The following is a 143,556-nucleotide window of genomic DNA, read 5'->3' as shown; positions in this document are numbered from 1 at the left end:
CTCCCACTCTTTGGCTAATACTCTTGCAAACAAACGTCTGCTCCAGGGCCCCGTTGGTTCCCTCTGGGTAGCCTCACACTGCCTCGGAAACAAATGAAGACGATTCCACATCGCAGTTCTCGCTGTTTCAATTTACTCTTCCAGGTGAGATGCATCAAAGGGGAAAGGCATTATGATCAAACGCGAATCTGAGCAGCGTGCTTTCTGATGCCGGATGCCTCACTTGGGTTTTGTTCTGCTGGTTTTGCCTCTCCTGGCCCTACTACAGTGGACCCGTTCTGGCCTGCCGAACACCCCTGCTTTTTCCCAAAGCAGCCGTGTTGCATCAGACATACTACACCCCCACGACGGCCTCCAAACCCCCTTTCTGTTGACAGTTCTCCTCTGGCAGAGAAAACTCTTTTGAGGAGGGAGAGAGATGAGTGTCCACGCGGAGGCAGCCACGCTGATAAACATTTGTATTTTTAATGATCACTATAACCCCACGAGGTAGACAATAGCGTTCCACTTTTACAGACATGGAAAGTGAGGCTCAGAGAAGTGAATCCTTTAAGTGGGATATAGACTCACGTTTGCATTCTAACACCAGGTTGCACTCTCTTTCTCATACCCCAGGCTACCTCTTATGGTACCATGATCTGAGCACTTTGCCCTCCAAAAGCCTTCCAGAGATGCACAGAACACAGATAAGAATCTTCTGTTAGGAATTTAACACTGACTAGAGATATACCCCTGCTAGTGGCTGGATAAATGAGTACAACGCCAGAAAAAAATGACAATATCAGCATTTTAGTATTTATACTGTTATCTTATCAAAAAGTGTACAGAATTAATAAGATTGTTTAAAATCTCTGACGACTAACCATTCAATATATCTTGGAAACATAAATGGATAAACATCACAAAATATTAAGCACTATAATGAATACATAAAATATGTGGCATATATTGTATGTTTAATATAAATTAGTAGCAGATAAATTAATAAAGCATTACAAAAATAACAAATTCAACATGGAATAAAAATCAAGGGAATTTTAAATAATTAGGAAATTTTAAAAATAAAATATTATTTTATTCTTTAAGTGCAATCATTATAAATAAAAGTTTGTACCAATGTCATGGATGAGTTCCAAGCATTTTGTTGTGCAAATTTTTCCAGCTGTTAAAAAATTTTGTGCCCCCCTTTTAGAGTAATGGAGAGGGGAGAGTTACTAGCTAACCTAAATATTTTCCTCTGCCACTCTCATATTCAAATAACTCTGAGACCTTTTGGAACAACTTATTTCTTCACAGAGACTGTAATATTGTTATCGATAGGAACCTGGAGTTTTTGTTTTAAGGAAATTGTTACCAGTTCAGTTTCGAGGCCTTGCATTTCACCATATATAATTATAGAATCACTTGTCAGGTGTTGCAGAGTAAACCGCATCAGTTTCAAAACTGTCATGTTCATGATCCCGCTTATAGAGAATTTTTATTAGGATTATCTTTGTAACACAAGCTTTGCTTTATCAAATCCATTTTTTTCTTCTTTTTAGGATAATGAAAATGAGAAAGATATTTTCTAAGTTAAGTGGTCTTTTGTTCAATTAGAATTTTTAAGGCAGCTTAAAACTCTCTTGGAATGTCTCAAGCTGTAAATGATTCAGCTTTCAGACTTCTTAAAATACCAAAATAACAGTATTACATTTTTTAAAAATACAGTATGTCGGTACTTAAAAATAGCATAGTATACTGGAATACCAAAAAAAAAAAAAAAAAAATTACTGCAATCATTAGCCCAGTTGCTAGGAAACCTGTGAACAATCCTAAATCTAGGATATAGGTAGTTAAAAGGGTAGAATATACTTGGTTAAAAGGATGTAGGTAGTTAAAAGTCTTCAAGCAAAATATGGAAAACCAGAATTAATTTTAGCAATTATCAGTAATAAAGAATGTGTGGCAGCAAGATGATACTTCATTGTATTTAGGAGTTTGTATTTCCTTGGAACATGCTTTTAATTGCATCCTCCACTAAGTGTGCAAATACTAATCATTAGAAATAATTAGACATGGTGCTTGTTAGTCTTCTAAATACGATATTTTCAGACAGCACATTGATATTTTCGTTCTCCACCATTAAATAAAGACTATATTTTTGGGTCTCATCCCCACAGTTAAGGCACCATGGATTAGCAAACAGCAACCTGAAGTGCGAGTGTCCTGACGTTCCAGCCTTGCACATCCTGGCTGATAAAATACGACAAGGAAAAGAGGAGCTGGTTCTTGACAGAAAGAGGGAAATCCAAACACGGTTTTAAAAGATGAATAGTTCTGCTTATTGCTGAGTAAGCTCCAACGGGACTGACTCTCCCACAAGTGACAACTGTACACAGGGGAGGCTGGGGGCACAGCGACGTGCAGGCACCGGAAAGTCAGCAAAAGCAGGCAAATTGCAACAAGGAATGCACACTTGGAGAACAGGAATGGCAGGATGTGAGTTTCCTGATTTTTTTATGGCTTTTAGCCTGAGGTCAGGCCATAATCAGTGCTGCAGGAGCAGCTAAAATTCTGATAGAGATCCACAGTCCTTCTGGCCTGAGAAACCAGTGGACACAGAGCACCCACAGCCACCAGAAAGTGCGGAGAATCCTAGAAAGGGGAATCCAGGGGTGGGGGCAGATTCTGTGTATAAACTTTGCCCAAATCTCTGTCTAACCCCTGAACTGCGTGGGGCAGATTCCAAGCAGCCTAGATAAGGGTAGAAAACAAAAACATAAACTGAAATGACATATAAGCTGCCACCCAAGAGACAGCCTTTGCAGCTTTAGCTCAACCAAGTTAACTGCCTACTTAAAAAAAAAAAAAATCGAGGGAGTGGAGGTGGAAAAAATAAGAATTAATAAATTAAAAATCAACACTCTTTGGAGTATTATAAAAATATAAATTTTCTACAACATGGTATTCACAATGTCCAGGATATAAACCAAAATTACTTATCATACAGAGAAATAAAATGTAGTCCATTCTCAAGAGCTATTATAACTGCTCAAAGATACAAAGAAAAATATGCTCATAATAAATAAAAAGATAGGAAACTTCAGGAGGAAAAGAAAAGTACGAATACAAACCAAATGGAAATTCTAGAAGTGAAAAATACACTGCATGAAATTTTTTAAAATGCAGTGGACAACTTTAACAGTAGGATGTAAATGACATAGGAAAAACTTGCTTACCTTGAAGATGGGTCAACAGAAATTATCCAATCTGAGTAACAGAGGGAGGAAAGATTTCTTTAAAAAAGAACCTCAGAAGTTTGTGGGACAATATTAACAAGTCTAAGAAGATCACCCAGGCAGCAGAGAGGGTCAAAAACCTGGAACCAGGAGAACGGACCTCACAACCGCATAGTCACAAGGACTAGGTGTTAGCCAGGGGTCTGTGGGAAGAAACCTTGGATTCAAGAAATGTTAGGAAGAAGGAAGCATCAGATCTTGGTAATTAGTTGATTATAAGCATGCACAAGAAAAAGAAATCTCAGAGTTGACTCCAGAGCTATGAACTACAATATCATGAACTAAAATGGGGAATAATGACAACATTAACAAAAATAAGCATATTCCAAAGACAAGTGAGAAACCAGGAGAATATATTTACAACTAATTTTCTAGCCAATAATATATTACAGGTAGATAGAGAGAAAAGGGAGGAGAGATATATCCATATCTATACCTATATGTAGAGATAGGCTAATCTCCCTACTATAAAAAGAATCCTTAAAAATAAAGGGAAGAAAAAGACCAAAGATTGATAAAGGACACAAATCGTACTTAAATGTAGGAAATCTGCTCAACTGTATTCATAAAAAGAGAAATGCAAATTAAAAAAACCACACTGAAATATCATTTCTCCCCTATCAGATCAGCAAATTCAAAAGCTTAACTCCTAACTCTGTAAGGCGGTGAGGAACAGACACTTCATACATTGCTGGTAGGAGGACATAATGGCAGAACCCCTAAGGAGGGAAATTTGGCAATATCTAACAAAATCACTCTCCGACCCATCAATCCCACTTGTAGCAATCTATCCTGCAGATGCAGCTCCATAAATATGAAAAAGAATATGCACGATATCATTCATTGCAGCCTTGCTATCATTGGTAATTGCAAAAGACAGGAAACAATCTAAATGCCCATCTATGAGAGAGTGATTAAATAAAATACGGTACTGCCACACCAGAGAGTACTAAGAAAGAGTAAGGGAGATCTACATGAGCTGAAATGGAGTGATTTCCAGGATATATTGTCACAGGGAAAAAAGCAAGGTGCAACACAGTAGTGTGTGTGTGGGGGGGGGGGTGTATCTCTGTTTGATGGGGTTATTTTTTGCAAAATGAAGCACAGGAAGAATAAGCCAGAAACTAATGAAAGTTATCTGCAATAGTGTGTGGATGAGAACAGGGATAGAGACCGGTGGGAGACGGGTGGGAGACTTCTTTGCGTTCCGCTTTGTATATAGTCTTGCTTTCGAATCACGTAAATTAAATCAAAAGGGTGGAAAGAAGCTACCCCTAAAATTGAATATAAGCGAAAACAAAGAATGCTAATCACACATCAAATATAAATAATGTACTCCACAGAGAAAATAGTTGATGAAAATCACCTTTAGCTATTTGACTACTGGATTACTTTAGATCTTTTGGGTGGAGAACTAGGATATGTATATGTGTTGTATATACAGCTACTAAACTTGATTTAGTAGATTTGTTGTTGACGGTGGTAACAGTACAGTAATTCTGGAAGCATTTTGGATGTGTTGTATGATAGAGCAAATAAGCAAACGCACTAATTTTGTTGCAAAGGAGGATTCCACCGTGGGAGAATGGAGACGTAAATATGGAATGGGGGGTTGGGGAGGGATGGGCAAGAATCAGCCAACCTGAAACACAGAGGGAAAAAGATTTCTAAACAAATGAACAGAAACTCGGAAACCAAGTGGTCCTCAGAAATAAACAGTGCTATCCCTGTGAACTCGTGATTTAAACACACACATATCCCAGCTCTCCACCCAAAAGATCTAGAAGTCATGACACTGATATTAAGAAAGCGCACCCAGCACTCAGATCTTGGTTTCTAAATACTATGCCTCCACTAAAAAGGAGACATAAGTGATTCCATCTCTGGGGCAAAATCTTGTGCCAGAAGGTAAGGAAGAGCTCAGAAACTGACGGAGACATGTCACAAGTGGAAGAAGCCAGCTTGAAGGGGCTCTCACTGGCCAAATCTTAAGATGGGGAGAGTCCCTGAGACCACAGTGATACCGAAAATAAGAAATTTCAAAGTGAAGGAAGGGGAGGGGCAGGAGCTATGAGAGCTTCTTTACACAAGAATACTGGCTAATGAGTCTAGAATGAATGACGGAACTAGAAAATGGTTACTACCAATATAACAATTGATTTGGGCAAGGATCATCAGTGGATGCTAAAACCCATCAGGGAAAGGCTGTTGGGAACAGAATAGTGACATTGCCTCACTTATTGATTCCAAAAGGAGAAAAGTGCCTTTACACTGGAGAAATCTAGCAGATGCCACCTTAAACATGTGTCGAATGTAACATCACCAATAACGGACATGCTGACGTGATGTGGTGGGAGGTAAACGATGTTCCTACGTATGACACGTGCTAAACATGTTCATCCTAAACCGAATCATAAGGAAGCAATCAGGCAAATAGAAATTATTGGACATTCCAGAAGACAACCGGCCAGTTCTTCAAAAATGCCAGTGTCATGAAGGATGCAAAGAAGAAAAGCAAGGGGAGGGAGGTGTCGGGAACATTCTAGACTAAAGGACCCTAAAAGGCAGGACAACTAAATGCAGCGTTGATCCTTGATTGGATACTGGATCAAGGGGGGAAATGCAGCTTCAAAGAACAATAATGAGATAAGTGGGGAAATCTGAATAGGGTCTTTATATCAAATAAAACTATTGCATCAGTATTAAATTGTCAAGTGTGATAATGGTATTGTGATTAGGTAGGAGAACGTCCTTGCTCTCAGGATATGTGGGCTGATGTATCTAGAGGTGAAGCGTCATAATGTCCGAAATCTTCTTTCAGGTAGTTTGGAAAAAAATTTTAAATGTGGCAAAAATGTCAAATGCCAACAATTGATGAGTCTAAATGAAGGATATAAGGATGGTTATTGTACTATCATTTTACCTGTTCTGTAGATTTGAAATGTTTCAAAATAAAAGTCGGGGAAGATGATGAATTGGGCATGAAAACCCTATTATGTACGCGGATAAAGGGAGCCCTCTTTCATCAACAGGTGTAAACGTTGTCAGAATAACAACAGGTAAGTTGTTAACAGCTCTGTTGTGAAAAACTGGCTACTCAGAAACATCCCTGTTCATTCATATTGGAAATTGGAGGAGCAGGAAAGAAAACAATTTATAACCAAGCAGTGCAGATGAATGAAACTCCAGCTGTCCCTACGCAGACAGTGAAAAATTAGATCTTACTGATGTTTGATTTCTGTGAAGCCACTTGGCAGAACGCTGCAAAGCCTGCGTCTGCGATTGTCTGTACTCACCCAGTTCCTGAAACATGCATCGCCCACCCGAAGCTTGCCAAAGCTGGCACAAGAATGCCATCTGTGTCTTTGAGACATGCTAAGAGACCAAGGCACAGAAGAGTTTGCTTCCATTTGTGTATACAGGGATGCTTGTGTGTGCACAAAATATTTCTAGAAGGAACTAAAAGAAACTAGTAACTGCTTTTTTCCCCTAGGGATGAAAATCTAGTTGCCAAGGTCTTGGACTTACCTTTTATCCTTTTGTTCTATTTAAAATTTTCCACGTGAATGTATTAATTATGTTAAAATGTTTTTAATTAATGGTGAGAAATAGATGGGTGAATGGATGGATGAATAAATGGGTGGGTGGGTAGGTGAATGGATGGATGGATGATGGTTAGGCAGGTGGGTGGATGAGTGGAGGGTAGATGGATGAGTGGAATGAAAAAGGAGTTTACACAAAACTCCCATTCCAGACATTTGCTGCGCGACGCTCTGCCTTCTCCATGCCCCAGTTACGAGGACCAGCTGCTCCCCAGCTATTCTCCCCAATTTAAGGACTGCTGCTGCTCTATACCCCGTCTGTATCTTTCTCAGCTCTGCACCTTGTCTGATTCCAGGGCTCTCCTCCTCCTGCCTCAGCCCCGAGACACTGTCTTCTAGCCCATTGCCATTGCATTCTTAGCCAAAGGGACTTCATCTGTCAAACTCTAACACTCATCCACCTTATCTGCAAGGACAGAACTGAATTGCCACAAATCTCTTGAATTGAAATTGCTCCACCTCTAGCAGAGAGCACATTCTGTTCACACCCCTGGGAGGTCTTCTGATGGGTTGCCAAGGCCCCACACTTCCCTGGGGACAGCCTGGTGACATCCTTTTCTCTGTCTCTGTGGTAATGTGCTTTTCACAGCGATTTCTCTCGTCTCACAAGACCCCTGGCATCTCATCTCTCTGGCTCTGCGTGGGCCCTGTTTCTGGCTGCTTTCATTTCCGGCAAAGGACAGGAAGGGCTGTGCAAAGGACTGACACACCTTCTCATTTCCGCTGCCTGACACTGTCTGGGCTGTGGAAATGAAGAAAAATCAACCCCAGGTCAGTGATACCACTTGAGGGATGAGTTGATCTGTATGCCAGTCCCTGCCCCCATCACAGGCCAGGATCCTGCAAAAGTTTGCATAGCAACAGCAAGGACCCCCATGCCTCCATCTCTGAGGGAGTCTTCTTTTAGGAAAAGCTGTAGGGGGCCCTTGCAGGGTGCCCCATCTGGGTCCCCGTTACCAGGCGTGCATCCATGCGTGCCTACTGCGGATGTGTGGTGTTGGCGTCCAGTGGCTTCCCACTGTCCCCTTCTCCAACGAATTGCCTTCTTCCCAAAGGGATCCCTTACTTCCACCGCAGGAAGCAGCCGTGAGCAAGGACCGGGGGACACAGGCCTCACACCAACCACCTCTGTGCAATCCCAAGTGCAATTCACACTGCAGGGCTGCACCCACCACCCACCCACTCCCCGAGATTAGGCCGAAGCTCCACTCCTGCTGAGGCCATGGCCTTATTCAGCTCGTTCCCCTGTCCCAGCCTGTCCCAGCCCCCTCAATTGAGAGCACGCCCTTAACATCAGCTGCACCCTCAACATCACCTGCGCCTTCAACGTCACCTGCACCCTCAAAGTCACCTGCACCCTGAGGACATCACACGCGCTGGAGTCCCTGTCTCAGCTCTGACCTCAGGGAGACAGAACTATCCTCTCACCACCAACCTCATTGCTAGTTACTGAGCTGCCACTCTGTGCTTGACACCCGGCTACAGTTTTTGAGCATTATCAAATTTAACCCTCACAACAATCCTATGAGATGGGGACGATCGTTAACCCCATTTTATAGATGATGAAATAAAGGCAGAGAGAGGCAAATCCATTTGCCCACAGTCATAGAGCCCACGGGGTGGGACCAACACAACTTTCCAGCTGGAAAAGGGGCGTCACCCCCTGAGAGAATAGGACGAAATGTCTGGCGGCCTCGGACAGTGTCCACACCCCCCAACAGTACTCTCCATCACGTCCGCCTGTGAGCCTCCCGTCAGAATTCTCCCATAAAATCTCATATTCGTACACACACACACACACACACACACACACACAAATCAAGTCGGATCTTTCATTTCAAACAACCCAGGACAGATACAAACCAGTCTGTAGTTTCCCTAATCCCCAAGCATGGATTGCACGGGCCTGGATCCTGGGCCACATCTGAAGTAATAAGATCATCAACTACTATTGTCCCTCATAGAGAACAAGCAAGACGACAACATTCTGACTTGGGGAGGCCCAAGAGCTGGTGTCCCTTCCGAGGAGGAAGTCCAGCTTTTGGGGTGGCTTCCTGAGGCCGATGTTGTTAGAAAATGCGCCGCGGTCAGCTGCAGCAGGGCACCTGGGATATGCAGCTCCATCGCTGATGTCTCTGTGGACTACGGGGCCTGCCCCATCCCGTCCTCTCCAAGTCCCCTCCCCCACAAGCTCCACTCGCATCAGCATTTGCCTAAGATTTCGGGGGCGCTCAGTGTGTGCCAGGCTCTGTGCCAAGTGCCTTGCCGGCAGCTTTCCCTTTTAATCCTCAGAACCCCCTAAGTGGTGGGGACCACCACTTGACAGGTCAGGAAACCGAGGCTCAGAAAAGTCTAGTAACTTGCCTGGGTTCACACAGCTAGAAAATGCCAGAACCAGGGCTGGTGTCCAGAGCAGTCTGAGTCCAAACTCCCGACCCTGGCATCCCAGTGGCCCTGCCTGGGCCTTGCCCAGGTCTGCAGAGCCCCTTAGCAACCGGCCTCGGGGCATTTTCTAGCAAAATGGCCTCAGGAAGCCAAAGCAATGGCGAGAACACACGGGACACAGACTCGGGTCCAGGCAGAAACAGGGAACTGAACAAAGTCCCGGGCTGAGCCGTGTGTCCTTGCACCCGCCCTGCGGAAATAGCGGGGAAATCGACAGGGCAGGGGCTGCTCGCACACCTGTCAGCCATTTCCATACAAATAGAAAGAGACCGAGGGAGCAGGCCTATTTTTATAATTTTTCCCCTTTTTCTGGAAGGCCATTGGTGGATGTTTCTGCCCTTGCTGGTGATAAAATGTTCCTTTAATTACCAGTGTCGGGCTGAGTCCAGAAAGCTATTTCCCTCTGCTATTGTCAAAAGGAAATGAAAGGCGTGAGCCTCCCAAGCGGCTCTCATTTGGGGACCACGGGTGGCCGCAGACACGCTGCCTGTGGGGGGAGAGTGGGCTGTGTGTCGTGACCCGACTGCTGCAGGAGCTGTCCCAGCTCAGACATTCCCCCCGGGGCTCTGTTACTGTCACCTTGAGCCTGCCCGATGCCTCTCCTTGCCGGGCCTCTGAAGACACAGGCCTCTTCGGAACAGCAAGATGGAACGGAGACCAAGGGGGACTTTCTTTCTGCCTCTGACCTTCAGTTCAACTACTCGGAACATTCCAAGGTCTTGGCAGCGTGACACACAGGTCCCTGGCCTCCAGGCTGGCATCCCAGGCTGGAACCCGGACACTCGGCGCTGGAAGACGTGGGCTTTTCTCTTGTTCCACATCACCGCCATAAGCCTCCAGTGGCTTCCCCCCTGCCTTCTTGAAAGGGGTCACACACCTGCCCCGAGCCCTTGAGGCCACTGTGATGGAGATTCTAGAGGACACAGCGTAGTGCTAAGGGGATTTGCACTAAGGATCAGGTACCTGCCGTGGAATCTTAGCTGTGTGACCTCAGACAAGACTCTTCATTCCTCTGAGCCTCTCTGTTTCTGTATTAGTAATCTACTACTACATTTAAAAAGTTACAGGCTTAAAACCACACACAATTATTATCTCACAGTCTCCGTGGGTCAGGAATTCAGGTGTTGGCTTCCCTGGGTCCTCGGTTCAGGGTCTCTCGCAAGACTCCGACCAAGGTGTCGGCCTGGGAGGCAGTTTTCATCTGAAGGCTCAAGTGGGGATGGGATCCACTGTGAAGCTCACTGCTGTGGTTGGCAGGATTCAGTTCCGTGGGGTGTGTCGGACGAACGGCCTCACTTCCTTGCTGGCAGTTGGCAGGAGATGCCCTCGGTTCCTTGCCACATAGATCTCTCCTGCTTGCTTCATCCAAGCAACCACAGGAGAAACGCCAGAGAGAACATGCCAGAAGAGAATGTCACTTTCATGATTAGGTTTCAAAAGAAATCAACCTTTACAACCTAATCACAGAAGCAACATCTCAGAATTTCTGCCATATTCCCTTTGTTACCAGGCCCAGCCTACACTCAAGCGGAGGGGCTTACATAAAGCACAAATGCCAGGAGGTGGTGGCTCTGGGGGCCAGAAGCTGCCACCCCAGCTTCCTTCTCTAGCAAATGCAGGTGATGCAAGAGTTGTTACAGAAATGAATGACAAAGAGTACATACGACACTTAAACAGTGTTTGATACATTATCAATACTCAATAAATGGTTCTCTGACTTCTCTAGACTGGTGTTTCTTGGCCTTTTTTTTTTTTTTTTTTCCATTATCACCCCTACCCTAAGAAACCTTTTAAATAGTTTTTTCTAATCAACCCTCTCCCCATCATGATATTTTAATACCACAGATATGCTGTAGAGGGCAAGTTCCGGAGGAGGACCAATGTAATATCTAAGATCTTTTTCACATCCCCCCGAGAAACAATTTTTCTACCCCATGGGGAAAATGTCACCCCTATGGCAAATGCATGTTCTAGATTCGTCTCTCTTCTCCCCTGCCCTGCCACACCCATGCATGTGTATACGTATGTACACATGAGCATGCACACATGCACACACACAACCTACACAGTCACCACACGGACACTGTGTCTTTCCCGACACAGCGTGCTCTCGTCCACATCTGTGGCTCTGCCGGCGTGCTCCTCCCTGCCCAGAGCACCTCGTTACCCTTATTCACCTGATTCGTTCCCAGTCACTTGTAAAATTTCAGTTGAAATGTCAGCATGGTAGGCAGCTTCTAGGATGTTCCTCAATGGTCCCACCTCCTGGTGTGATCCCGTCCACTTGAGTGTGAGCTGGACCCACCGATACACTTCTAGCAAGCAGAACACAGCAAAAGTGACGGGAGGTCCACTGGAAATCAGGTTCCCAGAAGACTCTGGCTTCCATCTTGCTCACCTGTCTGGCTCTGTCTGGCTCGTCCGCTCCACTGGAAACCAGCTCCACTGTGAGCTGTCCCACGGAGAGGCCCCTGTGATAAGGAACTGAGGGTGGGCTCAGCTGGCAGCCCCACAGGGAGCGGAATTCTGCCAACAGCTTCGGGAGAGAGTCTGGCCGTGGATCCTCCTCCACTGGCTGAGCCTTCGGGTGAGAACACAGCCTTGATCGCAGCCTCGTGAGGGAGGAGGCAGGGCCACCCAGCAAAGCCTGGATTCCTGACCCGCAGAAACCATGAGATTACCAATCTTTGCTGTTTTAAGCTGCAAAGTTTTGAGTAACTTGTTACATAGAAACAGATAACATAGTCAGCTCCTTTAGAAAGGTTTCCCAGATACTACTGTTTAGGCACAGGCACACAGAGGCAAGCACACACTCATTTAAACACACACACTCACATACACGCATGCACATTCACACGCACTCACATACACACGCACACACACGCACGAGCATCAGCCATCTCTCTCTGTGAGGACTTGACCTTAGAACGTATCGCACTTTCTCATCACTGCATTTTACCTCGTTCTGCTTCTTGGGTTGGCTGTGTCTCCTGTCCTCTTTTTCACAAACAGAAAGATTGTCTTTACAAGATTTCTTTTCCATCAGCCACTTCCACTAATGACAGGAAATTATTTACCCTCCTTTTCTGGGAAAGAGTCCACAGCATTACTCACAGACAGTAATGAGACAAAGAAGACAAGAGCATTTGCCACGTGCCTGCTGTGTGCCTAGAACACCAGGAAAGGAAAAGGCAGAGCAGTTCTGGAGAAGGCACCCGCCTTGCTGGGCGTTAGAGACGCTACCGGGCGGTTTATGACCAAGTGACAAGGTGAAGAGTTCAGACACTGGGGCTGACTGCTTGAGCTTGGAGCCAGCTCGGCCACTTGACTGCACAGTAACTTGGGGAAAGTTACTTAGTGTCTCTGTGTCTGTTTCTTCCCCCAACAGTATATGCTTCTCAGGGCTTTTGTGAGGATTCAAAAAGGTAACACCTGTATAGTACCTGAAATAGAGCTCAGTAAACAGTAACGATTATTATTATCATCATTATTAAGCAGAAAAGGGAGAGAAAAGAGTGGTTGGGAGTAAGTAAGGAAGACTTCCTGGAAGAGGTGGGGTGGAGCTAGGAATAACTGAATGGATGGGATCAATTAAGCAGACACTACCAAGGGCGATGCCGCTGGTCGAAGAAACCACAGAAACAGTTTGGGTGGAGTAATGAGCATTGGGTTGCTGGTACTAATGGACTAAAGGAGGGAACGAGGGAGTGTGACTGTTACTTTTGCAACATGGCCTGGGACAGACAAAGAAAGCTGAAGCCCAGCTCAGCTGCAAGGTCTGTGTTCCTGCCTCTCGATGGGAGGGACTGGGAATGGGGGGGGAGGTGGTTCTGCCGCGTTCTGGGGGCAGCCCCTGGGGCGCAGCAAAAGCAATGGAAGACTGAGGTGGTGGAGAGTGTGGACTTGGCACAGGAGACTAAACCCCTTGTCAGGTGAAATTAAACATGGTAATCAAGACTATCCTCAGCCCAACAGCATTGGTTCGGTCAGTGTTTCCCTCAGATAAATGCTCGCCTGTATGTATATGAAGACATGCAAAGACACTCACTGCAGCATTGATTGCAGGTGAAGCCATGGACTGGAACACGATCCAGTGTTATACAGCAGCATAAACTGAATGAAATGGAGAAAACAGTATGGCAGCTCCCCGACAGATTAAACCGCGTGTTCCAGCAACTCCACTTCTGGGTATACTCCCAAAATAGTTGAAAGCAGAGTTTCAAACAGGTATTTGTATACCCATGTTCATAGCAGCATTATTTGTTCACAACACCAAAGGGTGGAAGCAACCCCAGGGTCTATCAGTGGATGAATGGATAGACAAAACGTGGAATACACATACAATGGAATACTATTCAGCCTTCAAAAGGAAGGGAATTCTGACACATGCTGTGACATGGATGAAACTTGAAGACATTATGCTAAGTGACACAAGCCAGTCACAGAATGACAAATACTGTGTGATTCCACTTAGATGAGGTACCTAGAGTAGTCAAACTCATAGAGACAGAAAATAGAACTGTGGTTGTCAGGGGCTGGGGGCAGGGACGACAGAGAGCTGTGGATTAATGGGTACAGAGTTTCAGTTTGGGGAGATGAAAAAGATCCCGAGGTGGATGGTGGTGATGGCCGCCCCACCATGGAAGGTACTTAATTAATGCCACTGTGTGGTCAAATGGTAAATTGTATGTTATGTATATTTTACCACCACAACAAAAATGAGATGGGTCTGCATGTGTTAACATGTCAATTTTTTAAGAAGAGGAAGTTAGGGAAGAATAGGTACAGTACGATACCACCTGGGGGTTATATAGTATAACACACACACACACACACACACACACACACACACACACGCATACACAGTCTCTTACAAATACAGCTGAAGGGCCTAGGAACAAACAGCCTTATCTGACCATAGTCATTACCTGGAGGGAAGGGACACAACTGCTGGGTGGGGGTAGGGCAAGGGGCCTGGTGAGCCAGGAGGGTAGCTCAGGATTGCTGGGAGCTGAGAGCTCAAGCAGCTGTCTGGGGCTTGTGGCCCTGTCTCCAAACTAATTAATCAAGCTCATGCCACTGTCACTTCATTCACCCTTCAAGACCCTCTAATGGGGCTTAATCGTGTTTACCTTGCCTTTGCCCAGCCTCTTATCTGCAAGGCCCCTTGCTTCCCTGAATGTGTCAACAAACCTGATGACTCCAGATTGACTAAGTCATTTTCCAACTCAGAAAAAGTGTCCGAAGCAGGCCTAAATCAACACAATTACCAAGACTGGGGTGGACCGATGTGGCTTCACATCCGGTCTCGGCTCTTAACCAGCACTGACAGTTGTTCATGCAGCAATGTATTTGGGGGGTAGGTATTAGGCCAGACCTAATGTCAAACCAGAGACCAGGAGCCCATTCAATGAGGTTTCACATAAAACTTTCTATTTCAGGCTACTCTTGGTGAAACAGTCTCCGGTGGTACTTGGCTGTCAGTCTTCTCTCCTGGCAACAATTGGCTGAGCTGAGAAGCCACTCCCTCCCCACCCCCTCTCCCAGTAGGAGCATGCTCTCTCTCTCTAGCTATCCATAGCTCCCTATTGTATCTTGGCTGCTCCTTTCCCTACCGCCATTCCAGCTGGCACCCCTGTAATCCCAACAAGACATGTAGAAGTGAACCACAAGTGCTACCTCTGTGCCCAGGAAGCTTGGAAACTAGCTGGAGAAACTCTCCGGTCTACACAAATGATAACAGCGCAGTGCAGCAGGTGACCAGATTCATCCAAAGCAGCACAGAGTAGCGGAGTACAGGAATCTTCCTGCAGGACGTGACTATTCAGCTCAACCTTGAAGAAGGATACGATTAGCAGAGGAGTATCCAGGAGAAAGAAATGACAAGGACAAAGGCAAAAAAATATAAGACAGTGGGGCTGTGTCTAGAGACAAAGTTCATGTTCGATCAGCAGCCGGATGCGAAAGCTAGGAGTGAGAGAGATCAGAATCGTATTGCAGAGAACCTTGAATACGAAACTGAGTTCAGACTTTTTCAAAAGGAAAGGGCACGCCTCAAATCATGGTTTGGATGTGGCAAAGTCATAACATGTAACCAAAATGTTTGTACCCCCATAATATCCTGAAATTTAAAAAAAAGGAAATACGCACTTGCAGTTTAAGGAGAAGGATCGGACAGCATCGTGCACATGCGTTCAGTTCAGGGCGGGAGCCACTGTCCGGGATGCAATTGCGATAACCCAGGCAAACACATTCAGGGGAAGCTACGGTAACACGGAGATATAACCCCCAAATCCCAGGGAAATCTTCTAAATCCAGACAGTGAGTATGGAGGTCTTCCTCACTCTCTGAAGGAGACATTGCCTCCCAGCGCTGAGTCCATAGGGGAATTAACTTTCTAGCTTCAAAGCAACCTGAAATCCAATTTTCTAGCAACTCCAGACATTAAAGAACCGCTGGTTCACTGCTGGGTGAACACACTTGCACTAGTCAGATAGACAGCGCGGGCGCCCCTGGCTGCAACGCGAGTGAGCTCTTCCATCAAACCTTCCCAGAGCCGGTTAGGCAACGCAAGACTCTTTCCTTTAGGGTCACCGACATGTTTCTAGTCTGTAACCACAAAGCAAAGTCGCATTTTCTTCAATATTCAAAGTGCAGTGACCCTAAGCCATCAGCTGCTCGTATTAGCAGGGAGTTCAGTCGTTTCCCAAGGGACCCCTCCACATTCTTTTTTTTTTTCATTGTGATAAGTACTTAGAACATAAAATTTATCAGCTTATCCATTTTTAAGTGTACAAGTCAGCAATGTTAAGGTTATTCACATTGTTGTCACCACATCTATCTCAAGAACTGCTTTCATCTTGCAATACTGGAACTCTACACCCACTAAACAACCCTCCCCACTCCTCCATCCCCGACCCCAGACCCCCGACCCCTGGCAACCAACATCTTACTTTCTGTTTCTATGAATTTGGCAACTGCAGGTGCTCATATCAGTGGAATCACACAGTATTTGTCTTTTTGTGACTTGCTTATTTCACTTAGCATAATGTCCTCAAGGTCCATCCACAGTGTAGCATGTGTCAGAATTTCCTTCCTTTTAAGGCTGAATAATATTCCATTTTATGTATATACTACATTTTGTTTATCCATTCATCTGCTGATGGACACTTGGGTTGCTGCCACCTTTTGACTATAATGAATAATGCTGCTATGGATACTGGTGTGCAAATATCTGTCCAACTTCCTGATTTCATTTTTTCTGGGTATAAACCCAGAAATGGGTTTGTTGAATCATATGATAATTGTTTGCTTAATTTTTTGAGGCACCACCATAGCAGCTGCGCCATTTACATTTCCACCAACATCGCACAAGAGTTCCAATTCTTCCACATCCCCACCAATACTCGTTATTTTTTTTGATAGTAGCCATCCCATTGGGTAGTGGTGGTATCTCACTGTGGGTTCGATTTTCATTGCTCTGAAGATTATTGACGTTGAGCTTCTTTTCATGTGCTTATTGACCATTTGTATATCTCCTTTGGAGAAATGTCTATTTAAGTCCTTTGTCCATTTTTAATCGGGTTGATTGGTTTTTTGCCGTTGAGTTGTAGTTCTGTATATACTTTGGCTATTAACCCCTTATCAGATATGTAATTTGCAAATACTTTCTTCCATTTTGTAGGTTGCCTGACCTCTCTATATTCTCAAGGACTACCATCCCAAAATTGTTTATATCGACCCTTAAATCTTACCTATCTCCAAAGCTGCCCTTTTCTAAACAGCTCCATACTAGAGTCAGCTCCCTAAATCATTTCACTGCTCTTCCCAAGACATCTGACAATGACAGCGTCTATTTCTATCAGATCTTACTCCTACCCACGACGGCCTCAACTGACAATCACAAAATAATTCCAAGTTGAGATGCTTCCCAAAGCCTGAGTAATTCAGACTCAGGTTTATTCAAGGGCAACTTATTATACATATATTCTTGATATTGTGTGTTGGGCATGGGACAGGGAGGGTGACCTTGTTGTTAATGATTTGAAAAGTGTTGAAATCTTGTGCTAAATTTTGCAGGAAACTGCAGCCTTAAGAATTTTCTAGAACAAGAAAAAGAAAAAGAAAACAGCTTATTACTTTGGACATAAACAGGTTGGTTCAGGAACACTTATTTTTCAGGAAGTTCACAACCTACAAAAGTTAAGTAAATATGAATGCTGATTACAGAGTAAATTATCGTTGAAAGGCATTATCAGTTATCTACTCTCACAGTGAAATATCTTGGAGATTATGATAGAGAAATGTTTCATAAACTGAATAAGAGGGCAAAATATTGGTAACCAGAAACCCACACTATATTTCTTAGTCATTTTCCTCTAAATATGATGAACTGTTGAGTAATAATGCAGCATTTATGAATCTTAGGAGGTTTTTAAAATGAAAAAATTTTTCACTAAGTGTTATTATTCTCTTCAGAGTTTCTCTAAGTGCAGTATAAGTACAATCTACAGTGTACAAGATGATTTCAGATGGTACACAATGAATATTTTGTTTTAATTTAATGACATTAGAGCCTTTGGTTGCATTCATGTTTTGGCTACTTTTCATTTATGCGGACTGATACTGGCTTTTCATTTACCATAATGATATAAAGTTTCTTTTTAAAGTAAATCTAACCAAAAAGAATAAGTTGGTTTAAATGAAAATTTTAAGTCAATAATATACAGGTATCTTACAATGGCATGGACGTGGTAAGTGGATATAAAGACATATAGTCATATATGTCATATAAAGACAGAGAAAACTAAGGTTTGCAAAGTAGTTCTCTTAAATAAAAGGAAACCTTGATGGGACCTACTGGACAGTTTCCTGGGTATTGTTTACCTCTAATTGTATTCTTTTTAAATAATTCCCTATCATTTCCAGTATCTTAGTGTGGCGGGCTCTAATATAGATTTGTTGAATAATCAACAACTTGTCCCCAGGGACATTTCACACCCTTCTATTGAGTGAATAATTAACAAATAGAAAAATCTTACAGTAAGACCCACAACATCATCCCTGATTAATTCAGTTCATAGGGATAGTAACAAAAACATCTACAATGTATCGTTGAATATTTATTATGTGCCAGGCACTTAGTCAAATGTTTTACATATATCATCACATTATATTTCCACAGCTTTACACAGTAAGTATTTATTCTCTCCTCCTTAAACAAGAGTAAGACAGAGAGAGGTTAGCTCACCTGCCCAAATGTATCAAGTACAAATTAAACTCTAAAGATATTTGTGGCTTATTTAGCAAGAGGCTGAAGGTGTACGGTTCCAGGGTTCATTCAGTGGCTCGACAAGGTCACGCACCTCTATGATTCTCCTGAGTGACCTCTTGGTCACAAGATGGATGCCACAGTCCCACACACCACGTCCTCACATGGGCGCCTCAGGCAGGGAAGCTCTAGGGGTTGACACCAGCCAGCTCTCCTCTCCAGAACACCTCACCCAGGGAGCTAGCTCATTCTCAGAAGGCCCCGACACACTTCCCCCTACATCTCAGGGGCCATATGGCAAGCCCTAGCTGCAAGGGAAGCCGGGGAGACAGTATCTGGCACAAGGCTGTGGGCATGATTGGCCTAGATGGGTCACAGTTCCTCTCTGTGGCTGGTGAAAGACCAAGCTCTTTGAAGGGTGAGGTACCTTCGAAGACAACAGGAATGGAGAGAGGAAGTTACATTCAGGACAACGTGAAGAGAAAGGAGAAGAGGTCCCCAGACTATAAAGTGGTCAGAGCTCAGAAGGCCAGGAAAACAGAAGCTTGGGAATCTTCCAGGGCTTCTCAACCTCAGCACCCTTGATATTTGGAGCAGGATAATTCTTTGGTTTGTCGGGGTCTGTCCTGTGCACTGCAGGATGTGTAGCAGCACCCCTGGCCTCTACCCGCTAGGTGCCAGGAGCACCTCCATCCCATTGTGACAACACAAAATGTCTCCAGACAAATGTCCCAGGGGACAAAACCACCCCCAGTTGAGGAGGACTGTTGCAGGGTCATGCAATGGGATGCCAGGACCTTGGCACACCCCTGGCAGTTGTGGGGGAAGATAGAGGGCCCCGGTAACGCCTGGGACTGAATTCACCACGATATTCAAGTGAAAGACAGTGAAGCAATGTGCCACGTCTTTTTCCTGGCATGCCCAGCTTTTACGGACTGAGATTTGTACCTGCTACAAAGAGACCCCTGAGAAGTCGATGTGAGATGAATGTTCCCTGGGCCAGTTGAGGGCACCACAATATACCACTTGATGGCCTGATGTCCCCAGCCAGGCTGTTTACAGCCCTTTGACAACGACAGATCTCCTGTTGGTAAGGCTGGTCACATCAGTGCAGGGTTACTCCGCCCGACTGTCAGGTTGACCAAAGCAGCTGCTCACTCAGATGACAAAGACCAGCGTCTGGGACCCAAATTATGAATCTGGGTTCCAACAGTGTGGCTGAACACAGGCCAGTGTGACGACGCGTCTAGGCTGGGAACATTACATTGCAGCATTACATTTATAATAATGTAATTAACATCGTGTGTGTGTGTGTGTGTGTGTGTGTGTGTGTTGGACAGGAGTAGAGGGGGTGTGCTTCCTTTTTGTTAATGATTTGGAAAGTATTGGAATCTTGTGCTGAATTTTGCAGGAAACTGCAGCATTAAGAGTTTTCCAGAACAAGAAAAACAATTTGTAAGTTTGGATATAAACAGGTTGGTTCAGTAACATTTATTTTTCACAAAGTCAACAACCTGCAAAAGTTAAGTACAGTCATGCATCACTTAACAACGAGGATACACTGTGAGAAATGCATGTTGGGCAATGTCACTGTGGTGTGACCATCAGAGTGCACTGACGGTACAGCCTGCTACACACCCAGGCTGTGTGGTCTAGCCTATTGCTCCTAGGCTACAAACCTGTATGGCGGTCTCTCGCCATGTAACTGTTGTAGGTGCCTCATTAAACTACTGCTGGAAGAACTCCAACTGGTCGTGTCGTACTTGCTGGCAACTGCGGCGCGACAAGTGGTGCCGAAACCCGGGAACTCTCGCACCAGGCGGAGACGACCTCATTAGAGGTGAGTTCAGAACCGCAGTAGTAGAGGTAGAGTTGGACCCCCACCTTTGATCGTGCTTCACTATGGGAAATTCCCCGAGCGCCCAGCTGCTCCGTGCTCTACAGGAGCTTTTGGCTGCACGAGAGTTGAAAATCCCCGAGCGTGTCTTACGGCATTTTATGCAGGAAGTAGATCGTGTGGCACCATGGTTTCTCCACTCGGGCTCTTTCACCGTTCCGAGCTGGGATAAATTAGAGAAGGACCTTCGCTGTGCCCATGCCACTGGGCTCCTTCGAGAGTGCGTCCTTCCTATTTGGGCATTGGTGCACACCTGCCTAGAGGACTCTCCTTGTAGTATTCAAGTGCAGCAGGGGCAGCAGGCTCTGAGTGACTATCAAGATAGTATGTCAGAAAGGGATAAGGGTGGTCCGGACCGGCCGGGGCGTTCGAGAACCCGGTCGGAAGAAAAGCGGGGAGCCGCCCGCAAGGGAGGGCGCTCAGGAAGGCGACGGGGACGCCCGTTGCCCGGCCCGTTATCTAGGGAGGACGTGGCTTGTAAAATGGCCGCCCTCCGTCTGTCTTCGTCTTCTTCTTCTTCTTCCTCTTCTTTGTCCCGCTCTTCTTCCTCGTCTCGCGAGAGGGAGGCGGAGCTTTCTCCGGCCGATAAGGCGGACTTGGAGGAGGCGGCGGCGGCGTATGAGGCGGAGCGTTATCGCCCGCCTCCGTATGCCTCCGCCCCTCCCCCACCAGTTGAAGCATGGGCTGCCTGGGGCAAGCCTGAGGTCCTTAAGACTATACTTCCCGGGCCTTTCAACAATTTTGCCGCCGTCTCGGCGTTACCCATCGCACTGGCTTGCCCTATAACCCCCAGGCCCAGGGCATTGTAGAACGCGCCCATGGCACAATCAAAGTCTACTTACAAAAACAAAAGGGGGAGGCTGGGGCTTTGGGCGGTGGCAGGTCTCCCAAATCTGCCCTATCTCTTACTCTATATACTTTAAATTTTTTGCTGCTGGATGACCGTGGTCGCTCGGCGGCAGATCGCCATGTGGATCCTGGCCCCCCCCTTTCCGAGCGGGTGATGTGGAAAGACGTACTTTGTAATCAATGGAAAGGACCGGATCTGATTCTCAGCAGATCCAGGGGAGCTGTTTGTGTTTTTCCACAGGACGCCTCGGACCCTATCTGGGTTCCGACACGCCTCACGCGACGCCTCAGTCATCCTGCTGCTTCCTCGCCGGCTCCTGACGACGATGCTGTTGTGGCGGATTCTGCTTTCCCTGACCATGACCCTCCTCGCCCTGGGAGTGCTGTCCAGGGCGAAACGTCGTTGGGCCATCCTGCCTGTATTCCCGAGACCCCTGCCGGTGTCTCATGATTCGCAGATATTCCCCCGGTTCTTTATTACCAATGCTTCCCTAGGACTTCCCTACCTCCCGTGGTCCAACGAGTCTGGAGCGGTTCCCGGCAATGAATCCTATATCCTTGCTGGGTCCTTGTGCTTTACTACCATTATCCCGACTAACGGCAACCTGTCCTGTATACTTCTTGCCAACCAGACGGGTGCTTGGGTGGACCGGCCGCGTCCCCGCAACGGGACCTTTGCTAATGGGACTTTTGTGACAGGGATGTGGCCTGCGTTACACAAAACTGTGAACATTTGAGACCGCTGCGTCAGGCGCTCAGTTTTCCAACGTGACCTTCGGTCCCACGCCTGTTTGTCTCTGGCCTCCATTCATCTGGATTGTGGCCCGCCTGGAAAACCATACGGCCACCCTTAACTGCTCAACCGTAAACTGCACGTATACACGTTGCTGGAATGCCTCAGAACACAGGATGGCCGTGGTTGCACGCATGCCCCGGTACGTCCCCTGGCCGGTTGACGCACCGGATTCGTTGGTTCTCTTTCGACATCGTAGGGACTTTGGCGTGACAGCTCTTGTCTTTGCTATTGTAGCGGCCTCCGCTGCGGCCCTTACCGCCGCTTCGATCGCGGCGGCGGGCGCCGTACAAACGGCACAGGTCCTAAATAACCTGTCAGCAACGGTAGCAACTGCCTTGGACACACAAAGCTCTATCAACTCACACCTGGCGGGAGGGATTATGCTCCTAAATCAACGTGTGGACTTGGTTCAAGAACAGGTGGACAGTTTGGTACAGCTCGCCCAGCTTGGTTGCGAGCGACGACTGCCGGGATTGTGTATTACTTCGATCCCATATTCTAACCTTTCCCAGGCGGCCAATCTCTCTAAAGAGCTTTCTCGGCTGTTACAGGGCTCTTGGTCTGCCAATTTCTCCAAGCTAGCCACTCAGTTACAACTAGAAATCACCCATATTAATTCTACCCGGTTAGATCCTATGCTTACTGATGGCCTCCTCCCCACCTTTTTGTCGCTTCTACACGGGGTTCGGGAATGGGCAGGTCTTGGATCCCTGGGCCTGCTGGGATGTCTTGCTTTTTGGCCTCGTGTTCTGGATGCTCATGCGTGTCCGTTGGCAGCAACAAAGGGATCGAGTGGTCATGGCTCAAGCCTTTACTGCCCTTCATGAGGGCTCTCCTCCTGGAGTGTGGATAAGCATGTTACATACGGACGGCAACTACCGCTTTTCCCCTTGACAGCATAGCGTGGCCCTTGCACCCCGAGGGCTTGTCCCCATTGCACCGGGAAGGGCGCGCGACCCTTGTTTTGTGGTCAGCCCTTGCACCTTCATGAGCTCTCGCTCATTGCACTGAAGAGTGGTGACCATACGCCCCTTGGTGAACTGTGACCCTAGATCCGGACTGGGGCTTCCGTTCACCATGAGGCAAAAACAAAAGGGGGAGCTGTGGGGAGCGGTCTAGGCCTCCTAGTGTATCCGCCCAGGACATGCATAGTCAGGCCCTCCACCTATCCCTGTGGGACACGCTTGTGGGACACACCTATCCGGGGCTATAAAAGCAGCTTGCATTTCCTGTTCGAGGTCTCTCGCCATGTAACTGTTGTAGGTGCCTCATTAAACTACTGCTGGAAGAACAAAAAAAAAAAAAAAAAAAAAACCTGTATGGCATGTGACTATACTGAATACTGTAGGCAACTGTAACACAATGCTAAGTATTTGTGTATCCAAACATAGCAAAGGAAGAGTAAAAATATGGTATAAAAGATTTAAAAAATGGTACACCTGTGTAGGACACTTACCATGGATGGAGCTTGCAGGACTGGAAGTTGCTCTGGGTGAGTCAGTGAGTGAGCGGTGAGTGAGTGTTAAGGCCTAGGGCATCACTGTACACTACTGTAGACTTTATAAACACTGGACATTTAGGCTACACTAAATTTATAAGTAAATAAAGGTTTTGCACTATGACGTTAGAACAGCTACAATGTCACTAGACGATTGGAATTTTTCGGCTCCATTATAATCTTACGGTAGCACTGTCATGTGCAGTTCATCAATGACAGAAGCATCATTATGCAGCACATGACTTAAATATAAATGCTGAAAGCAGAGTAAATTACTGTTGAAAGGCATTATTATTGCTAATGATTAATGTGATTATTGTCACAATTTATTACGCTATAATGCTGGAGAAGGGACGTGAGGCTCCTACCCAGGGAGCGCTTCTGGATCTCCCTGGGCTCGTTGGGGTTCTTGGCCACCATGACCCATATGTAACCATTCCAGGTAGATGCCATGCTCTTTGTGGAGCAAGTACAGCCAGGAAGATTTTCAGGGTTCATCTTGGGGGTCTCTGAGCAGATCTCAGGGTCTCTCCTGGGTCTTCAGAAGAGTTAGGGGCTAGCAAGGCGTTCAGAGGAAGCAGGGTGCACCCAGCCAGGCCCCAGTCTGCTGGGAGGCGGAGCCCAGTGCAGACCACGAGGGCAGCTTCACGGGCTCCCAACCTGGGCAGTCGCACACGGCCCTGCATTCAGAAGGGCCCTGTGCAGGGTTCAATGCTCTGCTGTCACCATCTTGAAATTTTTAGAGAAATAACAAGCCCAGCCATCCATCGAGAGTAAGCAGGGAGAGAGAAGGCTGAGGACTGAGGAAGGAGGAGAAAAGGCACAGTAGTGATCTCTGGGTAGAAGGAAAATGAATGGATGGAGGAAGTGGAGCGGGACTGTCCACAGTGCTGGAAGTACACGGGCATCAATTTAAAAAGAGATGCGTCGGCTCAGCTGTGTGCTCTCCAGACACCGTCCAGCCCAGCTGTGCACAGCTGGATTTAATCAGGGTCTGGGTCTTGCTGGGAGAACTCAGCAGAAGGAGAGTTGGTGTATGCAAGGGAGCCCCTTTAACCCTGGAACTGGAATGTAGGACGGGCCTGCCCAACACGGGCATCCCTTCCCCGGGGCTGTTACATCAGAAACTCATTTCAAAAGCAGCAGGACTTCATCTCCCCTGGCCATGACTGATTGATCAGACTTGGCCTTTGTGCTGAGTTGAATTGTGTTCTTTAAAAAGATATGTTCCTGTACTTGTGAAGGTGACTTTGTTTGGAAATAGGGTCTTGTGGGGTAATTGGAGACCCTGGCCCAACCCTGCTGAATTAAAACAAAGAAAGCCGCAGGGGACTGGCCACCCCCTCACGGCACGACTGAGAACATGCTGGCTCTTACGGAGACTGCCCTGGCATACCTGGGGGCACGCCACGTCCCCAAGTTATCGTCTCTCTGTGCTTGCCTATATATTCACTTGCTGTTTCTGGGAGTGGCGTGGAGAACTGCCTATCCTGCTGCCACCAGTGCCTTGCACGTAGGTCCCCCAAATTAACTCATGTTTCTTTTCTCTGGTCCTCCGGTGGCATTCTTTGGTATCGGCTCACATTATGCGGAGGCTTTAAAGGCCCTTAATCCACATAACAGGTCTTTACACAGTTAACCAAGCTGAGATGCGGTCACACTGGATTAGGGTGGGCTCTAACCCTAGTGTCATTGTATGAGAAAGGAGAGGGACACCTGGACCCAGAGACACAGACACAGAGGGAAAGGCCACGTGAAGATGGAGGCAGAGACTAGAGTGACGCTGCCACGAGCCAAGGAACGCCAGGAACCACCAGCAGCTGAAAACGGCAAAGATTCTCTCTTGGAGATCTTTCTCCACTGACACCTTGATTTTGAACTTCTGGCCTCCAAAACTGCAAGAGAATACACGTCTGCTGTTTAACGCCACCCAGTTTGTGGTACTTTTTCACTGCAGTCATAGAAACTAACACAGCCTTTTCGTACGACTATCTATTACTCAATAAATTTAACAAAGCTTAGGAATGCAGAGGATTTTTCCTGCGTGGCTTCTATTCTGAAGCCAAAAAAATCTTTCTGGTCTTATCTCTGGATATGTTACTTAACATGTAATATGCTCTGAACACATTAGTTAATACTTAGTGCGTTAACATTAAAAATTGTTAAATAAGAAAATTATTATTTTTTTTTTTTGAGACAGAGTCTCACTCTGTTGCCCAGGCTAGAGTGAGTGCCGTGGCGTCAGCCTAGCTCACAGCAACCTCAAACTCCTGAGCTCAAGCGATCCTCCTGTCTCAGCCTCCCGAGTAGCTGGGACTACAGGCATGCGCCACCATGCCCGGCTAATTTTTTCTATGTATATTTTTAGCTGTCCATATAATTTCTTTCTATTTTTAGTAGAGGTGGGGTCTCGCTCTTGCTCAGGCTGGTCTCGAACTCCTGAGCTCAAACGATCCGCCCACCTCGGCCTCCCAGAGTGCTAGGATTACAGGCGTGAGCCACCGCGCCCGGCCAAATAAGAAAATTATTTAAAAAAAAACTAACCACTGTGAAGTACTCCATCCTACCACCCTTTTAAAGGTGACATTGGAAATCACCTTATTTTTTCATTACGTGAATATTGTCCCCTCTGCCCAAGCCACCTCTAGAATGTGAGCTTCCTGTGGGCAGGGACATGTCTGTCCTACTCAGTTTTACATTCCCAGGGTCAATACGCACGTTGAATAACTAATAACCACGGCAATAATGGCAATAATTTACCCCCCAAGAGTACCATCCAGAGGATTACTTCCCACAGCTGAAAAATCTTCAGCCTATGCCCTAGCACAGCGGTTCTCAATCAGGGACAATTTTGCTCCCCAGGGGGTTTCATTGTTTTTTTTTTATTGGAGTCACTTTTGTTTGTCACTACTTGTGAGGTGGGTGCTACTGGCATCTAGTAGGTAGAGGCCAGGGATGCTGCTAAACATCCCATAATGCACAGGACAGCCCCACTACAGAGAAATGTCCTGCCCCAAATGCCAATAGTACCGAGGTTGAGAAACCCTGTTCTAGAAACACAAGGTGTTCGAATTGGAAGAAACATCACACGTCACAGTGCGAGTCCCTCATTCTCCTAATGGCTAAGTTAAGGCACAGAAAAGGAAGTGACTTGTCCACAGGTAGGGAATAAGGGAGTGTCAGAGATGAGATGAGGCTCGGGTCTCCTTTGCCCAGGCTGGAGTTTCGGCTGCTGAGCCGCCAGACCCCACTGCTGGAAAGGAGGATGGATTCAAAGCTGCCCAGTGGAGAAAAAGAGGGCTCTCTCCTCACCCCCAGTAACAAGCAGGGTTCTTGACTTGTCATCAGAGCAGAGAGACTGACAGAAGGCAAAGGCTGAGAACCGTCGCTAACCCCTGCACTTGCTACAGTGTGCTGTACTCAGCATATGAATGCCAAATCACAGCAATTAGCCTCCTGGTGCCCACCAGTGACTTCACACTGGGCTGGTGGCCCAGATTGCTAAAGAGATGTGCCCTCTGCAGTTAAATGCCTTGGCAACCACATTGTTCTCTCCTACCCTTGGAGCCAGGACCACAGGGCTACAACTGGGGGTATCTGGTACCTGCTATAGAATGGCACAGGAGCCCCCAAAGATAGAAAGAGGGGGGCCTGCAGTTTTCCCCATACTCTTCCCACAGCTTCTCAGGAAGCACTGTGCCCTGCCCACCGCTTGCTCTCCGACCTCCCTCACCCCAGGAGAGGTGCTCCCTTTGGCTAGAGTCAGGGAGGAAGAAGGCCGGAGAAACACTCACCATTTGTGGCTGAATGCTGGAAGTCTTGCATACTGATTGGCAACAGAATAGCTACCCACACCTGGGACCTTAAGAATTTCATGGATTTTTCCATCAGGGGCCAATTAAAGTGGGTGGGTTGGGCTGAAAACAGCTGTCCTTCCCAGGTCCTTGTGGTGACCAGTAACCCATTTTGCATCTAGATTTGGAATTTCTGAATCAACCATGGAAACATGAGCTGGCACCTGATTAAAATAACCAGTTTTGTCCAAGACTCTGCCGTTTACAAAGCACTTCTACATCCTGAACCTCATCGAATCTCCACGACCATCTGGAGAGGAAGGCAGAGCAGGGAATTTTAGCTCCATGGAACAGATGAGTATCTGGGCTCGGAGGGCACAGTGACTCGTCCAAAGTCATACAGCTGGTAAGCGGCAGAGCTGAAATTCAAATTCAGGCCTTGCAACTTGCTGCTCCTCATACATACTCACAGAAATGCTGGAGGGGGCAGTGACCAAAGGCCAGCCCGCTGGGTCACCCTGGCCCCAAGACTGTGATGGCCCTGAACTCTTTAATAAAACCCTAGGACTCCAAAGAACACTGTTCAGAGGCCCCTCCTCCCCTCCAGGTCACGTTCTCCATCCTTCTCTGTGTCCTGTGACTTGCCCCTGCCCCATCTCTTCATTGGGCTTGATCAATGGGGAGCCTTAGCAAGATCGGAGGGAGGGAGGGGAGTGGGGTCATGTCAGGCTGCCTGGGGCCCTCAGTTGAAGGTCATTGTTCATTTCCAGACAGCTCTGTCTCCACAGCGCTCTCCTCTGCATTCCAGTGATTGTTCCTGCCCCTTGTCCCTTCTGACCTAAGAATAGTAACCACTAATCAAAATATACAGCATGTCAGGTGACGATAAAAAGCCCAAGAGACAAAGAAAGCAGGGATGAAGGATGAGAGGTCTAGGAGCAGGGGTGAGGTTGTCGCAATTTTAAACAAGTAACCAGGAAAGACTTTGCCATGAAGGTAACATTTGAGCAAAAACCTACAAACAAGTGAATGACCAAGCCCTGCAGATATCTTGGGAAAGAACCTTCCAGATAGAGAAAACAGCAAGGGCAAAGCCCTGCTATGAGAGGGCACCAAGCGTGCCGGAGCAACAGCCAGGGGCAGTCGGGGGCACGGCAGGAGGGATGGACCCAGGGATGGACGAGATTAGGGGAGCTGAGCCAGGGCAGGTGCCACAAAGAACAGGGTGAGCGTGTGGAGAGCTCCGTGCAGCAAATCCCTTACGAGTAGAAAAAGAACACAAGGGACACGCAGCATGGAGAAGCATCCACGACTCAAAGCCAAGAAGTGACTATTGAGTGAGTTGAGTACACTCAGCCGGGGTCATCATCTTCCCACAGAAGCACCGAATAGCTGCCCGGACCGCTCTCAAAGCCCTTCCCCCCTTTGGTTTATCATCACCTGTCATTACGGACATATTTCTTCACTCGTGTGTTGCTCTCTCATACACCAAGGCTCAAGGTGTGTGAAAGCAAAGGCTTTGTCTGTCATGGTCAAAGTCACATCCCCAAGATCCAGCAGAAGGCTTGGCACACAGTTGGTGCTCCATCAATGTCTGTTTAAAGATGAATAAATGAGTGGATGAATGAAGGTACAAACTACTACTATTGCTGGTAGCTAATTTTTTCTTTTCCCCAAAAGATTATGTATTCCAGTCCACAGGAAAGGAAATGCAAGTGCTGCCAGCTTTACCACCCAGGAGAAAGCATGTCTTTTAAGCAGTCAGGGTCTATGAGTCAAGAAAGCATTTGGCACACAGTAGGTACTTAATAAATATTCAGTGAATTGAGCGGGGATGTAACTTGATGCGCTGAGAAAAGCATTAGCCTGGGAGCCTAAATCCTGCCTCTTGTCTCTCCCTCGATTTCTAAAAGCCACAACATACTGCCTTGAAACACGCCAGTGTTTGTCTCATCTCTCCCAGTCCTTCCCGCGTAAGACTCTTCCCTGACAAGTCAGAGGGATAAACACTGTGTGCAAGAGAATTAAACTTGTTTCTGCAGAAATGAAAGGAGAAATTGATTAGGTTCCTTTTTTATCTTTTTCTTACTTCAAAAGGAAGCTCTTGAAAATAAAGAGGGAGGCCCCGAGGAGAGCAAGGCGTCAAGTTTATGCCATAATAATGGTATGAAAAGAGGACACGGACATTGCCAGAGACCCCCATCCTGGGGGCACTGGGGGAGACTCAGCTCCTCGGGGAGACTGAGGGGACCAGACCTGAAGAGATGAAGTGATAGGATCTGAGTCAGCATCCAGAGAGCCCCAGGAGCCAAGCCCACCCCTGCAGACCACCCCCCACCAATTAAGGAGCCCCCTGAGCTCTTCAGAGCCAGATAAGGAAGAGCCTTCCATTGGTAGCTGCTCAGAGGTCCCCAAGGACTGGCAGGATGATGCCCACCTAAAACCAGGGCTGGGTTGAACACTAACTGAACAATTGTGGCCCAACTCTCGTCAACAGCCCGAGCTACCTCTACACTCCACCCTCCTGCTGGTAGCCTATGGCACAGAAGACCCAGCACCTGGGCCTGTCTGGGACTGGACTGTGTGTGGCCAAACCCAGGCCTGTTGCATGAAGCCTTTACCTCTGTGAGCCTCTGTTTCCTCTTCTGTAAAATGGACAGGGTGACACTTGACCACCACAAGCAAACAGTTGACAGATCAAAAGAAATGGGACTTTCCTCCCCCCTGACGTGCTCTCAGCAGCATTTGTGTAGGAGAAGCATGGGGGAGGGGGTGGTAAGGAGCCAGCCTGCCACAAAACAGAGATGGCTCTCCAGGACTTGCCTCCAAATAGCTGTGACAGTTAGCCAGACCATCTGTCCCAGCAGTTCTCTTCTTGAGGAAGAAATGGTGGAATCAAGGCATCGATCCATCCGGTCATTCATTCTACAAATGTGTATGGAGCATTTTCTATGTGCCAAGGACTGGGCTAGGCCCTGGGAGTAAAACTGAGACTAAGAGAGCTTAGAGTCTAGTGAAGCAGACAAGGACTTCAAGATACTTAAAAGTAAGTATTTCACCACAGTTGTCAAAAGTGCTGCAATGAAAATACACAGAGATCGCTACCGCCAAGAACCATGAAGGATCTGAGACTTACCCTACTTGCAAGTGAGCCAGTTTCAGGGATGCTGGCAGAAGACCCGAGACTCCTGGGTCAAAGACAAAGGACAGTTTCCTACTCACAGCCACAATAGCAGCCAGAGGATCAACATTTCCTTGCACTAGTTCCTTCAGCCCCAATTCCTACAGGGCAGTGCAAAGACATGCAGTGAGCTGCATTATAGGAGACGAAATTGGGCTTAGAAAACACAAGTCTGTGTGGGGGTGTGTGTCAAAAAGTGCGTAACATGAAATTTACCATCTTAACCATTTCTAAGTGTACAGTTCAGTAGCCTTAAGTACATCCACATTGTTGTGCAATGGGATTTCCAAAACTTTTCCATCTTGCATAACAGAAACTCTGCACTCACTGAACAACGACTCCCTATCTCTCCCTCCCCCGGCCGCTGGCAAACACGATCATACTTTCTGTGTCTGTGAATCTGAATACTCTAGGTACTCATGGAAGTGGAATCATACAGTATTTGTCTTTTTGTGTCTGGCTTATTTCACTTAGCATAATGATCTCAAGTTTTATCTATGATGTAACATGTGCCAGAATTTTCTTCCTTTTTAAGGCTGAATAATATTCAGAAACTCTAATCTTACATAATGGACAGTCAACATGCCTGCTCTTTGCTTTGGAGGGAGACACTATCTCTGTCTTCCAAGGCCGTTCACTGTATGAACATCCTCTAAAACAGAGTCTGAAACAAAGGCAGCCAGTACCTTTGCTCACAAGACATGTAGACACACAAGACACCCATGGAGAATTGTCTCCCAACAACTATCAATCCAAAAGAGATTCATTCCTCCACCCACCCGTTCACTCAATACAGATTCACCCGTGCGGAGTACAGACCAGCTATGAAACACAGTGCTACAAATATAGACAGAAGATTCTATACAAGGAGGTAGTAAAACATTGTGATTGAAAATGCGTGATTTTTTTCATCCAGCAAGTTCTCTTCTAAGAAATTACTCGAGAAAAATGAGTGTCCTTGGCCACATGTTCTCTGAGAAGGGAACATTTGAGCTGTGCAACCCCCACGAGTCCCTCACCCTCTCTGGGCTCCCTTTCATCATCTGAATGCTGAGAGAAGGTCTGACAACACAATCTCTAGGAGCTGTTTCAACAATGATGATCCAGGAGCATTTGACAGGACAAGCACAAAGCACAGGCCACGCTCTCTCACGGTTTTGAGGCCAAAAGGACAAATGACCCAGGGGCAGAGTTCACCAAGGTAGTGTTTCTCCAAGGCAAAACAAAATGCATCTCAGGCCAAAGGGGCTGAGAGCTGAAGCTCTAAGGCTCTGACAGCTTTGCTGCTGCAAAATGAAGACATTCTCCTGTCTCACTTCCTGTCTGCAGGAACAAAACAAAGTGGCAAAAACCCAGAGTACTCCACTTAGCTGTCGGCAGCCCTCCGACTGGCTGCAGCCTCGGAAATAAATGGTCCCGTCAGCTGCTGGGGAGGGTGAGCTCAGGATTTCAGATGAAAATGAAATAAGAGGGAACGCGGCCCAGAAGCAATGCAAAGTAACGGCAACGGGACGAAAAATCTTCCACTGCAGCAAGTGCTGCAATGGGGCGCTGACCTCACATACGGGGACACGGGGAATGAGCTCATGCCCTGCAGGGGGGTGGCTGGTGGGCCCTGCACTTCTGGGATCCAGGGACTGTCTGAGGGGACATGGTCCTGGCTGGCAGGACCACTGCTTTCTTGTCCTCCCCACCCCCACCCTGCCCCTTTCTTGCTAAAGCTTTGCACTCCTGCGTAGCTCCAGATCCGCCAGAGTAACAGTGGGGCTAACCTCAGCCCTGTGCTAAGGAAAGAAAGCCTCAAACCTGACCGCCTCCTAGCAGGAGGGAGGCAGATCACAATCCCAGGAAATGAGACAAGGCAGAGAAGCAAGACCTCCTTAATCTGGCGGATGGAGGAGGACAGCAACAACAAAACCAGCATCTGCAGGCACCTCCGGTCCCGCTGTAAGATCCAGGTTCAGGGGATTCTGTGCGTGTTGCAGTCACGGCTTCTTGTTTTCTAGCTGCGTAATCCTGAGCAAGTTTTCTACCTGTGTCTCCCTTCCCTCATCGCGAAAACAGGGGAAATGATAGTACCCACGTGGGGAAATTGTGAGAATGAAATATAAAAACCGTAGAACAGTATCTGGCACAGAGTAAGTGCTCTCAATAAGTTAGATTACTTTTATGTCTATAAATGTATTATTTTATATTCACATTAAATAGATCTCTACATGGATGGCTAAGACCACATGACACTGCCCAAGTTCAAACAACCATCTGAGCTCATTGCTACCAAGCACCTGTGACTGGATTCACAGCAAGCCCCTTCTGCCTGACTCGCCCCTCCCCCATCTACCCCACAAGCGTGGGCGCTCACACCTGTCCCCACTCCCACCCTCCCTCCAGCCACGCTACGCATCTGCCCGTGCTCAGCACTTGATGAGCTGTCTTCCCCTTAAGAAACAGAAAAGTTGAAAGCAGGGGTTAAAATCTCAAATGCCTACAGAGCCAGGAAAGTATTAATAAAATAGATAAGAAAAGGGAGCCCAGTGTCATATATTAAGGACTGGTGAGCACTGTGACAGAGTGGAGAAGTCATGCCCCGTCTAAAGGAAAAAGTTGCCACCAGCTCTAGCCAATTTTTGCCAGGCAGAAAGAATGCAGGTTCAGAGTTGGCCCATCTTCTAAGTCTTCAAGGGAAGCCAGAAATCCAGATCTATATATGAAAATCTCCTGATTTTCAAATATTGGCACATAATTCATTATTTTTAAAACATGGAAGTCCCAGCAAGATACATCTGTTTGCATCCTCTGGGTTGAGGGGACAGAGCCCTCCCAGCTAGTACTGGCTACCAGGCAAGTGCCTCTCCCCGAAAACACCAGAACATCCCGGCTGGGCTGAAGCACGAAGGAACGCTAGCTAGACAGATCTTAATTAAGCGCCACCAGAGCACCTTTAGTTGACAAAGTCTTAGGAGAGAGGTGCGGGAGACAGCCCCCCCAAGGGTTGGAGCAGTTGAGGAAAGCTGAACAGGACCGAGGAGGGGGGCTTTGAAACGGGCCTTGAGGGTTGTCAAGACTCAGAAAAACTGGGGAGCAAACCACAGTGCCGAGGAGGGTGGAGGAAGATAGGGTGTCAGAAAGAACTGAAAGCTGTAACTCAGAGCTTCGCCCCGTCAAGTGTGGATGCAAAATGTAACGCTGCAGCACTCTCTTGAGGAAGATTCTATCAGGAAGGTGCTCTTCCATGGCTTGGGGCTGATGGCATGTGGAGACAGCACTGAGGATGCAGGACTCCTCCCAGGAGAAAAGACAGCGCACCGTCTGTCCCTGTGGCCTAGCTTATCTGGAAGTCCTGTACCCCGTGCAGACTTCCCTCGGCACCTGGAGCTGCGCATGTGCGATCTCCTGCGATAGAATGTGAGCCTCTCCAGGGCTGGACACGTGTCTTTCGTATCCCCAGTGCTCCCTCGGTGCTTGGTATATAGAAGGTCCATAAAGAATGGTCGTTGAACGATCCAGTGGATGAAACGAAAGAACAGGACACAAGACATCAAAGAATATGAGTGCCTGACCACATTTCCAAAACCGAATTTTCCCGTAGGACAGAGAAAATGGGTGACGGCATCAGGGCTCATTGAACACTGCAGCTATGAAGATTTGTGTCTGCACAGAGGAACACCTCTTGGGGGGAGCCAGGAAAGGGACAGCGAGTGACATCGGATAATGGTCAGAGTCAGCAAGGCCTAAAGTCGCCTCAAAGCCCCCAGGAGATGGCAAAATGCGCTACCTGTCAGAGTTCTAGCAGGCATGTTGGATCATTCTAGAATCAGAGTCAGGTACAATGACCCCTTCCCTGGAGAGATAGGACAGCTGAGAGGCTCAGGGTGCCAAAGGGAAGTGTGTCCAGTCACACAGCTAGTCTAGTGGCACAAGGTGGACCAGAACCCAGGTCCTCTGACTCCCAGTCCAGGACTCTTTCCAAAGAACCCTGGACTAGGAGCAGGGCTGGAGCTGGGGTGAGGCAGGTGGGGGCAAAATTTAAGGGAGTGCCCCAAAGCTCTGTAATCAAGATAAATAACATTTTGATAAAATATTTTTCAAAATCAAAATTAGTACCAAAAAATTCATGATGAGCAAAATATCAAATTTTAAAAAGTAAGACTTCAATAAAGCCATGCCCTTGCATGCCTCCGCCTCACCCACTGCATCCTGACACCAGCTGGGGCCAGGAGTCTGGAGGGGACAGTGGGCTGAGACCTGAAGGAACTGGCTATGTGGAAATCTACAGGAAGATGACTCCAGGCAGAGGTCAGGGCTCAGGGTGTCATAGGAACAGAAAAGGAGACAGAGGGCCTGGAGCAGAGTGACGTCCCCATCCCATCCCCACCCTAACTCAACTGAAAGACCAGCATTTTTCCTACAATAAGCCACACCCCACTGACAGCCAGTGGGACCCCTGCCAGAAAAGCTAACTCTGAACAAAGAAACTCCCCCCCCCACTTGTCGACCCAGTCCCCCAACTCTAACCAGATCTAAGCCTTTGCATCTCCGGGAGGGGAGGGATAGAAGAAACTGGACGGCTCTGGGTAACCTTCTCTGCCATGAAAAACAGCCTGGACTTTATGCTTCCTGACAGCAGGTTATAAATGGGAAGGAAAGCATATTCTTAAAACCGCTGACAGTGTCTCCCTTTTAAGGTATTTCCTCGGGGCCAGCCACTCCACATTCTCCTCCTGCCCCCGAAATTAACAGCAGTTTGTTTTTCAGTGACAGCTTGGGCCTTGACGTCAGACAGGCCTGGGTTCAGATCCGGCTTTGCCATCTACTGCTCGACCCTAGACAATCCGCCGAGACGAAAGGTCGCTGACTCTCACTTCCAGGGGCCTGGTGGTGACTTAGATGGCATGACGTGGGCTGAGGGGCAAACCACAGGGATAGACAAGAGGGGACCACGACTCGGCACCAGCTCACGGCACTGCTAAAGGATGTTGCCAGATCTCCCAGTGCTTCAAAAGAAAAAATTTCATGTGAAATCTCTCAATTTTTAAAGGTCAGCAGCTAATTAAAAAAATTTTTTTAATTTAACTCAGTAGAAACAAATAAAACAGGTCTACACGCCAGAGCCCACCACCTGGCCTCATGTGTGCCTCTGATGTCTTCAAGCCACCCGGTGAGCACTTGGCACCTAGTAGGTGCTCAGCGAACGTTGATGGCGCCCGTCTTCCCAGAAAGCTTCCACGGGCATCACTGCCATCCCCTTCCACACGACAGATTGGGAAGGGATGCTTCTCGGGAGGGAAATGAAGATACGAAGAGAAGAGCTGAAAATCTGGAAGGCTCTAAGGGAGGGAGGAACTGCAAAGAGGGAATGCCTTAAAAGGATTTAAAAGAATTTTATTGGACACAGTCGGGGATAAGATCAGGCAGTAATTTAACTGCTGGGTGCCACACGTGAGTCTGTATGTGGGGGCCAGGCAGGGGCCGGAGGGAGTCACCATTCTTCCTGACCGTCTCCACTCAGTGTGCGGGGTCTTCTGTCCAAGGGCACCTCAACGTCTGACTCAGGTGCACAGTGTTCTGACAGGCCCAGCCCCTCTCTAGAGGTGGCCTTAAGGTCCCACTGACCCTAACAGTGGAAGTCTGCTTGACCCTCGGGGAGCTATCAGTTCGTGAGGGCCCTAAAGCCAGACCCAGCTGGTTGGGGTTCAAGTCCTCAGTACCGGCGGTTCTCACAGGGTGATCCCAGACCACACAGCCCTCCCCTGACGGAGCCGGATGTCTGTGGGGACACGGATAATGTGCAACTGAAAAGCACAGAAACACGAATTTTCAGATGTGAGAGCAAGAGTGGTGTTTCCCGACACGTAATCCAGGAACCATCTGACCACCAAAGCCCTCTCAGGGCCCCCTCCCCAACACTGCTGGCTGGTCCCCTTGCTGTCCCCCAAACATGCCTGTCTCTCCTCTGCTTCAAGGCCATTGGCTTTGCTGCTCTGTCTGCCCAGCTCACTTCCCAGATCCTCCAAAGATGGCCTTGCTCAGGGCTCGGTGTAACCGTCCCCTCTTCCGAGAGCCCTCCCTCATTATTCCCTCTCCTCACTCTGCACCCCTCCTCTGCTCTGGCCTCTTCCTTGCCCTTCGTCCCCGATCATGCCAACCACGCACTCCCGCAGGTTCCTGGTTCTCCCTGCCCCCAGCAGAAGGTGAGCTCTTGGGGGCAGGTCCTTGCCCGTTGTGGCCTTCACCTCACCAGCAAGCCAGCCTTTGCTGAAGGAACGAACAACCCTGTGCTTATTTCTCAGGGTTAACCTTAAACCTCTTTCTCTTTATGAAGCCCCAGAACGAGCGGGCACCCACAACTCCCAAACCTGCCCCCATTCTCAAGGAGAAGGCCTCAGGCGGGTCCACAGCCGAGTTTCTTCCCGTCCTTTCTCGGTTCTCTGATTGCAGGCAAAGGCAGTAGAGACAGAAAGGAAAAAAAGGAAAGGAGAGCTCAAGGCGAGCGACCCCAAGAACTCCGTTCTGCGGGAGGCAGCTCCGCTCCGGAGAGCCCGCCAACCCACCTCCGGCGTCTGTGTAGGCTCCTACCAGCTCCAGCTCCGAGGCGGCGCTCCAGGCCTGCTGGCTGCGTGCCACCTGCAGGGACCCAGGACCTGGCTCAAGTCTACGCTGGTCTATGCGACTCTGGGTCCTGGCGCGCACGTGGACCTGGCGGGAAAGGCACCTGGCACTGCACATGCTGTCCCTAAGAAGTTGGTGCAGCAAAGCGCCTGCAGCCCCTGGGCCGCTGTGGCAGGAGAGGCCCAGGGCAACGGTGCTGTTGGTGCTCGAGAAAGGCTAGCTGTGTGGCCCCCAGGAGGTAGAAGCTAGTGTGGAGCGCGCGGCTCCAGGGCAGAGGTGCGTGGAGGGCATGAAGGAGCCGGCACTTGCAGGTCCCCGGGCAACGGAGCGAGGTGCCCACAGGCAGCGGTGCATTTGGGCCTCCAGGGAAAGGCACGAGACATGGCGCACGTGGTCCCCAGGATGTGGAAGCGCGTGGAGCGTGTTGGCCTCGCGGCAACGGAAGGTAGAGACTTTAAGTACTTGGCACATGTAGACCCTGGGCAGCGGTGCGAGGGGCCCAGGACCACCGGTGCACTTGGACCGCCCGGGAAAGCACGTGACACGGCGCGCGACCCTTGGAGGTTGCGGCGCCGCCCCGCGCGGGGCCTTAAAGGCTGGCGCGGCGCGCAGGGTGGGAGGGGAGAGCAGAAAGGGAAGGAGACGGCGATGGCAGGGGAGGGCTTAGCGCGTGCCGCCCGGATCCGGGCGCCGGAATGTGCTGCGCGGGGCGCTACCCGGGCAAGCGTGCCAGGACTCCCGGATTCGAGGTACGGGACCCCGACTGGGCGCCCAGACGCCCGGCGTCGGTGTCGCCGTTGCCACTGTCCGGGCGCGGCGCTCCCGGCTGCCCGCCCGTAGTCCCCGCCCCGCGCTTAGTCCCCTCCCTCCGTCCCGCCTCCTGCCCTGGCTCCCTCCCTCGGCGGCTGGCGCGCCGCGCTCCCGGCGTACTCGGAGCCCGGCAGGGACCCGGAGGCAGACGGGGCGGCCCTGGGTCCGAGCGCGGGAGCTGAGTCAGGCCCGGGGGGCGAAGTTTATCGGCGGCTCCAGGAGGCAGAGCGGGCGCCCCGGGGGGCTTCTCGCCCCCTTTCGGGTCTCGCCCGGGACCCGCTGGCAGCCAGAGAGGGACTGAAGCCGCGGCCGAGCCAACTCCGAGGCGGGGACGCCGCGACGGGAACTTGAGGTGGGAACTTTGCGCACTGCAGCCTCGCGGGCCACTGCCGAGCTGTGGACCGGCCCACCGCGGCTGCAAACTCGGGCTCGGGGACAGCCGCACGTGGCTATGGCCCCGAACTCCTCTGCGAGGGCCTCGAAACCCACCGCAGAGAGGCTAGGGCGACCGAGGACCCGGGAGCAGCTGCGGGTGGCAGCGTGGAGCCCGCTTGCCGCGGCCACGGAGCGGGTCCTGCTTCGGTTCTTCCCAAGGGGTCCCTGGGATGCGACGGGCTGGACGACCCTGGCGAGGGGCACATCCTGACTGGGCGGCGCGTCCCAGGAGGAAGCAGAGTTGGGGGGGGAGGGAGGCGTCTGTCACTCGTTCATTCACTCTATCCTTGGGCACGGAATGGAGCATCTCCACCTTATTGAGTCATTCAGTATCTATGAACATAGCAAACGTTTATTGAGCGCCTACTGTGTGCTAGGCGCTGGGGGTACTGAGATAGTTCACTGGATGCTCCAGTATGTGGTAGGACGGTGGGGGTCTCCTCAGCCTCAGGGCTCCACGCTGGAGAGGGGCTCAGCCTGGATGTATTGGAGTCTTTGGGTGGGGAAGGAAAGGAGAGAAGTTCTTGTATTCATTCACGGATTGGACAAAGACTGGTTGAGCACCTACTGTGGGCAGTTCACCATACCAAGTGTTCAACATTCACTCATTCATTCAACAAACAGTTATTGAGCACTGTGCTGGGGAGAAAGCAGTGAACAAGAGGGACGGGATGGGGGCAGCCTTCATGCAGTTTAGAGAGGAGTAGGAATTAAGACCCAGGCCCTCCCTTGGGAGGTCACAGCGTGCTGGGGTGGCCAGCTGTAGTAGCCCATGTGTACAGGCAGAACTCCTATGTTCATCTGATACATTCATTCTCAAGGAGGGGGGGCTGGAATTGGCTCTTGGATAGGAAGAAAAGGCCTTTCAAAAGCTTTTAGGGGAGGGTGGCAGGGTGGGGGAGGAGGTTGAGAAACACTGATCTAAAATTACTGGTGAATGCAGGCTCCCACCAATGGGGTTTGTTAGTTAAGTTGTCCATTCTGCAGGCATCTTATTAACCACTTGCTATTCTTAAGCACTTAAAGGGTGCCAGGCACCAGAGTTACCCAGGTGGATGAGAGGAGGGAGACAGACGCATTGACACCCCCCTTCACTGACACCTGGAGACAAGTGCAGGGGGAGGTGCAGGGGGAGGTGCGAGGAGGGAGCAGGAACTGGTCTGATTCATTGTGGGGTGGGGGAGCTCCTGCCTCTGTGCGTCTGAGCAGAGGTTTATTCACTAGGGTGTAGCTGATACCCCCACACACGTGACTGCAGAGTCACTATGGGGAGGTGACTGGCAGCACGTCTCCAGGGAAAGTTTGGCGCTGCTGGAGATGGGGACCCAGGGCTGGGCACATGGCCAGGGCATCCCGTCTTTCTTGGGTGGGTTTCTCAGGCTCTGCCGGACCAGAGCTCTACCTGCAAATCCTCTGGTTTTTAGAGCTCTGCAGAGGCACCTGCTGGGTTGGGAGGAGGAAAGGTGTGTTTGAAAGACAGGTGAGCGATGACCCCTGGGGATTGCCCTCCTCAGTCATTTTCTAAGCCTGCACGTTCCAGTGGAAAGATGCTGTTGTGGGACACACGCCGGGCTCCCAGGGAACTGTGAGTGCGCTCGAAACAAGACAACCTGGGCTCTCCTCCCGAGGCTTAAGAACCCAGCCTGCAGGCGCCCGGAGCCTGACTGGGAGCTACTTTGAATCCTCTGTGCCACACACACAGCTGGGCTCTGGCAAGAGGTGAGGGAGATGCCCCAGGGGACAGAAGAGCAAAGAGATGTGTCCTGGGTACAGGAACAAAGGAATTCACCCCCAGTAAGGTGTCTAGACTGTGCTGTCCTTCCTCCACATCTGCTTTCCAAATACATGATGAAGAGTTAACATTGACGTTGCCAGAGGTCTAGGGGTCTAGGAATCCACTCTCGCTCGACTCATGCAGCCCAGAAATGAGTCCTTGGGTGAAAATGGTGTCCAGTGAAGCCTCTCCAAATAGAATTAATAAAAAACGAGAGGCAAGAGAGAGTCTAGCTGTAAGCATTCAATCACCGTTGGCCATTTTTATTGTCTAGCAGACTGTATTTGATTAACAAAATCAGAACATAAAGTGAATTTGCTACAAATAGGATCTGAATTGTGCCTAAGATTGTCCCCTGCTCTGTGGTGAGTCTGCCTCACACCCACACCTCCCCAGGCAGGTGGCAGATAGACCGTGCTCCCTCTCCTGAGGACTCGTGTAAGCCTGTGTCCCCCTTCCTACTGTCTTGAGGTCCCCCACTGCTCCCCTAAACCTGATCTGCTGCTTAAGCCTGTGTTCCCAAATTTCAGACTACAAGGAGGCAAATAGAAAAGGATCTTCTGTCTCCAGCCCCCAAACACCTCCCGGCAGAAGGCAAATGTGCATTTGGTGTTGTTCTGCCAGCGGCAGAGCAGGGAGGCTCCAGAGACAGCCTGTCTTTTTTTATGGGGGTTGGGGACACTGGCACCTTTTCTCACTTGGGGCAGGTGAGGGATGGAGGGAAGAGCCCAGCTCCCAGCACATAACCTTCCCAGGGACTTGGGCCCCAGCTCACAGGAAGCAGGGCTGAAATCCGGGATGGTTGGATTGTGGTGAGGACGATGGCAGGTGGCTAAGAAAGACAGATTCCACACGTGGGCACAGCATCTCTCAGAGACCCGGCATGCCAGGACCGCGGCCAGGCTAATGGCTGGATCCATTTTGATTAACGTTTTAATTGGGGATTAATGCAGCACAAACCGCCTCTGAGTCAACCCAGCCAGGAGCCCTAATCCTGACAGATGAAGCCACACTGGCAGAGAAACACAGTGGGGCCTGGGACAGAGCTGCCTGGAGAGAGAGGGATGGGGTCCCCGAGACACATGCTCACAGTTAGGGAATGACACGGGGGGGAGAAGTCTGGTATGAGGGAAAGAAACCAAAGCCTGAGGAGCTCTGGAAAGAAATGCTTTTCTTTTGGAAAGTTGCCTTGGAGGTTGTGTTTCACATATTAGCACAAATATAATGGCTTAAAGCAACACAAATGTATTCTCTTATAGTTTTGGGAGCTCAGAAGTCCAAAATAGGTCTCACTGGGCTAAAATCAAGGTGGCAGCAGGGCCTCTGGGGAGAATGCATTTCCTGCCTTCTCCAGCTTCTAGAGGCTGCCTGCATTCATTGGCTCCTGGCCCTGCTGCTTTCCAATGTCTGTTCCTTCCCAGAGGCCAAAATGGCAAGCCAGGGTGTGACAAAACGAGGGGTCTGTTGATTTCTTACTCTGTTCTTGTGCAAATACAAAATAGGAATAAAGATGTTTCCCCAACCATGGGCAATTGCCTACTTCTTTCCATTCCCGAAGACTTTCCAAAAGCTTGTCCATAGAAAATAGAGACTAGAGACCCAGTCCCTGGCTCTCTGCAGGTGGCGGAGACACCACCCCCACCCTCCACGAGGGGCCAGAGATCCCAGGAAGCAGTCAAAGAGGTTTGGCTTGGGGTCCCACAGACCGAGTTTAATTCTGGCCTCATCGCTCATGGTGAGTTTTCACTTCTCGAAGCCTCTATTTTCTCATCTATAAAGTGGAGGTATTGATAATATGCCTGCCTTTTTAAGGCAGGACGTAGGCTCATGCAGTTAAGGCTCCTAGCACAGCGCCTGGCACTCGGTGAGTGTGCAGTGCAGTCGAGGGAGGCTGGAACTCTTGCTATTTATAGCACTTTGTGCATTTAGCGCTCTCTCTGCATTTCCCCCTCCCACTCAGAAGAGGGACTTCAAGTGAGCTTAAGACAGAAAGAACAGAGTCAAGAAAGGTCTGGAACCCTGGGGAGAGACCCAAGAGAGAGTGTAGCAGTTGGGATCAGCACACGACAGTTTATGGAACCCTTTCATGTCCTTAATGGAATGTGGCCATGGGGACAGGAGATCAGTGACACGGCTGGTCCCTGCAGCAAACCTCCATTCACCAGACCCTCTTATCCTCATCTTATAGGGGAGGAAGCAGGCCCAGAGAGGCCAGTAGCTCAGTGGGTGTGATGGCTGGTCAGGCCACTGGATTGTCAGCAACAGCAGCAGGGACAGCCGGCCAACCTTATTTGAACCTCTGTCCCCTCCCACTGCCCTCTCCAGAACCTTACTCCCCCCAGACCCCGCACTCACATCCTCAGTCATTGCTGACCTCACAGTAGTCACATGGGAACTGCCGCTCAGAATGGTTGAAATGATCACTTGTCTTTGGAAAGGTGCGTGCAGCCCTCAGTCTTAGCTTGTGTGCATTGTCTTTCTCCCCAAAGGAGGGACAAGAAACTGAATGGGGAGCGTCAGTGGATCTCTGGGCTCGTGAAGGAGAATTTGATCAGGCAGCCCCAAGGCAGAATATTTTTCTCGCAAACCAGGGGGGTTTCCACTTCTCCAACGAAGTGGGATGGACAGAGCCTTCCCAAACCCCAAGGGGATTGAGAAGTTGGGCAGTTGGGGACTCCCTGCCAACTGCCCAACTTGTGGGACCAAGAGGTCCCCTACAATCCATCCCTGGGCGATGGACAAGTGGGACAAGTGCAGATTTCAGAATCCTGCAGATTGCTCAGGAATCAGAAGCAATGAACTGGAAGTAGGTTTAGCAACACATGTAGGTCTTAAAAACATGGTGCCGCGTAGAAGCAGAAGCAGAAGTTTATAGCACTATGCTATTTATGTAAATGAACACACACACATTACATATTTTACAAAGATTCAAACACATTTCAGGATCTATATCAACCACATGGAGGGTGCCTGGGAGGGCAAGAAGCACGGGGCTTGGAACGCAGGAGAAAAATGAGTATGGAAAGACAGCCCAGCACAGGCCTGCAGGGCGGGTGCTATGAGACAGAGTTCCGTTCACCCAACTATGGGTTTTAACCCAGGTTAACGAAGAAAAATGAGGCGCCACACCACTCTGACACTGTGTCTCCTTCCTCCCTCTTGCGCATATGAGGGCCTTTGTGGTTCCATTGGGCTCCCTCAGATAATCCAGATCATCTCCCCAACCTTAATTCCTTCTGTAACCGTAGTGCCTCCTTGCCTTATAGACTAGCATGTTCATAGGTCCCAGGGATTAGGATGAGGACATGGACATCTGGGGGAACGTGGGGACATCATTCTGTCTACCACATCCCCCCTGTGGCGTCTACCTGCACTGGCCACTTGGGCCTGGTGTGGATGCAGCTTCAGAAGGGAAGTGGGGGTGCGGGAGCCCAGGCACAGGTAGGGCCCTGCCTCTGGGCCTTGCCAGAACCCTGCTAGCCTGGCCCTCCTGCCTTCGCTGGCCCAGCCAGGTCCAAGCAGCCAGGTGACATCCCCCCTCCACCCTCACACACTCATCAGGTCAGTTTGGGTGCCCTGACACCATCCCTGGGAGATGCCCATCCCTCCCACTGCCCCTGATTTTGCAGGTGTCCTCTCCTGTCCATCATCCCACAGCCAGGAACTCTTCCACTGACTCAGAGCTCACCATAGCGCCGTCTCTCTGTAACCTCAGCAAATAGCACCCCGGGAATACTGATTCTCCTCTTTCCTTGTCCCCTCCCCCCACGCCCCATCCCTGGGCAAGTCCTGTGGGCTCCTCCTCCAAAGCCCTCCCGTTCTCCAGTGCCTCCGCTGGTGCAGGCCCTGGTCACCTCTCCAGAACTGCTGCAGTAGCTTCCAGTGGGGCTTTCCTTATCGTGACCCACCAGGCCCTGCTCCCTTGGCCCCTGCCGCCCTCCTACTCGTGCTCTTCTCCCACCTTCCCCTGCTCACACACTCTGCCCAGCCACTCTGCCTTCTCTTGGGTCTTTGACCATCCAAGCCCACCCCACGTCAGGGAGCAGACTCTTCCCATTCCCTCTGCCTGAGACACCCTGCCCCAGGTCCTCACGGGGCTGGCTCCTGCCCATCCATGCGGCTCAGCCCCATGTCCCCTCCTCTGAGAAGCCCTCCCTGACCCCTCCAGCTAACATTGCGCCCTGCCCCACAATAATCATTCCCCATCTGTCACCTTGCTCTCTACATCACTGCAGCCTGAAGTGACTTATGTGCTCATTTGGAGACTGAGTGTTCAGTAACTAATGAACAAACGAATGAATGAATGCAGCCTCAGGACATCTCGTCCCCACCATCGCAGCCCTATCCTCACGTGGCTTCCTCTTCCCAAGCATCTGTAGACTCAGAGGCAAAATCACTAAAGCTCACCATGCTCTAGAACTGACAGAACTAACACTGCAGAGAAACAAAAAAATTCCAGATTTCTTGTGAAGGTATCGGGCTGGGTGAGAAGCAGCATTGTTTTGCAGAAGCACAGACTTTGGGGCCTGTGGGTCTGTGAGCTCTAGGGTCTAGAGATGCGGAGCCATCAGAGTGGACATCGGCAAGACCAGAGGCCGTGGAGGGATGTGACCATTGCTGGTTCAGCAAGTGCCAGCATTGCGCTCTCCCCAGGGCACTCTGGCTTCGCGAGGAGGGTGCTTGTGGGGTTCATTGCTTTCCATGTACGAGCAGCCTGTCCGTACTCTATATTCTGCTGAGACAGGATAACTTGCCACTCAGGGAACTCACCTTGGGGACAGGGAGTGGGGGGAAGAAAGGAGGAATCACAAATTAGGAGTTGAAAGAAGAAATTCCTAAAGAGAAGAGGGGATTATAGCCATGGGGCTCGCAAGAGCCCTCCGGGGCTTGCATGAGCAGAGGAACCTTCCTTTGTCTCCCTCGCCATTCTTGCCAAACAGAATGTCATTTTTCTCTTGTCTTCAGTGGCAGAGATTAAGCCGAGCTGTAAAGCAATATTGCTCAGCAAAGTGCCTGAAAGGGATTATTCCCACGCCTCGAAGGGATCCTGGCAGGCTTTGCCCGAGGAGATGGGTTCCAATTTTAGGTGAAGTTAAAAACACTCTAACAGCCTAAAATCAAATCATTTTTATTTCAAACATAGGTGTACCCTCGTTTCCCTAAACCTGATCTGTAAAACCTTAGCTTTGCCCAAAGATAAGTGAGGAGTGATAATAGGCTTTTGTACAGCAATTCCGTTATGAAAAAGCCCCTTTCAGCCCACCCCCAGCTCCTGTTAAAACCCGTTCTCATCCACCCTGGGGTGTGTGTGAGCGTGTGTGTTCTCCTGGAACTTGCCCATAGCAGCGGTTGACACTCAGGTGTTGGAAGTAGTTTCCATTTGGAATTGATAAACCCTGCAGGTACCATGCACTTCCATCTGGGATTGGGCTGGGAGCAGGGATGGTGATTTTAAAAAACAAAGTATTATCCTCTTACTTCTTTTCTATGGATCAGCTTAATTCTGGAGAGCTGCTTTGCCATAATCCAGGGTTCTTTAACTCAAATGCCTGGGGGCCAGGAAGGAAACACACCTGCGTGAAGGGGGTGGGTGTCCGGAAGACAGCAGGGAGGGGCGAGGGCTGTGGCGCAGTGGAGCGTGCTTGCGCTGCCTAAAAAGGACAGCCATTTCTCAGCTGGAATTTGGGCCAAGTGTTGCCAGATATTCTGGTTGTTTAAGAGAAGCCAAGAATATGGATTTTTACATGAAATTTCTCAATTTTCAAAAATTTGTCCAAGCGAGTAAAATATTTGTGAACCAAATTCAGCCCATGAGCTGGTAATGAATAAGCAATTTTATTCTAGCAGTGCAAACCCTTAGCTTTGAGGGCTGAGAGGGAAGGAGTCCACGCAAGCTGATGTTTTGACCTCAGTTCCCCAGAAGTGCCCTCATCACGTGGGTGTCATCAACAGGAAATGTACTCATTCCGCAAGCACTTGTTGAGCTCTTCCACTGCTGGGCACAGGGGTTCGAAGGTGAACAAAGTACAGTTCTTCCCCCAAGGAGCAAGCAGTCGAATGAATGAACCAGATTTCTCACAGAGGATTCTAAAACTGAGCGGCAAGTGTCATGAAGACAGATGCGGCAGTTGTAAGATGAGAGGGGTCTTGATTTAGCTGGACGAGCAAAGGAAGGTTTCCTGGAGGAGCCCTGTCATACCTGGGGGAAACCCAGCCGTCCCATTCACCTCTGTATCCTCAAGGTGTGCAGTCCCCAAACCCCGGGCAGCAGACCAGTTCCAGTCCGTGGCCTGTTAGGAGCCGGGCTGCATGGCAGGAGGTGAGTGGCAGGGGAATTAGTGAAGCTTCGAAGCTTCGTCTGTATTTACAGCCATTCCCCATTGCATGCCACCCCCGTCCCCACCCCACCCCCCCCAATTCGTGGAGAAATCGTCTTCCATGAAACCAGTCCCTGGTGCCAAAAACGTTGGGGACTGCTGCTCAACGTGATGTTTGCTGGCACATCACCTGGAAATTGCGCATTTCTTTGTCCATTGCCTCTTATTTACGGCAAGTGATACCTGTTTTCCATTTATGGAAACAATGCAAAGTAGCCCTTTAAGATAAATACTAATAGTAGTAATAGACAAGAATCATTAAGTACTCCTGGAGAACATTTAGAAGATTAAAACTAAATAAATATATAAATATTTTTTAAAAAGAATTATTGAGTACCTACCAGGTGCCAGGCACTGCATTAAGTGCTCTTATGTGCTTACTTCGTTTTGCCTTCTCAGTAATCCCGTGAAGTAGGTCACGTGGTTGTGCGCATTTTACAGATGAGGAAATTGAAACACATCAAGGTTGAGTAACTTGCCCAGGATGTGTGGCTCAAAGTCTGTGTTTATAACCAGTACAGCAGCATTATGGACGTTTGGGGCCAGATGATGCTCTGTTGCGGGGGGCTGTCCTGTGCATGGTAGGACGTATAGCAGAATCCCTGGCCTCTACCGACAGTATGCCAGTAGCATCCCCCAGTCATAACCATCAAAAATGCCTCCAGGCACTGCCACATGTCCACTGGGGGACAAAATCAGCCCTGGTCGAGAACCATAGGTCTACATTAAACTGCCTGTCGAAGCTAAATACCAAAAAAATGGGTTCATTTAAAATAAAGTGTTAAATAAGATGATGATACAGGCGTTACGTGACAGTCCACTAGAATGTCAGCTGTCTGGGGTCAGGGGGGCCCTTCCCATTCTGTGTGCCACTGTGTCCTAGTGCTCCAGGCAGTGCCTTCACACAGCAGTGCCCAGGACATTGCTATAGCATAGTCTAGCAACAGGTAGAAGATGCTGAACAGCACTGCGGCTGTTGCGCTGTTAACTGAACGTGCTAGTTCAGGCCGCTGTGACAAAATGCCAGGGACTGGGCGGCTCCAACAGCAGACGCTTGTTTCTCAGTTTGGGAGGCTGGAGAGCAGGGTGTCGGCAGGGTCTGGTGAGGTCTCGCGGTGTCTCTGCGTTGGGGAGAGGGTGCCCTGGTGTCTCTTCCTCTCCTTATAAGAACACCAATCCCGTCACTGGGGCTCCAAGCTCAGAACCCCATCACCTCCCAAAGCCCCCACCTCCTAACGCCATCGCTTTGGGGGTTGGGGCGTCAGCCTCCGCGGTGGGAAGAACATGACAGTGAAGATGTGCGGAACCGCGTTGTCAGTTGGAGCTCAGGGGTCGCTGAGGGTCTTTCCTCCCTTCTCCCCCCGCAGGCTGGAGAGATATGTGAAGGCCCAAAATGACCCTCCTACCGGGAGACAATTCCGACTACGACTACAGCGCCCTGAGCTGCGCCTCGGACGCCTCCTTCCACCCGGCCTTCTTCCCGCAGCGCCAGCCCCTCAAGGGCGTCTTCTACCGCCGGGCGCAGCGGCTGCGGCCGCAGGACGACCCCCGCCCGGGCAGCCAGCCCGAGGACCGCCGGCGACAGATCATCATCAACGTGGGCGGCAGCAAGTACTCGCTGCCCTGGACTACGCTGGACGAGTTCCCGCTGACGCGGCTGGGCCAGCTCAAGGCCTGCACCAACTTCGACGACATCCTCAACGTGTGCGATGACTACGACGTGACCTGCAACGAGTTCTTCTTCGACCGCAACCCGGGCGCCTTCGGCACCATCCTGACCTTCCTGCGCGCCGGCAAGCTGCGGCTGCTGCGCGAGATGTGCGCCCTGTCCTTCCAGGAGGAGCTGCTGTACTGGGGCATCGCCGAGGACCACCTGGACGGCTGCTGCAAGCGCCGCTACCTGCAGAAGATCGAGGAGTTCGCGGAGATGGTGGAGCGGGAGGACGAGGAGGACCCGCTGGACAGCGACGGCCGCGACAGCGACGGCCCGGCCGAGGGCGAGGGCCGCCTGGGCCGCTGCATGCGGAGACTGCGAGACATGGTGGAGAGGCCGCACTCCGGGCTGCCCGGCAAGGTGTTCGCCTGCCTGTCCGTGCTCTTCGTCACCGTCACCGCCGTGAACCTCTCTGTCAGCACCTTGCCCAGCCTGAGGGAGGAGGAGGAGCAGGTAAGAGCCCACAGCCCGTGGGGAGACTCCTACAGTGAGGGAAGGGGCCCTGAGGAGGAGACAAAGCAGTCTACTGGACCCCTGTCCACATCCTGCAGCCCTCCCATTGTCACCTCCCCCAAGAAGCCTTCCCTGACTGCACACTGGCTGAATAGCATCCCCAGTCCCTCCTGACATCGTGCCGTGTGACAGTGTGTTTGCATATGTGTCTGATTCCCTGTTAATATGTGAGCACCGTAGGGTTGGTGACCATGCCTGTCCCTGTCCCCACTGTGTCCCCTCCCCCACCCCCCTAAGTCTAGAACAACCTCCAGCACAGACAGGGCACTGAACCGCTATGTGTTGAATGAACAAATGAGTGAATAATGCGTGCTGTGATTTATGATGTGTCTGGCCCTGGGCTAAGCATATTACATACATCGTCAAAATGTATCTCAAACACTTGATCCTTTCGCAGACTTCTTAATCCCTTGTATAATAATAGCCCAGACACATTTTCTGAGTTCTGAAAATGATTTTTATTGATTTGCATGTACATGTCTTCAAATGGTGAGCATTTCTTTGTGTTAAATAACAGAAAACGTAAAGCATTTACTCCACGGCCTGACACAGGGTGTGTGCTTCATTCCAAGGGCTCCCACTTCTGGAGCAGTTCACAGGAGCCGAGAGCCGGGCTCCACCTGTCTTATCTTCTCTGCAAATCCTCCAGCAGCCCTGTGGGGGACGTGTTCTCACGCACACCTGGTGGTTGAGGACATTGAGGCAGAGCGGCTCTGCCCAAACTCAGGTCCAACTGAGTCCAAAGTCTGTGCTCTTAAACATGGAACTGTGGGTCCCAGGTGGCAGCCTGGGGACCCAATGTAGCCCCACAGAGGTATGTGGTTGGCTCACACAGCATTTCCCCAAAATTTGACTTATTAACATTTAAAAGTAAGGCATTTTTCATATAAAAATTCAAACTCCTAGCTCCTCTTGAGAAAAACTATGAGGTTGGCCAGGAGAGGTGGCTCACGCCTGTAATCCTAGCACTCTGGGAGGTGGAGGCAGGAGGATCGCTTGAGCCCTGGAGTTCAAAACCAGCCTGAGCAAGAGTGAGACCACGTCTCTACTAAAAATAGAAAAATTAGCCACATGTCGTGGCTCACACCTTTAGTCCCAGCTACTTGAGAGGCTGAGGCAGGAGGATCACTGAGCCCAGGAGTTTGAGGTTGCAGTGAGCTACGATGATGCCACTGCACTCTACCCGGTGTGACAAAACAAAAGTCTGTCCAAAAAAAAAAAAAAAAAAACCTATAAGGTTGCCAACTGTCCCACCCACAGCCTGCCTTCCCACAGGGCAGCCCTTGGTGGGAGCTGAGTCCGTGGGGGTGTCTTCCTCCCCCGTTCAGCCTCCTTATGAATCAGACCCATGGCTCTTAGAGTCAGTGAACCCTTTCCTACACATGGGGATTCTGGAAGCCAGTTTCAGAAAGACCAAAGTGTCTCAGACAGGTACAAATTGCATAGGCATTGGAAAAATAGATATAGCGGTATGAACTGAACATAAATGTCATGCCAGCCAGCATTTATTGAGCACTGACTGTGTGCCCTGCATGTTGTAAATGCTTTACATGCACGCTCTCATTTAACATTGGACATACTGGCCATGTGAGAATTCCTCCACATTCGTGTATCATGGAGGAAGTAGCAATAGCTGTTACATCTATAATCCATAGAGGGTTGCTGGCACTTGTGTTAAATGTTGAATTTTAAAAACAGGTGTTAAGGAAACAGCACTCAACTAGTAAAATTAACTAACTTTTGATAAGCATAAGGGTAGTGATGAAGAGGTCAGGGCTAAAGCCAGACAGCCGGAATGTGGATTCCACTGGGTGAGCTCTAGCTGTGTACCTGTGGACAAGTTACTTAACCTCTCTGTGCCTCAGTTTCCTCACCTGTCCAAGGTGGCTATAAATAGGCCCACCTCACCGTGTCGTGAACATTCAGTGAGCCCTCAGGAAGTGATTGGAAGAGATGCAGAATGAGTATGCAGGAAGTGCTAACGCTAAGGATTTATATGCACCTGTCAAAAAGAAAAAGAAAGAAGAGAGAACATGCTCACCATTTGAGACCTGTCTGGAAGTCCCTGTACTTAGTGTAGATTTCTTCTCAGCTCCAACATCTTGGTCCCTGATTTTATCAGGAAAATACTAATAAATTCACTGTTTTATTCAAATTCTGATACTTGCTTTAAAAAAAAAAATACCTGGTCTTTTTTAAGATTCAGTGAAAATGCTGTTCTTAAACTTCCATTTTGGGGATTCACTGTGGGATTCAGTGTTTCACTTGCTCCTTGTGCATACATTTGAGCACCAGCTGTATGCAGGCACTACAGGGGAGGCAGAGTGACCAGGACAGGTCTTCCAACCTCAGGGAGCTTCAAGTCTATTGGGGTGGGAGTAACAGCCCCCCAGTGACCAAAAGTATGAGGCACAAGCCCAGGGGGCTTTGTGAGAGGCCCACCCCTATGCTGGGGCTACTTAGAGGGGGCACACCTAGGAAGGCTTCCCAGAGGAGGGGGCTTCCTGTCCCAGATGTTTGAGACCTTAGAGCCCCACCAAGAATGAGCTCATATCTCCAGCCCCAAACATAGTCCTAGAGAGAGAACTATTAGAGTGGGACTTGTAGAACCCAGCTGTGCCCAAGAACGTACAAGATGCCCCAGGATAGAACCATTTTTGCCTTTTCTCTCTGCCAAAGGCCCCTTCGAGGGTGAGGCCAGTTATACTCCAGACTGGAGAGAGGAGCTGGCAGCCTGCATGCCAAATTCAGAATGAAGATGTGTTTTAGTGGCCCATAGAGTGTTTTCTCTGCATTGAATTATCACCGGCACTTAAATCAACATTTTATCTGTTTAACCAACAATTATCGCCAACATTTATCACCAGGAGATTTCACATAAAACTGCACATTTCCAGCTTCTCTTTAAAGCTTTAGTGAGACAGCCTGAGCCTAAATTCTCCTGGGGCAGTGACAGGGGCTTTGAGCAAGACTGCAGAGCTCGCCTAGGGCCCAGCCCTACCTAGCCCATTGCCCGTCACCTCTGCCTGCCCGGCCCCTGCTGACTTCCGAGTTTGCACACCGCTAACCCCAGCCCGGTGCTCTTCCATTCACTCCCCTAACAACTGTGCATTGAGCACCTGCCATGTGCTGGGCCTTTCTGGGCACTGGGGTCCCGGCAGTGAACGACACACACCAACTGCCCTGCCCTGTGGGGCTCCAATCTGCTGGGCCAGCCAGGGTGGGATGTGGATACAGACAATAAACATGACAGATAAGTCACTTACAACGCATATCAAAAGATGATGATCGCTGTGAACAGATAAAGCTGGGAAGGGAAATTTGGGTGCAGGAAAAAGGGGGATTTTAAATAGAGGGGTCACAAAAGGTCTTTCTGAGAAGCGGTGATTGAAGCAGAGCTGGAGGCAGGGAAGGCAGGAGCAACGTGTGCGTTGGGGAAGAGGGACCCAGCAGCGGAAGCCGGGCTGGGGATGAGCCGGGGTGTTAGAGTGAGAAGGGGGTCTGTGAGGCTGGAGTGGAGGAGGAGGTCAGAGAGGCAATGGATGGACAGATGGACAGCTCATGCGCACCCCGGGGAGGACTCTGGCTGTTCCTTGGAGTCTGGCAGGAGCCGTGGAGGGTGCTGAGCAGAGGGACAGGATCTGGTTTATGCTCTCAGGATCCTTCTGGCCATGTACGGGGATGAGGGAACCCAGGGACGAGGTGACTGCAACTGTCCAGGTGAGAGAGGATGGTGGCCAGGCCAGGTGGGGACAGTGGACAGAGAAGAGGTTTGATTCTTGCCTTGTTTTAAATGAAGAGTGAAGGAGAGTTCCCAGGGGTGACACGGAAGGTGTGCAGGAGAGGTGGAAAGGATGGGGACAGGTCTCTAGTCCTGAGCAACTGGAGGGTCGGGATTGCCCATAGCGAGGGAGGGAGGACCACCCAGGAGCAGGAGAAACCAGGAGCCCGGTGTGGGCCTGTCTGACACCAGGCAGTATCATCAGGGAGGCAGCCGGCTGGGGTCTGGCATTCAGGGCCAAAGTCTGGGCTGGAGAGAGAGAGAAGGAGTGGCCAACGTAGAGGTGGTGCTTAACGCGCCAGGCCCGGGAGTGCGCACAACTAGAGAAAGGCCCCAGGGTGACCGGCATGGAGAGGCAGGTGAGCCAGGCCCGGGGCACCGTCTGCCCAGGTGGCCCAGCGCCCGCCCACGGCAGAGCTTCCATGCTCCTTCCCTGGTGGGACTGCTGACCTGTCCCGCGTCCTCTCCCCTCTCTCCCAGGGCCAGTGCTCCCAGATGTGCCACAACGTCTTCATCGTGGAGTCGGTGTGTGTGGGCTGGTTCTCCCTGGAGTTCCTCCTGCGGCTCATCCAGGCGCCCAGCAAGTTCGCCTTCCTGCGGAGCCCGCTCACGCTCATCGACCTGGTGGCCATCCTGCCCTACTACATCACCCTGCTGGTGGACGGCGCCGCCGCGGGCCGCCGCAAGCCCGGCGCGGGCAACAGCTACCTGGACAAGGTGGGGCTGGTGCTGCGCGTGCTGCGGGCGCTGCGCATCCTGTACGTGATGCGCCTGGCCCGCCACTCCCTGGGGCTGCAGACGCTGGGGCTCACGGCGCGCCGCTGCACCCGCGAGTTCGGGCTCCTGCTGCTCTTCCTCTGCGTGGCCATCGCCCTCTTTGCTCCCCTCCTCTATGTCATCGAGAACGAGATGGCCGACAGCCCCGAGTTCACCAGCATCCCCGCCTGCTACTGGTGGGCCGTCATCACCATGACAACTGTGGGCTACGGGGACATGGTCCCCAGGAGCACCCCGGGCCAGGTGGTGGCCCTGAGCAGCATCCTGAGTGGCATCCTCCTCATGGCCTTCCCCGTGACCTCCATCTTCCACACCTTCTCCCGCTCCTACCTGGAGCTCAAGCAGGAGCAGGAGAGGGTGATGTTCCGGAGGGCCCAGTTCCTCATCAAAACCAAGTCGCAGCTGAGCGGCATGTCCCAGGACAGTGACATCTTGTTCGGAAGTGCCTCCTCGGACACCAGAGACAACAACTGAAGCCAGAGGACACCCCTGCCCTGTCTGCCGTCTGCGGCTTGAAGCTGCTGCCATCTACTGCAGAAGCCCCCACAGGGACACGCCACCGTGAGTCCGGCCCTGGCGTAGGACTGACTCAAACCACGCCCCAGGAAGGACATCCAAAACATCAGTGCGGGTCTCGCCCCACCATGACCAGAAGAGAAACATCTGGGTCACGAGCCCAGCCCTGCTCTGGCCGATGTCTGTTTCCTGCAACGGGGAGGTGGCTTGTTCTTCCACTGTGTAAATAGTGAGCCCAGCAAAAACTTGCGTTATGGGTCTGCCTGGAGAAAAAAGTACAAACAGCAGCAGCCACGTCTGTCTCTAATGTGGATCATGGCTAAGGAAAGGAAACTGACGACAAAGAGAGAGAATGCCTTCCCGGGGCTCTCGCACAGGAGAGAGCTGTGTTTCCCAGCACAGCCGGCCAGCGTGGGTGCTGGAAGTAAAAGGGCCGGCGCCCTGGGGTGCTCTGGCCTGGTGGGGCCCACGTGGGGTCGGAGGGAAAGGGAGAGCAGAGACCCTTCCAGCAAAATGCCCAGTAAACACCACGTTCCCTCTCTCTCGTTTCTCTTTCATTTCCGCACCTCCAGCCCTTTCTTTCTCCCCTTTCCCTTTTATCCTTGCTCCCGCTCTCCCATCCTCTGTTCTTCCCTTTTACACCGTAAGGCCCATTTCTCAAACTTTTCCCCCAAGGCACCCCCAGCAGTTGAAAGGATGCCAAGGAGCCTGCAGCATTGCTGATTACAGAGGCAAAATGGCTTCATTCTACTTTTAAAAAATAGTATGTATGGGTGTTTATTCTATGACGTGTTTATTTTAATATTTGGGGGAAAAGTGCTTTACATCATTTATCTGAATCTAAATGTAAACCTAGAATGGGCTTGATGCCTCGGGAAAGTGGTCCGTGGTTCCCTGGACAGTCTGAGAAGCACAGTTTGAAGCCCCCAAAGGCCTCCCTGTGCCCACCAAGACCTACAGAGCACCCACCCCGCCCGGAACAGCCCCCCGAATTCATAGCGTGTACGGGACCCGCGGTAGAGAGATTCTGCCTCAGCTGGCAGAGATTGGAGCCTCTTGGTGACAGCATGGGGCAGGGCGTCACAGCCAGGTCACAGTCACAGCTTGTCCTCACCCCCACAGCCACAGCAGCATGGCTCTCTTCTTCACCCCAGAGCCCCGGCTGCCTTGGCCATGGCGCCTGCCCTTGGCCCGGCAGCAGAACAAATCCCATCGCACCACCGCCCTGCCTGAAGCCTCAGAGGCTGTCCATTAGTTGGGAATGAACTCAAGAGCCACATGCGATCCGAGCCCTTCCCTCTCCGGCTTCTCCTCCCACCGCCCTCTATTTCACTGTCCCCACCCAGCCCCGTGGGCCTCCCGTCTGCTCTTCCAACAAGCCCGGCCCATTCCCGCCTCAGTGCCTTCACACCTGCAGACCCTTCTGCTGGGAATGCCCTCCCTGCAGAACACTGCATGGCTAGCTTTGTCCCATTGCCTTCCCAGAGAGGCCTTCGCTGACCTCCTCTCTGAAGAGCCCACAGCAGCACCCCACCATTCTCCCTCCTTACTCTGCTTGGTCTGCATCGACTCGTCAAACCCTGAAGTTGCCTCATTTATTTCTCTGCTCCTTAGTTGTCTGTCTCCTGCACGAGGAGGACAGTCTACACTGTCAGGAGCTCAGCAGCATGGCTCACCACTAGCTCCCAGCCCCAGTGTAAGGCCTGCACCTAGTAGGTGCTCAATAAACACACACTGAAAGAATGAAGGGAAGCAGGAAAGAGGGCCGAAGCACAAAAGGCATTCATGTTTAACATTGGATGCTGGGTCCTGCAGGCTCCCCGTTTTCTCTCCCTTGGGTGGCGAGGCCACAGCTATGTCGGCATGGCATACCCACGGTGATGCAGAGTGGAAATATCATCCGAGTCACGAGGGCCTCATTAAAGGCTCCCCTGACACCTGCTTCCAGTGACTCACGCCTGAAAAGTAAGTGTTCTGACTAATTAGAGCTACCTTCCCCAGCCCGGTGGGTGTCCTAGCAAGTGGACGTTGCCGTCATCGTAATAATACCTGAGATTTATGGAATGACCTGCCCCCCCGCCCACTCAGAAGTGCCTACGAAAGACAGGATGCGAACAGGAGGCGATTGGAAACGCTAAACAGACAGAAACATGGCACCGAAAGAATTCTAGAACTTCCTGTAAAACTCAGGGGAGCAGGAAAGCAAACAGCACTTGGGGTGGCGGAGGGAGCCCTGAACAGGGCAGGTCTGTGAGGGAGAGGACGGAGGCTGGGCCCACTGAGTGGCTGGGATTTCCGGTGTTGTTTTGCAGATTCTGATCCATCCTGGTGGCCGAGGCAGAGGCATGGGCTTAGGTACTGCTTGAGACCTCACTTGAGGGACAGAGGGACCCTAGATCCTCACCCCTACACCTAGAATGGGGTTTAAGGGCCCTTGACCCTAATTAAGGAGCTAGGAGGCTTCTAGACGCCTAACAAGCTGCTTCGAGGACTCTGACCAACTTTTATTTGTTTAGAAGTGGGGGCTTGCTATATTGCCCAGGCTGGCTTGAAGCAGTCCTCCCGCTTGAGCCTCCTGAGTAGCTGGGACCACAGGCGAGCACCACAGTGTGGTCACGTGGTTACCCCCCTCTCTGACTTAGCTCAGAACTTCTCCAGGGCTCACAAAAGGGGTGGGGAGGGGAGGTTTGGGGAAGGCTGACTCAACAATACAGATTCTCAGGCCCCACCTCTGAACAGGGCCTGGGCTAGGGTGAGGCGAGCGAGGCACTTGCCTCTGGCACAAATCTAAAAGGGAGCCAAAAAACTCAGTAATCAAGATAAATCATATTTTAAAGCAATTTTTTAAATCAAAATCAATACTAAAAAAATCCACGATGGATAAAATATCAGAATTTTAAATAAAGACAGGATCTGTCTTTGCACTTGTACAACTCGGCCTTCCTTGCCTTACCGCTGTTCTGGTCCCATCCCGACACCCCTGGTCTGTCCCAGCCAGACAGCCCTGAGCGGCCAAGGGCAAGTCTCCGAAGAAGTGCAGGTGGGATCTCTGGCACCTACGCCCGCGGCTGCTGGGACACTGGCGCCCCATCCCCCTGCAGGGGGCAAGAGTGGGCACCAGCAACCCTCCCACTGCGGGAGCATCGGAGACCCGGCCCCGGCCCTCGGGGTCCACACTGCGATGACCAGAGAGAGATGGTGAACACGTGAATTGGAGGAAAGAATTTCTGCTGTTGGTGAGCAGAGGGGTGACCTGGGGACCAGGGCCAGCAGGAGGTGGAGAATAGCCACGTCAGACAGTGTGGTCAGGGAAGGACTCACTGAGCAGGTGGCATTTAAATGGAGACCTAGAGGAGGGGGAGAGGCGGCAATCCCAGCGGAGGGGCAGCCAGTGCAGAGGCCCGGAGGTGGAGGCGACCCCAGGCCGAGAAGCAGCCCCTGCTAGGATGTGTCCAGGGAGGAATCCCAGAGGTGCATTTCCGGAGCCCCCACTCTGCGCCAGGTGCCATCAACAAACAGAGCTGCACTCAGGCCTTGCCCTAGAGCTGCTGGTAATTTGGTGGAGGGGAAAAAAATGAGTGAATGAAATATTTCTGCACATGCGGAGGACAGAGGGGTGAGGGGCCGGCCCCCAAGTCCCTTTTTACTTAAATCAGTAGGGGTTGAGTTTCTGTCATTTTTGCTGACTAATGCATACCTGAGCCTGAATGAGAAGTCCAGGGAAGGTCCTGTGAAATTTAGCATCTAGGCTTTTGGCCTATCAAGACACCCTTAACAATAAGAATGTCCTAAAGCTGCCCTTAGCACCCTGTCCAACCAGGCACATTGGTCTTTAAAAGAGTCAGTCCATGAAATTTTCCTAATTTGAGCCACACTGAACAGTCACATACTTTCTAGTGAGTAGGGCAACTCAGAGTAGCAGAAAGTATAAGTTCCAGGACAAACAGAACGAACTTGGGCTTTGAGGCCAGAGAATCTCAAGGTTGATTCCTGGACAAGCCATTGCCTTGCTGTGTGACCCTAGGCAAGTTACTGAACCTCTCTGAACTTCTAGTTCATTCTTTGTAAAAAAGGAACAATAATATCCACCCTCCTAGGGGGACATGAGAGTAAATGAAATAAAGTAGTACATAGAGCACCAAGAACAGACTCTGGTCTATAGTAAGTGCTCAATAGATAGTAGCTGTTGTTACTATTGTTAATAATTTCACAAGAACTCAGCAGCAACCATTAAAAATGTCTGATCAATTAATAGCACTCACACTATAACAGGGGTATGCTTTAGCTTTATTTGTTATAACATTTCAAGGGACTTTCACACATTCCTCATTTGCCTGTATGGCTGATAATTACAAGCGCGTTTTCGCACTTCGTTACAGCAGACTTGGCAGAATCACAATTTGGAGATCTTTTCATTAGCAGTTAGATAATGAATGTGGGGGAACTGCAGTGTTGTACAAATACTCAGCATACAGATTGCACCTGCCTTCCCCCAGGGTGGCAGCCAGAATCCCCCAGGCCAGGGCGTTTTCCCTTCGCTGAGTCGCACTGCCCCGGCACCTTGACTACTGGCTTCCAGAGAGATGGAGCCCGTGCCTGCATCCTGCTGCTACCGCACCCAAGCTGGGTGGCCTTGAGCTGGTTACTTAACTTCTCTGAGCATGGTTTTTCTCATCTGGAAAATGGAGGAAATGACAGCACTTTCCTCCAAGGACTGTGTGGAGTGGGGAGAGGAGTAAATGACATAATGTAGCAAAGTGCCTAGCAAGGACTATTCAGCGATGTTTTGTGTTGTTTTGTTTTTTTCCTAAAGCCACTATATTAGGTAGAACTATGGTGTTTGCAAAGAGCAGAAAACCCAACTCAAACCGGCTTACAGACAAAAAAATATTATGGTGAAGTGGGTGGTTGGAGGGAGGATATTTACATGTTCATATAACTGAAAAGTCCAAAGGCCGTGCCAGCTTCAGGTGCAGCTACACTGTGTCATAAGAAGTCAGTTTCTCTCCATCGCACAACCTCCACCGTGTTGGACAGGGGGCTGTGTTGTGTTTCCCCAAGGAAATACTGTTCTGCTCCCTGTGACGATTCCTGGCGGCTCAAGACTCTCCCCTCATGGTGACAATATGGCTGCAGCAACCAGCCTCTCATCTTCCCAAGTCCAACAGGAGAGAGCAAGGTTTATCTTTGGGGTAGCTCCTCCCTAAGTCCTGAGCCTCACTCTGATTGGAGCAGCTTAGACCTGAGCCAATCAGTGAGGCCATAAGGAGTCGGTGATCTGATTGGCAGGGCCTGGGGATATGGTCTGAAAGGGAGTGAGGGATGAAAAACAAACAGGAGAGCCAGTGGTGTCCTTCTAGCGCCCTCTACGGAGAAAACTCAACATTGCACTCACCGTAAAGGAAAGATGCTTATGGGAACTCTGTCTATGATAGCAGAGCAGGTGTTGAAGGATGACTTTGGAGCTGAGAAGCAATACATTGCTACCTGGCACATACCCTCAGTCCTGGCACTGTAGTGGCATCTGCTTGGCAGGAGCTGTGGTCAGAGAGAAAGTCACAGCTGCAGCCCGGAGCAGGGAGGGGACAGGTACCTCCAACCCAGTGAGAAGCCACAGGTCAGGGCACTGGAGTGTTGCAACCCCTAATGGTCAACCTCTCTGGGCAGAGAATGGGCCTGGGAACAAACAGGGAACGCCCAGCTCTACAGGTACAGTCACTATCCCTATTTTACAGAAGAGGCCCAGATAGGGTTAGAAACTCGCCAGGCCACACACAACCCAGTTCCACCGCGCTGAACTGCCCAGTGCTGGAGCCAACCTACTTACGCAGCAGCAAGAGGGAGTAGGGGATGGAGGAGCCTCCTGCTCTCCAAAAAAGCATTCCTGGAAGCCCAAATGCCAATATTGTCCCCTTTAGCAATTTCAACAAACCTGCCTCTACTTGCTCAGGAGAGGGAGAGAGTGGGGGGGGGGGTGTAGATTTTTTTATTTCAATCTCCTTCCAGCTGGCCGCGCAGCAGGAATTCTCATCTTCCCCAGGAACATCTTTCATTTGCACGTTGACCCAGGCTGCTGTGAGGTGAAAAGTAAGGGAGATAAAAGGAGGAGGGAAGAATGCAAAATGCACCCACACTGCACCGAGCAGGAGGGACGGAACAGTGGAGAGGCAAACCAAATAACCAGCGCCTACCACGGGTGCTGTCTGCAAGGGATGCGCATGGATTTGAAGCAAAAACACATTCATCACTGATTGTCACTACAAGCTTGGGGCCTGAACAGTCCGGTGGACAGGGGGCTGGGTTGTGTTTGCCTTAGGAAATACAGATGTGCTTTTCCGGTGGCCACAGCTTCTCTCTCCTGGTTATGGTCAAAAGTAGCTGGTTTTCAGTAAGCCTGAGGGTGATTTCGACCTTCGCTACTCAAAGTGTGGTCTGTGGACCAGCAGCGCAAGAGTCCAGGTGATCGGTGTGCACGGCCACATGTGAGAAGCTGGTCTAAGCCCACACTGGAGGGACCAGGAGCAGGGACCTAGTTTCTGCCAGGGTAACCAACCATTCTGGTTTGCCAGGACTTTCCTAGTTTTAGCACTCAACACCCTGTACAAACCAGGACGGTGGATCAACCCAGCTACCACCCCAACCACTTCTGCCAGATTCTGGGGCCCAGATGCTTAAAAATATCTGCAAGAAAAGACCCTGGCTCCCCAGTGTCTAAAATCTAAGAGATGTGGGGAGACCACGAAACCTCCATGGCTTGGCCCTTGCCCCCCTCTGCAGCCTCCTCCTTCTCCACCTCCTCCTTCTCTCTTGGAAGCTCCAGGCTTGTAGGGGGTACGACCATCAGCGCCACTGCCTAGTTTCAGAACATTTTCATCACCCCAAACAGAAACCCTGAGCCCATTAGCAGTCACTTTCCATTTCCCCCATCCCCCTACCACCCCCTGGTCCCCAGCAACTACTAATTTGCTTTCTGTCTCTATGGATTTCCTATTCTGGACGTTACATATGAGTACAATTATACAACATGTTGCCTTCTGTATCTGGCTTCTCTCAATTAACATAAAGTTTTCAAGGTTCACCAGGTTGTATCACCTATCAGTATCTGTTCCTCTTTATGGCCAGTAGTCCACTGATAGACCACGTTTCCTTTATCCATTCATCAGCTGATGGACATTTGGGTTGTTTTTTTTTTTTCCACCTTTGGGCTATCATGAATAGCGTTGCAATTTCCAGGTTGCCTGGCCACTGACTTCTGAAGGAGGCCGTGCGGTCTGGCCTTGACTCCTGCTTTGCCTCTTAATAGCTGAGTGGCCCCAGGGAAGTGGCTTGAACCTGCGAGCTTCGGCTTCCCCAGAATGGCAGGTTCATAGGGTGGATGAGTGGGTGACAGGTGAATGAGGCAAAGCCGTAAAATCTCCTCCCAGGTGCCTAGCCACGCACATTGAGGGGTTGGGGCTTTCTTCTTCCCCCAGCCAAGAGGCCAACAGAACTCTGTCCAGAGTTGGAAAACTGGTAGCGTGGAGAGGGCATCCAACCCATGGAAGTGGTTTATTTGGAACACACATTGTATTAGGAGACACTAACATTTTAAAACCTGGAGCTTTTACATAAAAATCTAGATTTCTGGGTTCTCTGCAAAATTTGAACCTCTGGCAGCACCGGGCCTTTATTTCTGCTGGCACAGCTAGCAGTCAACTCCTTTAGATGGGCGTGGGCGGTCCCTTGGTTCACTGTCCCCACCAGCCGCAGGCAGTCCCTGTCACTGCAGGCCCTCCAGCCAGAGCGTCTGCTGCAGCTGCTTAGGGCTGTGATCTTTCCTGTAGGATAAAAATATCCCTCTGTACTTATGATTCTTACCCAAAGTGAGGAAATGAAAGTCACTTCAAGAGAGCATGTGTTTCTTATGCTCCACACCTTTTTAACTCATTTACATTCCCTGTATAACGTCTGGTTTGTACAGTAGTGGGAAGGAGGAAGAGGTTTGCAAGCAAATAAGCCCTGGGGTTCCTTGGCCCCGTGACAGATGTTACATATGTGTTCATTCATGTCCCTCCTTTGGAGTTCAAATGTACCCAGACATGTTAATGTGCCAGAAACTGGCATTCATGGACTCCAGAGCCAGGCTCAGGGAATGACTGGCTCAATCTGAATTGCAGTGTTCTAGATGGTTCAGGAGAGGTAGTGTCTGTTCCTTGTCTTTTACCTCCACCTGCTGGTCCTTTAAAAAATCACAACCTGGGCTTAGGAGCCTCTTACACCGAACACGGTGGCTCATGCCTGTAATCCCAGCACTTTGGGAGGTCAAGGCAGGAGGATCACTTGAGCCCAGGCATTTGAGACCAGCCTGAGCAACATAGCAAGACCCCATCTCTACAAAAAATTTAAAACTTAGCCGGGCATGGTGGCACACTCCTGTAATCCCAGCTACTTGGGAGGCTGAGGCAGGAGGATGACTTGAGCCCAAGAGTTTGAGGTTGCTGTGCTCCTGCCGCTGCACTCCAGCCTGGAAGAAGTTCTCCCCAAGGCTTCCCTTTATTCCACACATCCTTTTGGACCCTTTCATATTAGGAGCAGGAAATCATTCGGGCCACCCCTAATAGCTGTTCTGTGTCACGTGTAGGCACTTGGTGGGATCTCTTCACAGTAGTTTTATGAGTCCAACCTCAAATCAGAAGTTAATCCCCAAAGTTGGATCATATAAGCATGAGAAGAATACAAGTTTTTCCCAGATCTTCACATGCCTGGCTATTTCTCATTCTTCAGTCCTGAACTCAGGTATCACCTCCGTAGGTTTATTCCAGCCGCCATTTTCAAGAAGCAGCCACCCACCCACCCAGCCACCCAAACCCTCCTTATCATGTCACCAGGGTTGAATCGTTCATAGCTAAAATTATTCTGTATGTATTTTCTACCTGTCATCACCCATTGTCCCCAAAAGAAAGTAAGCATCCTCCTATTTTAGTCTAATTTTATCCTCACTACCACTCCTCAGGGCTAGTATGATCTTTACAAATACCCCTCCTTTTTTTTAATTTAAAGGCAATGTTTTCTTATGGTAGAAAATTGAGAGCATACATGAAAACAGCTATTAAAAGAAAGTCAAAATCACTTGTAATCCCACTACCAAGAAATAATCAGATCCACTGATCAGATCCAAACAGGTCATGTGGTCAAAATGCCCATACCAAGAGCCCTTCTCCTCTTGGCTCTCCTTGGATAAAAATAGTGGGAGCCAGTGTTTATTGAGCACACACTAGGAGCAGGCACTGTGTTAAGACCTTTATCCATATTATCTCACATATTTATTGGTGGGGATGCTTTTTATACTGATAAAACATCACTCATAAAACAAGAACGCAATTAAAACCTACAGTGAAAGACCATTTTTCACCTATCATATTGGCAGAGTTCAAAAAGCTTTATACTTCAATCACAAGGGAGAAGAGAAACAGGTCCTCTTGTGCACAATTGGCACAAATTCCTTGGGGAACAATTCAGCAAAACTGATTCAAATATAAAATGCATACGACCTTCACCCTAGTAATTCCACTTCAAGAAAGTTATCCCATATAAACAAGTACATACATAAACAAAAATGTTCCTTGCAACAGTTTGTAGTAGAAAAAAAAATGGAAACCAGTTGGGGGTCCTTATTTAGGGCACAGACTTCCAGAGCATCCATGGATAGAATTGTATTTCCATAAGTAATTGGTCTCCCTTGCATTGCTATGTATTTCACTTTATGCATTTAAAAACAGTTTTCTGAGAAAAAGTCAATAGGTTTCACCAGATTGCCAGAGGGAACGATGGCACAAAAAAAGATGAAGAACCTCTGCACAAAAAGGGACTGATTAATTTGATCACAATCCAGGTATATGGTGAAATATTAATTGAGCCATTAAAAAGAATTAGGGGTCCTTTTGTTACGACAGAGGGGTTTGCTGTTCTGTGGCCACCGTATCTCACTCTTACTCTGTAAACCTATATCTTGCTCTTGCTCCGTAAATCTATCTTGTCCTTCCTCAGTAAACTTCATTTCACACTTGCCTTAAAAAAAAAAAAAGAATTAGGTTTATCTATTTGCATTGATCTGGAACCATCTCAAAAGTACATTGTTAAGTGAAAAAAGCAAAGCGTGGAACTGTGTGTAGAGTAGGCTCACATTTGCATTTAAGAGAAGGATATTTTTACATCTCTGCCTGTGGGCGCACACACCATCTCCGAAAGCGTCTGGTCACTGTGGCTGCTCTGGAGACAGGAGCTGGGGGGGGTCTGAGAGTTGGGGTGGGGAGGATACTTACTTTTTACTTCCTATCTTTTTGTATTGTTTGGGGTTTTTTTTAAACATGCAAATATTTTTCTTAAAGTTCAACTTGGAAAGTTTAAATAAATCTGAAGCTTAGTCCTTGAAGCCACAAGATTTAGTAGACTCTCACTACTTTTGCTGGAGAAAAGATAAAGAAATAAATAAATGATCATTAAAGTGAGTACATAATTACTTTTTAAAAAAAAAAAAAAAGTTATACTAGGTCAAGCTCACAGTCCACCCTGCTCAGAATTCCCTCCCAGGGGAACAAGGCTGTCCCAAGGTAGACTGAGCAGTCCTGGGTTTCTGTAATCTCCCATAGGCGCCACACATGTCACCTTCCCATCATCCTTGAACTTTAATGTTACGTTGCAGAATATCTAAATAGCTGGACTTTGAATAACAGTAAAATTGATCCTGTCTACTTTTTAAAAAAAATATTTAACTGGTTTTAAAAAAGATAACAAATTTTACCATCTTAACCATTTTTAAGTGTGCAGTTCAGTAGTATTAATATACTCACATTATTGTGCAACCAATCTCCAAAACTCTTTAACCTGCATAACTGAAATGCTGTATCCATTAAACCCTAATGCCTCATTCCCTCATTCTCTGGCAACCACCATTCTACTTTCTGTCTCCCTGAATTTGACTACCCTAAGCGACTCTCATATAGTGGAATCATACAGTGTACATATCTGTCCATTTTTGACAGATTAGGACATCAGAAATCTCAAAGCCTGAGGCAGCCAATAAAGCCGAATTTGGAGAAAGTGTCAATGATTCAGATTCCCCTCTCAGAAGAAGAAAAGTAAACCCCTGTGAGGATGATTCAAAAAATAATACCAAAGCTGGGAGAAGACTTAGAGGCCTTCAGGTTCAAGCCCTTCATTTTACAGGTGGGGGAACTGAGGCCAGAGAGGAAGGGTGTTTAGCTCTGAGCACAGTTTGAGCTGGGAACAGAGTGACAGCTTTCATTGCATCTCACCACACCATGGCTCCAGCCCAAGATTAATTTGCCTCAATACTTGACAAGATGGTTGTTCTTTCTGCCCGAAGGCGGAGCGCCCATGTGACTAAGGTCAGTATTTGCAGTTGTCAGGGCAGCAGCAATGGTGTGGCTGACTCCTCCAGGGCCCGGTGGGGCTCCATGGTAACCGTCAGGGTGGGGCTCCTGCTCTCCCTGGTCCCCGGTTAGGACAACACTGGGGGAAAGAATCTCTCTGCCTGAAACCTGGTGGTATAGTCAGATCCCTGAACAAGGGTTTGTTCCTGATCCTACCTCCCCGCCATCTGTGCACTGTTGGGGAGAGTCCACCTCCCTCCCCAGACCTGATGACCCTCTGCAGGGGGAGGGCCAAAGACTCCCCGGCTCCTCACCCCAAACCCGGCCCTGGCTCGAAGCTCTGCATGTGACAACACCTGAGAGATTTCGGGTGACTACAACTAAATGTTTCAAAGGCTGGCTGCACACTCCTGGGAGTCTCAAGCCCACTGTTTCTCAATCCTTATAGAAGCAGCAGAACACAACCCTGATTCTAGAACCTGGGTTTGAATCCCACCTCTAATACCTGCCATGGTGGGCCCAGGCCTCACCTGGTAACCTCCATCTCAGCTTCTTGCCATAAAGCAGCGCTAACAATAGTACTCGCCTCCTGAGGTTGTGTGATTCAATGACTTGAGATTTATAAAGCTGTTAGAACAGTGTCCGGCTCACAGAAAGATGCTGTATAAAGTATTGCTATGGTTGCAGTGGTTGTGATGTGTTTATCTTAATGTATATTGAGAGAAAAACAAGTACAGAAAATCTAAGATTTCATAGATATTATTGCTAAAAAATAAGACTAAAGTATGTTTTGACCAAAAAAAAGTTAATTTAAGGAATGTGATACCTATAAAAAATTTAATGCACTGGTTCTGTGCCTATAAAAAAATAATTAAGAATGTGACATTTTTAAAGTACGTGTACATGACAAATGTTTTAAAAGTGATCTAGCGCCCCCTCCTGGCACCGCACGGCAGCCGTCCTGCCGATGCTCCAAGGCTGAAGCCACGAGCAGGAAAATCAGAAGCTCCCGTAGGCGGAGAGCTGTTCCCATGGGTGATGCTCCAAATGGCCAGTCCTGGGAAACGTGGCCTGCAGTGTCGATGGGGCTCGCTGGTGAGCCCACCTGTCTCGTCGCTGTTATTCAACAGTGAGGGCTCCAGGGTGAAAGGCGACCAGGCTCAGCCAGCCCCCCTGTGTCCCCTCCGGGATTCCCCTCTGTTTTCCCGGCATGCACTGCCCTGGGGCAGCCTGGACTCCTCCTGGGGACGTCTGCAGCCTGAGGAAGCCGCAGGGGCACCACGGCGGAGGTCTCCCGCGGAGGCCTGCCAGCCAAGTCACACCAGAGAAGGAAGGATTCGCCTTTGCTGCACCTCTGGTCTTCAGCCACCATGTCGCTTAGTCCTCGGGAGGCCCACAGAGCACAACCCAGATTCCTCCCCGTGGCCTACCAGGCCCTGCGTCCTCTAACGCTGCCCCTGCCCTGCCCCTCCTCATCCCTCCCTGCTCCAGCCACACTGGCCTCCTCCTTTCCTCAAACACCGAGCACTTTCCCACCTCCGAGCCCTGCCCTTGCCTGTCCCGCCTCCTGGGCTCTGTCTCCCCCCAGTTCTTCACAGGGCGCTCGGCCAGGTCTGCACCTGATGCCATCTCCTCCCGAGGGTCCTGCTCAGGCCAGCACCCCAACTCTCTGTGCCACCATCCTGTTTTATCTCCTTCATGACACGCTCAACAGTGCAATCGTTGTCTTTCTTTCACCAGCTGTGAGCTCTGAGGAAACAGGCGCTTGCCCGTCTGACCTACACCTCCAGCCGCTGCTCGGTGCTTCACATGTATTTGTTGAATGAACAAACATTATCCTCACTTTGGGCACAAGCAAACCAGGGAAGTGGAGTTAGAAGTGTCCCCAAAGGTCATGCCTTTGACCTATGTCCCGAGGCCCAGGTGCAGCATGGCTGCACCTGAGTTGAGTCAGGCATCTCCCAATGAAGCCACTTTTCCCTTTTGCAGGGGGTCACCTCTAGTCCACGAATTCTTCCACATCACTGACTCTGGTGACATCACAAGGGGGAGATTTAGTCATTGGGCCAGCTCACGTGGGCCAGTTCCATGGTGCAATCTCTCAGCCTGTGACTCACTCCCACTGACATTTGCAAAGAATGCATAGACACAGTATCAATGGAACTTTTCACTCACAGGCAAGAGTAATGGGTTACTCATTCCTTCAGCCACCAAATTGGCAAGTGACTTTTTACTGCCTCTGAAAGCTGTGGACAAAGGGGAGGCCTATTCGAGATGTGCTCATAGGCGTACCCGAAAACTCAGATGCATCACACAGGCTTTTTAAAAAGGGTCATCAAATATTCCAAACCCTTATTCAGACATACGATGGTTACCAGAGTGACTTGATCAATCACTCCACAAATAAACAAGGAAAGCACATAGTATGTCAGATGGTGATGAAGCCATGGAGAAAAACAAAGCAAAGAAGCCCAAAAGAAGGTGCAATTTTAAATGGCAAGCTTTAATCTTAAGTTATTTAAGTTAAATAATGAGGAAAGACCTCCCTGAGAAAGTGACATTTGGGCAAAGCAGAGGGAGTAGCCTGTGCAAAGGCCCTGAGGACCACGTCTGATGTACAATGAGGTGAGTGGTGGGGCAGAGGGCTGGAGAAGGAAAGAGGACAGATTTGGCTTTTGCTCTGAGTGAGATGGGAACCAGGGGAGGGTTTTGAGCACAGGTGAGACAAGACACCCCTGAGCCGTTAACAGATTCCCTCTGGGAGCAGGAGACCAGAGAGAAGGTAACAGTGCATGGACTGGGGGTGGTGAGAAGCAGGCAGACTCTGAGTGTACTTTGAAGGGAAAGCCCACAGGGTCTGATGACAGATGGGATGTGGGAATAACAAAAAGGGAGGGATCAAGAATGATTCCAAGATGTGTGGCCTCACCACCCAGAAGAATGGCACTGCCACTTTCGGAGCAGGGGACATCTGTAGGGAGAACAAGTTTGGGAGGATGGAAAGATCAGTGTACCAAACAAAACTTCTTTGGATTCATAAAGATCAACATGATCCCAAAATGAACACTCACAAAAACCCAAACATCAGTCAAGCACCAGGAGAAACTGCTCAAGTCTAGCAATCTGCAAGCAGCAGGGGAAATATTAAATGAGTTTGCCGGGATAAGATGAGAGATCAAAACAAGCTGTAGCAAACGGATGAGCCCTGAGGACAAAAGCATTGCTCAAGGAAGGTCGTGCCAGGAGCCCTCCCTCCCCACATGGGATCCAGGACCCAGGAGCAAAACCTCCTTGATTAACCAGCTCCCACTTCCGACAGCATTAAATTAAACCACAAAACCACAAAGGAGGCACCTCCTGATCTGCAACCTCGGATGAATGCCCAGCTCCTTTGGGAAGGATCCCAATAAACAAGGAGGTGGGAACAAAAAGGGCAACGTCCCTTAAGCAGCCCACAGTGGCTCAAAGCCTGACAGTCTTCTCTTGGCAGAAATTGTCCGAACAGCAGCTGCCTTGAATATGCGTCTCTCACATTGTCCAAGGCTTGCACCTCTAAGGGGACTAACGGGCCTGTTAATGCCTGAAGACAAACATTTTACAGGGTTCCGATTAGCCCCTGCTCCTGGTGACAGCAGGCACAGTTTCTGGACAATTTTAAATAAAACAAGAGGGCCTGGTGCCAGGGAAAGTGAGAATGGCAGTCGCTGTCAACTGTCAGTCTTTCCGGATAGTCATGTGGAATGAATGTTGGCGGCAGATGCAGCCCCTCAGGCCCAGTGACCTGGGGCAGAGCAGCCTGGAGGGGACCTGGACATTTTGTCAGGGGTCCCTGGGTGGGATTAACCAGGAGGCATGTGGGTGCCACAAATCCCAGGGACAAAGATGGTCCTCCCAGGAGTGTGGGGATAAAAACCGGCAGATAGGCAGAGTCTTCCTGGAGTTAGAAGCTACTGGAATTGGATTTCCAAAGTGGACATCTTTTGTTTGTGCCTGCCCAGAATCTGCTTCTGCTTCCTCTGGACGTAGAATCTGGATTTTAATTTGGAGAACTGTGTTAATCATGTCTTTTTATTACGCATTTTAGTGCTTTGACACCCTGTGTGTTTCTGATCCTGGAGGGACTGCCCTGCCCAGGGTTGCCAGTTCCTAGAGATGGTAAACGACTCGGCCACGGGCAAGCTCTTCAAATACCGACCGGCCGACCCAGAGCCCACACCCAAACCACCTCCTTTACCCACTGGGCGTTCACACTCCGGGCCACTATCACCCAGGGCCACCTGATGGCTAGGGCAGCCCCTGCACCCCAGAACCCACTGAAATTATTCCAACTCATCAATCCTAGGCCTGCTGTCCCTGCCTCGCCTGGTCCTTCCCACAGGAACCACAACAAAGGCTCTTGCCCTATTTCTGCTCGCGCCCTCTGCCTCCTGCCAACCCTGCTGCTTCCCGGTGTGGCCCCTGCATGGCGTGCCATGCCCCCTCCTCCTGGGCCCTGTGCATATAACATACTCAGGTGAGGTGTCTCCTGATCTGTTGGCACCCCATCCCAATAATAAAACCTACATTTTAAAACAAGAACCACCTCTCCCTCCCCCACTTGCAAGCCATGGGATTGGATGGGGCTGAGCTCACTCACTCCAAACCCAGCCCAGGCCCAGGGGTGGGCATGTGACCCGGGCCTGGCCAGTCAGAGCACCCCAACCCTGCTCGCCACAGTTAACCGTCCAATGAGAGCGGTCCTGAGACTGCAGTTGGAACCACTGGGAAAAAGTGGTTGGAGCTGGGGGCCTCTCACCTCTGCCCCGCTCTCTGGGCTCAGTTCTCACGCAGGCTCTCCTCAGCGGGCAGCCCAGGGACCCGCTTGACTGAGGAGCAGCCCGGGTCAGCTTGGTGGTGTTTCTCCTGCTGTGCTGAGCTGCGCAGGTGCAGGAGTAAACTGGAGAGTTGGATTTCATGAGGTCTAGGGCTTGGCCCAGCGAGTCTGTAACACAGCAAAAGGAGCAGGAGAACGGAGTGGGGGAGGAAGGGATTAGGTTTAGGTTGTTATTAGGTTATAGGTGACAGTCCTTTGGTCCCACTTGAGCTTTGTCTCAAGGAGGCAGAGTTTCCATAACAACGGTTGCGGTTTTACTGACTTCCAGTCAAGCCTGCAGGCTGGGATTTTCAAGTGCATTCCAGAGCACCTGGCTTCAACAACTGCTGCAGGGCCCAAACCTAACTGGCTGCCCCAAATTGTATTACTATTTTTGAGGGGGTTGTTTTTAATGTCTTTGGGGACTGAAGGAAGAAAGTTCTGGAACTCGTGTGTTGGTTCACAAGCTCATAAGGGCACCACCCTTCAAGTGTCTCCTGGATTTACTGATTGCATAAGCTGTGACCATGACACTAGACATTGTGGCTTCGCTCACTGACGCATGGCAGATTTTACTAATAAACAAAAGGGGAGAATCTGATTGCTACTAGGACCCAGAGAAATCTACCCAAGGAGAAAAGGCCGGAGCTTGACGGCCTAGAGCAGGCCCTGGAGATGAAGCCAAGACACGGAAAACCCCTAAAGCTGCAGAGAGCGAGCCCAGATGAAGAGGGATAAGGGAACCATCCCTGGAAGGTTTGCGGAGTTAGACCAAGTGGTTCAGATCGGAGAGGAGAATATCACAGTAAAATAATCACATTTATTATTGGGTGACTCCAGGTGATGGTTTCTCCAGTGAGGACACAGGACTTGCCAGTGTCCAAAGAGGATAGGCTTGACAACTTTATGCAATCTCAGCTCTAAAGATAGGCTCCGCAAAGATAAGACAAATTGAAGAGGCACCATAGACTGAGTCCAAGCCTGGTTCAGGAGTTGGTCTAAGGGGTGAATGTTTCCAGGGGAAGAAAGTCCAATTCCAGTTGGAAAGTGGGACGGGACTCATTTTATAATAACAGTGAATGCTCATGGCAGACCCTGAATGCATTGATTTCATGTATCTCACTGTGAGACTCACAAAGACAGAATCTAAAAGATTATAGAAGGAAAAGAGATGGCAGGGTCAGAAAGCAGAGAGAGCGGCCCTGCAGGACCAGCAGACAGTGCTTTGCCTTCCATGTGGCCGAAAGGGACACGGACCAGGCTTAAGACACAAGTTACACCAGGGACCAGCAAACTACAGCCCATGAGCCAAGTCCGGTCCACAGCCACTTTTTGGACGACCCATAAACTAAGAATGGTTTTCATATTTTTAAATGGTTTAAAAAATCCAAAGGAGACTATTTCATGTCATGTAAAAATTACATGAAGTTCAAATTCATTAATAAAGTTTTATTGGAACCCAACCACACACATTCATTTATGTATTGTTTATGGCTGTTTTCACATAACAGCTCCGGAGTTGAGTGGTTGTGACAAAGATGGTACGGCCTGTAAGGCCTAAAATATTTACAACTCCAACTGAGCCTTCCCTAGGGGGAGCCCAGCAAAGAGAAATGCAAAATGAGTTCAGGGGCTCTTAACCTAGTTCCAGAGACTTCTGGAGGTATCTATGGATAGAATTCAAGGGTGTCTATGAACTTGGATCAGGAAGAAAAAAAAAAATCTTTATTTTTACTAACTTTTAACTTACATGTTGTATTTCAGCATTAGTGGATGAGCAGTCCCTATGACTTGGTCACCAACAAAAATCAGATATTTTTATAGTTTATCTCAAAATACTGTTTATGCTCAAAGTTATGGTGGTCAACTTGCTATCTGATTGTGTTATTCAAGGCATGGATAACACAGTAACACAAGGAACACAAATATTACTACATCACAAGTTTGTTTTTATAAGATGTTAATGATGTTTCACTGTGATTGGCTTCCTTTGTTAGCTTCTGTATGCCAATGGAAGCCAATTATTAATAGATATCGTGAGAAGGGGTTCATGGACCCCTCTAGACTGTCAAAAGGGCCGTGACCCAGAAAAATGTAAGAACTCCACACAGCAGAGCGTAGCCCAGTCCTGCAGAAAAAAAGGAAGGCTAGAATGTCCCCATGTAAAAGAGCCTGGCCGGAGGGTCCCCCGCCAGAAGTGTGAGGCCTCGCTGGACTTGGGAGGCAGAATCTCAGAAGCATCAGCAGTAACTTCAGTTCTGGAATCTGCGGCAGAAACAGAAGCTGCAGGAGGAAATGGAAATGTCCCCAGCAAGCAGGCCAAGAAATTCCCCAGTGACAGGCAGGGGCCCAGGATGAACACACCTGCTTACAGGACATGGGGCTCAATCAAAGGGAAACAGACGTCCAGAGGCTTGCACCAACCTGGACTACCTAGATTCAGATCCTTCCTCTACTACTTTCTAGCTGTGTAGACTTGGACAAGTTATTTACTTTCTCTGTGCCTTGGTTTCCTTACCTAAAACAGGAATAATAATAATATCTACCTAATGAGTTCTCATGGAAATCAAGTCAGTGAGTAAGTACAAAGTCTTCAGCACACAATAAATTGAACTGGATCATTATTTGCTATAAACTATTCTGAGTAGAAAGGAAAGGACCTTAAATAAGACCTTCACATTTTAAAGTTTTTCAAGAAGATAGAAACATCTCAAATGCTACTCTCTAAGGAAGGAGACATATACATAAATGGATTTTCACTTGAGATATGGTAAACGGCTACTGTCAAAAGTGGCCTTTTGTGGGAGATTTATCCTAATTCAGGGATCAGGCAGTTATGACCACCACCCATTTTTAAAAATAAAGTTTGATTGGACACAGCCGTGCCCATTTGTCAGTATTGTCCACAGCTGTTTTCATGCAGCAACAGCTGAGTTGAGTTGCAGTGGAGACTATATGGCTGGAAAAGTTGAGAATATTTATTTTCTGGCCCTTTACAACTATGGTCCTGCAACCCCCAGGCCACTGACCTGTCTGTGGCCTGTTAGGGACCGAGCTGCAGAGCTCCGCTTTTCATGGAAAAATTGTCTTTCATGAAACTTAGGGAAGGTGGGGGGTGGGGGGTGAGCAGGAGGTGAGCAGTGAGCAGCAGGTGAGCAGCAAAGCCTCATCTGCATTTGCAGCCACTCCCCATCGCTTGCATCACCGCCTGAGCTCTGCCTCCACCCCCAACCCCCGTCTTCCATGAAACCGGTCCCTGCTGCCAAAAAGGTTGGGGACTGCTGCTCTACAGAACAAGTTTTTTGCTGGCCCCTGTTCCAGCTGGATTTCTGTTCATGGGTTGTGGGTATGTGAACTCTCGACGGATGTTGCTTTGCGTCCTGGTGAAGCAGGTACCGATGTTATTTTCTGCTATTGTTCTTTAGCCATAGCATGGGCCGGGATTATACCAGGAAGTGGGTTGTGGGAGCATCCTTGTGCTTGGGGGCGCTGCTCAGGGCTCAGAAAACGTCATGGGCTCAGTGCCAATGCTGCTATTTCCTTCTTGCATCATCTCTCTTTCAACCCTTTACGGATGAGGGTCCCCAGAGACTCATTCAACCTCTGAGGTCCTAAAGGAACTACAACTGTCCTGGGAAACTGCCCAGGTTGCAGCTGTGGAAGGATCTCCTTCTCTGGCATCATAATGAGATGCCGCATGGCTGAGACTAAACAGACTAAGAAATTAGGGAAAAAGAATTGGACTCTAATTGCGCTCATCTTACAACTCATAGGGGCAAGGGGATTTGAGTTCAGCCTTTAATTCCTTTGGACTTCAATTGATTTGTACTTTCAGTTATAAGGAATCTGTGGACGTTAATTTGTCCTGGGGAATATATTAAAGACTTTATATTCAAATGTGAATATACTGTTGGCTTTTATGATGGGAGCATATTTAATCTCATTACCAACCCTCCAATGGGCCACATCGGACAACAGAGCTGCACATAATTTGAGATGGGATAAGAAGTAGGGAATTAATTTGTAGTGAAGAGTACTGGCTGAGTAGCCTGTATGTTGGTTTAATGAACATGCTTTTCCCAGCCCACGACTGAGCCAGTTGGTCCAGGAGGACCCACAGGGAGCACTGGCTGGTGCTGGGGTTGGAGAAGAAAGGTAGGGCCAGGCCTGGCCTGGGAGCACACCATACCCTCATGGGGACAGCCCCGCTGGGTGTCCATGGGCTTAACAGTTACGCCTAAGGGGTCAAGAGAACCAAGAGGGGAGGGGAGAGTGCGGGAGGACGACCCCTATTCCCACTCTTCCTGTTTCTCTGGAAAGGCACTTCCATTAAAACAGTGGTTGTAGACAATGGGTATATATGGTCACAGAGTGCTGTAATGGACTTTGGAAACTAAGAAGGGGGAGGCCGAGAGGGGGTGAGGGATAAAAAGTTACCTTTCGGGTACATCGTGCACTATTCTGGTGATGGATGGACACAGAGATCTGCCTTCAGCATTAGCCAATTCACCCATGTAACAAAAACACTTGAACCCCCTAAATCTATTGAAGTAAAGAACAAGAAAATTGAATTGTTTTCCACCCAAATATGTCAAGTCATGCCTCATAAATCTTAACATGTTCCTGTCATTTCTTTTTTTTTTTTTTTTTTGAGACAGAGTCTCACTCTGTTGCCGAGGCTAGAGTGAGTGCCGTGGCGTCAGCCTAGCTCACAGCAACCTCAAACTCCTAGGCTCAAGCGATCCTCCTGTCTCAGCCTCCCGAGTAGCTGGGACTACAGGCATGCACCACCATGCCCGGCTAATTTTTTCTATATATATATTTTTTTTAGCTGTCCATATAATTTCTTTCTATTTTTAGTAGAGATGGGGTCTCGCTCTTGCTCAGGCTGGTCTCGAACTCCTGAGCTCAAACGATCCGCCCACCTCGGCCTCCCAGAGTGCTAGGATTACAGGCGTGAGCCACCGCGCCCGGCCTCTGTCATTTCTTAAAAAGTATATTTCAGTCAGCACTTACAAAAAACAACAGTGGTTCTCAATGTTGGCAGCACATTGGGCTCACCTGGAATTGTGGGGTCACCAGGTTTAGCAAATGCCAGTCCAAGAAGCCCAGTTACATGTGCCTTTCAGAGAAACAACACATAGATCTTTAATGTAAGTATCTCCCATGCAATCTTTGGGACATACTTGTACTAAAAATATATGTTTGGGAGAGCCTGCAGGCTGGGACAGTAAGTGCATGGGGAAGCAGGGGGCAGCATGTTAGCAAGATTGGCCACACCTAAGCACAGTCCTCAAATCGCTTTCTTAGTTATAAAGGTGGGATTTTCCTCTTTGTCTACCTAACTCGAGTGTCTCTTTCTCCCTTCGTTTTGAACCTCAGTAAGGAGGAAAAGGATGTTAGAGCTGACCCCCTCTCCTCCTCCTTGGCTGATTCATACACATGCTTCATGTCTCAGCTCAAAGGTCCTTTTCTCCAAGAAGCCATCCCCAGACGTGGGAAGTCCCCTGGTGTATGCTGTCATAAAACCCTCAGAATTTTTTTTCTTTCTGGCCTATATTAAAACTGTCATGAACAAAAGCAGAATTTCTCAACTTCAAGACAGCTGCCATTGGAAGGCTGGATAATTCCTTGTTGTGGAGCTGTCCCGTGCACTGTAGGATGTTTCGCAGCATCCCTGGCTCTGCCCATAGATACCAGTAGAACCTCCCCTGCCCCCAGTTGTGACAATCAAAAGGTCTCCAGACATTGCCAAACACTCCGTAACTGTGTTCAGAGCCGGCTTCGTGAGTACACGACCCGTGCAGTGCTCTGTGCTGGGAGCCTTGCACTTGATTTCATGCTCTGCTATCCTTGTCACGATATTCTTTTTTTTTTTGGTGTAAATTTAATTTTATTAAAACTCACAGTGAAAGTTGTGGCATATCATTTTCCATTGTGTGACAGTTTATTGGCTGGTAATGAAATTCTTCATAGTTTTTGAACAGGGGCCCTGCCAGTTATGTTGCCAGACCTAGTTGTGGACCTTGTCATCTAAAGCTTCTCTCCGGCAACACCGGGGGCTTTGGGGGAGCAAAGGGCACATCTGCCTTTTTCTCTGCTGCATCCCTGGTGCTGGCAAAGGGAAGGTGCTCGAAAGAATCCCTGAAGGCAAGGAGTGACAGAAAGGCTCCATCTAGGCCCTGCGGCTACCCGGGCTGAGGAACAGAAGGCAAGAATAACCTCCGGCCACCGCCACCGTGTCAGCCGCTCTATTCAGCAGCTAAGCCCTCCTTCCCCAGGCTGCAGGAACATTCTTCCGAACCCCTCATGCGTGTCGAGTGGCAAGTGGTCTGTGGGTCTCTCACGCGGCTCTCCATATGCCATGTCAGCTGGGCTGGGCAGCAATCCCCAGACGTAACAAGAGAAGGCTGGGTGAGAGCTTGACGCTGAATTTCTGAGCTCTGCTCATTCAAGCCAGGCCTTCAGGTTGCATTAATTCCGGCCAATTGAGCTCATCCTCCCATCTGCAAATCAGTCTACCAGGTTGCCATTCTCAAAGCCAGATGAGCTAGGGTCAGCCAGGTGAGCCTCTTTAGCACCAGAAAAAGGCCATTTTTAGTAAATCCGTTTAAAGCGGGAACCCAAGTTTCAAAGTAAATAGTGAAAGGGAAAAATATTTGATTGGGGCTTCATTTTGAAAAATGAAAGTAAAATTTATAAGAATAAGCTTATTTCTGTCCATAGTGGCTTTCTCCCACGTGTTCATGGCTTGTGGCGCCTTTGGGGGAGAGGGGTGGGGGGTGGGATGGCTCCTGGTTCCCCTAACATCCTATTTCTTGGTCTGGGAGGGAGTTGGTGACAAGTGTGTCCAATTTGTGAAAATTCGTCAAGTGGTACACATAGGATTTGTGTACTTTTCTATACATAATTCTTCAATTAAAGATTTCTTTGTAATGATCCCAAACTTTAGGAACCACTAATTGCTCCCTTAATAGGTACTACCCAGCAGGCCTGAGTATAACTTTGGGCTTAAATGCATAGAGTTGCTGTCCCTTGTCTGTAGGAATAGAAGACAAATACTTCTTGGGTTGGCTTGGTTTGCCCCTGGTAAGAAGGTTTCTCATGGCACCAGGAAGGTTTCATGATGCTCTGTAAAAAGCAGACTTGGCTTGGCTTGGTTCATGCTTCCCACATTGTGTGTCTTGGGATTTTACGGACGATATAAGAGAATTAAGTGTATTGAAGGGGAAAAGTATGTTTCTCACTTGCTCACTTCAGTCCTCCTCACAAAGCCCTCATCGGTATCCACATCCCCGTAAACAACACAAACATCCATCCAGTTGCTGAATCCAAAGGCTGAGTCATCCCTGACTCTTCCCTCTCCCTCCTCTGGTCCTTCAAAGAAGTCTACCTCCAAGACACGCCTCCAATCCCTTCACTGCTCTCCTCTCCAACGCCCGCCCTAGCGCTAGTGTGGTCAGCCAAATGACAGTCAAGATGTCCAGTCAGAATCCTTGGAGCCTGTATGTCACTTTACATGGTAAAAGAGACTTTGCAACTGTGATTAAGTTAAGAATCTTACATGGGGAGGGTATCTTGGATTAGCCAGGTGGGCCCAATGCAATCACAAGGGTCCTTAGAACGGGGAGACAGGAGGGTCAGAGTCAGAGTTTGAGAGGGGAGATTTGGAGTGAGGGCGTCACGAGGGAGTTAGGAGTTGAAATGGCTACACTGCTGGCCTTGATGATGGGGAGGAAGGGGACCATGAGCCAACGGATGTGGGTATCCTCAAGAAGCTGGAAAAATCAAGGAACAAATTCTCCCCTGGAACCTCCAAAAGGAATGCAGCTGGGCTGACACCTTGATTTTAGGACTTCTGACTTCCAGAACTGCAAGATACTAAGTCTGTGTTGTTTTAAGCCACTAAGTTCATGGTAATTTGTTATAGCAGCAATAGGAAACCTATATACCTAGTTGGCATCACCTCTCACCTGTGTACCTACAATAGCCTAAATGATCCCCTGATTTCATTCTTGTCCCATAATATCCCTTTTTCTCAAAGCAGCCAGAGATGTCTTTGAAATATATGAACAAGTCACAGCATCCTCCTTCTTAAAACCCTGCCATAGTTTCCATTACCCTTAGAACAAAATCCAGACTCCTCACCATGCCCCATGATGCTTTGCATGGTCTGGCCCAGCCTTCCCCAGTTCCTCTGTGTCTTTCAACTCAGTATGCTCTTTCCAGCCTCAGGGCCTTTGCATTTGCTGTTACTACTGCCTGGAATGTTCTTTCCCCAACTTGTCTCATGGCTACTGTGATCTCCTTCAGACTTCACAGTAGCCCCACAGAAGGGGCTTACATGGCCCCTTCTCTTGTCTGGCTACCACCGCCCCAGCCATTCTTCTTTTTCATAGAATCACGTTTGTGATTGTGTCATTATCTGTCCTCTCTCTTCTCCGCTAGAACGTAAGCTTGTGCCAATAGGAGCCAAGTCTGTCTTCTTCATGGCTGTCCCCCGTCATGTCAGGCACCAGTACCTGCCCATTCCTAATGTCCACTAAATATTTCCTGAATGAATCAGTTATGTTGCCTTGGCATGTCCTAAATGGCTTCCCCATTGCATGTTCTCTGTTTATAATTACTCACGTTCTAGTTCTAATAGAGTAGAAGCAAACAAACTGGAAACGTGGGCCTTTGTGGGAGGTCAGGGTTACCTGGCCTGCAGACATGAGCAGCTGTTTCTCTACAGAGCAATGGGCATAAGGATAAAATATGTAGAAGCTGCTGATTAATTAAGTGGTCCTAAGATTCTTTCTATAGAACTCTTTTAATTAAAGGCTCCAAAAATAAGCACACCCCAGGGGCCATTCAAACTGTATCTCCAGGCTGGCTAAAGGGAAGCCATCGTGCATCCAGTGTGCTTTCGGATTGTTCTGTCTTAAAAGTTTAAAATTAACCCTTTGCTCACTTACACAGCTGCCAGGCACAAGATTAGAAAGTGACCTTGAGGAAAAATAGATCGAGAGTCTAGAACAGGCCAACCGCAGAGAGCTGATGACAAGATCCACCAGACCACCTAGTGTTTGCTGATAACCATCAAACAAATCATGACTTGCACAAAGCTTGTTTTCTGCCACCAGCCCCCTTTACCCCTTTCTTTGTAAGTTTCTCTGGAAGCCGAGAAAGATGAGAAGGTCTTTAAGACTATAGTCCACCATCTCTTTGGGCTGCCAGCACTTGAATAAACCACCCTTTCTTCACCAACACTCACCTCTCGTGTTTGGTTCTTGGGTGGCGGGCAGGACAGCATACATTCCTAATGCAAAGAGTCTTTAGAGAGAGCTGCTCAGGAGAGCGAAAATAAAGGCACACGTGGGGGTGGGTAGGTCGCTTGCCTCCCCTTTCCCTGAAAAGAACGAAGGGAAATGTGAATGCATGTGTGTGTGTGTGGAGTGAATGAGACTAGGGTATCATCTGTTAAGAAATTCTTGTCCTTTAGCAAACTAGTATCAAATTTGCAATCTTAGCCCAATAGATTAATTTTTGAAGGTGATCAAATTCAGACATTTTTTTCTTTTTTCTCCTTTTCTTTGGATTTCAGATACACATATTGGACTAATAATAATTAGTTTATGAGATTTTATCATTATTGCTCACACCTGACCAATTTCTATGTATTATTTTTAATAGTATTTAATATTAGCCACAAACCCACCACCAAACATCTGGACTTTGATAATGATGTGCATCTGACCAACATGGTTCCCTTCCCTCCTCTGATTTAAGTTATCCATATCCATAGTCCTGTGTTCAATCTTCCCTTCCTTTCGTTTTTATTAATATTTAGGTTTTTTTTGTTTTTTTTTTTACATGTGGGAGTTTCTAAAACCAAAACTTCAAAATTTCCTTGGACCTGGAAAGGTGTTAGGTGCTGAGGCTATTACCCCTGTGTATCTGGCTTTCAGAAAGTCAACCAAGGAAAGCCAGTGCCCGTGATATGCTTGGTTGTAAATCAGGAAATTCAAGTGTATCTCGAGGATATACGTAATATAGTATTGTGTTGGTATATATCATAAGTATTGAGAACCTTAAGTAAAACATTCATTGGAAATAAACAATGTGTATCGGAAACATCTGCAGTTAGGCAATGGCCCAGGTGTCCCAAGAGCCTGACTCCATCCATATACTCTTTTAAAAAGACCAAAGACCTCACTGAACTAATTCCTACCTCACTGGGAGACCATCAACAATGGACTACCAGGGAACAAATATTATGGTGATAATTCATTGTACTCACAATGTCCCACCATGGCTCCAAAGAAAAAGGGTTTTTGATGATGATCAGGACACATAAAATACTTGGGGAAAGTGGAAAAATCCACCCAGAAGACAATAGAAGTTTTTCTGAAATGCTGTACAGGGACAAGAGAGCCTGATGTCATTAGTGTCAGGATTCCACTTTGAGAACAAGACTCTCTGCCAGCTAGGTTATTTCAGGGAAATCTATCATTGGTAAGGACATATAAGAGGAGCCTATGAACAGGAGATAGTTTCCTGTATCTCACAGAATCGTTGAAGAATTAAATGAAACAATGTAGGTAGGAAAGGACTCTAAATTATATGTATAAAGCTGTAAAATGAACTGTGAACACCTGGAAGGTCGGCCCCATGTGCTATTGTATCCCCAGAACTCTACCAGTGCCGGGTACGTATGATAGACTTTCAATAAATGTTGGGAGAATAATGAGGTCTTTTTTCTTTCCTAAGAAGTGTGTCTTAATTGTATATATCAACAAAAAACAAGGACATACAACTTGGTAGAAAAATGAGCTAAGAATAAACAGTATTTTTTTCTACTGAAAGGCTTTTAAACACACGAAAAACTGCTTAAGCTTAATCAGAAATAAAAACGCAAATTAACACAGTGAGGTTTTTTTTTTAGCCCCAAGCGTTTTGAGTTTCAAGATATTTTTTTTTAAATTATCCAATTCGCAAAAATCTGTAAGTTTGGCAAGATTATGCTGGAAAGAGTGTTGGGCAATAGCCTCCCTAAGCACGTTAGTGTTCACTGATACATTCTCTTTAAAAGGAAACATGAGACTGCTTGTTCCCAATTAGAACTGGACATACCCTGTGACATAGTAAGTACTTTATTATTTGTTACATGCATTTGTACAAAGATGTAAATATTAAGCTATTCTTTGAAGCACTGAACTAATAGCAAAAAGACTAACTCCTCCTGAGTGTCCATTAAGGAGGAACGCTTAAATTATAGAGCATGTATATAATGGCATTTTAAATTGTAATTACAAAGTATGAAGTTGATCTACATGAACTGAGATCAAATGGGACAGTGGCCAATATGTACTACATTTTAAAAAGCACGGTACAGGAACAATGTAAATCGAATGCTATCATTTGGATTTAAAAAGGTATATGTACAAATATGTATGTGTAAGAACGTAATAAGACTGGTAACAGAGATTGTCTGAGGAAGGAGCTTGAAAGATGGAGGGTTAGGAGTCAGAGGGAAGACTTACATTTTCTGTAGATATTATTGTTTGTTTTTAAACTTCCTATTTTGAAATAATTTTAGAGTTGCAAATATAAATTTCCCATACACCCTCCACTTGGCTTCTCATAATGTTGGTATCTTACAAACCCATGGTGCATTTGTCAAAACTAAGAAATTACCGTGGGTGTGATACTATTAACTGAACTACAGACTTTACTCAGATTTCCCCAGTTTTTCCACCGATATCCTTCTTCTGTCCCAGGGTTCAATCCAGGAGACCACATTGCATTTAGTGTACATACTTTTGAACTATTCAAATTTTATCACGAGCATGAATTACTTTTAAAAACCTGAACATTTTTAAGCTAAACATATGATCATATGTTCATATGATATTGATGCTTTGAAAACTTATTTTGCTTTTTTTAAGCTAGCAGTACATGTTTAAAAAGATAATAAATCCTTCCTAGATAATCATTGCGAATCATCTACCTCAGGATTGTTTTAACTTAATCCATTTACCACTTTTTTTTTCCTGCTGTTATTAGGGGCTAATTTATTATGTGTCTAATTCAGCCCAAAACACCACAGGTGCAAATTTTCAAAAGTATCATTTGTAAACTCTCATTTCTATCACACTCTTCCATCTTTGTTCTGATTAACTATTATGCAGGTACATTCTTCTAAGAAATTACGTTCAATCACCAATTCATCAAAATACTAGGAAAAGCAAATAGGTTGATAGTGCATGTAGTGCACCAATTTTGATCTTTCAGTCTCTTGAAAATATCAATCTCATTTTACATAAGTTTAAATTCACATATTAAATGACATTAAAATAATTGGGCAAAAAGTATACTTTTCTTAATAACCCTACCTGCCTAAGATAATTAGCCTATAAATACAAATGAAAAGCACAAAATGCTTTAACAAATTGTTAAAACAGCTTTAGACTTCCCCCAACATTCAGCTATCTCCATGTCAACAAAATTAAAAACCAAATCATGTTTTGGGGTTTGGGGTTTGGTGTTTTGTTTTTCCTATTTAAACCTAAAGGTTTCATCCAGCCTACAGGTGAGTGTTTCATTGGGTAAACAGTTTCAGAATTTTTAAATTCATTTTCAACATTTAAAAAATAAGAGATTTCACAGAAAAATCCAAATGGTCAATGTACTTAAAATATTGAAAGGTTTGGCAACAAGATAGCCACCCTCCTGCATGGCAAAGTTGGTTTAAGCCGTGTGGTGGCTTTAGATGGGGCGTGTGTGCCCTAGGTCACCCAGGTTCCTATCTGGCCATCCTTTCTCATTTCTTTACTTGCCTGGCTCTGTAGTTATCACGTTTGCAAAGCCCTTTGTTTAAAGCTCTGCACAAAACAGATATTTAACTATTGTTCTTTGTGTCATCAAGAGAAACTTGTGGTCTAAAAGTCGTGTTTTCCTTCACAGTTCTCAAGAATATCAAAGGGACATTTATATAAGTTATCAAAAAAACTCTTGCGGTGGTAGTCCCTGTTATACAGAGGCACCTCTTCTGTAGTGCTCTTGGTACTCAATGGTGTGATTAAGATTGTGTGTGTATGTTTCCTGAAAAGCTATAAATTTGTAACGGAAAACAACAGACTACAAAGGTAATTTCCTTTATTTTGCTAAATTGTAAAGATCTCAGTTTGATATTAATTCTAAATGTTAAACAGAATGACCACTTCACAGATAATTAACACAATTTACGTATTCAACACTTATTTCTGTAGAGTATATTCCATCATTTCAAGTAGAAATAAGACCCAATGAATGTATGAATAAATAATCAACTGACCTTAAGTATTTATCATCTGTGATTCACTAGGTAAGACTAAGTTTACTACAGCTTTGTTCCAGGCATAAAATGAATGATTTAGAGAGGTTTTTTTTTGGGGGGGGGACAGGTGGAAAAAAAGCAGGACAGGTAAATGATCTGCAGTTTAAAATACAAATTCCTGTCACATTGCATCTCACAGGTTCAAGACATCCTCCAAGGGCTAAAAACACATGACAGTTCTCAGAAACAGTATTATAATCCATTAATAAGTCCGTCATCTAATACATTACAATCAAAACGCTCCTTATAAAAAAGGGAGTCCATGAATTCACAGATAATGTAGAATCCCAGGCTCTTCACCATATTACTGAAAAAATGCAAATAAATATCTTTGACATATTATGGCAATTCACATCTTTCTCATCAGACCATACCAGTCACCTCAGTACTGTGGAAATGTTCCATCGATTTTGGCAGCCCAGGCCATGAGGCCCCCCACAACATCCCGAACCGTAAAAGAGCCTAACTCATGGGCTGCTGCTAAGGACTGGAGGATCTTCACAGCTTTCTGGGAGTCATTTCCCAGTTTGCAAATCACATAAATGGAGAGATCAGGCCCTTCCTGTGTGCCCCGCTTCTCTTCCCGGATTGCTTCTCCTAAGAGTTTCAAGCTCTCCGCATCGCCCTGTTCCAAATGCTTCAAAGGGATGTGTACGGCATGAGGCAAACGACAGATGTCCACTTCCACTTGGGGCCTGACGTCCAGCAACAGATGCGGTGCCCCAGAATCCAGAAGTCGCTTATAGTCGGTGACAGAAACTCGCTCCTCTGAGCTCAATAACTGCAGGGAGCGGCACTTATCATTGGCTGAGGAGCCACAGAAGGCTTCATAGTCCTGTAGCTCAGTCACAGTGGGCTGCTCCCCGCAAACTGCGCAGTCGGGCCTGCGGCTCCGCAGCTGAATACAGCGGAAATGCCCTCTGAGGGCGTCGAAGAGCAACATCCTGCCACTGTAAGAGGGGCCCAGACCCGCAGCGATTTTCAGCACTTCCAGTGCCTGCAGACAGCCCAGGACCCCAGTCACGACACCGAGCACCCCGCCATCGGCGCAATTGGTCACGGTCTCAGCGGCGGGTGGCTGAGGGAACACGCAGCGATAGCAAGGCCCACCGTCATAGTGGTAGACTATGATTTGGCCCTCGAAGCGCAAGGCACTGGCAGACACAAGAGGCCGGCCGGCCAGCACGCATGCGTCGTTAACCAGGTAGCGAGTGGGCATGTTGTCGGAGCAGTCCGCCACCAAGTCATAGCGGCGGACCAGATCTAGCGCCGTGGCTGGCGTAAGGGCCTGAGCGTAGGGCACGCACTCCACCGCCGAATTGAGCCGGCGCAGCGAGGCCGCAGCCGAGAAGGCCTTGGCCTGGCCGGCCAGTGCCTCGCCGTGAAGCACCTGGCGGGGCAGGTTGCTCATTTCGACCACGTCGTAGTCCAGGAGGCCGAGGCGGCCCACGCCGGCTGCTGCCAGGTACTGCGCCAGTGGACAACCGAGCCCACCGCAGCCCACGACGAGCACGGACGCGGTTGCCAGGCGAAGCTGTCCGTGCACGCCCAGCTCCGGCAGTATCAGCTGCCGACTATAGCGCAGAATCTCATCTCGGGAGAGGGCGGCCTTCAGCGGCAGCGGCGACACCGCATCCAGCTGTTCCGGCTGGGGTTCCTGCTCCGTCAACAGAGCCGCCGCCAGCCTCTGCTTCAGAAAACTCAGCTCCTCCTCACGCCGGGCTACTTCAGCCTGCAAGGCGAGCACGTCCTCGCTGGCAGCCATGGCGACTTCTTCCGGAAGCTGGCGCGTACGGCATTTCCGTTTCCGGCTTACTGTCTCCTAGCGACTGGGATAAACTAAAAAGCTTCGTGGAGCTTGGGAAAAGGCGATGAATAAATAAGTACTTCCTGAAGAAAAGTTCAGATTAAACTTTAAACGTGCGTGATTCTGAATATCTCCAATGGCACCATACAGAGCCCTAGAAGGACTAGAACTCGATCACACGGACCATCACCCGCTTCCCGAATTTGGAACAGTCCGGGCCGTCCCCGCTCGCGCCGCGGTTACGTAATTCCGCTTCCGGCATCCTGCGCAGTTCCGCCATGGCCTCCTTGGGAGCCAGTCGCTCTCCTCCCGGGTCTCGCCGGGAGCCGGAGGTGCGCAATCTGCGACAGGACAAGTATTCGGTGCTTTTACCCACCTACAACGAACGCGAGAACCTGCCGCTCATCGTGTGGCTGCTGGTGAAAAGCTTCTCCGAGAGGTAGCGCGCCAGGCCGCCGTCCCCAGGAGCGAGATGAGCTGGCTTCCCCGCTTGGGTGTCGGCAGTTGGCTGCGCGAGGCGGCCCTGCCCAGCCTTTCTTGGGCTCACGCAGGAATCCTCGGGGTAGAGGTCACCCTGCGAGGAAAGCAGAGGCGGATACTTCTGGGGTTCTCTCCATGTCCTGGATTCTCCTTCCTGCCCTTGGGTTTTGTGACGCTCGTTTATCTTTTTTTATAAACTCCTCTCGTTTCCCCGCTCCCCGCTTTTTCTTGGAAGGGTTGGCCACGCTTTTACTTGGGGGCTGAAAGCCTGACCTCACGCCTCGCTCTAGGCGGTCAGGATCTGCGGCAAGAGCAGGGAGTCTAAGCGAGCGCGCTCACTGGCCGCCTCGGTGCCGAGTGCTTATATAAGCATGAGATTTGGTCTGTGTGGGTTAGGGAGCTGTTGATGGGCACGATAATCTTTCTGGAAAGGGGAGAGCAGAAGGGCATCTTCGCTGATCACTTGTGCATGTTTGGTGTGGTTGTTAGAAACTGTGGGAGAGGGGCTTGGAATTTGAATTTCGAAGTGTTATGCAATCTTTTAAAAACTTTAGAAAATCCTGGAATCAGTACAAAGTAACTTGTTTTATGGTTACATATGCATTGAAATTTTTTATCTTTCCGCATTGACACATACAAACATAGCAAATTATTTTGAGTTAGGTAATATTCCATACGGCTGTGTTAATTTGTTTAATCAGGTCATGTCAATGAACAGATGATTTCTAGAGGTTTTTGTTTTTATTTTTTGACTTTTGCTTTACAAATAAGAGCAGGGATTTTGTTTACACCACATTTTCCGTGATTTAGAAAAATGCTTGAAACATAATGCTCCTTTATTACATGAATGTTGCAGCAAACACACTTAACGAGTGTACCAGGGATAAAGTCTTAAATGTGTAATTGCTGTGTTGACAGAGATATGCTTTAAATTGGCAGTTATTTCCAAATTGCTCTCCAAAAAAGATTGTACCAATGTAGGACTCTAATCTTCAGCGTGCCTGTTTCCCTACCAACCAGCCAACTTGAGTGTTGTTAAACTTGACATTGTTGGAAATAATTTGTGGAAACCATTGCTGTTTTTATTGTTTTTCTTTCAATAACTGTCTTCACATACATAGCCCCTCAAAGTTTTAAAATTTATATCTTTTTTTCCATTTAGTTAATCTTTTTATTTTGATTTCTGCAATCCTTTTCCAAATTAGAGAAGTTAACCATCATGTAGCTGATCTTGTTCAGGGTTTGTGTTCTAATTTTATGATATTTTTGCTGTATTCTAATTTTTTATGTAGTGCAGGTTATCTTTTAATGGTTTGTGAGTGGATCTTTTAAAATCAAAATGAAGTTTAATAAAGGAAACAACTGTTTTCTGCTCAGATGCAAATTGCTTGAAGTCAGCTCAGCTTGATTCCTTTAAGCTGCCTCACCTCAGTTGGTGTGGCTGCTTTGAAACGGGAGAGCAGAGTAATTTAGCTTATAAATGACTCCATTTTGTTTAAGAAGCATCTCTTTCAGCATGTCTATTAGAGTCACCTTACATCCTTGGTATGTAAAACACTGTGCCCAAATTTAAGGCACTGTGGGAAGCTGAAATCATTGTATCTACTCTTGGAGAATAGATGCACTGAGTTTTGCTTTCTTCAAGGTTTGCTGGGACTGACTCTTTTAAAGCCTTTAAGCATGAAATGTGTTTTCTGGTGGATTTCCTTGCGTATGTTTAAGTTAGGACCAAGAGGAAACAGAATGTTATGTCTTAGAGGTTTGGCTGTGCCTCCTTTTCTTTCTCCTTTCCCCTTTTCCAGATAAAGTGAACAAAAAGAATGTCTTGGGTGAGTAGAGGGACACATAATGGTGATCACTTACACATGTAATATTTATCTACCAAGTATTGTGTTGGCTTGTTTTTAAAATAGAAACTACCACTTGAAGTTAATGGAAAGTGACAGAGATGTTAATTCTGAAACTCAGTGAAATATTTTGTAATTCTACTGCCTTTAAACATTAATAAAAATTTAAATTTTTTATTTTAGTGGAATCAACTATGAAATTATCATCATAGATGATGGAAGCCCAGATGGAACAAGAGATGTTGCCGAACAGTTAGAGAAGATCTATGGGTCAGACAAAATTGTAAGTTATCTGAACATTTTTCTGTCATGTGAGTTGTGTTTATGTAGGGGAAAGATGAGAAATGAATAATGTTTAAATATAACCTATTTATTCTGTAGAATCTGGAAAGGTAAAGAGTGTCTTATACTCTTGGGATTTGAATGCATTTTCATTGCACTTAAAATTTTACATATCTTTGGTATGTTGGGTTACTGGTAATTTTACAGCAAAAGAGTGAGCCTTTGGATGAACTCTATTTATGACTGATTCTGCCGGTAAATTTTCTTGAAGGGCAAAATTAAAGCATGATACTGAATTGACAAGATATATCGTAGAACCAGGTTGCAATTAGTAGCATTTGTCTTAATTTTTCTTGCTCCCTTTCTCTAGATATTCTCATACTTTCAGTAGAGAATATTGCCTGCAACTAAGAGCTTGTAGGTGGGAAAGTTGACTGTTTTCATGTGAAACTTTAATGGCTTTTCAGAGTACTTGGTATTTTTATTTTTAATCTGTAGAATAGTCTCGTGGGAGTAGTTTGACCTTTTGAGTCCTAAACTTCAGATTTTCCTACTGTACTTTGAAACTTGTTAGTCTTCTATAGGAGTAACTTAGGCAAATGTAGAGTTTATTTTATTATGGCTTCATAAATTTTATTTTATTTCTTATTTATTTATTTAGTTAGTTTAGATCCCGCGAGGGGGTGCACCGTTCGTGGAAGTACTGCAATACCAGGTCGATGTGTGAATAAATTTTATTGTTTGATCACTGGTTGTATTTATAAATGTTTGCATATACTTGTGAGCTCTACTTTTATAATTCATATTTATAAATTATTGCAGATTAGAGTTTCTCAATCTCGGTACTGTTGACATTTGGGACAGGCTAAATTCTTTTCTTTGCTGTAGGAGGCTGTTCCTGTGCGTTGTAGGATGTTCCTTGGACTCTACCCACTGGATGCTAGTAGCGGCCCCCCAGTTGGCAGTCAAAAATGTCTGGATATTGTCAGATGTCCCTTGGGAACAAAATTGTCCCTTTCCCTTAACACAGAACCATTGATATAGAGAAATAAAGAAGTTTCTTGGAGAACCTTTATTGATATTTGCATTTGTTTCAAAAATGGCAATTAATCATCATAAGTAATAGTCACTGGGTCCAAATATTCTTGATTACTCTCAGTGATAGATATAATTTCTACAAGTAATGTTTACTTAGCGGTGAATATCAGTTGTAGGTCTTGGTTGGTGGGAAAAGTTTAAGGGAATTATGTTATTCATATACATGGTAAATCTATCCTATACTGTAGATTCAGTCTATCTCATGGAGGAGTGACCTTGAGTCCTCTCTGAAAATATACTAGCAGAAGGAGCTAAGAAGTGGACAGATTTTCAGCCTACTAGCAGAGGTTTTCAGTGATGCTAGGTTTAAAATTTTGACCAACAATTCCCCAATTTTTCTGTAGAAGCCTCGAGTCAAGGGCTCTGATTCACGTTTATTATGGATAGAATACTCTGAGTTACGTGCTGCTGTTTAATTTGGGAACATCAGCCTGACAACATTTGGAATACTTTTGTCATAGAACCTCAGCCTTGGGATGTGATTGGTTGATTTTAGGGAATGCCTACTAAATTGGCCTTTCAGATTCTAAAACAGCATTGTCATCAAAGACATTTTTTTCTCTCAACCTAATAAAATTCAAAATAATGAGAAAAAATTAGCATTCACTGTTGTGATTTCCCTGTAGTGCCGGATAAAATTCTTTTTTCATTCGTCACTTTATGACCTTTAAATAATTGAAACTGGAAAAATGACTTTTTTAAAAAACCAAAACAGTATCAGGCCATGCCAGGGGTGGCACTTACTTGCTTTTAAGTGATGTATATTTGTTTAGTTGGGAGGAAGATGAGAAAAATGCTTATTGAAACCACCTTAGAATACCTTAGATAAAGTATTCAGCACAGATGCTTTGTCAGCTGGCTGAAATGAATGTTTCAGAAAAAAAAAAAACAAGGAAGGTATATTTTTTTAAAACTCACTAGGTAAGGAAACTGAGGCAAGAGGTTAAGTCATTTTCCAAGGTTATGCAGCTACCTGGGACCATCGAAAAATTGGGGGCAGGTATTCTGAACTGTTAACAATGCTTACAGGGCAGGGAGATACAAGATTGTGGAGGACTTCAACCTTTCTATATTGAATGCTTCCACTGTGTTTGGTTTGTAGTTTGTTTCATCCCCCAACTTGAGATCAGATAAAGTCATCTGTGTTTTATCATTTTTTTCCCAGCTTTGTTGAAGTATAATTTGACAAGTAGGTTGAATATATTTAAAGTATACAGTGTGATGATTTGATACATGTACACATTGTGAAATGATTACCACAATCGGGTAATGAACACATCCATCGCCTCACATAGTTACCCTTTGTGTGTGTCTGGTGAAGACACTCGCAATTTGTTTTCCTTGCAAATTTCAGGTATGCAGTTTAGTAGCATTAGCTGTACTTACCATGTTACATTAGATCCTCAGAACTTTGTCTCATTTTGTCATTATTTTATAGTTTAGTATTTTTAAAAATTGTTCTGATAGTAAGATGTAATACATTCTCATAATTTTTAAAACATCAAACATAACTGTAAGACTGGGAGGTTTGACTACTTAAAAATATTAAACTTCTATTCCCAAATATCAAAATGTAGTTTATAACTAAAAGATCAGTACTCTAGCCAAATAACAGATGATTCATAAACAAGAACTACAAATGGCTATTAAACATGAAAAAATATCGATAAATGAAGAATTGCAAAATAGGAGGAGAGTACAATTAACCTTTCTTGGATGAAGATTTATTTTTATTTTCTTATTTCTTTCACATTTATTACATCTGGTGTTTTTAAGAATGTGGTAAAACAGATCTGCTCCGATACTATTGATCCTAGTGCAAATTGATACCGTTTTTCTGAAGTATCGTCTAGCAATCTCATGACTCAATATTTATACCTTTGAGGTGATAAGTATAAAGCAGGTTCTAGAGCTGCATGTGTGGCAGTCTCGATTCTGTTCTTTAGTACAATCACATACGACTTTCACCTGATCTTAGCCAAAAGGCTGAGAAGTGATTGGAATATTTTCTACTGTTAATAATTATCTTTTTCCAAGATTTTCCCTGATAATTTTTACAAAAAAGTTTTTTTCCAAACAAATTATAGTATCAAATAAAGTATTTTATAGGCAGTTATGGTAAACATAGTCCAAATAGTATGTGCCTGGCAGTCTTGCAAGCACTTCCCATGAGTCACTGCTTGTTCCTCATAACAGCCTTGTGTGGGGGCCTCTGTCGTGCCCAGCAAATGAGCAGTGAGGCCAAGATTCACTCTAAGGCATTGTGGGCTCCAGAGCCCGTGTCCCTGTCTGCAGTGCTGTCCTGCCTCACACAGAAAGGGGCCATCAGACTGATGTTAGGAGGCAAAGAAGGGTCAGGGGAGGGTGGGGTGGTGGAATTTAGGGTCTGAAAGCAAAGCACACTAAATAAAAACAATTTGAATTTACTACGTAAGAAATAAGTAAGTACATTCTTGTGAAGTATAAATATTACCAGTGAAACTGCATTTGCCTTTCATGGCTATTTCCTAATGTACATCCCAGTCACTTCCCCAGGGGGAGACCCAGGTCAAGTTTGGTGTGTGTTTTGTGTGCATATGTACGTATGTACATATAGGCATACCTTTTGTGCATATATGTGTATGTGTGTACATCTGTAGGACTAGGTACTATGCTGGTGTTATTTTTAAACATAAATGCCATCTTTGTATATCATTAATTCTTTTTTTTTTTTTTTTTTTTTTTTTTGAGACAGAGTCTCACTCTGTTGCCCAGGCTAGAGTGAGTGCCGTGGCGTCAGCCTAGCTCACAGCAACCTCAAACTCCTGAGCTCAAGCGATTCTCCTGTCTCAGCCTCCCGAGTAGCTGGGACTACAGGCATGCGCCACCATGCCCGGCTAATTTTTTCTATATATATTTTTAGCTGTCCATATAATTTCTTTCTATTTTTAGTAGAGGTGGGGTCTCGCTCTTGCTCAGGCTGGTCTCGAACTCCTGAGCTCAAACGATCCGCCCACCTCGGCCTCCCAGAGTGCTAGGATTACAGGCGTGAGCCACCGCGCCCGGCCTTTAATTCTAATTATACTTTGGAGATCTTTTGTTACCAGATTGCCTTATTTCTTTTAACTGCTCCATAGTACTCTATCATATGCAACATTGTTTAACATTTTATATAAACCTTTGAACACTGCTGAAAATTATAAGTATGGTAGTCCCTCTTATCCATGGTTTTGCTTTCCGAATTTTGTTACCTGTCGTCAACTGGGGTCCAAAAATAGGTGAGTAAAGTATAATAAGATAGAGAGAGAGAGACAACAGTCACATAATTTTATTAGAGTACATTGTTATAATTGTTCTATTATTAGTTGTTGTTAATCTCTTACTGTGCTTAATTTATGAATTAAACTTTATCATAAGTATAGGTGTGTATGTATAGGGAAAAAAACATATATATAAGGTTCAGTACTATCTGAGGTTTCAGGCATCCACTGAGGATTGTGGAATATATCCCCCTCAGGTAAGAGGGAGAATGCTGCAACAAAGTTATCTTTTTAAAGAAGAAAGATCTTCCAGCTGTAACAGGGATATATAATATCTCAGATGAGCTTTAAAAGATTTGCTTTTTCAGGACAGATACAGATGAGGTCAGCATTTTGTCAGGAACTATCAATCACAAAATAAAATATAGCTGTGATCTGACATATTTTGTTTCATTTTATTCAGTGACTTGTAATTGTAGATGATTGAATGTTTATTTCTCCCTCCTATAAGCTCTCATCAGATAGCATTGTATTTTAAAGTCTCATGGTGATCATAAAGGAAAAAGCTAGTAGATAATAAGAGATCAAAATTAAGGAATCAAAGCATCTACTAGAGAATCACAAAGAAAGGAGCAAAAGATCTACAGGACAACTAGTAACAATTAACAAAATGGCTGTAGTAAGTTCTTAGCTATCAGTAATTACCTTGAATATAAATGGATTAAATTCTCTCCAAAGACTTGGAGTAGATTAAAAAAACAAGACCCAATTATATGCTGCCTACAAGAGACTTACTTTACCTGTAAAGGACACATATAGACTGAAAGTGAAAGGATGGAAAAAGATATTCCATGCAAATAGGAACATATAGCTGCTTGCATGTAGTAAAATTTCTTTTTAAAATTACATATATAAATCCATCCTGCTTGAATTGAGCTGAAAATGTTTCGTTGAGGTATTTGCCATCTGAGGCAACCTACTTATACACTGGTGAATGCAGAAGGGCACCAGATATGCTCACCAGGGAGTCTGCCCAAAGACCCATACCTCAGAATCTTAGAGTCAGAATCTTGGCATTCTGCTTTTTAAGTGTCCAGCCAAAAGGAAAAGCTAAACAATCAAGTCAGGGTCCAAATATGAAGCAAAACATTTATAAAGACTACATAATTGATGAAAAGGGAAAGAATTTAACCTTTTTGTCAGGAATATAACATATCACTGGACCAGTGGAGGAGATAAGGCCATCCAAGTGTGAAGTCAGGATAAGTTGATGGAGGAAGAATAGTGTCAGCATTTAAAGTCACAAAGAGAATTGAGAAAATAAATTAGATATCCCAAGAGGATATAAAATAATGAGTTAAATCCTTAGTTTTTCTAGGAAGGAATTAATAGGGATTGTTTTAAATGATAAATCAAATAGTAGATGTAAAGGCATGTTGTTTAAAATATGGCGGATGGCACCAGAAGAAAAAAATGTTTAAAATTTTGCCTGTACAGTTGTGGTTAAAGATTGATGCTTTTCCTCAAAAGTTATGCTAAACTGTTTGGTTTGTTACCAAATGCTTTTAAAGTAGTCAGATTCTTGTTTATCTGTGTGAAACATGGTTTCTTATTCCTGCAGCTTCTAAGACCACGAGAGAAAAAGCTGGGGCTGGGTAAGTAGAACCCCTAACCCCACATACCTTCTATGTGCCTTGATAAGTTATCCAGTATGTATTTTCCCAGTTTGGAACAAGGCCAAAATACAGTAACCTCCTCTGATGGTGTTTATTAATCTTAATGACATTTAAATGGTTTAAGTTGGGTCACCTGTATGAGTCAGGGCCCACTCAGGAAAACAGAAACCACTGTAAGTCTTTCAGTGTAGGGAATTTAATACAGAGAATCTGGTTACAACAGGCAAGGGAATTGCTGGAGATCACTATCACTCCTAGGGATGGAGCAACAGTGGGAAGAGATGGGGTTTTAACTCAAGAACTTGGGCCTGCCTAGAAGGAGCTAGAGTGACGGGGTGGGGGCTGCCTGTGGCAGGAGCTGAGCCATGGAACATACCCAATCAGTGCTGGGAAGATTAACAGAGGAAGGACAATTAGAGTTTTCCATTTTTCCTCTCCACAGTCTTCCACCTATACCTCCCAAAGCTGTTTGGAAGCCAGTTGGCAAGAGAACCTGGGAAATGTAGTTCCCTGCAATATAGCACAGAGTAGGGAAGGGCCAGATAATGGATCTGAGGGCAAACATTTTGGACTACCACACCACCATAGCTGTGAACCTTTGAACGTTCTTGAAGGTTTCAGTTCAAGAATACCTTAAAGGATATTCTTTATGTTTAAAAAAGAAAGATGTGCTAGCTTTTAAACATAGGGCATTGTAGAAAAATCTCAGATGAGCTCAGTAAATCTGAGATGAAATTCTGCTTTTATTTCTGCTGTGGGTCACAGTTGCTCATGTTGAGAATTGGTATACTTTTAATGAAAAATTTGGAAAGCATAGAGAAAGCACAGTGGGGTTTTTTTTGTTTGTTTCAGGCTGCAGTGCAATGGTGAGATCATACCTCACTGCAGCCTCAAACTCCTGGGCTCAAGCAATTCTCCTGCCTCAGCCTCCTGAGTAGTTAGAACTGCAGGTGGACACCACCATGCCTGGCTAATTTTTAAAATTTATTTTGTAGAGATGGGGTCTCGATGTGTTGCTCGGGCTGGTCTTGAACTCTTGGCCTCATGCAATCTTCCTGTCTCGGCTTCCCAAAGTGCTGGGATTATAGGCATGAACCTGGCCAGAAAGCACAATTCTTAAAAATTGAAGTCTGCTGTTCTGAAAACCATCAATTGACTGGTATCATCAGATGTTTTGAGTGTCTGAATCCAGAAGGCCCTTTGGGATTGAAATCTGAAAACTTCATGAAAGCAGGCAAAAATTACTGACCAGTTAGTGATATACCCCAAAACTATAGATAGTCACTTCTTGACAAAAGAAGTTGAAAGAGCTCAACTTTGCTAATAAGATGCTTGTGTTGGGTTTGGACTTGAGAATGGGGGAATCCCCAAATCTTGCTCCTGACCAGTTACTCTAACTTGCCAGGTTTCTGAGGGACTTTTAGGCATGAAAGTGGCTAAGTATTCATAATTGCTAGCTGTGTCTTTGGTTCCAAATACCAGAGCAGGGGTCTATTGTACCGGGCTTACAGTGTAGAAGACACTCAGTGGGTAACTTTTGTGGAAAGGGACTTAGAGTGTTGGGAAAAGCAGAAGCAGAGACTTGTTAGGTAGTGATCCAAGCATCAGAAGGTAGAGGTGGAGACGAAAGAAAGAGATTGAGAGATGTTTTGGATATAGCATCAGTAGGGCTTAATTATAGTTAGAAATCACTGGTAAAGGCAGGAAATCAAGCATCATCCCTAGACTTGTGGATAGAGCAGTTGGATAGTTGGTGCCATTTCCTGAGAGGTAGCCTGTTGGGAGGGTAGGAAATCAGGACATGATTTTGGAATGTTATGTTGGAGATTTCTGAAATATCCAAGTGGAGACATCAAGTAGGAAGTGGATAAGTAAATCTGGAGCTCTAAGGAGAAATCTAGCCTCTTCAGTGTCAGGTGGACACTAAGGAAGCACCAACATAAAAATGGTTTTTTCAACTATGAGAATGGGATGATTTTTATATATAGTCTAAGACTTTTATACCATTTCTTTGCTAAATTGATATATGGGTATGATCTTTTCTATTAAATTGACATCAGAATTGGGAGTGGGGCAGCCAGCTACCTTTTTGATTATATATATGGGAACTATATGCTTAAGTTGAAAAGGTCCCAATTTAATAGTGTCACTTTTAGAGGACTGATGTTTACTTTTCAAGTGCTAAACAGTTTCTTCCCTATTCAAATATATACTTGAGTGTTTCTGGTGATTTTCTTTAATGGATATAAACACTCTTATTTTTAGGAACTGCATATATTCATGGAATGAAACATGCCACAGGAAACTACATAATTATTATGGATGCTGATCTCTCACACCACGTAAGTGGTATGTTAATATATTAGCTATTTATCACAGTCTTGGCCTATTTTACTGACTTACTGTTTGTTCTTTCTAAATTTCAGCCAAAATTTATTCCTGAATTCATTAGGTAGGTACAATTTCTAATATTTGAAAGAAATATAATTGAAACCATTTCTCTTCTATTGTTTTCGGACTTATTTTCATATTTCATTCTTCATTAGTTAAAATGCACATGCAAATTAGCCAAGCGTGGTGATGCTCACCTATAGTCCCAGCTACTTGGGAGGCTGAGGCATAAGGATTGCTTGAGCCCAGGAGTTAACCACTGCATTCCAGCCTGAGCAACAGAGCAAGGCCCTGTCTCTTTACAAACCACAAACAAATGCAAGTTCCATGTTTTCTATCAAAAATATAACTAGCATTTAGATTTGAGGGTCGTGAATGTAGATATGTGACTAAATGATTTCTCTTAGGGGCCCTGAGGGACGGATCAACAGATAATTCCTTTGTTATCTAAAGTCCTTCAGACCACAGAAGAAGATGGACGGTAGCTTTCCTATAAAATGGAATTAAGTCTTGAATCATCAAAGTAAAACACCATGAACAAATAGGGTTTATTCTAGGAATGCCAGAAATGCTTCATCAGTAATCCCTCAATATAATTCATTTATCGTGTTAATAAAGAAAGCAGTGTGATTCAGTCTATTATAGGTGCCCTACCCTTTTCTAGTAAAACTCTAAAGTAGAAATAGAAGGAAACCACTTAAGCATAATAAAGATGACCTGTTTCTAATACAGACATCACCGAAAATAGTGAAATACTGAATCATTTCCAATAGATTTATATTAAAAATTATATTTTGGAAAAACTACATAAGGGGACAGGATTCCAAAATCGAATTACACGAAAATATGCATCACAATTTTTGTACAGTAAGTGAGAAAACTCTGTAGTATAGAAGAGTAGAGACAAAAAAATATAAAGGACTAAGGGGAAGGGTGTGAGAGTGAACGGCATTTTTAGTAGCAAACTAAGGCCTGGAGGAGGTCCATGCTTTATTTATCCAACCTTAATATTAGACAACTGAAGGGCAAAAATAAAACCAGATCAGAACTATATATTTTTTGGGGGAAATTTCAATAAGTTGAATTGAGAACCAATTCTTTTAGTTCTTGGGGGTAATGACAGGGTTCAAGAGCTCTTAACGGCCAAAAAATGTTACTGCTACATCCAATCCAAGACATGGGTGCAATTTGAATATGTAAAGGACAGAGCACCTGGTGGTGATTATTTCTCCAAAGTCGTCATTAAAAATCAAGTAATTGCCTATTAAGTATTTCAGTATTTGAACTAAGTGATTTGAGAACTTCCTGGCAGCTAGAAGAGATAAAAGCAAAGGGGAATGTGTCAAAACAAAGAAGATGAAAAGTTTAGTGAGTGAAAAGAGTGCAGTGAAGCCTCAACGGCTTAAAGGAAATTAAATGGAAAGTTTTAACCCTAATTGCTTTTCATCTGACATGCTTTAAGGAGTCTTTTAAAACCGATAAGAAACAATGAATAGGAAAGAACCTGCTGAAATCTTTTAGAATTTACACGATTCTTACTCTGCTACAAGAAAGTATTATTTGGTACAAGGTGTATTTGTGGATATAATTTTCAATAGATTTATTAAGAGATGCATGCAAGCTATCATTAAACATGGAGATTTTAAGTACTGCAGTAAGACAAGCATTTAGTTGAATACTGGTAAAGGGTACAAAACTATATTATTTGCAGGTGATATATTATTAGAAAACCCAAGAGCTAACAAAACCTCTGCAAATAAGAATTTGGAAGCCATTCTGAATGTAAAAGCTAAATTTACAAAAACAGAATCAGATTATGTCACCACCCCCCTCTCCATTTATTATAGAATGCTTCAGGGAGTTCCCAATAACACCTGGGAGAAAATCCAAACTTCTTACCTTGTCCTTCAAACCCCTGGGTGGTCTGGCCCCTGCCTCCCTTTCTGACTTCATCTTGTCCCTCTTTCCCTTCTCTCTCCATGCCACAGGCATGCTCCTTTCATTTCTGAGTTCACTCAGAGCTCTGTATTCCTTTGCCTAAAATGCTCTTTCCTCCTCTTTGATCGCCAACTGCTGCTTATTCTTCAATCTCTGCATGAACTCACCTGAGACCTGTTCTGCTTATATCGCCAATACACAAAAGCCTCTGATGAGGAAATGGAACCACTGGAGTAGAAAATGGGTGAAAAGATACAAACGGGCCATATGTAGAAGAAAACCAAATGGCTAATAAACGTAAAAAAATGTTCACCCTGGGATGTAGTCAAGGAAATGCAAATTAAAATAGCTGTGTGTTACTATGTTATCACCCATTAGTTTGTCAAAATTAAAAACTTTTAGAGCAGTAATATCCAGTATCAATACGATGGTAAAAACAAATGGACACACTCAGATATTGCTGAAGGAAATATAAGTTGCTGTAACCTTTTTGGAAAAATAACTGTTAGAATTAAAAATACACGTAAGCTTTGTTTTGGCAATTCCAGTATATTCCATTTTGGGGAGTCTAAGCACCAGAATATAGCTTTTTAAGAATGTTTATTGCAGCATTATTCACCGTGGTCGTGTTATTGGGGGGGAAGTAGGGACAACCCACCATTAAAACAACCACAGAGTTGTGAGTTGAATATTCTATGGAATATTTTGCAGCTATTAAAAAGAATGGGAAAGATCTCTTTTGGCTGCAGGGATGTCCATGATTCCATGATATGAATTATAAACTGATGAAAAGCAAATCACAGAGTGTACATTTTTGGATTCTAGTTTTATGAATACAACCCAAAATGCTAGGGGTGTATATGTTTGAGTTATCCTTCTTTAAGGAAAGAAGGATCTGGAGGGACACCAGGCTGTTTTAGTATTGTTTACGTCAAGGCAGGCAATAACAGGATGGAGGAAGGATTGGGAAAATTTATAATTTATTAATACATTTTAGAGTGGTTTCACTTGTTGCATTCAACAAATAGTACTATTTTATAGTTTTAAAATAAAGAAAAAACAGGCCGGGTGCAGTGGCTCACACCTGTAATCCTAGCACGTTGAGAGGCCAAGGTAGGAGGATCGCTTGGGGCCAGGAGTTCGAGACCAGCCTGAGCAAGAGCAAGACCCCATCTCTACAAAAAATAGAAAAATCAGGCAGACGTGGTTATGTATGTCAGTAGTTCCAGCTACTTGGGAGGCTAAGGCAGGAGGATTTCTTGAGCCCAGGAGTTTCAGGCTAAGGCTGCAGTGAGCAATAATGATGGCGCCACTGCATTCCAGCCCAGGCAGCAGAGCGAGACCCTGTCTCAAAAAAAAGGAAAAACAGAAGCAGGTTTGAAAACCCCACTTTGAAATGTCTTTTAGTAGATAATTCATCTATTCTCTTATTGGTTTTTTTTTCTGCTTCTCTTAAAAGTTTCTGTTTGTGTAGCTCATGAAAATAACTATTGGAAGCTCAGTGGCTTTTTCTAATTGACAATTTATTTTTTCTACAGGAAGCAAAAGGAGGGTAGTTTTGATATTGTCTCTGGAACTCGCTACAAAGGAAATGGAGGTGTATATGGCTGGGATTTGAAAAGAAAAATAATCAGGTATATACATGTGCTATACTTTCTCTATTAGTGTAACTACTGGAAATATGTCTATAACAAGTGTTTGGATTAAATTACCATACTCCTTGGGATTTGTGGGATCAGAATAATTTTAGCTTCCAATAAATATTCCCAGATAGCTCCTTACCTACAGGGGTTTTTGTTTTTTTTTTTATGATTAGAGTCTGGGCGGTAAGGAAAAATCAGCATAAACTTTTGAACCTTTGATAGAAATGGTCTAGTTCAGCAAAAGTTATTCCACTGGACCTTTAGTTTTTATTTACATAAACTATTTGTCTGTTTTTAGACTAAATGGGGTTTTCCACCATGTTTATAGTTTTATCATTTTAAGTAAATAAGACACCTCATGATTTCAACTTAATTAACAGTGTTGCCTTACATATTTTACCTTTTCTAACCTTCATTTTCCTTATCCTAAAATGGAAAGAAAATCTGTTTGATTTTTTTAATTTCTGCATAACAAACCATCCTGAAGCTTAGTGGCTTAACATAAATACTATTTCTCAAAATTCTGTGGATTCACTGGTGATTGCCGGCTTCACCAGGGGCAATCCATGCAGCTTCTTTCACCTTGAAAGTCAGCTGTGCTGGCAGGTCTGAGGTGGCCTCTTTCATTCATCTGGCAGTTGGTGCTGGTTGTTCGCTGGAGCATCTCTGTTCTTTTGTGCATGGCCTCTTGTCTTCAGAAGGCTAGACCAGCTTCTTTACATGGCGTTCCAAGGGGAGCATCTAAGAATACAAAGGCAGAAGCTGCAAGGCCTCTTGAATCCTAGGCTGTGGGGCTCACAGAGTATCAATATTTTGGTCAATGCATCCCATAATCTTAAGGGATGGGGACAGAGTCTATCTCTTGATGGGGAGACCCAAGGGAATTTCTGGTCATACTTAATCCACCTCAATCTACCCAACTTTTCAAGGTTGTTGGAAGGTAGAGGCATATTCCTATCTGTAAAGGATATATAATATAACTTTAGAAATTCTTACTAATACTAATATTTTTTTAATCACCCACTTCATTCCTCTTGAAGATTCCATTAAGTTCATATCAGTCTGTTTCTTAACTATGGAATCTCAAGTCATATAAAACATTTAAGAGCCTTAATCTTGCATGAAATGAAGAGGTTAGATTGGTTTTCAATCCTGCTGAACACTGGAATCATGTAGGGAGAAAATTAACCACAACTGCCCCTATTAGTCCTCCCTTTCCACCCCATATTAATACATGGCAGATCATTTTTATGCAGACTGACCTATTACCTAGGCGAAAATTCAATCTCTTGGTGCTTATAAGAATCTGAAAAGGAGGCCGGGCGCGGTGGCTCACGCCTGTAATCCTAGCTCTCTGGGAGGCCGAGGTGGGCGGATCGTTTGAGCTCAGGAGTTCGAGACCAGCCTGAGCAAGAGCGAGACCCCATCTCTACTAAAAAAATAGAAAGAAATTATATGGACAGCTAAAAATATATATAGAAAAAATTAGCCGGGCATGGTGGTGCATGCCTGTAGTCCCAGCTACTCGGGAGGCTGAGACAGGAGGATCGCTTAAGCCCAGGAGTTTGAGGTTGCTGTGAGCTAGGCTGATGCCACGGCACTCACTCTAGCCTGGGCAACAGAGTGAGACTCTGTCTCAAAAAAAAAAAAAAAAAAGAATCTGAAAAGGAAACTCCTTGTCAAATCCCTGATCTCTTTTGCTGACTGACGGGCCTTCATAATTCTAAATAATGACTATTGGTAAATTCCAGTTTTATTTGTTTTTGTTCTTACCTAAAGTTTGGAAGGATGCTTGTAGGTTGCCTGTAAATTTCACTTTCAAAGAATAAGAGTCTCTTTTCTGAAAAATGAGTGTCAGCTTTCTTTTCACTAAAAATTTCTCTTTGTTGTAGAAAATTAACATTTTTGTGAAATTAGTTCTGCATTTTTAAAAGCACTCTGCTCTTGTAAATGTTTCTCTTGTTTATAAATTGTGTTTTATAAAGAAAATCTCATTGTTTTATTTGGCAGCCGTGGGGCCAATTTTATAACTCAGATTTTGCTGAGACCAGGAGCATCTGATTTAACAGGAAGTTTCAGGTATGGTGAAAAACTCTACTATTTATAACTTCTTTCCTAAATTTCTTGCTATATAATGGCTATTTTAAAGAAATGCTTTTCATTTTCACCCTGTTTTTGTTTGGGAACACTAAAAAGGCAGACTGAAATTCCTTAATGAAACCTAAACATCTTAAGGTGAAATATTGTACTTTTTCTTTTAGAAAGTTGAAGGCAGGGCTTAGGTTAGTGTGCTTGTTAACAGTATTAAGGTTCAATTCATTTGAAACATTGTTGTTTCTGATAATATGCTCCAAAGAACATCACATATTTCAGTAATTTTCTGCATTTTGTATGAATACTTAATAGTATTGTCCACAGAAAAAATTAAAATCTTTACTATTTGGGTAGAGCTTTTTTGGTTACCTTGTTCTCCATGTGTTAAAAAATATATATTTCCTCATTTAATTTGATCAAAGCTTTGATCCTTTGGGTTTTTATGTTTGTTTTTTGGTGTATGTTTGGTCTTGGGGTGTTTAATTTTAGATTTGCTACTGTAGATATGAACTCTGTATGACCATGCCAAATGACCAAAGATTGCCAGATTTTTTAAAATCTTAAACTTATAAAGTGCCTGTGCATCTATTTTAAAGCCCCAAACCCCATGCATAACTTAATAATTTTTACTAGATATTTGCTTTTTTCCATTAAATCATGTTCTCAGGTCCTTTGCTTTAATGCAAGAAAATCTAGATCTTTAAAATGTCTGAATTCACACACATACACTCAAATTAGGAGCTGGCTGTTGAAGGTCAAATAAAAATGAAGCCTCTGTAGACTAAAAAGTAAATAGGTTAGAAAGCAGAACTTGGTGTATAAAAGAGAGGGGTCCCTATAACATCCCTTGACTTCCAAACTTGAAGGCAAAAGAACCATCAGAGATCTGATAAAGGTTTCTGGTTGCCATGTAGCAACAATACAAGGAATAGTGGCACTCACAGAATCTCTTGTACAGATGGAGGGGCCAGTGTGGATTTCACAGGCCACAATTTTGGTGGCTTCGAATGAAGACCCAGGGTAGCTCCGTGAGTTGTAGAGGCTGTGAAGAAAAACACAGCAGGGACAGTAACAGGGTGAGGATGCTTTGCTGCCATTAGAACCATGTGGGGATGAGTGAAGGGGATGGGTATGAAAGATGGCCTGGGAGTTGTGGATTTCGGGCAGTGAGAGCAGTGATTGGGTATATTCTGTACAAATGACAGAGTGGCCAAACACAGACAAAAGTGAGCCTGTTAATTTCACACTTGTTTTAAATAGTTAAAGCTCATTGTCTTCTCATAAGAATAGTGGTTTCTTAAACACGTGCATTAAAGTTCAGCTTGTCATTAGACAAAGTTCATTGCCATTAGATCCCTAGATTTAGGAAGTAGGTACCTTTCATAAAATAAGAAAAGGAATCCCAAAAAAGACTGCAGTCTGACACAAAGCCATTCAATAGCAAAGACCACCTGGATCCTAATCCTATTTATGGGATCATATGGCTTGATATATACAATTTTACATTATTAGCCATAATTTTAAAGATACTGTGGGTAGGAGGGAGGTGGCAGTGAAAAAAGGTACCTTAGAAAATGACTTTTAAAGGGAAAGTGTTCATAGCCCAATCCCAATTTTAAAGGTAATACTGAAACATTGTCCTGTCACTATCATAGTTCTTCCCACCCCACAATCCCAATCCTTCCTCCCCTACTTAACAACATACAACAGATTATTTGTCTTTAATTTTTAATTCACTGCTAAAACCCCAAAACATTAAAATGCCTGAAGCCCAGTATGTTGCTCAATACATACTTGTTATTGAATAAATATTGCTACCATCAGATTCTTCTCTCTTCATATTTATTCCAAACTTACTTCTTTGGATTCTCATGGAAACTGTGGGTAAAGGAGTACACACAGTAAGCTCAGGTTCTTCTAAAGGCTGTGCTGTCTGTTGTCTTATACCCACTTTTAAAAGCCAAAGGGTAGGGTAGCCTTAGAAGAAATCTGAGGAAAAAATGTAGGTTCCAGGTGAAACCCATAGGCAGTGTAGGTCAGGTGGCCTTAACTTTGAAGCGAACAAAATTACACCAAATTGCCCCTCCTAACTTTCTCCCAAATAAAGGGTAAAAATTGCTGCCTCCCTGTCCACTGAGACTCTGATTTTTTTTTTTTTTTTTTTTAAACTTCTGACTCTTGAAACAGGGAGCTCCCTGCTATTCAGAGTTGCTGAAGAAAGTGACTTGGTTCACCCATAGGTCTTCCAGCTCCTCTGTCTCACTTTCTAAATGTGGTGAGTTCTGTGTTTGGCCTGGCGATCCACCTAAGGTTAGGCTGCACATTCGCCACTGCACATGTCTAACTGTGACCTCAGTTGATGATAGCTGAATCCCACCAGGATTGCCTCTGTGCTGTGATGCCTAGTTGCTGTCTTATCCTAGCTCATCCTACAGGGTCTTAGTTTATCCTACGAAATTTATTAAGTAAATCTTGGGAATTAGAAACTTGTTATAGTCACTTACGGGGAAATGCCTGCTAATTATGGGGTTCTTTGTCATCTAATATATATTGTTGCTTCATTGTCATCTGTCAACTCAGTTGCTCCAATATTTGGAACAGTTTTTCCTCTTTCAACTTGAAAAGAAAATTTTAAGGAAATTTAAAAACTAAAAATAATGGGTGGTTCTGCATCAAATGATTCATTTTACCACATTTTCATAATTTGTGATAGTAATGATGGGAAAATAATTCTCTAACGGATACTGAGAATTCATTTTCAGAATGATTGTAAATTATTTAGCAAATATTTCATGGCCTTTCTTGCTTAGGACAAATGTATCATAATCATGAGCTGTGAGAACTTTTCTGTATACCAATTGCTAGTGAAAGTTTTAGGCTTTATAAATACCAGTGAACTTTTTGAAAGGTCAAGATACAGGTAAGGGAAGTATATTTATCCAGGTGGTCATATATATTCTGATTTCTCACAGATTATACCGAAAAGAAGTTCTACAGAAATTAATAGAAAAATGTGTTTCTAAAGGCTACGTCTTCCAGATGGAGATGATTGTTCGGGCGAGACAGTTGAATTATACTATTGGTGAGGTATGTAACTGATGGAAAATAGCATGTTGTATTCCTCGTAAAGAAACAGTAAAGTTTAGACTTTTTGTAATAAAAAGTTTAATGTCCCTAACTACTAAATTAATGCACGGTCTTCTAGTTGTTTATTTAGAATGTCCATGCACTAACGGGCAAAAATTCAAATCCCTTTCAATTAATACATTTGATTCAGCATGATTTAAAACATTAATAGAAGGCAGCATCCTCTTTTAAATAACTAAGTTACTGACACCGTCTCCATCCCAGCCCTTTCTTCTGACCAGTCAGCACTGTGGGCTGGGTCTCTTTGCTGCTTTTCCTCTTGACACAGCCAGCAGCCACCATCCTTCATACCTCCCAGTGAATGAAAAATCTCTCATGCCCATCTCCTGTGATTAAATGAAAATGGCCAGGAATTACAGAGCAAGGGGATGGAGGGTCTGTACTATTCAGGGCTGGCTAGTGAGCTCTTCGGGAAAACTCTCATTCATTTAACACTAAAACTCTTATTCAGAGCAAAAAAATAGCTACCGTAGAATGCCCCTTCTCTTGTAGAAGTTACAAGATTTTTTAACTTAATGCTAAAACACAGTGATAGCTAAATTTGACAAACAACTGAAAAAACTAAGTGAAAGGCCATTTTACTTTTGGAGTATGATTTTTCCTTGAAATGCAACTTGAAACTTGAGTAAACCAACATAATACTCAGGATCAGTGCTTTTTGAACAGTTGTAGATTTGGTTCAAATGACCTATTTTTAGATAATAAAGTGCATGTTTAATTTTAAAGACTTGGAGGTACACATAGTTGTTTTAAGACTCCCCTAACTTTGAACTAACTTGAAGGACCTCTGTTGTGGGACTAAGCCTGTTTCTGTTGTGTTAGTAATGGTTATACACCTGCTACTCCTCCTGTCTAATTTTTTTGAAGACTGACTTTAACATGTATTTTTTTAACTAGGTTCCAATATCATTTGTGGATCGAGTTTATGGTGAATCCAAGTTGGGAGGAAATGAAATAGTCTCTTTCTTGAAAGGATTATTGACTCTTTTTGCTACTACATAAAAGAAAATTATTTATATTTATGTTCGTTTCAATTTAAACGTAAAGCCTGGTTACTGATTTTTATAAAATGTACTCTTACAGTATAAATCATAAGGTAAGGTAAATTTCATGCAAATCTTTTTTTTTTCCAGAAGAAACTATTTCCAATTAAATAATTTTAAAGTTACTGGTTTAATGAGTAATGTTCTCAATTTTTATTTAATATTTTGCTGTATTAAGACCTGTAAATAAATGTATATGGGTTTTTTGCATAAAATATTGCTGTTTTCATTAGAGTATGCGAATGCAGTATTTTTGACATGGGGAATAATTTGAAATATTCCTTATAGCAACTGGATTCATAGTGCTTTATACCTAATGTCAGAAGAGGAATATCAGTTATATTCATGAAATATATATGGCCATTTCTGTATGAATTGAAAAAAATATATACCTCTGCCCTTTCCTTAAAAGTGCAACTCAGATTTTCTTAAAGCAGAAAAAAACAATACATCTAGAGCAGACTTCTAGAGTTCTTTTCAGCTGTTGTATTGATGAAGGAAATCTATTTAAAGTATATATTGGGAACTGGAAAATAATTTGGCTGCAGGTGATTGCCTAGCTATTTTTTTTCTCTTTTGAGCTATAACTTTTTTCACTTTTGAGCACTAACTTCTATAGGTAAGGAAAAATATTGATGACATTGTGGCACAAACTTAGCTTCTATTTAATTTTTAAACATTATAAAAGATTTTTTTTCCTCAAAATATTTGTATTCATAGTATTTCAGGACACGCAACAAAGCTCACATCTCTACTAATATGACAAAAATCTCTTCCCTATATAGCTCTTCTCCATTCAGAAAAGTATTCTGCCAGTTAAAATGCAGGTTAAGTTGTACAATAAAGCCAGGGCAAATATTATGTTTACCTCTCTTCTCTAAAGTAGGTATTTCAAAAAAAGATCAGTTAATTTCTAACTATAGCATAGCTTTTGAATCATGCAGTATTCTTTTTAAAATTTGAGTAAGGACATAATTTGAGCAAATAAGCTTAAGATGAACTTGACTTTCCTTTGTAAATAAAAGGAAGAGGTGTCTCTAAGTTATTTAATAATTATATTTAGTGAACAGTATTACTAATTACATTTTCCTGGCTTAATTTGGCTGCTGAAGAAATTGAAGTCTGATTTATTTGCATTTCTCTCTAGCGGATCCTACCCAAATGAATACCAGACTATAAAACCTTTGGTGTCATTTTGAACATTAAAACCTCTCCTTCACTCCTGTAGGTGAACCCTAATACACATTCCAATTAGGGCCATTATTATTCTGTTTCCTTTATGTGCAGAGCTGTTCAGCTGGCCCACCAGGGACCTGCGTTCCTTGAGGAAGTGACTTCTCTGATCATTAATAACTAGAAAATTCATCAGTCTTAATGTAAAATTACTTTTAAGCTAAGATAATAGAAATGTAATATTCTCAATTTTGGGAAGTGTTTAGAGTTTATACTTTTTAACCTAAACCCAAAGTTAAGTTTTTTTCATTGTCAAGTATGTGCAGCAGAAATTAAGTAAACACCTCAGAGAACCTAATGTAAAGTAGAGGTAGTATTGCCTTCTCCTATCTCACTAGAGTAGATAGCTTTTGCCTTTTTAATCTTTCAGTTCTTATTCCCACCATCATTATTACAAAACTGTCACTACTGGAATTTACAATAAGGAGTATTTGAGCAGTGAAGATTCTTTCACCATTTGGAAGTCATTTAGACAAGAATCTGGATTGAGATGCATTTTTATAGTAAATCTGGTGACTTAAACACTGTAAAATTGACATTTAAGTCTGAATCCAGCATCCCTTTTTGCTTTTAAATGACGCCAAGGATGAAATCTAGATGGTCTCCCTTTGTATTTGTATTATCACTGTATGAAATCTAAGTATATATATGGAAAACTAAACTTAGGATAAACTTATTTTTCTCAACTTTATATTTCTGCCTGTCTTCTGCAATGTGTAATTAGATTCTTTACCTTTAGCTCTCTGAATCGAATGCTTTGTTCCCACCCCTTTTCCTACAACTTTTTTCAGCTATTGTTTTCCCTTCAAACACTGACTTGGCTTTAAAGATATATTTTATCACAATTGCAGAAATTGATGGAATACTGTGTTGAACGAGAGTGTTAAACTTGCTAACTGAAGTCTTACAACAAACATTGAGCTATATGTTACCGCAATTTATACTACTTGCAGTTAGTTCAGTCAGATTCTTTTGGGATGTTAAGTGGATGAAACTATTCTACCTTGAAATTTAAAGAAACAGCAAAGGACGGGTGTATTTACAGATGCATATTAAGAAAACAAGCTTGGTTAATCCTTAACGATTGGCATTTATTACTTTTCAATACATTTAACCAATGATATATTCTCAGGTGCACTCGATTATAAAAGGTGGGTCCAAAAATGTTAAGGGGGTAACGCATTCATTGGGATTGATCTAAATTCACAATGCAGACTCTGTCCATGTGCTGTTTTATGCTATCCAGATTGTGGGAGCACTGAAAGTTACTGTCCCTAGGACTACAACGCTTGTTTTTTAAGGATCTTGTGGAGGCCCATTGGCAGTATCACTTCTCATCCTTAGGCTTCATCAGTTGGGTGGCCTCAAAACACTAGAGATTTGCTTTCTTCAGACCAAGGAGAAGAGTCCATCACTGTGACTTGGGAGAATGTCAAGTCACAGGGCAACGGCGGACCTTCTGCAAAACTCAGCCCTGTTCACTTTATACCGAATACCCACCCCAGAGATCCATGGGGTTGTGTCTCCTCTCAAGTCGGTGTGTTAAGCACGAGGCCCTCACACCTCATTTAAGGCAGGAGGCGTCAGGGGCCACGGGCCAGGTGTCCCTGCCCCTTCCTGCTGCTGCTCAGCCCGTGAGAGCCCTGGCCTCCCAGCACGTGGAGCCGCCCGGGGCTGCCCCGCACACCCCTCCCGCCAGATGTAGTCCAGGCCCAGCTGGGCCCGCGCAGGGATCCCCAGCACGGCCACCTGACAGAGTGCTGGGCGTGCTGCGGCCTGATGCTTCTGCCTCCGCCGCGGGCGCGGCGGCCAGAGGAAGGCGCCCGCCGAGTAGACGGTCCCTGGGAGCGCACTGCGGCCATTATCCGCGGCGCCTCCTAGTGGGTCAATGGCAACTCCTGGTTCTCGCGAGAGCTCCCCCTCAGTGGGGATTATATAATTTGCCTTAGGTGGGGGTGGGGGTGCTGAGGGCACTATCCCTCAGGAAAAGTTGGGTGTAAGCACAGGTGGGAGTAAGAGAGTTGTCCCTGGAGGGTATGGGGGAAAGGGGTGCTGTCCCCCACTACCCCCCCTACTTAGCTGGACAATGAGTCCTCTTATGCTAATGAGGTACTTACGTCACTTCCGCTCTTTCTCGGCCGCCATTTTGGCTAGGGCAGGTTCGGGGACTCGGTCCGAGGCGCTTGTATTGTCTGCTGAGGGGAGACGCGGGATCAGCCCCCTCCCCCGCCCGTTGCCGCCGCCGCCTCAGCCGGCCCGGTCTCCCCTCCGCCGCCCGCCGGGATCCATGAGCTGAACTCCCGCCCCCCCCCCCGACCGCCGCCATCTTGTGCCCCCTCCCCCTCCCGCAGGCAGCGCTAAGGGGGATTTTGGCGTCTCCTCAGACACAGCTCCCTCTCTCGGTCCCTGCTGCTGAGGAGCGAGAGGAGCGCGGCCGCCGCCGCCGCCGCCTGCCTGCCCGCGCCGGTGAAGCTGCCTCTCCCACACCCTCCGTCTCCTCCCTCCGCCCCTCCTTTGTCTGCACCGCTCGACGACGTTACCGCCGCCGCCCGCCGCTCTGCTGCGCCCGCCGCGCCCCCCGGCAGCAGCCGCGGCCGCGGCGCGAGCCGGAGCCCGCCGAGCCGGAGCGCGACGAGGCCCCGGGCGCGCCCTCCCCGCCCTCGCCTCCGCCACCGCCGTGCCGCCGCCATCCTCCCGCCGCCGCTGTCCGGCCCCCGAGCACGCCGACTCCGCGCGCGCCTCGAGGCCAAGTCAAGGTAAGCCCCGGCGCCGCCGCGCGCGGACCCGCGGCCCTGCCCTGCCTCCCGACCCCCGCTCCGCGCGGCTGCCCGCCCAGCCCGGCGCCGCGAGCGCGGGGCGCATTGTTGTTCGCATCGCCACTCCAGCCACACACACGCTCCTTTGCATACTCCGGTGTCCCGGCACGGACCGCTACCTGGGCTCTGCTCTGGGGGTCCAGGCGCCTCCTCCTGCAGCCCGACCCCCTTCTCCGCCCCATGTACCCATCGAGGCCAGCAGCCAGCCTGGCCACCCCGAGCTTTTGCAGCTAATCGCATCTTCCCTACCCCGCCCCCAGCGAGAACTGAGCTTCTCCCATCCCTGGAACTAATCCCATTCTCCCCCCCTCTCCAAGAAGAACCCACAAGCCCCCCACGCATACCCCCATGCCTGGAACGAGCCTTCTGCCAGGTCTGCCCACCCTTAGCTGGGGGAGGGGGGACTGGATTGGGGGGCGGGGAGCGTGCATGGCACGGAGTGAAAGTCTTTGCCTCCCCTGTGCAGTCCTTCCTCCCCAACATGCCAGCTTCACTCCTATCCTGACCCTAGTCCACCGCCACCTCCTTTTCTCAGTCTCAGCTGCCTGGTCTGCACGACCTTTTAAGAGCATTCTGAGCCCCAACTTTGCAGTAAGGTGCTAGGAGATGGAAATCCAGAAAACTGCAAAAAGATTTTTTTTAATGCAATGAATGGGGAGCAGTTCTTTAAACACCCTCTTATTCACCTCTTCTTTCCTCTGGGCTGCCTGCCTGCCTTCCCCTCCCCCCCAACCTGGATGCCTGTCTGCTGGAAAAGGCGCGATTGCTTTTCTTCCTCTTCTGACCAAGACCAGGCTCTAGGTCTAATATCCTTTTTAGCCACACACACACCCCCTCAACTAAATCATCTTAATGTTCTTGCATTCACCAATTCCTCTGGACAGTTCTTGATATAACCCCATTTCACAGACAAAGGCATAGGAGGGAAAAAGAAGCAAACTGTTTCCTGTGTTTTCCATTTTAATGCTGTCCATCCCCACACACCCAGTTCCCATCGCTGATGCTTCTTGTGCCTGTATCTTGAACCTTCAAAATGGAAAAAAAATATCTCTTGAATAGCTTGATACAGTTTCTTTATAAATCTGCATTGTTGCTTCTGGTTTATGGCCATGAAGAAAATACCAGCCCCCACCCAAAATGCACCGCAGCCAAGTCGGCTAAAGGCAATGAGTGTTGGAGTCAGTAGGGGGCGCATTCTCTGCACTGGGTAAGGCTGCAGAGGGGGGAAGGGCCCCACAGCTAGAACAGGATGTGCTTCACAGCGCCTTCTACAGACCATGGGAAAATGGGCCCAGCAAGACACACTCGCACTCTTAGTTGGTGAGCTGACAGCAACATGGCGAAGGATTAAGTGAGTCAAGGGCAGTGATTTTATTTCTTTTAAAGAATCCACCCTGCATTTAGAAGTTTTCTCTTTTTACTTTTTCCAAACTGTTGACCCTCAGACAATCCACATGTGTTCTTGACGAATCACCTTGGCACATCCTTGGTTCACAGATTACCTTTCTCTGGAATTCTTCCACCTTAAGCTTTGAATGTGTCACCATTATCTTTCCTAAGTGGTGGTAAAAGGGGACGTTTAAAACCTGAAAGTAATGGGTTTGGGGTATTGCTGATTAACTCCCTTCTTCATAGCCCAAATCTTTCCAACTCTTTGATAGTTAAAAATCATTCTTGAGGGATGTTAGATTTTTGTGGGGTAGTAATTTTCATAAGCATGTAGATGGGTGTCATGATTTGCAAAGCCTTGTTGGTAAACATCAAGCTCATGTTGAGTTCTTCATTGTCAAACTCAACAGTGTTGGTTGTAAAGTTTTGTTTCCTTCCAAATTTGGACTTGTAATTGCTGTTCATTATCTCAGTAGCCAACCACCTTTGCAAAAGTGTTGACACCAGTCTTCTGTTAGCACCCACCTTCTTAGGGTGTGTTGATTTCTATAGATTTTACTCCTCTTGTTATTTCCATAGGTGTGAGATGCACAATGCGAAACCTAGGCCCCAGCTTTTGCACCATGATGCACAGGGTTGTACTTTTTGTACTGAACTGATAGGTGGCCTAGTGGTTATGCCCTGTACTACCATTTTGAGGATCTGGACTCCGTTTCCTGCCTTGCTCTTTGGACCACATTGTCAATTCACACCGGTGGGTATATTCATTTTGGAGGGTGGGAACTGCAGCAATAGGGAAGCCAGAGACTTCTTCCTTCTTGGTCACTACCAAAGCCTGCACTTCCAAAATTTCAGCCTAGCCACATTCCTCAAGGAACTGGTTAGAACTGGTTGCAGTAGTGGCTTCTGAACACTTATGAACATAAGAAATGACTTATTACTTGTTTAAGAGAAATTTTTTAAGTTGCTAATATTGTAATAATTTGCATTCTGCACCCTTGTATATATAATGTTAAAAACTCAATTAATGTTATTTTGATGACCCAATCTCAGGAGTTAGTAAGCTTCTAAAAGCCTTAAAGATCTGGTGAGAACATGCTTTTCCGTGAACTTGTTCTTGCTACCAAAGATTGAGTGGTTCTTAATACGTAAGGGTAATTTTAAAACACTGTTACAAGTATCTTATATAGATACACCAAGATAAATTTATGGGGAACTGAATGGGTATGTTCTTTGATACATAGTTAACCAGTTGGTGCTTAAAGGAGAATTTTTCACTGGATTATCCAATTGCTACCAAGTAATATTTTGGTGAGTGAAAAGGAGCTTGGTACAGGTATTTCACTAGAGACTGTGTACATTGGTTTTACAATTTTTTAGTAATTACAAGAGTCAGATATTTAAATAGTATTGTTTATAATTTTAAAATATTGTGTAATATTTGTTAAACAGATAATTTTGACCTGTATTTGGTGTTTGATATAGTTACATAAATTCTACAAATAAGTAATTTGAAGACAACTTGTTTGAGGTATAGTTTGTGAGGGTGCTTCCCCCCGACCCCCGCCCTTCAATTTACCAAACTGTAAATCAGATACAGTGTTTAATGATGTCCTTAGTGGTAATAGCCATTTTCCCCTTAAAGGAAGACTTGCTGTCAGCTCTTAGAAATCATGTATTCCGTAGAGTTTCAAAGGTTTCCTGGTTTGGACACTCAGGAGGAAAAAAAGGTGAAATGATTGGGCTGGAAGATTGAATTTATATTAGATCAACTGTAAGAATTTGTTAAAGTATAGTAAAAAGCCTCAGTTAACTAAAGTGTGGGAATTGGTTGTTACGTTGAATTGAACTTTAGGTAGAAATTCCTTCTTTAAATTGACCCTTGTTGAAAAATTTCCTAAGACTGCCTTACTAGGAGCTGCTATATATTGAAACTAACCAAACCTTTGATTTTGGTTCTTAGTCCCTGTGTAGAAAATATAGGAGATTTGGCTATGAATCTCTTAAAGACCCTGGCCCTGCCAGTGTTGAAAATCACTAATTTTAAACAGACCCACTGTGAATCTGCTTAAGTTTCTCTTTCTCCTTAAACCAGAGTGTAGGAAAAGTTCTAATACTATTTATATTAAAATAAAACTTCACCTCGTTAAACAGATTGTTTTAGCACCACTTGTAAGTAACCAACCACTGGGCTTTTGTCAAGTGAAAATGGCTTTTGATTTTCATTATAACATATACACATTCATTTATTATATATATTTGATTTCTAAAAGCATAGGTATATATGGTTCACTGTGTGTGAAATTGTTGCTTTCCCAGTAACTACTAACAAATGTTGAAAGTATCAAAAGTAATTGTTAATATTTTGAAAATTAAAATACTTAGTTGATTATTTAAGATGACGCTGGCTACAAATTTAATTGGGAAAATTGCAATCTGTTAAGGAAGATAGAGCTGTTTTGTTATAAAGGAGAAAGTAGGGATTGATACTTGGTTGGGTACAGGAAAAAACTTCAGTATTTAAGTGTATTTTTTCTTTTGAGAATCATGTAAGTAACAAAATAGCATGAGTTGTAATAGACTTTGGCCGATTGGTTCCATTAATTGGGGTGTATATGTATATACACATAGCACATAAATACAATTGGGTTTTTTGGAGTTGAAAATGATTGTTATAAGTTAAATACAGATAAAATGTCCTAGTATTAGAGATGTAATTTGGGGACAGTACATTTAGGTGTAGGAGAAAACATGCCAAAATTACACTTTATAGTTTTTCTAATAATAGCCTGTTTAAATTTTAGTGAGATAGACATTTTTGAAATGATACGAAAGAACAAAAAATTGAATTTTTTATTTTGTAAGCTTTTGAGCTAATTCATGGTTTACACCAAAATGCTCATGACTGTTGTGCAGTGAACTGCTTTTTCAATAGCTACTTGGACTTCCAAAGGACTTTTACTTTAAAAGAATGTCATAATGTCTGCTGTGTGTTACCGAGGTAAAATACTTTCAGGGAGAGTTTAATTTACATGCCTAAGAGGCATGTACATTAAGAGAAGCATTGCTCCCCTATGTAAATAATTTAATTATAGTTAGATTCACAGAGCTTGTTGTTGGCATCACCTAAACTTAGAGTTTTCCCTCCCTTGGTTTTTGTAAGAGCTTGTGGTATTAACTGTGGAGCAAAGGCTGTATTTCGCTGATGTGCATCACTGTCAGTAATACCTTTTATGTTGTTAGTTTGGAAACTTGGTGTTTGAAACTGGTATAAACCAAAGCCCCACACTAATTTTCTTGTTTATATTGCCACTTTCCCCTTGATCGTTGAGACACTTGATAAGCCATCCATGTGTTGCCCAGCATGCGTGGCCTTTGTGACCTCGTGGTTTTTTGTTGTTGTTTGCCTGAGCTTGTTAATTAGAAAGTGAGGGGAGGATGATTATGTTCCTTCAGTCGCTCAGTGTCTTAGTACACCTTACACCTGGGTTTTGTCATGACCTGCCTTTGCTATTTGTCAGTTTAGGGCTTCACTTAAATGAGTATCCATGTTCTGCTTCACTGGAAGGAGAGGCTCTTCTCACGTATTGTCACGCTTCTCAATTGGGAGATACATATATCAACTTGATTATGTGGGGGATATATGTATACGTGAAGTCACAGGTAAAATGTGAGCCAACTGTGTAAAGTGATGTTTTTGACTTGGGGGGTGCACATTTTTATTCCAGTAAATGAAAAATTCAAAATTCTTAATACTGTTTGAGTTCTGGGTTCTCTCCTCTCCATGTATGAATTCACTGTCCTCTACGTTTAGGAGTTCTTTGAGATGTACTCACAGGGCTCCTTGTTATTATTGATCCCTAACTTAGTTCCAGGACAGCAGCTAGAGAAATCCTGGAACCTTTCAAGAATTTTGTCAGTGTTCCAGAAATAAAGGCTTGGAAAATGAGAGGAGACTATAGAAGACTTTGAAATTGAAGACTGCTGTGAACATAGACCACGGTTTAAGATTTAAGTTAAAAGATTTAACTTGAAAATAGTTCAAAATAAACGGGCACATCCTAATACCCCCCTAGTTAGAGTACAGATTTGCAATTGAGTCACTCAGCTGTGGGCTGTTTGTTTATGTGTCACTTCTCATGTGACTGTGATGCCTTGAATAAGGATGAGCTGTTTAGTGTAAAGGTCCCCTTACTGGCCTTTATGGTATTATAATATTGATGGCTTGGCTTGTTATTTTTCAAGCACTTTATAAACTGTTCTCAATTCTCTCAGGACTGTCCTTGTTTCACAAGTAGGGAAATCAAGGCACTACCACAATGATGAAATGAGCTACAGAATATGTCTGGGCTGGTTCCCTGTACTGTGCTTGTACATGGGTCTTTATGTATAGTGTTCCTGTGAGCTGTTTGGCTAATGGGGGTTCAAATGAATGTTTCATAATTTCATAGTAATATTTTGTGCTTGTATATCAGCTTACACTCAAGAATCCCAATGGGCTTTACAGAAGTTGGCCACACCCCCTAGCAGGAGAGTATGGTTGTAAATTGTGTAGGTGGCAGTCGGTTGAAGTAGCATATATCTGGTTTGAAGTTACCTATATCACTGCATGAGGGTCTAAAAAGAAACTGCTTGTGGTCCTGCTGCTTTTCCCAGTGTTTTGGTTTAGGGCAGTGTTGTTCTGTCTCTCTGAGCAGTTATTTTTGCTTAGACAGATAATTGCTGGCTTTTGCCCTTTCTGTCTTTTTCTGAACACTTCATGCTCCATTTAAGAGCTTGTGAAAACCTGCGCTTCACTTGAAAATCTGTAAGGCTCTCCTTTACTGGTGGGAGCTGGTGACTTAATTGAGAACCTTGTGAGTGGTCTCTTGAGACCTGGCATATCTGAAGATAGTTCTGTCTAGTGGAAATATGGTAGAATTTACTAAAATTTTAAATTGGAATTGTAAATTTAAGTCCACAGTTAGAATACTTTCTCTTGTGAAAGAGGTGAGCTGAGACTGGGAGTGTCCTAATGCAGAGAGTGCTCGGAATCCTGGTTCAAGATCAGTTATAGTTACAAACAGCAACAAGAAAAATACAAGTAAAACTTCTCTGGGGGAAGTGTAGAAATTGAACTATCAAGTGGCAAAACCTGCTACAAAAATGCTTTTGAAAAACTTGCCTTTGGCTAAGCCTTGATCCTGGGAAATGGCGTAGAAAAACTTGAGAACATGGTTTAAATAAATTATTCTGTTATTCAAGAATGGTGAGAAAAATACATTTCCTATTACTGTGGAAAAATTATTTCTGAGTAGTTTTGTTAGAGCATGAAAATTTTATTTTTAGGGGATCAAAATAACTTTTTGTCTTATGCAAAGATGTGGCCTGCTTCTGTAATAATTATAAATGGACATATTTGCTTGTCCTCTTAGGCCCACTTGTGGATTATTTTCCCTTTTCACATTTCTCTTAAGCCAGGTTGTCCACTTACACGGACAGTAAGTGGTTCTAAGCCTGTGGAATCCTGATTCCAGCAGAGTGCTGGAATCACTCTTTATGCTATGTCCCTGCCTTGCCGCAGTGTTTAAAGTGAAGAAGATTGTAAGGTGCTCCTCCCTCACACTCCCCCTAAATCTAGATTGGTATAAGGTGTCTGCCATCTTATTTTCTTTTATAAGCAGGGAGGCATCTTCCCCACTTCCAAATGTTATGTGAGTTCTTGAATTGATGAAGGCATGGGGGCCAAACCTCTGATTGCTCAGCTTTCACCTTGTGCCCTAGGCATGGTCTTCCCCTCCACCTGTACACACATCTTACACTCTTAGGAGTACAGCCTGAAGACAGTTGGTTTCACTGGCGTGCTAGGTCTGGTGCTCACAGCTAGACTTTTTGTCTGAAATCTATTAATAATAAATACTGTAAGTAGTAGGATAAGCAGCAACACAATAGCAGTTTTCCAGTTGTGGGCACTGATGTTTAGTCTGAAAATCTTAAAAGACAAGTGACCCACATATTTTTTAAAACATAAAATATGCAAAATCTAGATCACACCTTTACATTTCTACATAACTATTAATGTAAGTCACCTAGGTTTATTTAAGGTAGTTGTAAGTGTTCTGTTGCCTAAGCATTTTAAGTGCCACTGAGCTTGTAAAGTTAAGAGTATGCTAACTCTAGCTTATATGACTCACACAGATGTATTTAAAGTATTGTGTAAAAACACTGTATGTAAGTATGAATGCACATTATTATGTGTACAGGAACACTATGTTGTTATGGCAACCCCATGTGATTCTTTTTAAAAGATTATACCCTGGTGTGAACTCAGAATTTTCAAAGTGATTATTTCAATATCTGATCTCTTTTAAAGTAATAGTGATAACTGCTTTAAGCATTAACTTGCACCATCGCATTTAATCCTTCTGACATTTGAACAATGGGATAGTGTCCTGGTTAGAGGTTAACATGTTTAGGTTCACAAAGCTAGTAAATGGCAGAGCAAGGATTTAAACACAGATATGTCCAGCTCTGGGGTGGATCACTACATCTTATCTTTCTTTTCTAGCAAAGAAAAGCTTTATTGTGCTGTGTCAACCTACCTCTTGTTGTGGAAGTTTGAAGGTATGAGATAAAAAATGTTGACATGTGGCTGATAGGTCAGGTAAATTTTTGTCCATGGAAACAATATAGTCTTATTCGAAAACACAAATTTTGATTTAAACTGTAAGCTTCACCTGTGAACCTTTTCTTTTCCCTATTGCTCCAATATCTTATTACTTCATACCTAAGGCAATGGTGGTTTTGTAGACCTTTTGAGTAGGTTTGAAATGAGTGTAAGCTCTCTCAGTTGATTCTTATGATTGGCCAGGCCTGGTATCCACTCTTCTACTTAATTGACTTCCTCCAGACCTTTCTTATGGGACCTGCTGAACACAACCAGATTAATCCTCTTAAAGTACCATTAGAATCATACTGCTTCTCTGCTTCAATACCTGCAGCACCTCTTCAGTGCCCACCAGACATGGCAGCGGACTCTAGCTCCCCATCCTTTCCAACCCCGTTGGTCATTATTACTCAGAAGCTTGACACAGCAGCCATTCTGATTCTTTGCAGTAGTTCCTAGAACTTGCTTTCGGGCCTCTGGAATGGTGCCAGAAGTTTTTTTTTTTTTTTTTTTTTTTGCAGTAAATGCAGCTTCTCTACCTAACTTAGTGGCCCCAGCTTAGCAGCTATTTCCGCCCTCTCTGCTGAGAATGACCTCTCCCTCTTGTGAAGCCGCCTAGCATTTAGTTTGTGACACATCACCTTTTTTACTTTAGCTATTTATGGATATCATATCTGTAAGCTTTTTCTAGGCAGGGACTCACTCATTCAATCTGCATTTATTGAATGCTTACTTTGTGCCAGCCACTGATGTGTTAGAGTAGGGGGAAAAACTAAGCAAGGTCCTTTTAATGGAGCTTCTTTGCCTTAATAGTGAGGTGGCACCCTTGTCTTGCTGCTTATTTTAGGGGTTCTTTTTAGTCCATCAATTGAGATCAGGAAAATTGATCTGCTGAAAGATGATATGTAATGATGGTAATATACAGGCAGAAATACCTCTTTACCAGCTGTATCCAGTTATTTCAGGTTGTATTTTACTAAAGCTCTGAGTTGACCTGTGTAGAGCATTTAAAATAAATTGAAACTTAATCACAATGTGATTATCATTTTGGTGATTGATAATGTGATGGACCAGGCTATTTATTTACCATGAGATTGTTGGTTTGTTATTACTACACCAACATGAAAGAAAACAAAACTTGCTTAAAGTGCTAAAAGTTTATTTTTAATCATTCTGTTACCTTTCACAACCTTCTTGTTCTAATTTTCCTAGGACTTCTCCCCCTTTGCAGTTCTACTCTTGTAACTAACTGTTTGAAAGAAACTTAAGGTGATTTGAAAATTTAGCATATGGGAATTCTCCGAAGATTTTTTCTGTACTGCCACATTTTGCAGAATTAAAAAGTAGTTGAACATCTCATTGACATAACCCCAGTTGTATTAAAGCTATTCGTTAAGGCAGAATGAATTAGGGCCTTCATTGCCAAAAGTGATATACTCTTCCCAGCCTCTTAGAGTGCAGCAGATTTGCCAAGAAATTGAACTCTCCACCAAGATTTTTCTTACATACTTGAAGGTTTGGGAGCTACCTAGGTTCTATTAATGCATTACCATAGAGTCACTCATTTAATAGTGTCCAGAATGGTCTTTGAAGTTCTGTATTACATCTGGGACTTGTTCTAGAGCGGCAGTCCCCAACCTTTTTGGCACCAGGGACTGATATCATGGAATACAGTTTTTCCACAGACAGTGTAGGTGGGGTGAGAGAATGGCCTCGGGACAGCTCAAGTGCATTAACGTTTATCGTGCAGTCAAACCTCTCTGCTAATGATAATCTGTATTTGCAGCCGCTCCCCAGCGCTAGCATCACCGCCTCAGCTCCACCTCAGCTCATCAGGCATTAGATTCTCATAAGGAGCCGCAACCGAGATCCCTGGTCATGCACAGTTTACAGTAGGGTTTCTGTTCCTATGAGAATCTAATGCTACTGCTGATCTGACAAGAGGCAAAGCTTATGTGGTGATGCAAGCAATGGAGAGCGGTTGTAAAAACAGATGAAGCTTCCCTACTTACCTCCTGCTGTGTGGTCCAGTGCCTGACAGGCCACAGGCTGGTACTAGCCAAGTCTTGGGGAGAGAGTTGGGGACCTCAGCTCTAGAAGAGCTGTCTTGTTTCAAGGAATCTTAACTGCTTGATATTCATAGTTTTGGAAGAGAGACCGATCAGTGTTGAATGCTCCTGATTTTGAACCCAGACTACCGTGCTGTTAAAATTACAAGCAGACCTTATCTATTTCCATAGTCACTACTGTTGCCTTAAATTTTCTAGTTGCCACATTTTTTAGAAAATTTATTTTTAATTCTGGTGAAGTATACATAAACTTTACCATTGTAGTGTACAGTTCTGTGGCATTAAGTATATTCACATTGTTTTGCAACCATCACCATTGTCCATCTTGGGTTTAGGTTTGTTGTTTTTTTTTTTTTTTTTTTTTTTTTTTGAGACAAGGTCTTGCTCTGTCGCCTTGGGTAAAGTACAGTGGCATCATCATAGCTCACTGCAACTTCAAACTCCTGGGCTCAAACAATCCTCTTGCCTCAGCCTCCGAGTAGCTGGGACTATGCCACAATACCTGGCTCGTTTTCCTATTTTTTAGTAGAGACGGGGTCTTACTCTTGCTCAGGCTCACCTTGAGAATTTTTTTTGTCTTGCCTAACTAAAACTTTGTATCCAAACAATTACTCCCCATTTCTCCCTCCCCCCAGCCCATGGAAACTGCCATTCTACTTTCTGTCTCTGTGAATTTGACTATTGTATCATACAGTATTTGTCCTTTTGTGACTGGCTTCATTCACTTAACATGTTTTCAAGGTTCATCCATGTTGGAGTATATATCAGTGCTTCATTCCTTTTCATAGCTGAATCATATCCCATTTATGTGGATATACCACATTTTATTTATCCATTCATCAGTTGATGGAGATTCGAATTGTGTCTACTTTTGGGAAATTGTAGATAATTCTGCTGAGAACATTCACGTACAGGTTTTTATGGGGGCATATGTTCTCATTTCACAATTGCTTATGTAACAAAAGGAAGTTTATTTGGGAAAAGGAACCTGGAGGTAGTTGAGAGCAGACTAGTCTCCTACCAACCCTTCCCTCCCCCCCAAAAAAAAGATCATCAGAGCCTCTGCTTTCCCAAGGGACATTCAGAAGAACATGCTTAAAGTATTAGTGTGGGGAGATGATAAAGGAGAAATACGGGATGTATCTGTTTTTTGAAAAGCTGTCATATTATTTAAGGATGCCAAGGTTGTTGTTTTCATTTTGCAAGACAATATCATCATGATTTGGATAGAAAAGAGATCCTTCAGATGTGACTATCTTGTGACTGTTGGTATCCACGACGATGGTAAGAGTACTTTAAGGCAAGTGTCCTCAGCTGAGAGTTTTTATTGCAGTTCTCTGGATGTGATGGGATCATCTGACTGACTGAGATGTGTACAGATTCTTAATCTCTGTATCACCACTTGAGCTGGTTTGAGCATTTTAACTTTTTAAGGCCATTTAAACCTGGGGTTTCGAAGTTCCGGCATTTTTGCGCGCGCGCGCGTGTGTGTGGCTGTACACATGTATGTACATGTTTGTTTTTAATGAATGTCAGAGATCAGAGTTTCATCTGCATTGGTAATGGGAGGAGCACTGCATCCTAGTTCTGGAGTGTGGCCTTGAGACCCAGCTCTCTTATGTACAAGCAATTGCTTCACCTCAGCTGCTAACGTGTAAATAAGAAGAGTTTAGGTTGGGCAACCCCTGGGTTCTTTCCATGATTCAGAGTGCTGCTTTCTCATAACAGATCGCAGTTAATCTTGTGATTTGGAAGAGGAATCTCAATCTTTTGCATGTTCTAGACATTTGGTTTTATCATTTTGGAAACAGAATGCTTTTATCCCTACCATTGAGATGATGCCAAAAGGCTGGTGATTGTTACTTAGATTCAATCCAAAGTATCCTTTTTCTCACCAGCTGAACCAGCTAATGCTGGAAAAGGCGCCACATGTTTTTCAAAAAAAGATTTTATGTCATATGTGTGAAATGGCTGCCACTAACACAAATGCACTTTCCAGGAGCATTAATTTAAAAAAATAATATCCAGAATGAGAGTATTGTTGTCTGAATTGACCATCACCTGTGTATGTTACATCCACAATAACAGTTTATTCAGGGCACCAGGGAGATTGATAACTAGAGCCCATCCATTGGAGAATGGCCAATGAGATCACAGAAGGAATGGTGAAAAGAACTGAGCATGGTTAACTGGGAGAGGGAGGAAATGTCTTAAAAATTTGAAAGGCTGTTGTTTGACCAAGTGAATTAGACTTCTGTAGATAAGAGTAAACTTGTAAACAGAACTGTTCAGTGTGGAATGAGCTGCCTGGGCCTGGTGGGATTGTGTGCTCTCCCTTAATTGAGGTGATCAGGCAGAGAGATAGTCTCTTAGAGGAGAGTTGTTTGTAAAAGGGATTCATACATTGTTTATAGAAAGTGGCAAGAAATATTCCTTTGACTAAATATTTTTGTACAAGATGCTGTATTTAGATAAATATATCATTTTGCCTTGCATAAATTTAGTCCCCCTATGAAAGAAATAGTTATGAAAACTTAATTATAAGAAATTTAATAATTGTGGTTAAAAACTTGAAGAAAATCAGAGTGGTTTTTTTGCGTGTGTATGTGGAGGCAGTTTTGTATTTGATGTTGTATTGAATTACTGGGTACCATTTATTATCAAACTTAGAGAACAGTAAAAGTCCAATGCAGTTAGTAATTAAGAACAGAACAGAAATTGGTTACATTTCCTGCCTGCTGCTTATCTTTATTAAGAGTATTCTAATATGATTATCCTAATGTTCATTATTCAAAGTTAGCTTTCAGTACAAGTGTGTCATCAATTTGCAAAGCAGTTTTCTCTTTCTAATCCTTCTGCTTTCTGGGGGGGAGAAAAAAAAAAAAAAAACTTTTTAGCCTCAACACTACTGCACATTTTCCAGTAAGCTGAAGGAAAGAGGGGACTAAACTTTATTTTCTTACCTCTGTCTTGCTGCACAGTTTAATCTACTAATCCAGAAGAGCATTCTTCTGCCCCTTGGCTAGTCAGAATTGCCTGTTCTGTGGGAGTGGGGTTTGGGTAGGAGAGGAAAAGGAGAAAACATTAGAGCTGCCTTTCTATGAAGACTTGAAGCATCTGGTAGGTCTTTTGCCCAAGCTTATAGGAAAATAGAAGATAAGTTGCTTCTGTTCGGGGCTGTGTGTTTTAGAAAAAAATTGAGTTGGGGGTGATTGCTTCCAGATTGGAAGGTTGTTCTAGCAAGGCTTTATAACGTTTATTTTTTAACATTTAAATGTTTTGTAATTGGTTTAATTTAAATGTAGGACTTAGTGATACACTAAAAAGAAAGTATCTGTTCACCACTTCAGGGGCAGATCCTAGAATAGTCAGGAAACATAAGGGTTTATTGGTTATAAAGAAAAACAGGGTTTTACTGTGACCACAGTTTGATTCAATGAGTAATATAGATGGGCGTTAAATTTGTTGCTGAGGGAAAGATAAGAAGTAAAGAAAATGCATTAATACCGAGAATGTTTTTTCTTTCTGCCTAAATAGTTTTTATCTTAACAGGTCCTAACTGTTTCCACAGAGACATCACAAGATCTGTTCTTACAAAAAAAAGTGTTGTCACAGGTAGCAGTGAAGTTAACTGATACTTTGATTCTGTTCATGAGAATCTTCTTAAAATGCCTGCCCTTCTTAGAAAATTGCCAGCATAACTTAACATTTTTTAGTTAGATCATTGGCTTAAAGAAATTTCAAAAGTCTGTCTCTTAAACTCCAGTGGGGGGCTGTAAGATCTTTACATAAAAATTCTTGCATCAGCATTAATTGGAGTACTTCAAGTATCAAGTGTCTGAATTTCTTACATATTAATTTGGGTTGAGCTTGCCAAAAATGAAATGTGTTATAGTAGCTTGAATGTCTTCCTAATTCTTATTAACTTAGAAAATACAGCTGCCATTTTTCTTCACTAGTAAAAGCATCATTTCCAGCCTTTGATTCCATTCCCTGTAAAAGATAATCCCTGAGAGTCTATTTTTCTTTACAAGTTTTTTTTGTTTTTGTTTTTTTCTTTTTTTTTTTTTTGAGACAGAGTCTTGCTCTGTTGCCCGGGCTAAAGTGAGTGCCATGGCATCAGCCTAGCTCACAGCAACCTCAAACTCCTGGGCTCAAGCAATCCTTCTGTCTCAGCCTCCCAAGTAGCTGGGACTACAGGCATGTGCCACCATGCCCGGCTCATTTTTTCTATATATATTTTTAGTTGTCCATATAATTTCTTTCTATTTTTAGTAGAGACGGGGTCTCGCTCTTGCTCAGGCTGGTCTCGAACTCCTGACCTTGAGCGATCCACCCGCCTCGGCCTCCCAGAGTGCTAGGATTACAGGCGTGAGCCACCACGCCCGGCCTGTTTTTGTTTTTGTTTTGAGACAGAGCCTTGCTCTTCACCCCAGGTAGAGAGCAGTGGTGTCCTCATAGCTCACAGCAACCTCAAATTCCTGGGCTCAAGTGATCCTCCTGCTTCAGCCTCCCAAGTAGCTGGGACTACAGACGTGCGCCACCATGCCCAGCTAATTTTTTTTATTTTTAGTAGAGATTGGATCTCTCTTGCTCAGGCTGATCTCAAACTCCTGACCTCAAGGGATCCTCTCACCTTGGCCCCCCAGAGTGCTAGGATTACTGGTGTGAGCCACTGCCCAGCCTCTTTACAACTTTAATGTAGAAATGTTAAAAAGACATCACCACAGTATAAACTTTATGTTCTGACCCTTTAGGTTTACTCCCTATAACTTCATATTCTGATCAGACTAATTTTATTTGAGAAATTTTCAGTAAACTGAATTCTGCTGTGGCCATCAAACTTCATGCTTTGGTTAATTGCCCACTAGGCCCAGATTCTACATTTCAGTAGACTGCTACTTTGGCATAAATTTGCATCACAGGCTTAGTTTATACTATTGACTATTTCAGGGAGATAGTTAGGAGCAGGGAATTTTTTTTCTTCTTTTCAACCTGAACACTTCCAATTTGTATTACCTTTTTTGTATTGCACCTAAGATTCCTTTGGAAACAAGGGTTTCACTGCTTTTAAAAGGTTTGAAAACCTTTGGTTTAAATTAAGCAGCTTATGTTTAGGTGTTACCAGGAAGAAGTAACTATCCTTGTGTGGTTCTCAGTGCAGTATTAGAGATGTTTTTTCTTACAGAAATTGTAGATTCGCACTTACTAGTGTAACTGGTACATTAGTTGTCATTCTGGTATGTGTTCAGGTTTTGGTTCCCAAATACTAGAAAGTAGCAGAGTTATACCTGCAGTTGATGGCAAAGTAGGACACACTGTCATATTTACTGTAGTATTTTCTGGCATGTTAAATTAACTCTATATGCTTTTATTAGGAATTTGGGAAACATCAAATTAGAATGCATATAAAAGTCTGAAGATTTATATGCTAGAAAATAACATACTAGATCCTCACTTGGAATAGGTTAAAATGTAACCTGAAAAAGTTGGACACAGGCTTTTTCTTTCTCCTGGCTTGATTATCTGTGTCTTCTCAGAGGTTTATGGTTGGGTTATCTTTTGTTTATCTAAAAAAGGTCTATTTGTTTTGGTTTACTTTCATAGAGTAGTAAATGCTTTTCTGCTTTTCTTCTCCCTCTAAAAATAGGAACTAAATGGTGCCATCCTTGATCTGATAGCTTTGCAAATGGACTACTAGAGACAAGCCCCACTGATTCTTGGTGTGCTTAGTCCTGCAGATCTTACCTTCAGCCTGCCAAACTAGTACTCTCATCTGTTGGGTTCTCCATCTGCTTGACCCAGAAGAACCTGAGTACAGCCTGTGGCTAGATCCAGGACTGTTAGCATAGTGATTGTTTCATAAATGATTATAATTATGTTTGTCAGTTAGTGACCTCTTTGCTTAAGTAGAGTTTACAGTTTATCTATATCATCCTTCCCCGGTATAGGTTCAGCCTACAAATAGATTGTTTTCTCATGAGCCAAGTTCTCTCTGCCTTTGTTTACCCTCTTGGCAGTTGGATTAAAGAAGTGTTTTTGCTTTTGAGGTTGGGAGGGAGAGAGTATCGGATATATATATTATTTATATGGTTTTAATTCCTCTGTAGCCTAGGGCCTAGCTGAGTCTCAGATTTTCATTCCAGCCATCTTACTCTTGCTTTCTAAGAAAGCACATGAGTATGAGTTTGGCCTGAATTAGTAAAAAAAACTTTGGGCCCTAATCAGTAGATGTGGGTATAATTTGCAAAGATTGATAGGAAGGAGTGTGGCTAATTCAAAAATGAATTTAAATCATTCTCAGGTATTGAACATTTATGTGTAGTTCATCAGATGGCATGTGCTTACAAAAAAAGCTGCTTTCAGTAATAAATAAAATACTTTCAAATGTTAGCTCTATTATTAATAGGTCATCGAGCTTTCCCCCAAGTTGTTTTAGAATTTAGAAAGTGTTTGACTCTTGCCATATAGTGTTTTTGTTTTTACATAATGAAACTAAGGGCCAAAGAATTTTTTTTTTGAAATAATTACATTTTCTTAGAAACTGCTATTCTTCCTACTAGACCCAATTCACAAGTATAATAATTATTTTACATAAAATACCCCATCTTCCCTCTTTATGTTTCATTTCCTCTTCTATGTCCCACTGCCCAAGGGGTCTGCGAAGAGTTGGTTGCAAGTGACATGAAACAAAGCTTAAGCAGCGGTGATAATGTGTTTGCTCATGCATCTGAAAAGGCAGAGATGCGGGTACTTGTCCTTCAAGTACCTCTGGATTGAAGGCCTTAAACAATATCAAACCATAACAATAGGAGTCTTTATGTCCCTCTCTGCCTTCTTCACATGGTGGCAGGTTCTGACTAACCTTTTCAGCATCACTGTCAGTCCTGTTTGGGGCACATGTCCACCTGTAGATCAGTATCTATAGAGATGAAATAGCATTGGTCAGCCTGAGTCATGTACACTCAGCTGTAATGGAGGAGGGACCTCCTAACTGACAGCACATCATGTGTGGTGTGGGGCGTGCGGGGTTTCCAAGAGGAGGTTAAATTAAACCCTACTGACTGAGGGTCTGCTGTGTGTGCTCCAGCCCCATAACAGTAGAAGAAAGGAGGAAGAACTGTCTTATTCATCTCTCTGTTCCTAGCACAGTGGCTGATAAAAGTGTAGGCCTTCCCAAAATGATTGATGAACAGATGAACAATGGTATGGTTCCATTAAATTGGATATTTTCTGTTTTTTTCTATGCTATGAGCTGAAAGAATTGGCTGAAAAGAGCTCTCCTTGGTATTGGAATAATGATGCTGATCTGGTCAAAAGAGCCATCCTGATAATCAAGGGAGCTAAAGAGAAAGGATCAACTACCAAGGGGCAAATCTGGGGAGAAAGTAAGCCCAGCTATAGAACAATTTTTGACATCGTCCTCCCTAAGAGTAAAGATTGTAAATATTTTATTTTTATCTCTCTTTCCTTTAAAAAGTGAGAAAAGAGCCCTCAATCTTGGGCAGAAGCAATTTCTTACTCATTCTGTTCCCATCCCGCAGTCACTTAAGTGTGGGCCCCTTGTCCAGATTTTAAGGGTGGGGAAAGGAGGCCTGGAGTACTTTTTGTAAAGGTTTTTAAATGAGAACCCAATAGATAACATTAATGAACTTCCCTAACCAGCTATTGATTTGAATTTACATTTCTTAACAGCAAGCTGTAGGCTGAAAGAAAAACAGGGCCCTTGAGTTCTTACCTGTGATAATTCTAGCATTGGCTGGTTGGTGGAGTTTGATGGAGACTTTCTCTCAAGGAATTGTTTGGCTTGAAAAACACTTTTCTTCTTGAGAAAAGCTCAAGAAGTATATGCAAGAAATGGTAACAGTGGCTGCTTCTGGGCAAGGGAACTGCATGGCTGGAGGATAGGAGTTAGAGGGAGGCAAACTTGCTTATATTCCTGTACTGTATGTTTGGCTTATCAACTTTTAAAAAATGTTTAAAGCAAAAAAAAACAAGAATAATCTTTGTAAATGCTTTCGAGTTTGCTAACACATATGAATGTGTTATTCAAGCTCCAGATAGCCAAAATCTTAGAAATGGCCTCTACAAACAGATACATGGAGGGTACCTCCATCTGGTGAAAGGGACAGATTATGGAACTCTCAATATTATTAGAAATAAGAAATCTGCTTATGAAGACAGTTAGACTCTTAAAACATTCTACATCTTTCAGTGTAAACATGGAAAAATAGGTTCCTCCTAGTTGCTAAGCATAGAACAAAAAACCATTTTTAGGTACAGGATTTCCCATTAAGCAGTGTCACTATTGCATTTATTTGTCTTTTAAATTCAGTCAAAATCAGTAAACCTGAGACTGACTTTTATGAATTTTAAAACTGAACTCCCTAATGAGCGTACTCACTTTTTCAGAACTGAGTGGATCAGTTGGGTGTCTACCAGGCAGTGGGGTGCTTCATCTGGATGCCTTAAAAGGACTGAGTTAGCTGTGAGTAGTCACTTAGGAGAATGGGTTTTCCTTTCCCCCAGCTGCAATTTGACACCTTTGTGTGTTTTCTATAGACTGATGGCCTCAGTGGTGGCTCCATTTCCCAGTCTTTGTGTTTTGCTGAGATTGTTGAGCTGCTCATTCAGGAGTCAGAAAGACCGGTAGGCCAGCGTCTGGGCATGTCTCTGCTTCTGAAGTGAAGCAAAATTTTCTCAGGAAGTTCCCAAAGAGCTGAATTTTGGCCCACAGAGAGTTTATGAAACGAATAGAGAAATAAGATATCTCTTGCCAGACTTGGGTATCTGTGGGCATCCGTTTTGATACCTGGTCTCTTTAGAATTAGCCTGTGCCATTCTTCTGTCTTTGTGAAGTATTTTTCTAGCAGGTGGTTCTCTAAAAGACCCGGTTTGTGAAAATTGTTTTACCAAGCAACTGATAAAGAATTTTCTGATTTTAAGCCACCAGTTTAAAAGATGGTTTTAAAACAATCTTGCCATAAAATGTTCACAAAAAATAATTGACATGGCCTTAAATGCATATTGATTTGTATCAGAAGTGACTTCTAAGTCTGCATTTGGCTTCACAACATGCATATTATTAGCATGGCCCAGAGAAGGCAGGAGACAACATAGTCACCACTTTATAGCTTACAGCACTTCCATCTTGAATATCATATGGCTGAGGAATGTTTTTCAATGACATGCTTTTCTCTTTTGGCGTCAGTTAAACTTTGATACTTCATGTAGGATCTTTTGAGACTTCTAAGTTCTGATAACATCCAGATTCAGAATTTCTAGGAGTTGTTTGATTTGGTAGGTTTCACTTTTTCATTTTTCATAGTTGACATTGATTTTGGATTATAATATTAAGTGAGGCAGTGTGATTTTTATTACATTTAGATTAGTTGATTTGCAGCTTATACATGGTACTGGTATTGTAGAGTAACAGCCTTTATTAATTAGAAAACCAGATTTGCATACATTAAATTTTAATTCCTGGTGCTTTGGCTTTTGTTTTTGCCGGTTTTGGTTTTAGAACTACTTTATATCTTGCAAAATTGTTTTGAATTTGGATTAAATTGATAAATTTTTACCATGTAGGTAAATGCTTTTGTCAAAACCCTTTATGGTCACATTGAAAGTTGTACAAATTCTCAACTGCCCACGGTTTACTAATTTTATTTTCTTATTAAACACAAAGCTCTGTTTTTAATGAACTTGGGAAAGTTGAACTAAATTTCTGACTTAATATATTAGATCATTTAAATAATTTTTTATTTCCCTTACATACATACAGACTTTTTGTTTTTTAAAAGGATTGCTGGAGGCCAGGAGTTCGAGACCAGCCTGGGCAACATAGCGAAACTCCTTTTCTAAAAAAAAAATAAGAAAAATTAGCCAGGCATGGTAGCACATGCCTGTAGTCCCAGCCACTCAGGAGGCTGAGGCAGGAGGATCAGTTGAGCTTGGGAGTTGAAGTTTGCAGTGAGCTGTGATCGTGCCACTGCACTTTAGCCTGGGTGACGATGTAAGACCTAGCTCTATAACTAAAAAAGAAAAAAAGAAAAGATTCTCCTCTAAAGTATATAATAGTTAACGATGCTGAGTGCCCGTTGTCCCCCCATCTCGGCATTCATTCCATGTCTGTAAGTGAGTGCTTTTATCCATGTGTGTTGCTGCTGGCTTGGAGGTGGAGGCAGGGGTGGGCAAGTCACACAACCATTAGTGTCTTTAGTCTGGGAAGATGTACAGAAACTTTTAAAGGACGTTTCATTACGAATACCATAGCAGTGGGCCAGGACAGTTCCCATTCAACAAAAGTCTCTCTTCCCTGGCACTCAAAATTGTATGTGGTAATGATGCTGAGGTGGTAAGCATTTTTCTGTTTTCAGAGGTTCAACATCACAAGGAGAAGAGTGCTCACACTTGATTTGAAAATAACTGGTTGATATTATTTCCCTAATTCTCAACTTTAAGTTCATTGCTGAACTGATTTTTTAAAGTCTAATCAAAATTGTGCCTGATTGGACTCATAGTCAACTTATAACATAAAATGTCCTGTTAAAAAATAGAAAAGATCAGAGAGCAGTTATTTTGCCTGCTTGCTTTTAAGTATTTAAAATATAGTAGATGAGAAGGACTTTGACAATGAAAAGAATAAAATAAAACATACCAAAAAAAGAAATCAAAATATACTAGATTAAAGGATACCTATGCACCTTTTTTGTAAGATGGGGCCAGGGTTTGTGATCCTGTCATCAGTGGAATTAGTAAATATTACAAGTTGTACGTGTTTTGACTTTGACTTAAATTTTTTTTTCCAATAGAAACTATGTTCCAACTTCCTGTCAACAATCTTGGCAGTTTAAGAAAAGCCCGGAAAACTGTGAAAAAAATACTTAGTGACATTGGGTTGGAATACTGTAAAGAACATATAGAAGTAAGTAGCATGTCATTTTTTAATTTTAACATGACTCAGCTTCTGATCCATTACCTTATGTCAGTGGCCAGGATGGTTAATTCCTAAATGTGATTCTGAATTTTAACCACAACAGTAGCTTCGCCAAAGCGTTCTCAATTAGCATAACTTGTTCCCTTCTCCCTAAAATGGGCTTTTTCATCTTTGCATCCTGAAGCAAAAGCAGCTACTATTGAGGACTTAAGCATGTCAGACATTGTAGTGGGTGCTTTAAAATTGTCTGCAAATTTAATCCTTAAAACAACCTTAGGGGGATATGAGAGTTCTTATTTCCAGTTTACAAATGAAGAACAAGTAAAGAAATAGGTCCGACCTCAGATCCTTCAAGGAAGTAGCAACGTCTGTAGTACTCCAGAGCCTGTTCTCATTCTGATAAGCCTGAATGTTCTGGTTGGCCTTCCAATCATTGAGGCATGGTTGTTTGGGTGCTTGTTGTCTTTTTCTTTAGGATTTGAGCATTTCTTGGCCCTTTTGACCCATCATAGACAATTGTCTTCCCCTTATGTAACAGTTTGGACTTTATAAACTATTTTTTCAAGCCATTTTATCCTATGAGTTTTACAGCAGTCCTGTGGGATAGCCAGTGCCATGGTCTCCTCCTTTTCCAGATCTCACTGCTCCAGGTCTTTCGGTTAGTTGGTCAGAGCCTCTGGTTGAAAGAAATGTATAAAGCTGTTTTCCTCACTAACCTTTTTATTCCAGCTGGCTAGGGACCATAGCTACCTTGTTCATCCATTTATCCCCAGCACCTAGCATAGTGCTTGGCACATAATAGGTGCTCAGTAAATGTTTGAATGGGATTAAAAGTAAAGAAACAAATTCATTCATGCAACAGGTTTTCTTTTCCTGAATCCCACTAATAATACAGGGGGATGTCATGGGGACTGAAGCTTCTCAAAAGTGGGCTTCTTTAGTTGTGTTGTCCCCAGTTTGGGATTAGCCCTTCTCCAGCCTCACAAGTTCAGGTAGATCTGCCCAGATGAAACGGTCCATTCACTTAGCACAAAGTGGGGTCATCTTCACAGAAATAACGCAGATATTAAAGTACCTTTTCTATCTTGCATTTGATTTGTTCTTCTCACTATTTATACGTACTTGATTTTTCACCCTGAACTGTGAACCTCTTAGGAGTGAGGGGAAATTTACCCTAAGACTTCACATCTTCCTAATCTGCATAGGGAGTAGGGGGGAGCAGGCCATTACATTTTTACATTATACATTTATAAAAGTATAAATTTAGCATCATACTACTTAATTTCTTTGAGTAGGTTTCTTCCTTTTTGGGTTCAAAAATCCTGAGTTTTCTTCCCCATCCAATCTCCTGCTCCTCCCTCCCAAAAATCTTTTTTTTCTTGCACAGAACCAAAATATCACATCTGCAATGCTACAAGCAAACATTGCTATTTTAGACTCCATTCCATTACTATTAAATATAACTGATGAGTTACAGTACTCTATTGGTATTAGTGTGTGGCTGGATTTTTTTACTTAATTAGAACATCCAGCGGTTTCCTTGGAAACCTAGCTGACCATTAAGAGAATGTTTGGTTGATATAAAATGTTCAGTGCAGCTTCCGTAAGCCTTTTTATCACTCCTAGTTTAGTTCTTGATGGGGTTGGTTTTCCTGTGCCTCTCCCCAACCCTAGTTAAGAGGTAGGATTTATATGTAAGTTTGGGCTACAGTTGGAAAACCACATTGTTTTTGTAAACTTCTTTCACTGTCTTCTAGGATTTTAAACAGTTTGAACCTAACGACTTTTATTTGAAAAACACTACATGGGAGGATGTAGGACTGTGGGACCCTTCACTTACAAAAAACCAGGTAAGTGGCACAGGAGACTTCCCCAAATGGCAGTATCCTTGGCACATTCCCTTTTCAGCTCTAGGCTTTTCATAGTGATTATGGGCAACAGCTTAATGTGGGGAATGTCAAAATTGCAAACTTCTTATTTTCCTAAGTGATGGGGGAAACTTAGAAGAACTTACTGTCTTTTTTGTCATTGGACTAAAACTCCAAGTGTAAGAGGAAAAGGAAATTTTGTTACTTAAAAGTTCTGAAGCCCTTTGTATACCAGCATTCCCCCCAAAACAGCTTTGGCTCATTTCTAAAATGTTCCAACATTCTGTTTATCCAGTTATCTACCATTTTTTTGTGTTGGTATTGCTGTCCTTGTTTTATCTAGAGAGACAAAGGCCAGACTTTTCCATTTAAGCTTCCTCCTTTCTCTATATTGGTGGCCCCCAACCTTTATAGGAGGCCATGGTAGGTGACCCTGTAGGCAGCGACAGAGAGATAAAACTTAACTTTTTACAAATTGGCATTAAAAACAGGGCCAGGTGTGTGGTGGCTCACGCCTGTAATCCCTGTGCTTTGGGAGGCCAAGGCAGGAGGATCACTTGAGGCCAGGAGTTCGAGAGCAACCTGGGTAACATAGTGAGACCCCATCTCTACAAAAAATTTAAAAAGAATTAGCCGGGTGGGGTGGCATGTACCTGTAGTCCCGACTCCTCGGGAGGCTGAGGTAGGAGAGAATTGCTTGAGCCCAGGAGTTTGAGGCTGCAGTGGAGCTGTGATGGTGCCAGTGCTCTCCAGCCTGGGCAACAGAGCAAGACCCTGTCTGAATATATATAGACAGTCATTGGTGCCAACAAGTATCAATAGATGAAGATGCCTTATAGATAGAGGGAGCTGTAGGTGTTTCTTTTTCCACAGGGAGAAGTGATTGTTAATTCGGTTTTTGACCATTGCCTGTTTCAGTTAGTGATGGTAATTCTGCATTAGTGATCTGTTCAGGTATTGGCACGTATTTGTCAGGAAATTAGTATTAATACTTTTAAACTCCACTTCAGAAATTTGAGGTGCTTCTTTCTTAATACCTGGGGAAAAGGTATTAACCAGCAGTCTTAGAATGTGAAAGCTTTCCAGTGGGACACATCATTTATTTAATTCGGTTTTATGAATCTGAAAGCCTCACAGTCTAATACTAAAAAAGAGTTGAACTTTGAGGAAAAGCAGAGTATTTCATTTTGGTTCAAACCAAAGTAGGTTTCTAGGGAGAAAAGATAATCTCTTGCCAAGCATATGTTCACTTGTCTTCATCAAAGGACCAACTGCACATGTGTTAACAATCATAGTTGTGAAAATTACTCTTTGATATCAGTATATCCTACAGTGTATTACTGGCTTTTAAATACTGTGCACTCCTCACAGTCTGTAGGACATTTTTATTTAACTTGTTAATTTGAATTAAAGCAGCTGTCACTTCATTAGCTCTTTTGAAGCTGTTCTTGGATGAGAAGGAACAGCAAGGCTTGTAGAAGAAAGCCAACTTTTCACATCAGTAGTTTTTTGATCAGCAATGAAATCTGAATATACACTGTACTTTGATAAGAGAAAAAATCAATATCTGCCTTTTTCTATGAAAATTTATTATGATGGGGGAAGTATAAAAGGTGTATCTCTTGCTCTTAAAATTGTCAAATTACACTAAAACACTCTGGGCCCTAAATTTTCCTATAGTCATGGGTCACACAATGACATTTTGGTCAGTGACCACATATGCGACAGTGATCCAATAAGATTATTATGGAGCTGAAAAATTCCTATTGCCTAGTGACATCGTAGCACAACATATTGCCCACATGTTTGTGATGATGCTTGTAAAAACCTGTGCTTCCAGTCATACAAAAGTATAGTACATACAGTTGTGTACAGTACACACTAGAGTCATGAATTACTTAACGATGGAGATACAGTCTGGGGAAAGCATTGTTAAGTGAATTTGTCATTGTGTGAACATCACAGAGCGTGCTTAAACAATCCTAAATGGTATAGCCTACTGCACACCTAGGCTATATGGTCTAGCGGCTATACTGTAGACTGTCACTCCTAGGCTACAAACCTGAGCAGCATGTTATTTTACTGAATACTGTAGGCAGCAGTAACACAGTGGCATTTCTGTCTCCGAACATAGAAAAGTTAACAGTAAGAGTACAGCATAAAAAATGACACACCTGTACAGGACACTTACCATAAATGGACCTTGCAGGACTGGAAGTTGCTCTGAGTGAGTGAATGTGAAAGCCTAGGACATTCCTGTACACTACTACAGCCTCTAAATGATGTACACTTAGGCTACACTAAATTTATAATATATTTTCCTTTTTTCAGTAATAAATCTTAACTTATTGTAACTATAAACTTTAATTTTTAACTTTTTGACTCTTTTGTAGTAATACTTAGCTTAAAACACACATTGTACAGCTGTACAAAAATATTTTCTATCTTTATGTACTTGGTTTATAGGTTTTTTCTATTTTTAATTTTTTTTTTTTAACTTTTTCGTTCAATATCAAGACACACACACACACACACACATTAGCATAGACGTACACAGGGTCAGGATAATCAATACAACCATCTTCCACCTTCACATCTTATCCCACTAGAAGGTCTTCAGGGGCAGTAACAAGCATGAAGCCATAATCTCCTATGATAATTACAGTTAACTTTTTTTTAATAAGTAGGAAAAGTATACACTGAACTAATGATAAAAAGTATAATATACTTGGGGGATTGGTTCTAGAACCTGCGCATATGCCAAAATCCTTGCATACTCAAGTCAGTCGGCCCTGCAGAGCCTGCATATACGAAAAATTGGCCCTCCATAGAGGAGGGTTTCTTTCGCATTCCAAGAATAGTGTAATTTTGATACTCATTTGGAAAATGATCCTCATTTTGGAGAAAAATCTATGTATAAGTGGACCCACACAGTTCAAACCAGGGTTCTTCAAGGGTCAGCTGTATAGTAAATACTAGTTGGTAAGAATTTTTCAGCTCCATTATCTTATGGGACCGTTGTCATATATGCAGTTCCTACTTGACCAAAACATTATCTGGTGCGTGACTACTTGATAATGATAATAAAAGACTATATTATCAGTTTATGTATTTGCTATACTATACTTTTTATCATTAAGGTGTATACTTTCCTAAAAAAAAAGTTTACTGTAAAATAGCTTGTCATTTCATGTTGGCAGCAGCCTCATACATGTCATACTGTTTTATTCATCATGATCCCTACTCGTACATAGTCCACAGCTAATGTTGCCAGGAAGAGGCCACATCAAGTGATTGACCTGGAAACAAAATTAAAAATGATTAAGGACTACGAAGGTGGAAAAATCAGTGATGGTTGTTATTCACCAGGCAGACATGTCCCATTCCACTATAACTACAATCTTGAAGAACGAGAGCCCTTTAAAGGATCTGTTTCATTGAAGGCAATTAGACTAACAAAAATTCAAGAAGGGCTTATATCAGACATGGAGAAACTTCTGATGACCTGGATTGAAGACCAGACACAGTAGCATATCCCTCTCAACACCATGATGATGATCGCAGCTAAAGCAAAAAGTTTATTTGTGATGGTGAAAGAGAAGATTGGACCCTACTATGATGTTGAGTTTACTGCTAGCTCTGGGTGGTTTAAACAATTCAAGAATCATCATTCATTACATAATGTGAAAGTGAGTGGTGAGTCTGTGACTGCTAATGTGAAGGCAGCTGAAGAATTTTTGCAGCCTCTGGATAAGCTGATTGTGGAGGAAACTTACTTGCCAGAGCAAATTTTCAATATGGAGGAAACCTTCCTATTCTGGAAACAGATGCCTAAAAAGACTTTCTCCATAAGGTGGCCAAATCAGTGCCGAGTTTCAAAGATTTTTGAGGACAGGATAACATTCTTGCTTGGGGGCAGTGTTGCAGGCTACAGATTAAAACCCTTTGTGATCTGGCACAGTGAGAACCCCAGGGCTTTTGAGTGTGTCAATAAGCACACACTGCCAGTATACTACAGGAACAGTGAGAAGTCATGGATGACCCAGCCACTCTTCCAAGATGCCTTCCTGAATTGCTATGCCAGCAAAATGCAGAAGTACTGTTTGGAGAATAACATACCTTTCAGAGTGTTCCTGCACATCCTCCTTTTATTAGTGATCTTCATCCCAATATCAAAGCAGTGTTTCTCCCTCCAGGCACCACCTCTTTGAGCCAGCCATTGGATCAAGGAGTTACAGCATCTTTTAAGGCCTATTACTTATCTCTAGGCTGTTGCTACAACTGAGGAAGACACTGAGAAGGCACTGATGCAATCCTGGAAGGATTACAGCATCCATGACTGCATCAAGAACTCTACTTGGGCTTGGGGTGATGGCTGACATCTGGAAGAAGACACACAGGAGGTTTCCCATGAGTTCAAAGGATTTGCCAAGGGTAAGGAGGTTGCAAAAATGAATAAGGCTATAGTTGAGATAGCACACAACTTAAACCTGGGTGTGGATGAAGATGGCATTGAGGATCTCTAGAGGTGGAGGTGGTTCCTGAGGAATTGACTACTGAGGAGTTGTTGGAAGTGGAACAGGAATGCATACCTGAAGAAGAGACAAGAGAAAAGGAAACTTCAGGAAAAGAAGAACCTTCAAGAAAATTCACAGTGAAGGGTTTAGCAGAAGCTTTTGCAGACCTCAGCAAACTCTTTAAAAAGTTTGAAAACATGGACTGTAACATCAAAAGGTAGAGAATAATGTTCATGGTGCATTATCTCCTTATAAACAAATCTATGATTTAAAAACAAAAAACAAACAAAAAAAATCCAGGCAAACCAACATGGATGTATTTCTGGGAAAAGTGACACCTTCTCAAGGAGAGCATCAGGTCCTTCAGGAGGTATTCCAGAAGAAGCCATCATTGTCATAGGAGGTGATGGCTTCATGCATGTTATTTCCCCTAAAGACCTTCTGATGGAGTAAGATGTGAAGGTGGAAGACTGATATTGATGATCCTGCCCCTGTGTAAGCCTAAGCTAATGTGTGTGTTTGTATCTTAATTTTTCACGAAAAAGTTTAAAAATAGGAAAAAACTTAAAGAACATATTGTATATAAAGAAAAAAAATACTTTTGTGCGGTTGTACAATGTGTGTGTTTTAAGCTAAGTGTTTTTATGAGTTAAAAATGGAAATGTTTATAAAGTTATAGTAAGCTAATTATGGAAGAAAAATATTTTATAAATCTAGGGTAGCCTAAATGTACAGTGTTTAGAAGCTATAGTAGTGTACAGTAATGTCCTAGGCTTTCACATTCACTCACTACACACTCAGACCCACCCAGAGCAACTTCCAGTGCTGCAGCCTCCATTCATGGTAAGTGCCCTACACAGGTGTACCATTTTTTAAAATCTTTCATACCATATTTTTACTGTAACTTCTCTGTGTTTAGCTGTGTTTAGAGACAGATACCACTGTGCTGCCGTTGTCTACAGCACAGTAACATGCTGTTCAGATTTGTGGCCTAGGAGTGATAACGCCGTACAGCCTAGGTATCTAGTGGGCTGTGCCATCTGGGTTTGTGTAAGCATGTTTTGTAATGTTCACACAGTGACAGACTCACTTAAAAATGCTTTTCTCAGAACATACCCCGTTGTTAAGGGGCACATGACTGCACATGGTAAATCGGAAGCCTTTGATAGCTTCCTGATTTGTGAAGCTACCAAATGATTTTGTGTAGATTATTCTTATTTGTAACTTGTAAAATGTTTATCTTCGAGCCCCTTGGTTTGGCTAAAACCAATCAATAAATGTGACTGGTCTTTTCTAAACATTGAGGAAGAATTTAGCATTGAGTTTTTAATTTACATTGTGGGACATAAATAAAAATAATTGCTTTAAGACAGCTTTTTCATTTGAGTTTCTATATTTTATAAAGTTATTCTACAGAAGAAAAAGACATACTGAAATCCACGCATTATAGAGTTTCTGTTCTAAAAATAACATTCTGAGGGGGGAAAACCTAGAAACCTGTTACTGTCTATCTGAAATGGCGTTCTGATTCTAGTTTTTGTGTTTTCTTTAGGACTATCGGACAAAACCTTTTTGCTGCAGCGCTTGTCCGTTTTCCTCAAAATTTTTTTCTGCCTACAAAAGTCATTTCCGGAATGTCCATAGTGAAGACTTTGAAAATAGGATTCTCCTTAATTGCCCCTACTGTACCTTCAATGCAGACAAAAAGACTTTGGAAACACACATTAAAATATTTCATGCTCCAAACGCCAGCGCACCAAGTAGCAGCCTCAGCACTTTCAAAGATAAAAACAAAAATGATGGCCTTAAACCTAAGCAGGCTGACAGTGTAGAGCAAGCTGTTTATTACTGTAAGAAGTGCACTTACCGAGATCCTCTGTATGAAATAGTTAGGAAGCACATTTACAGGGAACATTTTCAGCATGTGGCAGCACCTTACATAGCAAAGGCAGGAGAAAAATCACTCAATGGGGCAGTCCCCTTAGGCTCAAATGCCCGGGAAGAGAGCAGTATTCACTGCAAGCGATGCCTTTTCATGCCAAAGTCCTATGAAGCTTTGGTACAGCATGTCATCGAAGACCACGAACGCATAGGCTATCAGGTCACTGCCATGATCGGGCACACAAACGTGGTGGTTCCCCGATCCAAACCTTTGATGCTGATTGCTCCCAAACCTCAAGAGAAGAAGGGTATGGGACTCCCACCAAGAATTAGTTCCCTTGCTTCTGGAAACGTCCGGTCTTTACCATCACAGCAGATGGTGAATCGACTCTCAATACCAAAGCCTAACTTAAATTCTACAGGAGTCAACATGATGTCCAATGTTCACCTACAGCAGAACAACTATGGGGTCAAATCTGTAGGCCAGGGTTATGGTGTTGGTCAGTCGATGAGACTGAGTCTGGGTGGCAATGCACCAGTTTCCATCCCTCAACAATCTCAGTCTGTGAAGCAGTTACTTCCCAGTGGAAATGGAAGATCTTACGGACTTGGGTCAGAGCAGAGGTCCCAGGCACCAGCACGATACTCCCTGCAGTCTGCTAATGCTTCCTCTCTCTCATCAGGCCAGTTAAAATCTCCTTCCCTCTCCCAGTCACAGGCGTCCAGGGTGTTAGGTCAGTCCAGTTCTAAACCTCCTGCAGCTGCCACAGGCCCACCCCCTGCCAATACTTCCTCAACTCAAAAGTGGAAAATATGTACAATCTGTAACGAGCTTTTTCCTGAAAATGTCTATAGTGTGCACTTCGAAAAGGAACATAAAGCTGAGAAAGTCCCGGCAGTAGCCAACTACATTATGAAGATACACAATTTCACTAGCAAATGCCTTTACTGTAATCGCTATTTGCCCACAGATACGCTGCTCAACCACATGTTAATTCACGGTCTGTCTTGTCCATATTGCCGTTCAACTTTCAACGATGTGGAAAAGATGGCTGCACACATGCGGATGGTTCACATTGATGAAGAGATGGGACCTAAAACGGATTCCACTTTGAGTTTTGATTTGACATTGCAGCAGGGTAGTCACACTAACATCCATCTCCTGGTGACCACATACAACCTGAGGGATGCCCCAGCTGAATCTGTTGCTTACCATGCCCAAAATAATCCTCCAGTTCCTCCAAAGCCACAGCCAAAAGTTCAGGAAAAGGCGGATATCCCTGTTAAAAGTTCACCTCAAGCTGCAGTGCCCTATAAAAAGGATGTTGGGAAAACCCTTTGCCCCCTTTGCTTTTCAATCCTAAAAGGACCCATATCTGATGCACTTGCACATCACTTACGAGAGAGACACCAAGTTATTCAGACGGTTCATCCAGTTGAGAAAAAGCTCACCTACAAATGCATCCATTGCCTTGGTGTGTACACCAGCAACATGACCGCCTCGACTATCACTCTGCATCTAGTTCACTGCAGGGGTGTTGGAAAGACCCAAAACGGCCAGGATAAGACAAATGCACCCTCTCGGCTTAATCAGTCTCCAGGCCTGGCACCTGTGAAGCGCACTTACGAGCAAATGGAATTTCCCTTACTGAAAAAGAGAAAGTTAGATGATGATAGTGATTCACCCAGCTTCTTTGAAGAGAAGCCTGAAGAACCTGTTGTTTTAGCTTTAGACCCCAAGGGTCACGAAGATGATTCCTATGAGGCCAGGAAAAGCTTTCTAACAAAGTATTTCAACAAACAGCCCTATCCCACCAGGAGAGAAATTGAAAAGTTAGCAGCCAGTTTATGGTTATGGAAGAGTGACATTGCTTCCCATTTTAGTAACAAAAGGAAGAAGTGTGTCCGTGATTGTGAAAAGTACAAGCCTGGTGTGTTGCTGGGCTTTAATATGAAAGAATTAAATAAAGTCAAGCATGAGATGGATTTTGATGCTGAGTGGCTATTTGAAAATCATGATGAGAAGAATTCCAGAGTTAATGCTAGTAAGACTGCTGACAAAAAGCTCAACCTTGGGAAGGAAGATGATAGTTCTTCAGACAGTTTTGAAAATTTGGAAGAAGAATCCAATGGAAGTGGTAGCCCTTTTGACCCTGTTTTTGAAGTTGAGCCTAAAATCCCTAATGACCCAGAGGAACACGTCCCAAAGGTAATTCCTGAGGATGCTTTAGAATCTGAGGAAAAGCTAGACCAAAAAGAGGAGGATGGTTCAAAGTATGAAACTGTTCATTTGACTGAGGAACCAACCAAACTAATGCATGATGCTTCTGACAGTGAGGTTGAGCAAGACGATGTTGTTGAGTGGAAGGATGGTGCTTCTCCATCTGAGAGTGGGCCTGGTTCCCAACAAGCATCGGACTTTGAGGACAATACATGTGAAATGAAACCAGGAACCTGGTCTGACGAGTCTTCTCAGAGTGAAGATGCAAGGAGCAGTAAGCCAGCTGCCAAAAAAAAGGCTACCATGCAAAGTGACAGAGAGCAGTTGAAATGGAAGAATAGTTCCTATGGAAAAGTTGAAGGGTTTTGGTCCAAGGACCAGTCACAGTGGAAGAATGCATCTGAGAATGATGAGCGCTTATCTAACCCCCAAATTGAGTGGCAGAATAGCACAATTGACAGTGAGGACGGAGAGCAGTTTGACAACATGACTGATGGTGTAGCTGAGCCGATGCATGGCAGCTTAGCCGGAGTTAAACTGAGCAGCCAACAGGCATAAGTGCTGGGGTCCCTGGCATTAGAGACGTGCTACAGCCTGGCACTCTGTTGTGTATTCACTATGACTGCAAAGCTGTCTTCTAACTGGTACTGCCTTGTGAGTACTCGGCAGCAGGCTGTGGGACACGAGGCTGCTGAGGTTCCAGTGGTTATTTCTAAGTCTATGACACACGATGGGCTGATCTTGCTTCAGAACCTTCTCTGACAGACATAGTAACTAAATGTGAAAAACCAGTAAGCTGGTGGCTTATGAATGCACACGAGGAAAAGCAGAGGTTTATTTTATCTGCCTTTTCAACATTTCTTTCCCTCTGTAAAATGTTTGGTTGGATGTCCTTGAGAAGCGTTACACGGATTCAGATGATAGTATAGGGCCAACATACAAGCTACCAGTCTAATGTGTATAGTAGACTTTGGGAATATCGATTTTTTTTTCCATGTATTCATTCTGAATAGTTGAAATGTATATTTGTACAGTCTTTTAGACCTATTCAAGTGATGCTTATGATATTGTTATTGTGTGCCCATCATAGATTTGTTTCTTTTTTTAGTGTTGCCCTTGCTGTGTAATAAACGCTGTATCTAGTTTACCTAGCAAAAGCTTGAATCTGCGCTAGTAAGGACTTTTGGACAGACTTAGTTTTTGCACATAACCTTGTACAATCTTGCAACAGAGGCCAGCCACATAAGATATATATCTGGACTCTCTTGTATTATAGAATTTTTCTTGTTCTGAAAATCCTTGACATTTCAGCTGTCAAAAACTGGTATTTCAGATCTGTTTTCTGAAATCTTTTAAGCTAAAATCACATGCAAGAACTGACTTTGCAGCTACTAATTTTGACACCTTTTAGATCTGTATAAAAGTGTGTTGTGTTAAAGCAGCAAACCAATGAGTGCTGCCTTTTGGATATTTAGTTTTATCTTTAGTTAAACACCACCCTGGTGTATTCATTTATACCATCTAATATATGACACACTGTTGTAGTATGTATAATTTTGTGATCTTTATTTCCCTTTGTATTCATTTTAAGCATCTAAATAAATTGCTGTATTGTGCTTAATGTAAATATTTGCTTTATTACCCATGGCAGTCCTGTGTCCATTATATCTTGTGCCATTTAAAATTGCCGTAACTCTCTTTTACCAGAGATGGAAGCCACAGTCATGGAAGAAACTTGTGGAAAACCAAGATCTGCTATTTGCATATAAAGAATGCTTTCTCTCATGGCAC

At 44.9% G+C, this 143,556-nt stretch overlaps 4 protein-coding genes across 7 annotated transcripts; 3 read left to right on the top strand and 1 right to left on the bottom strand.

Annotated features, from left to right (window-relative positions):
* Positions 1-38,148: 38,148 nt before the first annotated feature.
* On the top strand, positions 38,149-54,017 carry KCNG1 (potassium voltage-gated channel modifier subfamily G member 1). The gene is made up of 3 exons (XM_069496246.1): positions 38,149-38,382; positions 47,984-48,783; positions 53,105-54,017. The coding sequence occupies exons 2-3, from the start codon at positions 48,010-48,012 to the stop codon at positions 53,873-53,875; spliced, it is 1,545 nt and encodes a 514-aa protein (XP_069352347.1). The 5' UTR covers positions 38,149-38,382; positions 47,984-48,009; the 3' UTR covers positions 53,876-54,017.
* Positions 54,018-83,397: 29,380 nt separating this feature from the next.
* MOCS3 (molybdenum cofactor synthesis 3) lies at positions 83,398-85,266 on the bottom strand. The gene has a single exon (XM_069495918.1). It carries the CDS (start codon positions 85,264-85,266, stop codon positions 83,884-83,886), a length of 1,383 nt encoding a protein of 460 aa, XP_069352019.1. The 3' UTR covers positions 83,398-83,883.
* Positions 85,267-85,547: 281 nt separating this feature from the next.
* On the top strand, positions 85,548-106,415 carry DPM1 (dolichyl-phosphate mannosyltransferase subunit 1, catalytic). 2 transcript variants are annotated; one of them, XM_069495470.1, is made up of 9 exons: positions 85,578-85,747; positions 87,819-87,918; positions 93,876-93,909; positions 96,196-96,272; positions 96,357-96,382; positions 99,798-99,893; positions 101,913-101,981; positions 104,969-105,083; positions 106,041-106,415. In XM_069495470.1, exons 1-9 carry the CDS (start codon positions 85,587-85,589, stop codon positions 106,143-106,145), a joined length of 783 nt encoding a protein of 260 aa, XP_069351571.1. In that variant the 5' UTR covers positions 85,578-85,586; the 3' UTR covers positions 106,146-106,415. The 2 variants fall into 2 exon arrangements, with proteins under 2 accessions (XP_069351572.1, XP_069351571.1); XM_069495471.1 differs by lacking the exon at positions 101,913-101,981 and having other exon boundaries at positions 85,548-85,747.
* A 3,667-nt stretch (positions 106,416-110,082) lies between these two features.
* Positions 110,083-142,546, top strand: ADNP (activity dependent neuroprotector homeobox). Of its 3 annotated transcripts, XM_069495467.1 has the most exons (5): positions 110,083-110,175; positions 112,204-112,378; positions 131,154-131,266; positions 133,036-133,128; positions 139,216-142,546. In XM_069495467.1, exons 3-5 carry the CDS (start codon positions 131,159-131,161, stop codon positions 142,321-142,323), a joined length of 3,309 nt encoding a protein of 1,102 aa, XP_069351568.1. In that variant the 5' UTR covers positions 110,083-110,175; positions 112,204-112,378; positions 131,154-131,158; the 3' UTR covers positions 142,324-142,546. The 3 variants fall into 3 exon arrangements, with proteins under 3 accessions (XP_069351568.1, XP_069351569.1, XP_069351570.1); XM_069495468.1 differs by lacking the exon at positions 112,204-112,378; XM_069495469.1 differs by lacking the exons at positions 110,083-110,175; positions 112,204-112,378 and adding an exon at positions 127,701-127,727.
* Positions 142,547-143,556: the final 1,010 nt, after the last annotated feature.

Source organism: Eulemur rufifrons, chromosome 20 (genome assembly GCF_041146395.1).
Source record: "Eulemur rufifrons isolate Redbay chromosome 20, OSU_ERuf_1, whole genome shotgun sequence".
Lineage (NCBI taxonomy): Eukaryota > Metazoa > Chordata > Mammalia > Primates > Lemuridae > Eulemur > Eulemur rufifrons.
This window is presented reverse-complemented; position numbering and strand designations above follow the sequence as displayed.

Bases quoted from the DNA above. Each gene is read 5' to 3' on its own strand.
- DPM1 (XM_069495470.1), top strand. From the start codon at position 85,587: ATGGCCTCCTTGGGAGCCAGTCGCTCTCCTCCCGGGTCTCGCCGGGAG. The intron at 87,919-93,875 runs GTAAGTTATCTG...TTATTCCTGCAG, and splicing joins TCTATGGGTCAGACAAAATT to CTTCTAAGACCACGAGAGAA. The intron at 105,084-106,040 runs GTATGTAACTGA...TTTTTTAACTAG, and splicing joins TGAATTATACTATTGGTGAG to GTTCCAATATCATTTGTGGA.
- KCNG1 (XM_069496246.1), top strand. From the start codon at position 48,010: ATGACCCTCCTACCGGGAGACAATTCCGACTACGACTACAGCGCCCTG. The intron at 48,784-53,104 runs GTAAGAGCCCAC...CCTCTCTCCCAG, and splicing joins TGAGGGAGGAGGAGGAGCAG to GGCCAGTGCTCCCAGATGTG.
- MOCS3 (XM_069495918.1), bottom strand. From the start codon at position 85,266: ATGGCTGCCAGCGAGGACGTGCTCGCCTTGCAGGCTGAAGTAGCCCGG.
- ADNP (XM_069495468.1), top strand. From the start codon at position 131,159: ATGTTCCAACTTCCTGTCAACAATCTTGGCAGTTTAAGAAAAGCCCGG. The intron at 131,267-133,035 runs GTAAGTAGCATG...ACTGTCTTCTAG, and splicing joins ACTGTAAAGAACATATAGAA to GATTTTAAACAGTTTGAACC. The intron at 133,129-139,215 runs GTAAGTGGCACA...TGTTTTCTTTAG, and splicing joins CTTCACTTACAAAAAACCAG to GACTATCGGACAAAACCTTT.